Below are 129,048 nucleotides of genomic sequence, written 5' to 3'. Positions count from 1 at the left end.
TGGATCCAAACTTTGTTTCACGTTTTCACAAACAAAATGAGGGATGAGAGGATGGCGATGGTAAACTGTCAAGATCTATGAACTATAAAAGCCGTCCATATGATTCTTGTTCGTTAATGAGTGTCTGGTGAACTCATTTGATTACTTTGTTTGAAAAGTAGGCCGATGTTTAAGTTTTTTTTTTTGTTTGTTTGTTTTTTATCGATTCCACCCCGCCCGGTTGAATCTGGCGCACGTTTGTTTACCTGCAGTGCAGTTAGCGCGCTGTAGCGCACCATATAAGAAAAGAAGGCGGAGAACAAGAAAGCACACACAAATCTCATTGGTCCCTGCGTCTGTCATTAACGCGGTATGTTTATTTTTTTACAGTCTATGGTTTGAACTCAGATCCTTCTCGAGACACTTGTACCGAGAATTTGTATTAGGTTTCTTGGGTGATTAAAAAGTCTTTAGAAGTTATACAGATCACTTTTAGTTTCAGAATTCTAAAAAACTGAATAAAAGTTAAACCTTTTTGTTCAAATGACACTTTTTGGTAAACCACGCCTTAACAACATTACTGACCAATCCTACTTTAGCAACTGGTGGTCGTATACATAGAGCAGGCTAGTGTTCTATCAAAAAAATATAGAGATCGCTAAGACATGTGACCAACTGGGCGGCAACGTCATCAGAACGCAAAGAATTATGGGTATGTTTGGCAAGTTTACCTGGGCTGGCATAGCAGGCTAGTGTTCTGGCATGAAAATAATGAAAAATTAGCGTGAAAAACTGAATATAATCGTACAAAATGCAGCGGACTAAAGAAAACATTGTCGGACCATACCGCCTAAAACTAAATCCTAATGCAAAGACAAGATATGACGAGAAAAAAAGGGAATCAAAGGACTGGATCCTTACGAGCAGAGCGACTGGTCAAGGGACATCAAACTGTTTGCCCAACTTCCAGCACCCATATATTTACAACTACACGATACTAAGTGTTAGTGCATACACACACGAAGTTTTCTATGGACTTTTTATAATGTAAATGTATTCATTTAAATGTATTTATACATGTTAAATATGTAAAGAAACTGAAATTAAGTTGGATTGTTACTACTATTTAAGTTATGTACTTGTGTTTGCAACCAGAGAACACTGATTTTGCACAATTATTCCTTAATACAGATAAAGGAGGCAGAAAATTTTCATTCAGTCTTTGTGTATTTTATTTACAGACATGGCCTAAAAATCATTACATGTGAGAAGAGACATTACAAAAAATATTTTGGAAAACAATAAACATTTACATATTAGATGTGAGCATGGTATATAATTCTCCAAAAAGGCTTGAACCGGTCTGTGTTCGTAGCTTTGACCTCAGTATGGCCGAGGTACAGAGAAGGGGTCCAGTCCAGTCAGGACACACCCAACATTTCATAGGCAGGTTTGCCTGCAAACACAGTCACCAAATAAATTGCTATGTAACCTAGATGTACAACATTTAAAACTGATTAACGTTACGCTTTAGTACGTTGGTAACTTAAGCTCATCTTCTAGCCATTTCATGCTACTTAACAGTTAACATTGGCCTAACGTCAAATCTAATGGTCTGGTTGAGTCAAACAAAACAACACTGGTTATTTGCCCACAACATAACATTTATAGAGAGTAATTGTAACTTACCTTTGTGAAAATGTTTTGAACACACCATCGTGTGGAGTGTTATCGAAGGTTATCTTGGGCTCCTTACTGCTGCTAACGTTATCCATGCCATTCGTCAAATTTTTGTCACCTCTGAAACATGGCTTGTACTATTATTTTTCCACGCTGGAAAACGATAAAAGGATATTCTGTTCTTAAGCTTTACGCCACTTCTATCGTGAGAACGACTATTCCAGTTTATAACAGCGTTCTTCCCTCCATGCATAGAAGTCTGGCGCGTTATGCTGCGTTCACACCAAACGCGAATAGAGCGTCAAATTCGCGTCTACCGCGTCTAGTTTGCCGCTTGAACATTTTGAATGCATTCGCGCGTCTAGAGCGAAATAGACGCGCGTAGAAAGCAAAAGTTGAAGCGAAATTGACGCGCGTCCGAGGCGAAATCCGCTTCTTATGAGACTGCAGCAACAGACGTCAGCATTGACCAGTGCTTGTGAGTGACAGGGTATGAGATAGCTCAGCTTTGGTTTAAAAATGTAGATTTTGATGGCTGCAGCACACTCCAAAAAATAAACTGTTTTAGTAAGCAGGTTGTTGTGCTGGGATTAAGGCAAGATGAGGCAGATCCAATTTATTTTTTATATATTTATTGACAAAACAAGAAAACAAACATGGGTATATGACAAAGGAACACTGAGCAAGAGCAGGAATGAAACCAGATAATCAAAATCAGGCATCAATGGGGGGAACAATGACTGACAAAGTCTAACTGAAACCCTATTTATACACAGAGACACTAACAGGATAACAAGGTAACAAGGCACACCTGGGAAAGGAATCAAGACGAAACAATAGGACTACAATTTGACTACAAACTGCACTCTACACAGGAATTAACACAAAAGTCCAAGCACAAGACGGGACTATGGGCAAGATCATGACACAGGTGAATTGGTAGGTGAGGGTATCATGTCTGGGTATAAAATGAGCATCTCAGTCTTTGCGAGCAAAGGTGGATCATGGCTCATCACTTGGCTCATCCAAATTTAATGGGAGAAGTGTCAAACAAATCAAAATTCAAATTTCTCAATCCAAAATCGCAAAGAATTTAGATCTTTCATCAACTACCATTGATAATATTGTGAAAAGATTCAGGGAATCCAGAGAAATCTCAGTCTGTTTAGGGCAAGGCAGGAAATCTCAGTTGAATGTGCATGAGTCATGACCTTTGAACCCTCAGATGGCACTGCCTAAGAAACCGTCATGCTGTGGTGTTAAATATAGCCACATAGCCTCAGGAGTAGTTCAGAAAATCGCTGTCACTAAACACAGTCTGCTGCTGCATCAATAAATTCATTGATTAATTAATTGAATAAATTCTAACTTAAATCTCTGTTACTCTGTGAGAAAGCTACAGTATATGTCAATTCTAAGCAGTGATGCTGCCGGGTTCTCTGGGCCCAAGCTCATCTCAGAAAGACAGTGGAAATGTGCACAGTGGTCAGATGAGTCCACATTTCAACTTGGTTCTTGGAAAAATGAACATCGAGTTCTCAGTCCCAAAGACCATCCAGACTTTCATTAGCGATAGATGCAAAAGCAAACATCTGTCATGGTAGAAGCAGCAGAGCAAACAGCATGGGTGACTGGCATATGTGCGAATGTACCATTGACATGGCGGCATATACTGAAATTGTACAGAGACATACACTGCCATCAATATGATGTCTTTCATGGGAAGTTATTAGATCAAGACAATGCCAGGTCTCATTCTGCATGTGCTACAACAGTGTGGTTTTGTAGATGCAGAGAGAATGTGCTAGACTGCACAGACTGCTGAGCATCTTAAGTCTTGTATCAAGCGAGATATTTTGCTTACTCTAACAATTAGAATCCTCAATTCCCAATCAATTAAACACTGTAATTAATAGGAAAGTTGATGTGACACAGTGGTAAACAAGCCTGTGTCCCAAATTTTTTTGGTGTGTTATAGCCATCAAAATCAAAAAAAAGTAAAAAAAATTTCTTTGTACTAAAAAAAAAAAAAAAAACGTTGATTTTTTATTTATTTATTTGTACTTAAGTCAATCAAATAAAGGTTAAAAAACATATACTTGATTTTATGACATTTCACAAAACTTTTCTGGAATTGGGGTTATAATTACTGTCAGACTTTCAAAATCTTTAAGATTATAATAATTTAATTTTAAAGCACAGCCACCACAAAATCAGACTTGCTTTGAGATCAGGTTAAATACAGGTTTAAAATCATAACAAGAAATAGTTTAATAGCTATGATAGTTTTTGAAATCAAATCTTTGCATAACTATGACAGGAAACACCTGGAATCTAACAATGCCTTGAAAAAAAAACAAACAAAAAAAAACAGTTAATTTAAAAAAAAAAATAAAATCATACATAAACCCCCAAAGTAATAAAACAGTTATCGAATAAGCATGTGTCCTATTCTCTGTACTAAACTCCTGAGACATTGGTGTCGCATATTTTAGACCAGTCACTTCATTTCATAAAAAAAAACAAAAAAAGTAACTTATTTTGTTAGACATTTTTTTCTCAGTAAATGTAACTGATCACAATTGCATTTATTTTTGTAATTAAATTACATAATTCTGTTACATGTAACTAGTTACTCCGCAACACTAGAAGTTTAAGTCTTGTATCAAGCGAGATATTTTGCTTACTCTAACAATTAGAATCCTCAATTCCCAATCAATTAAACACTGTAATTAATAGGAAAGTTGATGTGACACAGTGGTAAACAAGCCTGTGTCCCAAATTTTTTGGTGTGTTATAGCCATCAAAATCTAAATTTGTTTATATTTACAAAATAAAATTAAGTTGGCCAGTGAAAACGTTGATTTTTTATTTATTTATTTGTACTTAAGTCAATCAAATAAAGGTTAAAAAACATATACTTGATTTTATGACATTTCACAAAACTTTTCTGGAATTGGGGTTATAATTACTGTCAGACTTTCAAAATCTTTAAGATTATAATAATTTAATTTTAAAGCACAGCCACCACAAAATCAGACTTGCTTTGAGATCAGGTTAAATACAGGTTTAAAATCATAACAAGAAATAGTTTAATAGCTATGATAGTTTTTGAAATCAAATCTTTGCATAACTATGACAGGAAACACTGGAATCTAACAATGCCTTGAAAAAAAAACAAACAAAAAAAAACAGTTAATTAAAAAAAAAAAAAAAAATCATACATAAACCCCCAAAAGTAATAAAACAGTTATCGAATAAGCATGTGTCCTATTCTCTGTACTAAACTCCTGAGACATTGGTGTCGCATATTTTAGACCAGTCACTTCATTTCATAAAAGAAACCAAAAAAAGTAACTTATTTTGTTAGACATTTTTTTTCTCAGTAAATGTAACTGATCACAATTGCATTTATTTTGTAATTAAATTACATAATTCTGTTACATGTAACTAGTTACTCCGCAACACTAGAAGTTCTCAGTGTCATCAGTTGGTAGAGCACAAAGTGCTAACATGGGCAGTTGTTATTGAAGAAGAAATAATAGTCATTGAAGCAGGGCTCTATAAAGTAGATTACAGAGGTAGACAGGATATTTACAGATACTGCAGAGGTCAAGAGCTTGTCTGTCTGTTCTGGAGAGATGTGTGTTGGTTGGCTGTGCAGGGGGAGGGGGTTCACTGAGGAAAAACACACAAGAACTCTGGTTGGTTTCATTTCCTGGGAAGAAAGGAAAAGTTAAAAGGTGGCCCCTGAACAAATGAAACTCAATTTCACGGCACATTATCCTTCCCTGTTCTCTTCTCCTGGCTTTCATTTTCATTAAGACCACAGACAAGCATAAATTAATAATTACTGCCCGAATGTCTAAATGCAGGCCGCTCTCCTGTAGCCTTTCATTTTCCACTGTGGCCTTGCATGTTCATGCTTGCAAAATGTTAATTTAGATAATGTGGCCTGCCCCTTGTCAGATAATTCTGTTTGGTGGTTCCACTAATACATAATGGTCTTTCTGATTAGATGACATTAAGTCTATCTTGTGTTCAATCAAGCCTGTGCGATTTCCTTCCTCGCCGACTCAAAGATGAGCAGATGAAGAACAGAGTCACATGGCCGGTGGAGAGTCTTTGATACCTTTTTACTTTATTAACTGTGCTGAATGTCAAATGAGGGTGAGTAATTATGTCTGACCAACAAAATGAATATTGCATTTAAGTATGCCTCTGGAATAGGCATTATGCTGTATTACAGACATGCACGGAAAAAGACAGTCAACAAATAAAAAAAAAATATAAAAAAATCAACAAACTCAGAACTTACAGCTGATTTTACAGATTAACCGACGTTATCATCTTGGGTATGGTGATATTAGCGATCAAAAGATTGTGTGAAATAATCACCTGGAGGATGTCTTAAATATGCACACTCAACACAAGAAAAGCACACACTCCAAAGTGATGACATTGACACGCTCCATGTTTGGAATGAGCAACGCTTGTTATAAATGTGCTCGACACGGGACACGATTACAGCACTGTGGATATTTTGGTGTTTTGTGCCTCAAAGTCATGTTCTAACTGAAATGAATTTATTACAATATGTGCATTGATATGAAACACATCTAGCTGGAGGGGTGAATCTTGCTTAAATAGCTGTGGCAGAACAAGACATCAAACAGCTCATAACTACTGTATATTTCTGTCTGAGGGAGAGGAAATACATTATATTCTCAGCCAAAGACAGTCTTGATCCACCACTGGGGCTACAATACTGATCTATGTCTACTAAAATACACTAAAGAAAGCAGACAGAAAAGAAGAAAAAAACAACAACAACAATTTGATAGACAGCACATTTGTGGCTTCTTAGCTGCCTCAAACTCTAACAGTTCAAATTTCACCAGTGAGTGACAGAAACCTTTTATGCTCGCGAAAGGGCCAAACTTGAATTACAGTCACCATTGATTGCAACTTTATATGTAGTTTTTCCAAGGTTGATAGAAACTTTAACCTCATTTTCAATAAAGAAGAAAAACATGAAACATTCCAGACCTTGAATTTTTACAATGCTGTGTTGAATTATGCAGCGATCAGTCAATTATTCATCTCGAAACCTCTCTGTTACAGCCACGCTTTCAAAAGCATGCAAACTAGACCTGTGCACGGCCGTGCTGTGTCAACACATTTCCATCAGAATTGCTTACGACAGGAAATTGTCATTCAGTGTCAATTCTGCCTAAGCTTTTATAAATTTGAAATAACACTAATATCAATTAGCTGCATTGCTTCAAAGAGAGTTTCCTGAGCCAAACAGTTAGGTGCTCCCATGGGTCATTTCTGTTATGCATTACCTTTTGAGCTCTGCAACTTGTAGACTTATTGTTTGTGCCATAAAGAAGTCTTTCCATAAAAAATTTGTATTAAACTTTTTTTTAGGCACTTCTTTATTATGACTTGATTAGTTAAAAAAAAAAAAAAAAAAAAAAAAAAAAAAACGATATATTTAAACAGGATAATTAACAATGGAAATAAGGAGCTATTGCTTTTTAGGGGATTGAGAGCGAGTTTATGTAAGGTTGTCAGCTTGAAGGTCAAATCAAATCACCTTTATGGTTTCAAAGCAGCTTCACAGTAATAAACAGGAAACTAGCAGAACCAATCATCCAAAGTACTGAAATTCATACTATTTGCAGACGACACAAATATATTTTACAGTAGTGATGATTATAATGAGCTCGTAAATACAGTAAACAGGGAACTAAAGATAATAAAAAAAGTGGATGGACACAAATTAATTATCCTTGAATATAAATAAAACTAAGGTAATGATGTTCGGTAATTGCAACAAAATGTCTGAACAGAAAATAAGTATTGATGGTATCCAAATTGAAATTGTGAGTGAGATTAAATTTTTTGGGAGTAATAATTGACAGTAAATTGTCATGGAAACCCCATGTCAGATACATAAAAACAAAAATCTCAAAAAGCCTCTCAATTATAAATAAAGCAAAACTATACCTTGATGAAAATGCACTCCATACTTTATACTGTACCCTGGTACTACCATACCTTACTTTTTGTGTTGAAGTGTGGGGAAATACTTACCAGAACACAATAAATCCTTTGATTATATTGCAGAAAAGAGCTCTGAGGATCATTCATAAGGTTGGTTTTCTAGAACATACTCATATCTGTTTACGCAGTCAAAGTTGCTAAAATTTGATGATCTTGTAAAATATAATACATCAATAGTCTTATATAAAGCATTTAACAAATTATTACCGCCTAACTTACAGCGTTTTTTTAAAACTCCAGTGCGAGCTCATAACTTGAGAGGCTTTGGACATTTTTCATTACCGAGGGCCCAAACCACTCATAAATATTATTGTGTGTCTGTATGTGGAGTGAAACTCTGGAACAAACTGGACTTGCAACAAAAGCAATGCCAAACTATTCATCAATTTAAATTGTTATATAAACATTGGGTCTGGTTAAAATACAGAGATGAGGGTATTTAATTTCAATTGCTGTTGTATTCTGTCTCATAGTGTGAACATGTGCTCAGTGTTTCCTTACCATCGTTGGTATATTGTCCATTACAATTGTTGGCATTGTTTATTTCTGTTACATTGTAGTATAAATTGATGTTGTACTCTGGCTCATAGTGTTAATATGTGCTCAGTGTTTTCTTACCATCGTTGGTATATTGTCCATTACCATCGTTGGTATATTGTCCATTACTATCGTTGGTATATTGTCCATTACCATTGTTGGCATTGTTTATTCCATTACACTGTTGGTATAACTGTTGTTATAAATATTATTTGTTACTTGTGGTAACGCCACCATGATATAACATTTGTAAATAATCCGTGAGCAAAATAACGATGAAGCTTAGTTATTAATTACTAAATGGGGTGGGATTAAATAAGTTGTCTTCTTCCCACTCCCTTTCAGGCAGAATTCGATCGTCATATTGAATACTGTATACTGTATATTCTGTTTTTTTTCTTTTTCCTTTTTCTTTAACTATATTTGTCTGCCTTGTACTTTTGTGCCATTGCCTGGAATAAATGAATAAAAAAAAAAAAAAAAAAAAAAAAAAAACTCAATTATGGAGACAATTTAGATTTTTGTTCTAAAGCAGCTCTAGAAAAACAATAGTTTCATTATTTAGCTCAAGTCAGTTCAATTTTAGTTCACTTTAACTCAAAAACAGTGTAAAGTGCATCAATTTTAAAACAAGCAATAAGCTGTTCTACAGAAGGCAATCTTGATTTTTTTTGTTTTTTTTACTTATATATTGATAATATATTGACATTCTGGTCATAATCGAATGTTTTAAAGTGAGACAAACATAAAATTAGGACAGGATTTATCAAATCCATCAATTCTACCTAAAGGATGATGTCCTTAAGGAACGCTTTTTTCTTTCTTTCTTTTTCTTTTTTTTTTAACCAGAAAGAGGGCAAACCATTTATACAATAATTACCAATTAAAACAGTATTACCAAGAACATATTTTCATTAGATAAAGTAGAAATTAATAAACCCTTTTATTTTTTAATTAAGAGGATTTTATCTAAAAGCAGTCAGGAGCTTTCATTCAAAATAAATAAATAAATTCATACATAAATACATAAAAGTAATACCCATGTATGAACTGTGATTTTATTTATCCAGTATTATACATGATGGAAGCATGAAAATTAACTGCATAACAGGAATGACCCTGATTTGGTTGGCTCAATCCTAACATATTATCAATAAGTAATTAAATTAAATGAAGAGAAGTTTCTTCTTGTTTCCTTCTTTCTTCAAACGCATTTTGAATATGTGGCTTATCCTTGGAATATTGTGCTCATTCATCTGGAATGAATGAAACATTATTTCTCAGTCATGTGTTGTGTAGAGCCGTGTGCTCACTGTACTAAGCATGAGTGGTTTTATTCTGCTAGATATTGTCATTGTTCAGTAACACATGTTTTACAACTCAACCATGAACAATTTTGATTGCCCTTCAGATTAAAATATAAGCACGCCGCTTATGTAATATCATACGTGACGTTTGTTTTGCGGCTGAAAATTTGCAGTCTCTTTATTATGATACACTCGCTAGATTCGTTTTGGATGAACCATGGTAAAATTACATAGATTCAAGAGTTCAGCTGCATTAAACACTGACATGTGATGATAGAGTCAACACCCATGAACTCTCTCAAGTTGTTTATAATGACAGTGATTCATTCGCAAAAGAGCTTAGTCTAATAATCTGTGAATCACAAATATTTTATTACCATATATGACACCACAGAATAGAAAACAGACCCGTGCCACTCCACACAGATACACTTCTGTGCATGTGTGAATAAACACACTCACATACACGCACACACACGCTCTCTTACATACTGTGTCAGTACAGGAGACAGGATCAGAAAAGAGGGAAAAGCACTTTAAAACAAGACATTCTTTCAATATTTAGACGTTTCCTTTACTGCCATAGAAAGAAATAAGGAACAATATGTCCATAAATCTTGCTACAGTGTTTACATCACATAAAAAGAAACTTAAAAGCATGTCCTCGTTGATGAGGTAAAAGATACTTTAAACATGTAGTTTAACACAATAAACATTTGAATTGTTACAGACTGAGGACAAATGTGTGACAAAATAATGTCTATGATTATAGTATAAATAGCTGCCCCATAACATTAGATACGTCCATCTAATAAAGGATCCTTTCAACACATATTTTTCTTGATTATCCAATAAGTGCCTCATCACCATCATCATCATCTACTTGGTACAATAAAAGCCTGTAATCTATTATTTAATATATTCAGTATTACCATTAATTAGCACAGTGTAATTTATTTCATCCGGCTGAATTGTTTCACTCTTTATTTAAATGTGACAGATGGTATTGCCATGATTACTTGATTTTTGTTTTTATAAAGAAAAAAAATGTTATGTATGTGAAGGACTGGAGAAGATGCTTGCAATCTTTGCTGGCAATTATTAAAAGTTCTGTCAAATAACTGAAGAATCTTCTTAATTTGTATTTATTTAATTTTTTTAATAATCAAAAGAAAAAGAAGAATTAGACAATTTGTTGCCTACAATCCATTAAAAAAATCCATACTTTATTTTTATTTTTTATTATTACAATTCTGCAATTTGATGAAAAATTAAAAACCAAAAAAAAAGATAAATTCAATATGCAGTTTTTTTTTTTATATATTTTTTTTTATCAAATATCAACCACATGGGGAAATAATGAAGAATTCTTTTCAAGTTATATTCCCTTTTTATCTCAGATTAAAAAATGGTCTAACAGTATTTTGTCTGCAACTTTCCAATGGGAACCTGTTGCATGTATTTAACAGAAAAATAAATAATTATAATATGATACATTAAATACTTATTATTTAAAAGGGCCTATCACTGAAATTAATACACCGAATTGAGTGTAATGGTGGTCAGTAACATTTGGTGATCTGTACAACTTTTCCATAAATTTGAGATTCAATCCAAACAAGAATTAGATTCATGTCACTGCAAATTGAAAATATAGCTGTTAAAAAGATAATATTGTTCATCAACTTTTACTGGGTGTGAGTGAATAAACCCTAAGTACATTTGTTCAGCACAGTTAAGTATTTATTGAATAACATGAATTCAGGACAACACATTTACATGCCTGCATGCTTCCTCACCATAGTGGCAGCGGATTGAAAGAACGATGGCTCAGAAACAAAACAAATCTATAAATTCAATATAAACGTTGGTATTGTTCTCCTAATAGATCTACTGCATACACAATACCAACTTTTAACATTATATACAAATACCAAAGTGAGTGAGTTAACCTATCTTCTGTTCTTGTATATACAATAATGATAGAAATGAAACTTGATTGTTTTTTCTTCTAGTTTAGAAAACATTAAAAGCAAATATTAGTCTTTTCTGTTGATCAACATATATTCAAATTCACATTTTCAGAGGTTCTTCTCCAAGTTTGTATCTTTAACATCTTGGCAAATAGTAATGACATTAAGGATTTATGTTTATTTTTTTCTCTTTTTAATACAAAACAAAACCTCTGAATCAGATTTAATTTCCGAAGCTTTCTCGCTGGTTTAAATACAGTATAAAAAAATCTTCAGTGCTGTGAATTTGTTGTAAATATTATCACCAGGTGCACTGAACGGTACATTTTACTGTGCTCAAATTGTCGCCTTCGCCAGCTTATCATATCCAATTCCACATCTGGCATAACATAACATTTATATCAGTGAGAAAAAGAGTCCTAATACTACATTCGGACACAATCCATCTTCCACATCGGTCCAAGCATAAACCCTTGATGCACCTCTATGAGCGATTGACCTGCTTCTGTAACTTAATTAGCCAGCAAAGGGCCTCTGGAGAATCTTCATAAGATACACGCCGCCAGTCTTCAACGCCATGATGTTAGTACATCACTGTGGTTTTCAGAAAAAGTCTTCCATCTGCTAATGATAAAACAAAAGGGAGAGAAAAATAATAAGTATACTGAACAGAATGGAGCAATAAAGTAAGGATAAGTAACAGTGACGCAATGCAAATGCATAAACCCTGGATCAATGTGTCACATTTTAAGAACATAACATTGCACTCATGATGCGAAGCACATCACAAATGACACTTTTTGCATTAAGTGCAAAAAAGCAGACATTACTTTGCAATGCCTTCTCCAACATGTGCGATCTAATGAGCTTTGTCCATTTCCAGAGAACCTTCGTTGGCAAGTGCATGCTTGAATGAGCGGCAGCTCTCTTTGCTTCTTCTGGTAAAAGCATCTGTTAGGCATGGCTCAGAAGCTTGTTTGACGTTTATTACCAGAACATTTCCTTTGTGTCCGGGAATGCTGCATCACTGCATTCAAGCAGTGTTTCCTCTCTGTGGCAGGGCAACTAAATAAATGTAATTCTGATGAGCAAAAGTGGTGACTAATCGAGGATGCTCTGTGTTAAAATTGGCTTAAACAAGATTTATATCTCGAGTCTGACTTTCTTTTTATTGCTGAGCGATACCACAGATATGAAATCATTTTGATTGTGTGATCCATTGATTTTGAGTAAATAGTCTTTTTTCTTCTACTGTTAGTTATACATTGCTAAATATGTGCATTGCGATTTTATTTCATTCTGAAATATATACATATTGATTCATATGAAACTAGTAATCTAATGGACATTGATTAATTGCGGCATGTGCATACTGTAGAGCTGCAATACGCCTTCTTGTTTTCTCTAATGTTATTTGTCACTCACTGGCCTCTTATTTAAAAAGAAATATATGAAATATGACCAAATATATGGCTCTAGGTTCACAGGGCATGTAAAAAATTAATCCAGAGCATCAACCCCATTATATAAATGGTATGTACAAATTTATTCAGATCACGATAAATGCATGTGATATTGTGTGCCTTAATTTGTCAGAATGCAGCCTATTTAGTGCTGGAGATGTTTAGTATGGTTGATGCAGTATTTTGATATCAAACAACAATTAAGCAAATCAAAATCAAACTCTAGATTTCTTATACTAAACAATGTAGAAAATATACAATTAAACTATTAAAATACAACAGTTAAATATACAGTTAAACAACCTGAGAACAACGATAACAAAAACTAGCAGAGAGTTAATCTTAAATGTACAAATTAGCATATTAATTCTGAGTCAAATGGAGTGAAGCTAAACTAGCTTTTGCAAACAGTGCCAGGAATGTTTCTTGAGTGGGAAAAATCGAATGACTGCCATGTTGTTTTATGAAAGAACCCCCCTCATTAAAATATGTTAAAACTTTGGCATTTTTATATTCAAATCAAGATGAAAAGTTCATTAAAGAGGATCAATATTTCATTAGATGCTAAATAAAACAAAGGAATTTTTGGCTTCTCTCAGCATAAAAGTCCTTTTAAAGATTAATTAATACATGTAAATTATGCAAATTATGCCCATGCAAATATTTTATGAAGACAATTAAGGGAACCATTAATTACTGCCTTTTTTGCTTCAGTGACATTCGTTCATTTAATTTTAAATTTCACTTTAACTGTTTTGATGTTTAATCTTGCAACAAAGAACTTTATCTCCCCTCACAGGGTCGTGTAAACTTACAGAAAACATCGAGAGGCGAGCACTGAGCATCGGGAAGAGATACCGGGGAGATATTATATTCGGTATCGCAAGGAATTAGTGGTGAGATGTGCTCCCAGAAGCACGGAGCCAGGAAAAACAGTCAAGCTTATTCTTGGAATGAATTCAAAACACTGGAAAAGCAATTAATAAACACAGACTGTGTTAATATAGCAGAATTACAGAGTGTGACAAAAGACAAATAGAAATAATTAGTTCTCTGAAATTATGCTCTCATTATTTTTTTTCCCCCAACAGCCAAGTGCTGAAATTATAGCACGTCTCTTTGTTTTTTTGTTTTTTCTGTATACGGATTGGAATAGAATTTTTCCCTCACACGCAAGTGTAATTTATCAGCATCTTTTTTATGTTTATGCCATTTGAGAGTAATTATGCCACACTGGTTGTAGGCCACAACAACCATGACATGAACACACACACACACACACACACACACACACACACACACACACACACACAATGTTGTTAAAACTTAACAGACGCACAAGCTGTTTTTATACACACACACTTCCTGTGGCCAGTTTTCTTTTCCTTTTTTTTAAGTCAATTCTTCAAGGGCACTGACTGAAAAACCTATGAAAGGATTGCATGTTTCTGAGCAATAACTACAGTTTTGTCAGTGAAAACATACTTTTTTACAGTTTAAATTACCTCAATGCCTCATATTCTACTATATCTGCTCAAAAAAGTATTGACAAAAGCAATTTGAGTAATGAACAATCTTCTCTCTATTGTTATGCTAACTTTCTGAATCTAGCAATTAACACTGGAAAATTATTCATCTTTAGACATAAGAACCATCATAATGCTAATGACATTATATGCTCTGAAAAAATTATTTTCTGCTCATCAAGTCAATGTCATTTGATTTATTTGGGTAAAACCTTGCACTCCTTGTACTGGATCTCCATTTATTTTTACTAAAAACTTCCTTCACACACACACAGAAAATTAACTAGGCTAATCAAACTGGGTTACGGGGCTTTTTACTTGCGATTGGGTATTAAAATACCATTTACCACATTCCATAGCAATTTCCACACGCTATTTTCAAAGGGAAATTGAGACCACTCAAGACGCCGTTTTCTGTATCACATGTGCTGCTGGGTACAATTAAAATAGACATCAGAGCGGCGAGCGACTTAACACTTGTAGTTTTAAAGGTGTAGTTAAAAGAGTGTGACTGAAATATTTGCAAATGGGCAAGTGGTTTTCTGTGAAACAATACCAGACTAAACCAGGTCCATAAATACCCATACACCCATAAAGTTCATGTGTATTTATTTGAGTGGGTGTGTTGTGCTCTTGTGAGGTAACTCCACTGTGGGTCATCTTCAGATAATGAAACTTCTTATTATGCTCATTAAATTGCATTGGTCTCTGCGGTACACAACATAGGCAGGGTCTTACTGTCAAGGGGATTTATCTTTAAAATGATTCTCTGTCTTATATCCAAAGAATCTTATCTTCATACTTCACCTATTGAGCTGAACACCATTTACCATGGTACATATACAAAATATATACTCCGAAAGTTCACACTTACATACAATAAATGGAGTAAAGGTTATGCATATTTAGTGCTGTCCGAGGGGAGGGCTCTGATCTCAGAATTTGGCCCAAACCCAGAGTACTCCCCCTATCCGAGGTTGGGATAGGAATAGTTAGAAGTGAGGAGATGGGGTGGTGAAGGAATGCAGGAAAACTGTCAAGGAACAGAGGTAAGTCTGCTGTGTGTGCATACACACACACACACACACACACACACACACACACACACACACACACACACACACACATATATATATGTGTGTGTGTATGTGTGTGTGTGTGTGTGTGTGTATGCACACACAGCAGTATGTACCTCTTATCTTGTTAATTGAGTTGATTACTGAAAGTGCTCCTCTCGTGTTAATTCGGTTAAATATCTTAATGTTATCCTCCTGAACTTTGTTTATAAAGCATCATATAAAAGAAGAATATTTCCACTGTTTTTGTCCATACAGTCAAAGTTAATGGGTTCCAAAAAAAAACAACAACAACAACAACAACAACAAAAAACAATATATGCAAAATATCTGTTTTTGTGTTCTGCAGAAGAAATTAAGTCAATAGGTTGGAATGACATGAGGGTGAACAAATTATTACCTACCCCTGCTGGTAAAAACTACAAATCAAAAGTAATTTTAATTGTCTCTGTGGACTTGTTTAATGTTTAATCTTCTCCTTGTTCCTCGTTTAATATCCTATCAAATTCCCTCACACACTCACAAGGAGTCAACTCTCCAACTCAGCAGACCGTGCCATTGTCATAATGCACATTTGTGTGATTTTCCCTGTCTAGAAATTTTCTCCTGACAGATCCCACTGATCTTGACCTTCCTCTTGAACTGTAGGATCTGTAGCCCAGATGGCAGGCTGCATGCATGAACAGCAGGCTGAGTTAAAGCGAGGCTCATATACTGGAGCTAAGCTGAGATTTATAGTCTCCTCAAAAAACATGTACCTTGTATTGTCCTCTCAGCATCTGTTCTGCCACTGCTGCGGTCAGTCTCTATCTCCTGGGTCAACGAGTCTGGCAAAATGAAAAGATAATGACGATTAAACATCCATGACATCTGTGCTTAATTAGGAAAGTTTTTCTAGCCTCATCTTTCATGATGGGCGGAGGGTGGATGTGCTCGGATCACTCGGGTCATGGAGAAACTTCAACCAGTGGATGAACGGTGTTACGAAAAGTGAACAGAGCATTTCTCCACATGTTAGCCTGATATTATGGATCTTGCTAAGCTCAGTTAACTTTATTTTGTTATTTTTATTTCTATTGAGATTTATTTTTTCTTAGTTTTAGTGATTATAGTACTTCAATTTAATTCAGTTGCCAGGGCAACATCTCTAATATATTTCAGCATTATGTAAAAATAACATTATGCAGTTTTCATTTATATGCTGTCTATTTCTTATGATTGCATTATTTATCATATGCATCTGTTTACATAAGAGATCACTAGTTTTTCCATCCTGTTTACGTGTGTTTTTTGTTTGGGAGGTTTTGTACTAGTTCAGAAGATAGCGCCCCCGAGTGTATAACAGTTAAAACACGAAAAGCCGTAAATACTCGTCAATGGCGGGGAAGCATTGTCTTCTAAATTACGAGATAACTCATCAGTGGTGGGGAAAGAGTTAATAAATTTAAGTATGTCAGTGTTCTGGTAAGGTGTTGTACCATTGAGTGATCTGAGACTTTCTGTGGGTGATGTCTGTTTCAGGGATTGCTCCGCCTGCTCTCGCCGTTTTGACTCATACTCCAGCGCCTCCTGCAATTTCCTCTTTGCTTTCTTCTCCTTCTTCAATCGCTTCTGAATGATCGCTGCATTAAAAGACACAAAAATGCAGCAGTCAGGGACCTTGGTCATATCCAGCGGTATTTAGGATATTAAGGACTAAAGAAAGGCGAGGTGAGTTTTCAAACTCTTGTCAGTGAGGAAATACAGTATTCATAGAAAAAAATGTGTCATTAGCGAAATAATTGAGCCAGCGATAACCTGGATTAACCTACAGTAGGTTAAAATGCCAGTGAGACGAGGTTAAGGGAAACTTTTTGTAAAGAAAGAGAGAGAGGCATGATGAATATTAAAAAGAGGAAAGCTGGAGGGCTGTAGGCACATTTCTAAGGTTCCTTCTGTAAAACTGGCTTAATAAGCTCAATTTGATTCATTATGTAAGATAAATACATAGTGAGACTATTAAATCGCACTTAGCAATACTTTTGTGCAGAAAAATCGAAATCATTTATTGATGTTAAATTGTAGATTCATAATTATATTTTCACACAATAATAGAGTACAATAGAGTATGTAACTAGAGGCCATCTGTAATGCACATATCACTTTTAATCTCAAAGAGAGTTGAAAATGATTAGCTAAACTATTATCAATCTGTAGTCCAATCATGGCCTTCCCTCGAGAAATGTTGTGGCTAATTTAGAAACATTTACCATATAAATGACTTATTCTTATACTACAGGGCCATTGAATGCTTGAATCTGATTGGCTGATGAACATTCTGAGGTGTGCAATTATTTTCTGGGAAACGCGCGGCGAACGTAGTTCCAAGCAACTATCTTGACCGCATTACAGTTCCACATCACTTCGGATAGTAAAACTGTAATAACAGAAATTACCGGACTAACAACAACAACAACATGACAGACGATTTTCCGATAGTAAATACACATGACATTTCTCACTAGCGAGGTAATAACAGCGCTGTTTAGAGATGCTGCTGCAGAACAACACTGTTGAGGGACACACAGAGGTAGCCTAATACACACAAGCTCTCTCTCTCTCTTTCTAATGTTTCTCTTTCTCTGTGTGTCTCTGTCTCTCTCACTCTCTTTCTAATAACTTCATTAATAACTGCATTAGAATGCTATCAACGGCTCAAGCCTCCATTACCAGCTTTAAAATGACGTTTTGGAACAAGCAAAAGAGGCATTGGATGAGATGCGGAAGAAATAATCCTACTCACAATAGCGATTTAAGTACAAAAAAAGGACGAATCCCTTTAAATATAACATCTGATCGATGTCTTGAGGTGCGGTAACCGTAGTATAAGCGGAATGATTGACTCCAGGCCGTTGAATTATTAGAAAAATAATGCACACCCGCCTCACGTCGTGGCCGCATTATTTTTCGAATAATTCAATGGCCCGTCATCAGTTATTCCTTACATATTTTTATGAATTTAACCACATTCACTTGAATGATGACTTTGTATTTCTTTCTAATGCACCCTGTGCATTTAGACGTTGTCTCTGTATGTAGTTCTTCTGCACACATAATCAATATGTGCTCATGTATTGATCGTAATGTGAATTTGCCTCATTTTGCTCGATTTATGACCTGGTCTCTATCACTTTGGCAGTATGTTTTACGTGTGCTTGTAATTAACAACTGAGCTTGTAACATGGCTTTTCAGATAATTTTATTGCAATTTTGCATTGAATGCTGTACAATATGTTTTAAAATGATGCATTGAAGGTCATTTGTTAATGATTTTTTGAGTGGTACTTGCCTATACAAAACTCAACACCAAGATGCTATGATTATTGTGGGTGGTTACTTATAGGCCCAAGATCTTTATGATATCTTCATGAAAATTGATCTCTAGAATTTTCAGCCGCCATTACTTTAGTGTCACACGATCCTTCACACGGCCTACTTGCAGTGCTTGCTTTCACATAATTTCTCATAAATATTCTTCCACAAAAACTTACCCAGAATACCTTTAATAACCACCTAGCAATGCCATTGTGATCATCGACAACATCTTAGAATCTGTCTACCAACACTATGCAACCACACAAAATGACTTTTACACATGTAAGCAACACTTCCATTTTACTCAGAAAATGTGAAATCTACTTAATACATTTTATCAGACAAAACGATAATGGTTAAATTTTATAGGTAATAAATACTCAACCTAATTAGTCAGACTGAGAATATATATTAATGAGCTGATTAAAATTAAGTAATTGACATGACATGTAGTATATTTTTTATATGGCTAGAAAAAAATATGTCCTCATAAATACGATTCACAGGGGCAAATATAGCCCCATAATGGAAAAGTTAATTTCTGAAATTGGTGTGTACAGTAAAATGCTTTGCCTTTATTCATGAAATGCCTCTACAATCATGAAAAGATATAATAAATCGTGTGTACTGTAGAGTATGAGTGTTTGAGTAATACACACCTCTGTTCTTCTGCTCAACAGCCAGTTGTTTCTCCAGGGTTTCTCTGAGCTCACGCTCTCTAAACAGCTCCATCTTCAGCTCTGTCTTCTCCAGCTGCACTTGTTTCTCCTGAGCACGGGCGTTATCAATTGCCACTTTCAGCAAACCCTGCAGCAGAAGACAAACTCACCTTATAAACAGTCCACACACACCTCCTGAGGAGTCAATGAACTGTATGAATGGTTTACTTTATGCTAGAGCAGTAGCACTTAAACTTAGGAAAGTATTTTGAAGAAAACAATCAGTCGATATTAACTCTTCTTAGAGCCCCCACATTTTTCAAAATATCATAGAAAATCAGGTTTGGAAGGATTTTAAATAAATTTATGAAAGCGACAGACAAAATGAGATCCTTAATGAACCTATACAGTAACTTCTGTTTGTCAGTTTGTGAAGTAGCAGGTTGTATAAGAATGATCAAATCTTGAGCTAAACAGTTGCTTTTCTCAAAACAACACTTCAAGCGATATTTGCTGTGCAAATGCGTGGTGACCATATTAAAACAACTGTTCCCTGTACGCATGCAATTAAGCCAAATGCAATGGGCTATATCATACTAATTGTTCCTTCTTATGACCCCAATTTAGACTAAGTTGCTTTATCTCAATTTTCTGCTTGGGTTCGTTTTGTTGATTTGTGTGTGAATGTTCAATCAAAACATTACCCTGAAATCATGATTAAAGATGACTGACTGAACTGAGTCCTGCTAATTAACAATGGGGCCAAAAGCAGCGCGATAGATCTGATGGCCATATCACAAGAGCAATGAGCAAACCTCTCACTCCCCATACTGTACCCACATCATTAGTCTCAGAGGCGGTGTTAATCAACTACATTCATCTTTCTGACTGGGTTTTACTTGCATGACAACCGCAGTGATGATCAAGGGAGTCTTGGCGAATATACAGTACGCCACTGTGCGTTTATTTTGATGGGAAAAACATCACAGCTGGAGGAGTACACAGGGAAGTACTATATTAACTTTTTGCCACACCTGACACAAACAACTGCACCCTGCGTAAAAAGACACTTCTTATTACAATTAAAAAGAAGTGTTTTTATATTATAATTATCATTACAATTTAAAATGACTGATTTCTATTGTTATATATTTCAAAATATTATTTGGTCCTGTGATGGCAAAGCTGAATTTTTTTAGCAGCCATTACTCTAGTCATCAGTGTCAAATGATCCTTCAGAAATCATTCTAATATCTAATATCGAAGAGATCTAATATCGAAGAGATCATTTCTCTTTTTTTGCAAGTTGCTTTAGATAAAAGTGCCTGCTAATGATTAAATGTAAAAAGCATAAATATTTCTTACTGTGTGAACGTCTGACTTAAATTCAAGCATTATGTTTATATCACTGCACATCAGCCCCCTTTAACAATATTTTCCAAACTTCAGTTTAAGATTGCTATAATTTGTGATGAACAACTTGATGTGCCATCTCCTTCAATTATGTGTAATCTTGAGCATCGCTGGTGTTTATTGTGTTATGACACATGATGTGATAAGATCATGACACGTGTCAGCTGGTCAGTCCACAGTTGGCTAAAATAAAATGTTACTATGGCAACCAGTTGATGGGCTGCTAAAATTCCAGATGAAACTTCTCTGATGATGATCTTTTTATTGGAAACACCATATAACTGAATTATGACTGATTTTCCACATATAATTTATTGCTAAAACTAGTAAGTCCAAATTAATTTATCAATTTGGTTCATTTGAATGTTTATTTAGAAATTTGGTTTATTTAGACATTATTTTTGGATGTTGTTTGAAAGTGTCTTTGGAAGTTTCACTTCAATCAGTTAAAAAGTCACCACTCAATACCATTTTCGAATATCTGCTGAAAAAATAAATGCTTAAACCAGTCTAGGGTATTTTCATGCTCTCAGCTGGTTTAAGCTGGACCCCCAATATATCACTAATAACATATATTCAACATAAATGTACTCTAAAACAAACTTTTTACTTGCCTTCTAGAATTTTAATAATACACACTGAATATGTATGACTGATTTTTACCAATTAACTTAGTAGTTAGCAGACCATATGAATCAACCATGGAGAACTTTATCAAGTAAAACTATTCATAGTGTGTTTCACTTTCTGCTAAAGATCTTCTGACAGAGAGGTCTCTTACCTGGATGTTAGTCAGAAGGGTCTCTATAGAAGACAGGCCTTCAGGGAAGAGGAAGGGTGAGGGGAATCCAGGAGGTAAAGTCTGACCCGCCAACGAGAGCCTCTCATAACTGTCTCTTGCTGTTGGCGTGCACATGGGGGTTTCTCTGGTGGCAAACAGAGAGACATACACATTCAGCACAACAGATGACACACTACATGTAGTACTGTGCCGTAAAATAAATCATTATTTTCCCGAATTGGTGTTTATACACCCAGATTGCTTCTGAGATGTAAAATTAACATCTATACAAGCATGCCCAATCAAGCACATATGATTGATAGCCCATTCTGTCAGTGTCACACGGCACTCTATTATTGATGCTTCTGTATTTATAGCTGCTATAAACGCTTGAGAGATTTTACATACAGATAGAATGAGAGATTCTTCTAAAAAAAATGGGCATTTGCATTTTTGGAAAGCATGTGTTCTTGGTAGCGTGGAAGGCATGGATATGTTGGGGGACAAAGCCCACCCTTTCCATATGGCATGAAAACTCTCTGATAAGAAAAGATTGCACTTAAGCAGATGCATATGGCAAGTAGAGATTATCAAGGGCCTTGGCTTCAACAAAGGCCATATGGCACAAGGTGGTGAACCCTCATTGACCATGTTTCAACACTACTGCCGCCCCCTCAGCAGACTGGCAATGCCATTTTGGGCAAATGAATTAAACCCCTCAAAGGAATCGGTGCATAAAAAAAATCAATATGATTGGATGAGATTCAAGGGGCACCCGGTAGAACAAAACAGAGGAGTAAAATAAATATCATTTATTTTCTCTCAGTCGATGGTTGACACATAAATGTGCAGGTGTAAAAAGTCACAGGTGGGGCTGCAGTTAAAACCCTCTGGAAATAAAAGAAAAAGGATTTTATGTCTTCCAGACAAATAAAAGCAGGGGCTGACACATTAAAGTGTATATATTTTATCACCTAGTCCACTGGGACTTCCTGCTGAATGTCATAAGGAGAGAAAACGCTGGGATGAGCACTCTAAAGTAGGCAGCATGTCTTTACAAAGAGCTTTCTGAGATTAATCACCATGTCAACTTGTTAAACATTATGCGGGTAAATGAAAGTAAATGAAAGTACCCTGTGTTACAAAATAAAATAAAATAAATAAATGAAAAATTAAATTTTCTTTATAGTGTAGCATTACATTTACACTTTATTCCAAAACAATTTTCAATACATCCAAAACATTTTAACGGTATGTGTTTTTTAGGAATTGAAACTTGGTTTTGCTGATTCTGTGCTCAACTATAAGTTACAGGAACACATTTACTGCAATAAAAACAGTTTTTAATTTCAAAATTATTATAATTCATTATTTAATAATTCCATGAAGTAGAATTCCATTCTACTTCATGGAATTATTTCATATTTTAATTCATAGTCTATTGCTATTATGACAATGTTTTAATTTTAAATATTTGTCTGCATGCAAATTTTTATGGAATCTTTTACATTAACACTATTTCAAAAATTAAAAACAAAAATATAATCATTCTTTATTCAAATCTGTTGTTATTCGATTTGAGTAACCTTTAAGTGAAATTTTACATAGAATATTACATTGAATCTTTGGAATTAACACTATTTTAAAATTTTAATTATTAGAAATACTAATTATTAGACATACATTTTGCATTTCGTGAAAATCAGATGACAGCAGGGACAAATAAGGAGGCATTAAAACTAAATAATCAAACGTGTCAGTTAATTTGCACTAATAATACACTGGATGATGTATCATTCTAAATGCATATCTAAATATTTGGCAGTTTCTTGTAAATAATTGTGATACAGTAGTTGAGGTTTGACCCTACATTTTTCAGTTACCAGCCAGATCTTTAACCACTACTACCTACCTAAATATAAAAATAAAAAAAGTGTTCTAGTCCTCTGAGTATGTGAGCATCATCTGAAAGAGAAAAACGTGAGCGTGGACACTGAGCAGATGTCCGGTGGTGCTGAAATGTAAAGCAGATTCCTGCTCACTTCCTGTGAGCAGCCACCAGTGCCTGTCAGTGCCCTGATGACATCATCTGCCATTCATCAGTTCCGTTAGGGCAGACCTCTGCCATCTGCTGCACCGACCATCATAACTCTACATCTATCTCCACACACACACACAAACACACACACACACACACACACACACACACACACACACACACACACACACACACACACACACACACACACACTTACACACAGGCCATCAAAACTCCACATTTATCTTAACAGTCACAGCCTTATAGAGGCTATCATAGGCCTGCATCCATCACTACACACACATACGTACAGGTCTCATAACCCCCTGAATCCATCTCCACACACATGCACAAACATGTACACACAGACTATCATAACTCACTTTAAACCACACAGCCCTGCGCTGACACTATCTACACGCTGTCATAGCATGCTGCCAATCACAGCAGAAGTCTCAGACAACATTCTGCCTGCTGCAAAACGAGACATCACACAGGCCATGTCACCAACTACCAGAACACAACAGGATGATTCAAATTGTCTAAAAGCCAAGAATGTCTCAGTAACACATTCTATAAAGCCTGCATACTGTATGTATTACATTATGGAAAAATTGAAAATGATTTTTAATAAACACCGTAGTTCATTATCTATTAGGGATGCACAACATATCAGAAGCCCGAAAGAGCTTTATTGCCAAGAATGTTTACACACACAAGGAATTTGTCTTGGTGACATGAGCTTCAAGTGCAGAAGAAAGTACAGATATAGTAGAGATGAAATATAACACATATAAGAAAAACAGAAATTTAAAAAATGCAATATGATACAGAAGTAGAAATACAGAGAAAAAAACATAATTGTTTTAATGAATGAACAGATATGTTATTTACAGGTGTACAGATTATGTAGTTTACAAAATGTAAAATTTTCAGATGCTATGTATAAATGTGTCAGTTATAATGGACAATATATAGTTGTGAAAGTTTTAATTGTTCAGGCAGAATATAGCCTGCATGAAAAAAACTGTTCTTGTACCTGGTTGTTCTGGTGCAACAGTTCAAAGAGAGAGTGGGCTAGATGTGAGGGGTCCGAAGTGATTTTCTTAGTCCTTATCCTCACTCTGGAGGTGCAAAGATCTTGGAGGTTGGGCAGGGGGAAATCAAGAATCTTTTCAGCAGACCTGACTGTCTGTTCAAGTCTTATGATGTCTGATTTCGTATCTGAACCAAACCAGAAGGTTTTGGATGAACACAGGACGGATGATGAGTAGAACTGGTTCAGCAACTCCTGTGGTAGATTGAACATCCTCAGCTGGCAAAGGAAATACAACCTCTGCTGGGCATTTTAGCAATGGAGTCAATGTGAGTGTCCCATTTCAGGTCCTGAGAGATAGTGGTGCCCAGGAACCTGAATGACTCCACTGCAGCCACAGTGCTGTTCACGAGTGGGGGGAATGCAAGGAGGGTTTCTCCTAATCATCTCCACTGTTTTGAGAGTGTTCTGCTCCAGGTTGTTAAGACTGCACCAGACAGCCAGCTCTTTAACCTCCTGTCTGTAAGCAGACTCATCTATGTTGTGTATGAGGCTGATGATGGTAGTGTCATCTGCAAATTTCAGGAGCTTGACAGAGGGGTCTTTTGCAGTGCATTCGTTTGTATACAGGGAGAAGAGCAGTGGGGAGGCAACACATCCCTGAGAGGCGCCAGTGCTGATCATGAGAATACTGGATGTGAGTTTGCCCAGCCTCACTAGCTCCTGCCTGTCTGTCAGGAAGCTGATGATCCACTGACAGATTGGGGAGGGCACAGAGAGCTGGGTCAGTTCGGCTGTGAGAAGAACAGGCATGATAGTTTTGATGGCCTAACTGAAGTCCACAAACAAGATTCTAAGTCCCACATCTATTGAGATGTTGCAGAATATAATGCAGTCCCATGTTGCATCATCCACAGACCTGTTTGCTTTGTAGGCAAACTGAAGAGGATCCAGCAAGGGTCTAATGATGTCTTCACAGATCTGTACCATGTTGTTCATGTTCATTTTTACATTTAGATTATTTTTGCTGTCATCTAAGACTCACTTAAAGTTAATTTATACTGTATATTATAATGTTGTGTTACCTAAATTTACTTGTACTGTATTTGAAATGCCTGATTTTCTTATTTTATTTACAATTTAAACAAAATATTCCAAAAAGTATACATTTTAGTATTAGTAATTTATCTGATTTGTTAAAGAATCATAAATAATACTTTTATACAAATAATATAGATATTTAATTATATGTTTAATTAAACTTTTTTTAAATTAAATATATTTAATTAAACATATCATTCTTATTTATTTATTCATCTGTAGCAATAATGGTGTGGAATAAGCTACACATTATGATTTATTAATTCAGGTTAGGTATGAGCAATATTTTATTATATATTCTATTCTATTCTATTCTATTCTATTCTATTCTATTCTATTCAATTCTCACAGGAACAAAACCTAACACAATTAGCACGATTATGAATTCTTAAACGTGCTAATTCATAATATACAACAGTAAATTATAAGCCTAAAATTGTATTTTCATGCATTTCAGTTTAAGTACCAAACCCCAGAATTAGGCTCTCATACAGAATTAATTTGTGTTTATATGACTCCCTAAATCATGCACAAACACGGTACGACTTGAGGAGCCTCTCTTCTGCCATCAGTATTCACCAACGCCAGCCAAGGCTTGGTAACAGCTGGTCCTACATTAATTAGTTTAAAGTATTTATTTCAACCATCTCAGCAGCAGATTGCAGAAAAACATAAGAGATTATTCAGAGCATCTGCAAATGCCCTGGAAACATCCAGCCAACCAACAGTTGAGTATCAGCCACCACTATTAAGACTTTACGATTCAAAATTCTTGGATGGAGGAAAGGCAGAGAGGAATGCTGGGAATCCGTGGAGGGTTTCCTACAATCTCTCCCCAATTTAACTAGCATTTTACTCCAGTTCATTACCGACAATGGGTGACCGACTAATGGATGTGTGTTTGCTTGCAATCAAATGTAACAGGGGGAAAAAACATAAGAAAATCTCTTTTTAATGCTGTTGGATGCCATCGTTTTGTGCCATAATAAACCGATCATGTAAACAGAGTGAATTATATGAATTTTATGCAATTACTACATCTTTGTCACATTCACAGCTCTGGTTCTTTAGATTCCAAACATGTAGCGAATCAGAAAATGAGAAACAATAGAGGAGAACTGGATGTCAGAAGCCTGTATTTGGTTTACAGCCACCATAGTCCTGGATTTAGTGTTGGCATTAATAATACATCATTGCTTAAACCAACTTCTGCTTTAGACTCAGCAGGACCTCGCCACAAACACAATACTGGATCACAGGGTGTTTTCATATTGCTGTGTTACTAGGAAACAATGTGTCATGCATTAGAAAGCAAACAGCACATTTCATCTCAAATGACCAATTCAGTTCTCAAATAACCAATATATGGCATTTTTTTGGTTAGTCTCCATTTACATTAACCACACTTGAGTGCGATTGTGTCTGTGAGCATTCTCTTGTTTCGAGCACTCCATTTTGGCCTGGCTTTAGCTGTTTATTTCCTGCCACTGGTCCAGAATCATTGACTTGGACTTAATTACAGTGCCAGACGCCAGCATGATGAAGAGAGCAAAGGAGAGAGCTGTGTTTTCCAGGTGATATTTCTCCACCGGGGCAGCCAGCAGCAGCTGTGACAGGTCCGTTTGCAGCTTTCTGCCTCAAAAAAATCTTTATGAAATCCTTTTAGGTCAGCCGTGTCACAAATAACATTTCATGCGCAACTGTTTCGCTGGATAATAGGAGCCGCAAATAAAAATGGGACGCTGTGAATACGATGCAGTTGGAATGAAATGCCATAATTTAAAACAACGCACATACTCACAATCACACGTAAACATGTGCGCACACTCACGCACCCTCCCTCCCTCCCGTGGCAGCAGTGGGAGTCCTTGACAGTGTGGTAGCAATGATAAATCACCTTTCCTGTTAATTCTCTCAGTCCTTATGTGTTGTTCTGCTAAAACAGTGGCTCAGAAATCGACTTGACAAACTATGAATGTAAAAAATATCACTTGGAGGGATCTGGGCTTATCTCCAATTTACATGCTTTTAGATTTGTATTGTGAGCTGCATTTGGACAAGGCTGCTCTGAGGAAAAGGGCAGAGAGAAAAAAAGATGTATGCGATAAGAGATGATAAAGTGTCTCGATGTCTTTGATATCTTTGATGGAAAGTCACGACAAGGAGAGCGTAAACCACTCAACAGATTTTTAATATGATAGACAAGGCACTCTGCGATGAATTGAGTGGAAACCTTGGGAAATTTAGCAACATTCTCTCAATAAATAGCTTTAATTGACCTTGGGAGCTGAAAATGTGCCATATGTTGCAAGTTGCAGTGTTTGAATTGAGGTCCCAGTGGACCTTTCAGCTGATTTCTCCAATGAAGGCACTGAGCCGGAGGAGAGAGAGAGAGAAAGAGAGAGAGAGGGAAAAGCACTGCAGCATTTGGCTAGCCAGTCACTGTGATATATTGACAGGTGAAGCCTGTGTCCTTGCAAACCTGTGTTCCTCGCAGCAGGAGAATTGAATGTTTAAAACGTGGAGGATGTCAGTTCTCCTCTCCGTAAAGGCTGCCGCTGCCTACAGCAGACAATTACATTTTATTTGACCTGCCAATGGGGCTGAAGAAGTTACCTCCTTCCAGGGGAGTGGTTATGACCTTTCAGTCTCATAAATGGAGAAAACAGCGCATTACACAGGGGCTAATCTTTAAAACGGCATCATCTTCTTTCTCTTCTGCATTCCATTAAATAGTTCAACAGCAAACTGTTTTTACTGACCTAAACCAAAACTTATATAGCCTACGTTTAAAGTGTAAGTGTCAGACTGCCACCAATTTCCGTAACTGCTCCGTTTGAAGAAGCGCTTTTAAAAAAATGCAAAAGCATCACTTTCTTTCTCCCACTGCTTCTTGTCTACTCTTGCACTATCCTAAAAATTAAAGACAAACAAACAGGCAAACCAAACATTTCAAGAACGTTAAAATAAACTAACAATTAATAAATAAACAAAAGAATAATGAAATGAATGAATGAATGAATGAATAAATAACATTTGAATTGTTAGAGAAATGGATAATATATGGATAAAAAAAGGATGAGAAAGAAAAAGACCAATCACTTCTTAGAATGCAAATATTATAATGAATTTAAACTGAATTTGAATTGAGGTGTCAAATAGAATGTAGAATTGCAATTCGAATTTGAACACAAGAAAGAAGAATTCGGATAATTTGAAATTTAATAAAAATTTATGTAACTGTAATTTTAACTAGAAAATCAGTTTTTTTTTTTAAGTTTTAAAAGCCTTAAATATAGGCTTTATAGGCATTATACTGTATCTCTCTGTATTATGACAGAGATAGACGTACTTTGATGGAATGACAACATTCAAAAGAGTAATAGAATGACGGATGGGTAGACAGACAGGCAGACAGACAGACAGACAGACAGACAGACAGATAGATAGATAGATAGATAGATAGATAGATAGATAGATAGATAGATAGATAGATAGATAGATAGATAGATAGATAGATAGATGTCCACAAAGACTTGTGTAGAAGAACAACAGCTAGATCTGCAATCCCTGAATATCAACACTTGCAAAGCAGCAAGAGAAAATATCCAATTTTAGGTAGGCTTACATTTAAACCTTTGTTTTGTTTCGATGTTTGAGGAATTTCAATATATTGCTGCCCTGCAAGCACTAAACAAAACAGAAAAAAACAAGAAAAAGACAAAATAACTGAAAAGGAAAGCAATTCTACCTTTACAGCACGTGTACACATGGAGACCACAGTGAGAAATGTGTGCTGTGATCCATAGTGGGCAAATTCCTTTAGAATGACTTAAAGGTGCATATGTTGTGCATATGGGCATGGTAAACACAGACACTATAACATATGAGTTACGGAAACACAGCTATCTAGCGCAGAACCGCTAACCCCACTAACACCCACTTGGCTTTGCTCTTTTCTGCTCTTTAATTCCAAGATGAAAATTAGCCATTACGAAAATTCCTGCTGAGAGTCAAAGTCAAGTGCTGGAGTCGGTCGGCCCTGGATTAACAGGTAACATTTGGCTTGGAAAGCCTTATCTCTGAGAAATGCAAAGTGGTGTTTCTCTCTCTCCACTAATGTTCCCTACACTTAGAGATTAAATCGCTTGCTGCACAAACCCATTTGAAAGCACAAGAAAGGTGAGGGGGATAATCAGCACAGGCACTGGGCCGTGTTTCCTAAACGCGCTCCCAAACATTACTGTGCACGGGCATAAAATTAGCGTCGGGACCTTAAAACGCTGACATTTCGCATGACTTTTGGGAAAGTGACACCATCATATTTTCTTGTAGGATATCATTAAATTTCAACTGCCCTGTGGCAGAGACTTTCCATTAATAACCAATTCTGTGTGTCACTCCGCGCCCCTCTTCTGAAATAATGAGTCCTTTGGTTTGGCTTAATAAATTGAAACATATTCTCAAGGCCACGCTGAAGACAGCCGCACAGATGGGCAGGCGAAGGGGAGGAAATCTTCATAAATCCTTAACTGTCGCACACGGTCAGTTTATGGTGAGCAGTTCAACACCAGAGGAAAAAAAAGAAATAAAAAAACATGCCTTGTGTGGTTGCAGCTAACTGTAGCAGGAGATCAAACCACAAACTGGGAAGATTATAAGACACATTCACAGTGCAAAAAATGAATCTTAGAACAAATAAATAATGAAAAAAAAAATATTATATATATATATATATATATATATATATATATATATATATATATATATATATATATATATATATTTGGTTACTTCTCTCTCGAAAGATCTAACAACTTATCTTAGATAAACTTATCAGCTTTTCTATCATTATACTTTTATATCATTATATCATTATACTATCATTATACATATATACTCCAATAATCATAACAGGAGAGGCAGATTAATGCATTTTTTTATAGTTCAAATAGACCTGTGGTTTTGTGGTTCAAAACCATTTGCCCTGTTCTCAACATGACATGAGTACTTAAGTATTGCCACATCGTTTGATTGCATTATTATTGCATTATTTACACAGTTGTTGATATTGTCAAAATCAACATTTTGTAGCTTATCGAAAAAAGTCTTCTTAGACTCCTTAGACATTTCACCCAAATTGATTCATCCTGTCATTCCAAAACTGTATAGCACATAATTCTGCGAAATGCAAAAGAAATGAAATTTTTAAGTTTTGAATGTTGTTGTCCAAACAATTACTGTCAATGAGGTCTAAAACAACATTGGATCCTATTGACATGATTCCATGTTCAGTATTGTCACAAACATCTTGTTTTCTGGTGGTGGGCCATACAGCGCAAAGTCTCTGATGCAAACCTCAGCAGAAGAAGATATCTTGTCTTTTTATACGGCCCGTGTCATATTTATTGCAAAAAGGTCAGAGTGTTCATTTGTTCAAAGTCAGCGTTTTTCCACTCTCCACCATGTAATAAATGCAGAGGGGATGTCATTACTGGACCGCTGAGGATTAAAGGCTTGACTGCCTGTGATGACTGCATTAAAAAGCACCCTCCACTTCTTTTGGTTCTTCAAGTGAGCGTCCCACAAGAAGACTGCACTCGCTATACAATGACAACCAACGTTGTCATAAACAGACACTCCTCAAAGGTGGATGGGGCATTCGTGAGAGAGGGTTGCATATCTCAATTAATAAAGGTAAAGAAGGATGATTAACTAATGCTCTCAAATGCCTTTGAATTAATTGCCTTTTAAAAAACAAATGTATTCAGGACTCGTATGTAGTGGAGGGTATTTTTTTCGGTCTATATGGGGGGTGACGATCATTATTCAGGCGTTATTATTAGCATGCATTACAGGAGGAACCAGGCCAGATTTATTGATCATTGAATGCTTATTGATGCACACCCAAAAGCTAGATTACTTCAATCACACTCTGGAAGCCTTCTGTGCAATCAAGTGCTAATCATCTCTAGAGATGAGTATGTGGGGATGTCTTTATTTATTTTTGTTAACTGGAATTTTCCTCAGCTCAAATCTGGTTGAATATATATGCTACATCTTTCAAGAATGCACACATCGAGGTTCTTACATGGAAACAAATGTGTTTTGGTGCCAATATGGAAATGCCTTCCACATTTTACACACAATGACATTAGAAATTCAAACAAGGAGTAAAAAACCTGACATAATCAAAACGCTTTGATAGAACAAGCACTTGAACACTGAGAAATGGAAGATAGTCTGCAGTCTGATCACAGTGGAGTGCATTCCATCGAAGACAGGCGGACATATTAATGTGATTCTCAGCAATCCTACAGGGAATGAGGATGTTTGGGGCGACAATTGACTCTGGCACTAATCCAAGCTCTATGTACTGAGCCGCTTTAGGAGACCGAAGATGAAAGACAAAAAGAAATGTAAATGTAAACTTTTTAAAAAGCAGAGCTTAGGAGCCCCCCGTCTGATGCTCTCTCTCTCTCTGTCTCTCATGCCCTCATGAGCAGAAGAAAATGAATGCAAATCCATTTGCGTCTAGTTCACAGCTATAAAAAAATACTTAGGATTTTTAAAAGCGGGTGATGTGTTAAACGTGTGGAAATCTGTTTTGATAACATTATTCATAACACTGGATTTGCGCAGCTTGAATTAATAACACTCCATTTACAGATGGAAAAAAGCTGGCATGGTATTTCCAGTTAAAGCGATTAATTTTTAAACACCTAATTGACAGGCCAGGGTTAGGCGGGAAAAGCAACAGCATCTCTGGGCCTGTGGCTGCAAAGTCAAGGTGACTGGAACACTTAAGTGAGCTTTCAAATGCTGCGAGAGAGAAGAGAATTAGTCCCCCCCCCCTGGTTTTTCTCCTCCCCCATTCTCTTTTATTAGGAGTGATTTTGTTCACAGTCAAAGGATATAACAGCCCTAAGTATCCATTAATAATTACGGAACAGTGAAATTTTTCAATTTGACACACTTTGCCCTGAACTCTGCAGCTTAATAAGAGAGCAACTCTACTGTGTGAGCACTCCAATGTGACATTAAAGGGACAGTTCACCTAAAAATGAATTTATAACACTCTTGTGTCGTTCCAAACCTGCATGCTGTTTTCAGAATACAGGAGAAGTTGTTTTGAAAGTGAGTGGGCTCCAAACAACAAAACAGAATTTTCATTTTGGGGTGAATTATCCATTTAATAGGGTTTTTTATGAAACTACAAAGTGGAGTCTGTGTTTTAAGCCAGCAAAACATCATTTTTAATTGTTACGTCTGGTATATCAGCCTCAAAACATGCTGTTTACAAAACGAAACTGTGCACAGAAAACAATGATCTCTGAGGTATTTAATTGTTATGTCTAGGACGTTTGGGTCATAAGAAGTCAGGGTCAGACTTAACTTACCACAACAGTTGTTCTTAAGCTTTTCGCATTTTGAATCACAAATTAGCAGAAATGGCATTGCTAATTGTTACATTTCATCTGTCCAAGGGCAAACAAATGATAAATTTGTTCACAGCAGTGCGCATATTGTTAAGAGCAGATGCTCGGATATGTACTTAGAATTCACAAAGAGACTGTCTGTGCTGCACATTGAACCACGTTCATTGTAATTGCCCTTCTAGTGCAAAACAAAAAGAAAGTCGCTTGCAAACTGAGAGAATGGAAAACGGTGGAACTAGTCAAAAAACGAAGACCTTACCCTCTAGGCCAAGAGCTGCATCTTATCTTTTTATCAGAGCAGGTGCAGCACATTTCTCCCTTTGAAATGAAGGGTAACATAAAACGGCCCTGGCATGTTGTGATGGACAAGGAGATTTCACCTTCTCTAGTGAATGATAATACATTATTAAATTTGCCTCTCTGCTCGCGAGATACTCTTAGCTGACCACAGCATATTTATATCTCTATCTAAGCCTTACATCTTGGCAGGAGAAAACATTCTGTCACTTTTAAGGCATTTCAAAGATTAGAAAGAACCACTTGCTTTTCAACATTCCTAAAAGCACTGTCTTTCTTGTGGAATGTGATTAGCAGTCCATGGTATCACGTAATGGAACATTCATGAGGGAGAACAAATATCCAAATGAAGCACCGTGTCCTGGAGGGACGGCCCACATTTGCATCATCAGCACTATTTGTTTCGCTGCTCGCAAACTTGATTGATCTTCTATTGAATGATTTTTTTTTTCTTTTTGCACCCCTTCATTTCGACAGAACACACTGACAAGTTGTTTGATCATACACCGTGATTGTCTGCCAAGTCACATTTCAGATCCCCATGGCTAATGATCCAGCCTTTTGTCTTAGGAAAAGTCGGCCAAGTCAGCACAAGCCTCAGTCCGTTTCACTTTTGAAGCCAGGACCGCAAAGACACTTAAAAAAAGGCGATAGAAAACATGCTTGGAAAGCAAGTATGTCTGATGAAAGGAGAGTGTGCAAGTTTACTGTGATCAGACATGGAGTTAAAGAACCGGAGGTGTGTTGTAAGTAACATGTTTGCTAAGCAAAAACCAATGTCTCTATAACGATGCAAGATGGTGGTGATAAAACTGCCGGACCGGAAACATTTCTAAATTATGTAGCTACTGTATTCCTCGCTCAATAGTTTTGGCTTCTGGTTTCTTTCTCCAACAAACTAAATGATCAGACACCTGCACGTATTAACAGAAATCAGTGCAATACATTACAAATAATGCTTGTTATGCAGTCAGTCAAAAGTGAAATAGGAAGTAATTTGTAATACTACCTTTTAAATTTACACCATAATGTTTAGCAGTTACTTAAGTAATAAATATAAAAGTTGATGTTTCTGCCTCAGAAAATAACAAAACAAAACAAAACAATAAAAATAACATTTTCAATTTATTTCTTGTAATTATGACATCTCCCACCTGTATCAAATCTAACAATGCAACTTTATTCCTTAATTTAAAATGTGTCGTAATTACCATTTTTTTCTCTAGGTACAAGTAACTTCCTCTTAATTCCTGTATTTACAGTCAAATATAGTGGAGAACATCTCCCTTTTCCATAATCATGCCTTTTGACATGTTATATGATACAGTATAAATCAAACATCATAATGTTTACTTTGCTCAAAAGGTCCACAGGATTTGTACAATTTCCTGCAGTATGCTAAGTGAAATTAGCCAGATTATTTCTCAAGTGTTACGCTCTAAATGAAATAAAGCCTCCGTCCTTGGGGTTTGTGAAGACAATTACATCAGCAAAGCAATCTAATGAGTTTCCATTCTTGCACTGCAAGAACAATATCTAGTTCTGCCAGAAAAAAAAAGAAAGAAAGAAAGAAAAAAAAAACAACACAGTAGATTTTCCCACTCTCTTCACATCTATTAAATTTAATGTCAGGAAACTTGAAAAATCCAAGATCTTACAATGTTAGTCCATCTGCAAGTAACAATACACAAATGCAATGTTACATGCAATCAGATTAACTATAAAAGAATGAAAGCATGATTTTTATACACCACATTTTTTTTTTTAATTATTCCCTTTTTTCTCTTTGATTTCAGATTTTAAAAGCAAAGAACTTTTATTTTCATGTCTTTTGATGTTTTTGGGGATGAGGTAGTTTATAACGAAATCATATAATGGCTAACACATGCTTTGCCATTCACTGACCAGCTGGCAAATTATTGGAGTGATACTGCGGCTGCCATGCTCCATTATTCATTTGACTGCATCCCTGCGCTTGTCTGTTTTGCCAAATCAGATCCGTTTATTCCAAGCACATTTAATGCTAAATTCAGAGGAGGGGGTGTATGCATCAATCACGCGCATAACCGAAGTCATGATGTACTGTCAATAGGGAGACTTGGTGATGGTATGGTGTTATTTCAAAGTTTCACAATATGCCTGTGATGAGGATGTGGTCATTTATGAATTTGAATAACATGGTAACTACGAAAAGGGGATAGGGTAATCATATATGCACTCATCAAATGGAGACATCAAGATTATTTGTAGCAATACTCTTCAACAAGAAGTGATGCTTTATGTAGACTTCATAGACACAGAGTAAATTTTGTGATCAGACATGGTAGTTTTTTCCATTTTTGGAAGCACAATTTGAAGCCTCATTACAAAATGTATTGCAATAAAGTACTGAAAAAGTGCTTGTGCATTTTTACAATATGCACGTCCTTTACACAAATCAAATTTTGCAAAACGTAACACATGCCATGGGGCATCAACATTACATTGCCACACATCAGTGTCATCAAATGTGACTCATCTGTGATGATCAATAATACAGGAATAATTTATATGAGAGCAGAAAAAAATAAGCCTCTACCATTCCTTTGGGCAACAGAAAATGTTTGCAGTTATTATCCCATAAATTACTCTTCTAGTGTTGTTATTGTGTGACGCTAAGCTACAGCTCCCGCCCATATGTGGATATATTCACGAGCGGCTCCCCCAAGGAGAGGAACCATGTTAAATGTTTGATGTCCAAAATGAGTTTACTGCCAAAGGCTTTAGAGCCTTTCAAATTTCCTTGTTTGTCATCTACCTGCTGTTTCACAAGAGCGAGGCCTGTCAAAAACAATTCTGACAGATTCCCTTTGTGTAGCAATTCAATTAATCCAGACTTTATAATAAATGTGAGCGAACTGTTCGCTTTTTTGCTTCACTTCTAAGTGAGGTGCCACTTAAATCTGTCTAAACTTCTACTGCCAGATAAATGCTGGCAAAAAAAGGACAGAAATAAAGAACACCATATAGCGATGATGTATTATTTTATAGAACTTTTTATTTATTAACCCAGAGTGATAGCACGGTGGTATTATAACAGTGACAAGTGACTGTCTTAATAAGTCAAATCATTCAACTCAATTGCTTCTTTGAAAAACACTGATTCATTCAGAAAAAAACAGGTCACTGTCTAAGAGTGCATTACTGAATTGATCATCACTAAATTGATTTGTTCAAACACACAGACTCATTTATTAACAAAACAAGTGAGCAAGTCATTGAATCATTTACTCAGTATTGCATTGAGTACAACTATATTGTGTCTAAAAGGTAAGCTACTTTATATAGATTTTTGTTAACTGTTGTTGTCATTTAGTCATGTACTGAAACAGATTTATTCATTTCTGATTTATTTAGAAACATAACATCAGTACTGTGCATTGCCTGAATACAACCAACAATTCTGCTTTGATTTTGTTTGGAACTATTTTCCATTGGCAGAACAAAAATACAAAAAGTAAAAGGCAATACTGTGTCTAAAATGTAAGCTACTTAACATTAATTTCTTTTATACTGAACTGTTGTATTGAAGAAATATCACAACAGCACTCTTTCTAAAAGTGAAATGATTATCTAAATGGACAAGACACAAAGACTGTCCAGAACTCATCTACTACCATTAGCCAGCTTGGATACAGGTGACGTCGACACCTTAAGTGTAATATTTTGCACTGAAGTGAAAGTGCACGCTGTGGCATTAATTTAACGCTCTGCCACCACCATAAAGATCAAACAAGTGGAGAAATATCATTAAACCATTGGAATGTAATCTCATTTGTCTAAACAAACTGATCCAATGAACAACCCTAATTAAAAAGGCTGACATAAACAAAAGCAGGCCAAGCCAGACGAGCCCCTCCTCTTTAACAATGGGGCACATTTATTTTATTAATCTAATGCATCATGTATCATATCATTACAGTTCAATATATCTATCATTAATTTTATTCCCTTCACTTAAGGCTTTTATTGGGATTACTTTGGTTATTAGTTGGTCTAATGTATTGTTACCTCCAGATCCGGCGCTACGATCTCTCTCATCTCACGGCATAAACCTGTGCGTGTTATTCAAATTGCCTCATTTATTATGATAGCTTCCTCATGTAAATTGTGCTGACTGCTCGCCCTTGCACAGTCCTCATTAGACTAATGAAAACCTTCAAACGAAAAAACTAAACAACCTGCCAAATAAAGGTCTGAGGTTATTATGAAAATTACAACTCTGGGAGCCAGGAGAAGCTCTGTTCATTAATTCATGCTCAGCAAATTGGTAACTAATTTAGTTGCACTCCTCTGCATTAATGGATTATTTTATAAAAATGTTTTCCACAGCCCGAGACCTTTGCCGCACACGTTAGAGAGCTTTGGATTCTAATCAAGAGGAGTGACATATTAAGCATGCCAAGCGTCTGAATAATAATGCAGTGGCGATGTAAATAGACAATGTGGATTTTCATTCAGTCTGAGGGAATCAGGACCAATCTAGCTCAATTGATATCTAAAGGGGCTGGTGGAACCGTGGCGTGCTGGGGGATTAGACAGATTCATCCCCACGCCACTACTGGGGAACAACAAGAAAAAATGTTCTGCGGAAACACAAGTGTTGTGATAATGTTAAGATGTCAGCGTCAATCCAGACATACTGTACAGCACACAATCAGTCACTAGAAATGTTAGATCGAGACTGAACAAAACATATTGACAGCACACACCAATCCCCCTAAGACCCATACAAACACATCATCTCCACCCCCCACCCATCACACCTAAGGTCTGACCTGTAAATTCATATAATCATGCTAATTACTTTGATTCACAGGCTTGCTTAGTCTATGGGAGAGACCTATACAGTGCCTCCTCTCCGGGCAGATCCAGCAGGAGATGTGCAGCCCAGTGATTTCCACCGTGGTTTTAATGTCATTATCACCCTCTCTAACACTTCCCCAGCCCTGCCTTCTGCCCGGAGAGAATTCTCAAATCTATTATTTGCTTCAATTTGTGTTTAATGCAAAGCGTATGAAAGGACACTTCATTTTTTCTTTGCCAGACCAAAGTAAATAGTGAAAAGTATAGACATTTGTCAAATGTTAAGCTTTCTTCAACTTTCTATTCAAAAGCTGGAAATAATTTGATAGATTTGTTTGGATGATTTTCAGTAAGGTATCTGAGAATTACAATCAATGTTTAAATAAATGTTTTTTAACGAACGCTCCAGACGTTTATTCATTTATTTCTGTTTAGACCTTTGTGAGATTGTTCAGTAATATTGTGAAATATTATTAACTGTAGCATTAATTGTTCAGTTATATTGTAAAATATTATTACAATTTAAAATTAAAAAAAAAAAAAACATTTATTTGAATATATTTTAAAGTAATTTATTCCTGTGATGGCAAAGCTGAATTTTCAGCAGGCATTACTCCAGTCTTCAGGGTCACATGATTCTTCAGAAATCATTCTAACATGCTGGTTGGTGGAAACAATTCTTATTAATATCAATGTTGAAAACAATTGTGCAGCTTAATATGTTTGCGGAAATGGGGATACATTTTTTTTTTTTCAGGATTCTTTGATGAAAAGGAGGTTCAAAATAACAATTTATTTTAAATAGTGAAGACATTTACAATGTTACAAAATATTTACGTTACTTTTGGATATTTCTATGTATCCTTGCCTGTATTAATTCAAGTATTTATTTCTTTCCTTTAAAAAACAAAAAAAAACAAAAAAAAAAACATGGATTGTTTTGAGTACTACAGAAACCAAAACATGATTTCATGCACAGCAGTGTCATACTCAAAAGTATTTCACAAACATTTCCATAAAGTAAAACAACAGTGTTATTTGTTGGTTTAATGTACTAAACTCTGACCTTTCTCCAGGTGCATTCTCTTGGCCTCGTGGCTGATGTCATGAGTTGCCAGATCACCCTCTTTAGGCCCAGGTAAGATGCTGGGAGACAGGCCCAGTAACGCCTGGTTCATTGACAGTCCGTTCTGATGCACAGCTTTGAGAGAACACAGAGACACATTATTCCCATCTCCACACGCTCTCAATCGACAATGCAAAACACCTCGAGTGATAAATAATGATTCAAGTTGAAAAGAGCCCTCGTCGTCCAGTGGCTAGAGAAGGTGAATACGTCCTTGGCTTTCAACTGTTTGTGACTTGTGGTATACCTCATCTCCAAATCAATGCGCCAGTCAATCAAAATCACATTTGCCACTCTGTCTGGCGCATGCAATTCTCAGTATAATTCTCTTTAACATCTGAGATAAGGGGAAAAAAACTGTCTGTTTATAAATAAATGCCTCTTTACAAGCAAATGTGAAAATCTGAGACCACAAGTATTTTTTTTATAAAATTTCTTCACTACAAATGATATTATTAGTATTATAATTTTAGTAAAAATGTAATTCAAAACAAAAAAGGCAAAAAGGTACAGAGTTCTCTTACTAATTAAACAATGGGGTTTGCTTCAAAGACAACAGTACTGGAACTGCATGAAGTTTGTGTAAAATGTAAAAAAAAAATAATTTGACTTGTGGCTTAGAAATTGAGCATAGTCTTATTAATATGCCTAAATGTCTTATTTATTTTACATCATAAATGTTCTTTATTTGAAATTCTTTAATTCTTTAAAAAATCTATTTCCAAGGTTCAAATCCCATATTTTCAATGCAATTTTTGGACCTCAAATGAGTTTGAATTAAAACAAACAGTAACTTGTTAAGACACTGCTCCCAGAATAACACCATAAAAAACAGTAGCATACAGTATATCAGAGATGAAGAGAAACATACATACATGCTCTCGCAAGTGATTAAATACATTGTTTTTATTTTATGACACAGCTAATGATGAAGATATCTGAGGTCTGTCTTTGCACATCATGAGCCAGATCAAAACTTAAAGATTAAAAAAGACAGCTAATATCTTTTTTGCCATCTGTTGAAAACAACAGAAAGCGGGGAGGGATGCACATGTGCTACGCTCTTAACAAGAGGCATTTTTAGAGTGGTATTTAGTAGCTCTTGAACGCGTGTGTGCTGGTGTGTGGAGACGCTGGAAGAGATGAGGGAGAGAAATTGAGAGACAAAGAGAGTGGGAGAGAGATTTATGAGGTGAACATACGCATTCTGTCGGAGGAGCTCTCCGTGTGTGCGGGAGAGCTGGAGACGCTGCTGCTACGCTGGGATGAGGGACGGCTCCCTGGCCTCCTGCCGTCTTCCAGAGAGGGAGCAGGGGAGGGACTGTCAGGGACCCGTTCCTGCACAGCCAACACGAAAAACAAACACAGCCAGGGTGGCCATTACATTACACACTCTTCTCAGCAACACACTTCCACGTATACACAAGCGTCCGTGATTTTTTTGTTTTTTTGAGACACTGTCCACCCCCCCACCCACCCCTTCTGCATCCTTTCCTTTCTTTCTTTCCCAGGCTATTGTCTGACTGACTGCTCCCTGCAATGCCGTATGAAAGCACGGATCACACACCACCCAGCCCCCTCCACCTTCCCTCAATGGCTGATGAGAGATGTGCACGACACAATGAGAGAACGGCGCCGTGGGTTACCTTAATCACTGATGTCACCATTCGGGATGGGGCACTCTGTCCCTGTGCTGCGGCGGCCATATTGGCGATGGTGCTGAGGTGGTTCATCTGACTCATTGCCATGGTGACGGATGCGGGAGGCAGGCTGACAGGGATCAGGGGGTGGGGCATCATCATAAACGGCAGTTCCAAGCCTGAAGATGAGAGAGGAGAGTAGCTGATTAATTAATCATTTCTGGCATTAAGTTATATGTGTGTGTGACAGAAAAGAAAGCATACTGCTGAAGAAGGGAGGAAGATTTAAAGGAGAAACGCTATGAATTATTCACATGTGACTTATTGTGCAAGCACTGTGGCTTACAGAGTAAATATTCATTAAATAATAATCGTCACATTAGATACTTTATTATATTAAAGCTATCTGCCGACTATAAAAAATACATAAGTGCAGCATTATCAAGCCATTATGGTCATTAGAAACATAAATATTCACTTTCGTTGTTAATAATACATATCAGTGTTAGTAATATATAGCCTTACGCTCATAATAACCTAATAATTGTGAAATTTAAACTAATCTTTATTATGTTGGGAAAGGGAAAAATTATGGAAATATTTTACCATTAATAGTAAATGCATTCAAAATATCTGTGGAAAAATAAGGCAAACATGAAAGGCATTAGTTCAAATGAGCAAAAACGAGCCAATTAAAACTAAGTGTGTATCATGAGATGCCTACAAGGTAATTACGAGTATTTGTGCCAGAAACTTCATTACTTGTATAACAGAGTGCATTTATAGCGTCATTTATTTTCAAGTCCTTGGGATTGAAATAATTAAGACATATAAAGTATTTTGATAAGAAAACCCAGATCCTGCAGAAGAACATGTGAATGTAATGCTAAACTCATATACTATATATATAACTAAAGCGAACTGTGCTACATTCTTAGACAATGATTAAATGGGTAGAAAGGAAGCTGTCCCGCTTTTTCAAAGGACATATGCACACAAATAAGGTCACAGACTGGTGTGTGTCCCTGAATAAAGACCCACTCATTCCCACTCCTGACTTTGAACTAAAGGATCAAAAGTAACCGAGATAAATTTTGGTCTTGGGCGGTCAAAGGCACCACTTGAGTGCTTGAAAGACAACTTGAGTGTACGCAGTGGATCCGATTAAGCGAGCGGGCAGCCCCTGCTCTGTCCCACACTTCCCCTTTATTGCCTGGCTCAAGGTAACTGGAGACACAAAGGGATAATCCAGCGAGCTGTTTTTCTGCAAAATATCAGTGGCCAAGGGCTGTGAGACAGTCTACTTCAGAAAGAAAAAAAAAAAAGGAGGATGATGGGGAGGGAGGCTTCAGTGTCACCGCTCCTCAGAGAAGCATTGTACATTTCCATAAGAAAGATGACCAGCAGATTCACAGGGAAAACACATTCCCCAACATTAAAAAGGAGGTGGAGATTAAAAGAACGAGAGGCCAAGCAGCACCTTGTAAAGGTGTCTCTCCTCGAGTGCAGAGTCTGAATCAATTACCGCTTGCAGGACCGGACTCAATTAAAACCTGCCACGGCGCCAGCGTGTGATTGCAGAATACTTACTGCGCCATGTTGAAAACAAATTGAGAGAGGCATTCATGCACGTATCTACATTTCAGAGCTTTCGAGAGCCGGATTGAGTGCCGGCATGCCTTTGTGATTCGCTCAAGAAGATCTGACTGGATTTCAGGAAATCAACATTTACAAGAGAGAGGAGAAACGTATTAAAGTCTGATATCACTTTGCTTTTGTCATTTAAATGGGCGTCCTTTATCAGCCTGGTGGTGAATGATATCTGTTGTGTTGACCGACTTCCACAAAGCAGAACTCTGTGTGTGTGAACGACTGCGGGCTTACAGTAGCAGACTGCTCTCAGGGGCCTAATCTCTCTCCCGTCCCACCTCCTTTCATGTTCCGCCATCCTTAAGTGATGTTTCAGCCATAATGGCCTATTGAAAAGCATATGAAAACATGATACAAGCTAAAAGGGGTCCACCAAGGCTTTTCAGACAGACTGAAAGGCAATGAACTGTGGATGTCTAAAATCCAGATGTCTGATGAAACAGTTGCATTGTTCATCAACTGTTTTTTTTCCCTCTTTTGTCGTTTTCAACAGGTTTGTCTCAAAACAAAACTAAAAAAAAACATGCTGACACTGTCAATGCCATTTTACTATATTAATGAATTTACCTTGTTAATAAAGATTTTTATTTTATAAAGACACCTTTTTTGGTGTTGCTGATTATTGATTTAATTGCAAAAGGACAAAATCAATAACAATTTAAGACACCTGAGCATATAATTTATATATTATTTCAAGATGTAAAGCTTCAGACGATTTGTGCCAATTCAAACTTACAGTAGAGTCCTGAGAATACATTAGAAATTAGAGAAATGTAAATGTCATACTCTCTGAAGACCATCAACCAAAAATTACTGTTACTATGAATACCAGACAGACAGACAGACAGACAGATGGACGGATGGACGGATGGACGGATGGATGGATGGATGGATAGATAGATAGATAGATAGATAGATAGATAGATAGATAGATAGATAGATAGATAGATAGATAGATAGATAGATAGATAGATAGATAGATAGATAGATGCAGACAGAGAGAATACAATCAAACAAAGGAGACAAAAAATATATACTTGGTCATTTATTTATTGAGAGAAATTATTCAGTGTTAAATATCGGTGAGTGGCAAAAGTATTTGAATCTTTGCTTTCAGTATCTGGTGCGGCCCCCTTTTTGCAGCAATAATGGCAGCAAAAGTTTCTTGCAACTGCCTATCAGTCCTGCACAATGGCTTGTTGGAATTTTTGCCCATTCCTCAGTACAGAACCACTTCAACTCAGTGATGTTGGTGGGTTTCCTCCTATGAACTGCTTGCTTCAGGTCCTTCCACAACATTTCAATTTGATCAAGGTCCAGACTTAGACTTGGCCACTCCAAAACATTAACTTTGTTCTTCTTTCACCATTCTTTAGTAAAATGACTTGTGTGCTTGGAGTTGTTGTCTTGCTCCATGACCCACTTTCTCTTGAGATTCAGTTCTCAGACTGATGTCCTGACATTTTCCTTTAGAATTTGCTGGTATCACTCAGAATCCATTGTTTCATCAATGGTGGCAAGCTCTTCTGATGGTGGACTCATGAACTTTAACATTAGCCAATGTGAGAAAGGCCTTTAGTTGCTTAGAAGTTACCCTGGGGTCCTTTGTAACCTCGCAGACTATCACACATCTTGCTTTTGGAGTGATCTTTGCTGGTGGACCGCTCCTTACACAGTCTGTCTGACTGTGGATTTGGGAAGTCCAAACTCTTGAGAGATGGTTTTGTAACCTTTTCTAGCCTGATGAGCAACAACAACACTTTTTTTGAACCATGATTCACTTCTACAAACATCAGACTTTGATAAATCCCTGTTCTTTAAATAAAATAGGGCACACACTGACACGTGATAGTCATTCCACTGATAGAAACTCCTATGAACAGATGGACTCTAATTTCACCTTCAAATTAACTGTTAATCCTAGAGATTCACATACTTTTGCCACTCACTGATATGTAATATTAGATCATTTTCCTGAATAAATAAATGACAAAGTATCTTTTCAGTTCATTTGTTTGATTTGTTTGATTGGGTTCTCTGTCAACTTTCAGAAAATCCGATGATCTTTTGAGTTATATTTATACAGAAATATTTTTATTTTTATTTTATTTTTTACTTTGGTCAACCATGGTTGTTTTTAAATGTGCTATATAAATAAATTGAACTGAACTGAAATATAGAAAATTCTAAACGGTTCAAAACTTTCAAGCAGCACTGTATATATTATTATTTTCTTGGGATTTGACCTGAACTAAGGATAAAAACTCTCTTGCTTCTTAAAAATAGATATTATTATTATTATTATTATTATTATTATTATTATTATTATTATTATTCATGTGGGCAGTAAAACCACATAATATATCTGATTCTAAGCTACACTAAAAATATTAAAAAATCATTTTAATTCAGGAATTAAAAACATGTTCACCATAGGGGATGTGGTGTTCAGGTCATTGTCTGAATGAATTTAATTTTTAATACTATAATTTTTAAATGAGCAAGAAAGTTTTTTTTTTTTTTTTTTTTTTGAGTGTCATGTCAATGCCTACTCTTTTTGAACTTATTTAGCCAACAAGAGGGATAAACTGCTGCAATTTGCATGAGTGAAGAACTAACATATTATTGTCAAACAGATGAACTTTGATTCCAGTGATCCTTAAAAAGAGACAGTCTGAAGCAGCCATTGTCTGGTGAAAGCTGGCTTTCTGAGCACTAGCAGCCTGCATTATCCTGTGAGGGAGGAAGCTTTCCCTTGACAAAAATTAAACCAGCTCCTACTTGGCACTTTATTATCTCTTCAACTGAGTGATTTATTGTTTGTGGAATGAAAGCAAAAGAGGAGGAAAATTACATTTTCAGCAGAGCCTGGACCCATTTTGCCTCTACTCCTCTGTCCTGGAAGAGCTCACGACAAACAATAATGTCAGCTGTAATTGATCTGAGGTCGCCGGTTAGCCCTCCAGTAAAAGCCCACTATTTAAGCGACAATCCGCCCTGCCTGCTCCTTAGATGCTGTCTAATGAAGCTGTCAATCTCTGCTATTTACCTTCTCTTAAATGGAAGAGGAAAGATGTACTGTATGAAGCCGAGCCAGGGAAGATTTGCTTTCTTCCCGTGAAATAGGACCTGCAGATGCCGTTGGAATGTGTAATTGGCTGCCGGAGTTGGAGACGGGGGTTCCAGCGCTAATTAAATGACTTGTTTCTGGCCTATCCATCTTTGTTTGCGAGCACAATGCGGCGGAGCGGTATGTTGTAAATGCTCTTATCTAAACAGACATTCTTTTGCTCGTCCCTTTGATTTGAGAGCCAAAATCTTCCGCCTTTTGATGAGCTGTTGAATCAGAATAACAATTTAACAGTTTTTCATGTGGCGTTTCAGAATGGCAGATTGTTATTTTTTGCTATGCCCATTGTTATGAAAAGGTCTCACTGGCTGCCATAAACAATAATCGATTTTTAAACAACTGGGCAGGCTTTTTTTGCCACAGATTTCTCATTCAAACAACAAATCATGCTACATTTTAATTGTAAACATGATACAGGCCACTCATAAATGCACTCTGGCTATAACAAAGGACCTTCAACCATAAAAAAGCAGCGCTCCACCTGCGTAGAGAAAGTGTTATTAGAATAAAAGCATAGGTCCCTCATAAACAGACACGAGACTGCTTCACTAGTAAGGGTATAGATTGTTTTCTTTTTCCCAGAAGGCATAGCTAGTCAAGGCTGTTAAATGCTGTAACTCATTAAGGGCCGTTAAAGAAAGGTATTTCACTTTGAAGTAGCCACCCACGGACTTTCTGTGTCATTGAGAAAAACTTTAAAGTCTTTTCTTCCTGTTTATAATCTTAATGCTAATCATAAAAAATAACATCTTGAATTTGTTAATATCCCTCCAAAATGATAATAAAAAAGAAACAGACCAGTACACTATCACCAACACTCATGCAGCGCTGAAAAAACACCCACAGATGCTTGAGTATTTGTTGCAAGCGATATTTGAAGCCACAAGAACAGAGAAACTGCATCCTCGTGTAAAATAGGCATTTACTATGCTCACTCTGAAGTGAGAGTGCTTAATAAGAAACAGAGGCTAAAGAAAAACATCTATTACACAGTTGTGAGTGTAAAAAATAATGGCAACAAAATATCTCTGGTTTGATGAGGTAGCATAATTACGCAGACCCGCAACATCCCCCACCACACAATCCCCCCACAAGCATCAAAGCTAACATGTGGTAGGGATTATTGGGGGAGACAGACAGCATTGTTTTATTATTTATTTATTATTCTTCCTCTAGGAGGATAAAGGCCCAGCAGCAGTTCTTGGCATATGGTGGAGTACTTTTGGTCCAGCATCGCTATTTGTTACGTTGTATGTGATGAAAACAAAATGATATGACATTCTTCATTTTATATAAAAACATATAATTGAAGTACATTTTATCTTAATATTTATCTTAATTTTATTTTATTGACCATTTCATTTGGCCTCTATACTCTTTTTTTAGGGGCATTTAGATTTTGCCCCATTGGAAAATAAAATAAAATAAAATAAAATAAAATAAAATAAAATAAAATAAAATAAAATAAAATAAAATAAAATAAAATAAAATTAAATTAACGCATTGGTATATTAACGCTAATAAAAGATTCATCGCTCACTTTTTTTTTTCTGGTGAGCGCAACAGTTTGGTCTCAGACACTGTAACTTGAGCTGGTTAATGCAATTACCTGCATGGTCCGAGATGCCCAGACAGAGGCTTCAGCACATTACTGAAAGCACACCTAATTTCAAATTGAATTGGTTTCAGCTTAAATGAGTCCCGTATCATTCTCCATAAACTACTGCTGGTTTAGGGAAAGCAGAAGGGAGCGGACATTACCAGCAGATGTTTCCACTGAGGGTACAATATATTCAAGTCCAATCAATAACCCCCCTCCCTGAGGGACTGTGACACCCAGGCAGAGCAGAGAGAGGGGGGGATAATTTCCATCAGATACTGAGCAAAGGGTCCCGTTTAAGAAGATTGCTTTCGGTCAATGGCATGCAGTTGTCATTTGACTAGGACTCTAAAATGAAATGTATCGAATGGCGTTATCAATCACAAAGTGCACGAGTCCATGGGAAGGCTTTCCAGTGGATAAGACAGCCTCTTGCATCATCTGTTCTAATTACAAAATTAGCATCACATTGCAGAGGCTGCATCTTTGTGTGATTCTGAAATTCCTTGTGAAAGGAGATTTGTTATGTTTGTCATACCGCTTTGGTCTTATTGAATGTGCTTAAAGGGATAGTTCACCCAAAAATGGAAATGATGTCATTATTTACTCACCCTCAGTATTCTACAACTACTACTAAAGTCCTAAAATAAGTGAAACTAAAATAAAAAATGAATAAAAACTGTTCAGACATATACCAAAAAACTAAACTAAACTAAAATTTTAATAAAAACAGAGAATATAATAATAAAAACTGATTAAAAATATTAATAAAAACATATAACATTATCTCAATGACACCAAAATATCATATGAGGGTGAATATTGAATTAATTTTATTTTTTTAATTTTTAATTAAACCTTAAAAAATTATGTTTCAGGTCCTCCAATAAAAAGTCAATTAAAAAAAAAAAAAAAAAAGATTATTGCACAGATTCCTGTATTTCATACATGTACTACATGGAATAAATGCAGGCTACTTTCTTGAGGTGGTGGGATGATTTGTTCTGGCATAAAGCCTGACCCAGAGTAGGATTGCTTGTCTGGTTTGGGTTAATGGGGCTCCAGGCATGATTGATACCCTTGAGTGATAATGGCCGCACCTTCATTTCTCATGTTCTAATTGCAGCAATGTTATTATCACTGCAATAATCATAGCAATATTCCAATTGCAACACATCCTCTCTGTCATCATAAGGTGCGACGGTTACGCATCACACACTGGTTTGTTTCTCTCCCGTAATTGAGTGCAGTGAGGTGAACTATCAGAGGAATATTCTAAGCAGTCAAATCGCATGCATCTTTCACATTATGAACCACAGAGGCTTATTGTGTGTGAAAGGTTGAATGTCATTTATTACATGCATTGCATTTACACCATGTGACATTGTCTTTTCAAATTGCGCAGATCTCTTCATCCCTATCTTTGCCTCCAAAGGTCACTCAATTCCACTCATAAATGCAACCTGACAGATTAGTAAAGAGGGACGGGCAACCCACCACGTCTCACAACTGAATCAAACGGCTCAAAATTAATTCATCCAATTAATGAAGAACGAGTTTTAATGTTGATGAGGCTCGACAAGTAAACCGGTTACTTATTTATTTAATTTAGTCTGCGGCCACACAAATATCTGCATGAACTTGTACCATGTTGGTGCCGGCTATGCTCACTGCAGAAATGTGGAGCTGTGCTGCTTTTCAGAGATGATAGAGCATGATACGGATCATTACATAAATAATGTTTAATCAATTCCCATTCTGTAATCTGTTTCTGCAGTTGTAGGCATTTGTGTACACCAGCTCTTTGCACATTTTTACACCCAACTCCCCCTCTTCCAAAATCATGCATATTCAATTTTATGCTGATGCTTAGCTGTCGATGCAACCGGAATTAAAACAAGCAATTCGACTTCATTAAAAAAGTAAGTGATTATCGAGTTATCTTTTTGAAATTCTATTAAAATGTGTGACGCTCTCCACTTATCTGTCACCTGCTTCCCAGGAGCACAACACACTAATAGAGGCATTCAGAAAAATGAATGCCCAGGAGAGGCCGCGTGTCTCTCTAAACTCAGCCCTGGCTCTCATCGTGGTCTCAGAGCTATTACTAATGCTTCCTGCCTTCCTGTGAAGAGCCCTGCTGATGTTTAAGGTGAGACAAAACGGCATTCAGCAATCTAAACTGACACAGGTAAGGGAAGTTTTGAAGAAACTGGCTATCTGTGATGCTAAATGCCTACAGTGGGACTCAGACAGCGAGCAATAGGGAATGAATCATTGCCCTGATTTCTGCTGGTGCGACTCAGATGTGGCTAGGAAGTGAACAATGTGTTTTTACCGTTTAGCTGCAGGCTGGTTTTTCACTCAGCAGACTTCTGGGAAATATATCACATTTTCATATTATATTTGTGATGATTTAGTTTAAGTTTATCATGAATATGATGATGATTTTATTGCACTTTAATTTTGCCAGGAAAGTTTCCTGAAGAGAATGTCTATGAACTGGTTCATAGAATGTCTATGAATCTAAGTTAAGTGAGTAACTGTTCGCTTTGATTAATTGATTAAAAACTCAAAAAATGTAAGTAGTTTAAATGAATCACCATTCATATTCATATTATTAAAACACACAGAACACAGCTACATGTTTTCTTTACATTTAGTTCTATTAAAGCATTTAAATATGGGACCACAAAACCAGTCTCAAGTCGCTGGGGTATATTTTTAGCAATAGCCAAAAAACATTGTATGGGTCAAAATTATTGATTATTCTTTTATGCCAAAAATCATTAGGATATTAAGCAAAGATCATGTTCCATGAAGATATTTCAAAAATTTCCTACCGTAAATATATCAAAACTTAATTTTTGATTAGTGATATGCATTGTTAAGAACTTCATTTGGACAACTTTAAAGACGATTTTCTCAATATTTAGATTTTTTCGCAACCTCAGATTCCATATTTTCAAATAGTTGTATCTCGGCCAAATATTGTCTTATCCTAACAAACCACACATCAATGGAAAGCTTATTTATTATCAGCTTTCAGAGGATGTATAAATCTCAATTTTGAAAAATTGACACTTAAGACTGGTTTTGTGGTCCCGGGTCACATATATGAAAAATTCCATATGGCCTTGGTTTGAGTGATGATACAAACAAATTGTTGAGATTCATGTGCATCATCACTCAAATGTCAAAAGTCCATGTGGCATTATTTATTTTTTATATATATTATTTTTTAGATACTTTACTAAAAGAACGAACTTCTATACTATTTATCTAAATCACAGGAAACATCATCATTTTAAGCTGAATTAAGAAATATTTAACCAAATATCATCCAAAAAAGAGATTAGCTATAACTATATCAACCTGACTTGATGAAGGCATGAGAAAAGAGGAAGAAAAAGTGAAAGTCAGACAGACACAATTAAACGAAAACTTTCTTTTGTTTGCCGTTGCCGTGCCACGTTTAGCAGTGCGAGGCTGCCAGACTGAAAAACAAAGCGCAACCCTTGTTGGATTTGTCCTTCCACAGTGTGGGATTTATTATTAGAAAGGACATAAACAGACTAATTAAATCACAGCAGTCGAGGCTGAGATGACAGCTGGTGCTGTGTGTGACCAAACAGATCCCTATCAAAGAGCAGGAGGCAAGGCTCACTCAATCCGTCCTCTATGGGGAGCTATTTTAAGAGGCCTGGCATTGAGCACGAATGCTTTATGCTAAATGAGGGCTCGATGTACAAGCTGGCTGATTATAAAGACATGATGCAGCCCAGATGCATGATGGATGTGCCTGCTATAAAGACAATGGGCTTAGGGTCTATGTTTTCTGATAGGTGTTGAGGAAATGTGACGGCACTCATCAGGCATATCGCACCGCGCCCGACTTCCTCAGTGTCAGTTAAAAGTATTGTTGAGCACTTCACGCAGTGATGCACTGAATTTGTGACGAGATCGCTCTTGACAGTGTAACAAGTACAATAAGAGGCATGAGTCTTACAGTTATTAATGTGTTTGCAAGCATACCCATATGTCTAAGTATATAATAAGAGAGATTTTGACTGCTTCAAAGTTTGTTAGTTCCCCTTTGAAGTGATTCTTCAACTCATGCGTCAAAAAAAGGGATAACTCTGCCACAAATTTATATATTTTGAGTAATTATTACAAGATTTGAAACACCACTGGTTGTCTGGCTGCACATTTGAAACCACGGATGAGAAGAAAATATGTTTTTAACAAGTCAATAATGGCAAGCGCAATGAAAACAACTTAATCAATGGCACTGCAATGTTTGCAAACAAGAGCTTGAATTATAACACCAATAACTGATTCCCGACCTCCCCGCTGTTTTTTTCTTTCCCTCCCGTGATGTCATTTCCAATCAATTCCTTCCTGTGTACAATGATGAGAAGTTTCCAGAGTTAGTTTTTTTTTTTCGCCCTGACTCTTTACCCCTGCTCCACCAATGGAAATCTGCAAGCTGCACTAGCAGCTTAACCAAAAAGGATTAACTCCCATATCCAACTGAGAACACAGATAATGCTCAGTAATTGGTAAAAAATGAAGATGAATGGGACAGCAAGATAAGGACCAATTAGCTCCTCCATGCTTACAGCTGTGGTCTCTCTACAGATCCATCTCTTGAGTACTGGCCTCCTCTGCCAGAAGAAGCCTGGCGGAATTAGCGGCCTGACCTCATCGATGGTGGGAAGCCCACCCATCATCTTCCCCCCTTCACTTTTAATTCTGGCCCTAACATAGACACCTGTCACCAGCCCTGACATGACAGGCTCACACTCCCCACGTCCCCAAAATGCTAAACGCCAGGTCTAGGCCAGGTCTGAGCATGCTAACTTGCTAAATCAGAGAAACCCACACAAACATGTGCGCACATACATGCCTGAAAGTTTGTCGCTTATTTCATTATGGCAGCATCATCTGGCTGGTGATACACACAATTCCCCCATCTAATTACAGAGAGGATTTAAGGTCCATTAACGTTGCCGTGGCAAGGAATCAGATGCAAAATGGCACCCAGTGGCCACCAAGAGAGAGTTTCTTTTCACCTCCTTGCATTTCTTAACCCGAAGGCTGCAAATGTGTGAGTCACAAGAAAGGAAAGAAAGAAAATAAATATGGATAAATAACCAAACAATTCATTTTGCTGAAAGGGGCAGGTGTTGGTTTTGGTTCAGGTCAATTCAATGCGAGGGAATGGATCACTGTTTGTGTGTCTTCCAGGCACATGTTTTGCTTGGTTTGTGATCTGTAATTGTGCCGTTTCCTGTGAGTCAATGGAACAATCCACATTGTAAGAGAAGGGAACCCCCACCTCCTTGAAAAAAAAGCTGGGGAAGAATCAAAAGGGAAGCGAGCACTGAGCTTAATCACGTTCGCCTCCTCCTCTCTCGCTCAGGGTGTTTGGCTATTTGGCTCCAGCTTAAACTGGCTGACTGTTTTTCTCTCTGTTTTTGTAATTAATAATAGTGTTGTGAGCCTGTGAGAGTGATTGAGTTGAATATTTAATACAGAAGAAACAATAGCCCATCCAATTTGCATCAACACCAACAAGTCCAGAGGAGAGTACAATGTCCTTCACACACTTACTATCAACACTTCAGACTAAATCTGTTCTAGACTATACTGCAAATCTCCATCAGAATACATATCAGTGGTGGAATAGAAAATTATTCATATTTGAGGGGGGAAAAACAGAAGCAACCATACACAACACCATACACTGAAAAAAAAAATGGTGCAGGATTTATCTTTAAACAATTTTCACTCAGAAATTCCTAATATGTTTCACAAAAAAATTCAAATACAAATAACATTTAACTAAACATATTTTCAAGCAGAATGAATAAAATAGTATTTTCTTGTAAAATACCGTACTCACTACACCACTTAGAATGTTTTTTTACAGTTTAGAAACCCTTTTAGAAACCCTGAATGCCATTTCAACCATTTACAGCAAACTTAATAATAATAATAATAATAATAATAATTATAATGTATTATTATTATTATTATTATTATTATTGTTGTATTTATTGTGTGTTCTGGGTTAACCCCCTATAACTGACATTTTTAAAAAAAATACACTTGCAGTGTAATAAATAAATAAATAACTCTAAATAAATCATCACAGCATATGCAGCTGTTTTAATATAGCACCGGCTCACTTCCTGCTCATGACATTGTCCACACCTGTCTGGAGAGTTTAGCTGAGTTCCTCTGTTCTAAAGTCATCTCTATATCTGTCAAATGATTTCAGACTCTGGATTCCAGCTGCAGAAAGGGCTTATAAGCAGGACATAATAGGCATTCACAGTCCAAAACCATTAGAGTCAATCACGGTGCTCCGAAAAGCAGAAGTCAGCAGAGCACCGCAGCTAAGAGTTTATTTTCACAGTTGTGTGTTTTCTCTGGCACTCTTTTAAAACACCCAGATGTGATATCTCTCTCGGTTCTCTGGCGAAATGACCTTTCCGTTTTAATGCCGTAATGATCCAGAGCAGTGAGGGAATTCGCTGGGAGACGGGAATGGAAAACACTGTCTATTTCACTTAAAAACCTAATTTATGTTGCAATTAAAGGCTGAAAGGAGTTTGTTTCTCCCCTCCGGCTGGCTGAATAGAAGCAGCTATATTTCGCCCTCTTATCATACGGGTGACTCCTATTGGCCACCCTGTCACAGGAGAGTGCTTGATATAAACAAGAGATTGCACTGACATCCAGTAATCAATATTAGGATGGCTTCAGTACCAAACATCATTTGTCTCAGCCTCCATTCTTTTGACTAAACGAAGCATTAATTTAAATCATAAATCTGGGAGTGATTTAAATTCCAGAATGAGATGCCCGCCTGCCTTTAATGATTTATTTTCTACATTTCTGCGAGCGAGAGATTTGTCCATACTCGGTGACAGGTCACCTTCAAACGCCAGGGGTAGACTGTTCATCACCATGCAGACTAGCATCTCATCGCTGCGAGTAAATATTAAAGCAAAAGAATCCAATTGATTGTGGATGGGCCGGAGAGGCGTCGCGGCCATATATTTCATTCAAAGCCTCTAATGCCTCTTTAGTTTGGCTACTTTGCTCACTGCTGGGCCTGGAATTATTATTCTTCAGGGAGTCTGCATGCTCAAGGTTACAATTTAAATTGTAAAAAGATAAAAACAGTTTCTTATTAGCCCCATTGCCGCAGCCTCGCCTATTCTGATTCGCATTTATCTTTATTTCGGTGACCTCGCAGCCCCCTGTCGCTGTTCGTTGTTGGATGACCTCAGCTCCAGCGGCTTCCTTTCGATAAATCTGCTTAGAGCTCATCGTGTTTTGCCAAAACTACTAGTGTCAAATGCAGCTGGGAAATCCTTGACGCAGGGTGGATATTCACAATGGAAATCACACGCACACAGTTCAGCTCAGGGCTTATGGTAACTGAATCATTTGTAATGGATTTGTGGTTTAATATAACACTGTAATTTCCACAAAAAAATTGCTTTAAGTAATGTTGCAAAGAGAGAGAAAAAAATCTGAATGTATCTGAGAAACGATTAATTGGAGCGGGGGACATTCAAAACCAATTTTCTTCACCAAATTGAATTAGAGGCTCGCTTAATAGCTATTAGCTTTGGGATAAAGTGCTCATGGATGCATTTGATGTGTAGCTACTTTAAAAGTGCATTACCTGCTAATGATGAATTTGGAATCAACCAAACAAACTGACTGCTCAAAAGAAGATTACACAAAGCTCTCAAGTTTCCTTATAGATTTGGACGTTTGCAGTTTAAACTGCATTTATGTGAGTTAAAGAACATTAAGAATATTGCATAGGTAAATAGCAGGAATAATGTTTAGTTTTAGAACAGCAGATCAGTTTGTTCTTAAAGGGATAGTTCACTCAAAAATGTTGTTCCAAAACCGAATTAATTTTTAAAACCCACCTTTCTTTTGTGGATTTAAAAAAAGATGATACGTATGATGAAAAATAGGTGTGTTTTTGACCCAACTGATTTTTTGGACAAAAAGAGTTAAATTCTTCAAAATATCTTCTTTTGTGTTCTAAATAAAAGAATGCAGGTTTGAAACAACGTGAGGGTGAGTAAATGATGACATTTTGTCATTTTTGGGTGAAGTATCCCTTTAAGTGTAAAGTCTGAAACCCTGTTAACTCTAGCATATGAGTGCTTCTGGTCAGTTTCTGGTAATCTGACTGGACAGTGCTAAGTACAGGTGTAAATGGGATCCAAAATGATTTGTGAATGAACATATGAATGCATCGCATTTGTCATGTAAATGCTAATCTGACCTGATGAGTCCCACCTACTCATGTGCCATGTGCTAAAACATGTGGTTTAATCATTGTATCTATGCGAGGCCTTAAAATAACCTTTCAGTTAAAAATTGGGAAAGTGCATACATATACATGCACAAGATCTGATAGCAACATGCAGTGACAGATTACATAAAGCACGTGCATCTGAAATTCAGTTAATAGTCCATAACTAAAAAATGGTAAATTGCATAAATAGAGCAAAATGTGCTAATAAAAAAAAAAACAACAACATTTAGTCATGAAACCAGATACCCTCCCCTCAAAGTCTGATCACTAGTAGTCACAGAAGACACATTTGAGAAGCATGTTACTCCCAGGTGTAAACAGTGATGTGTCTTGCCTGACCACTTGTGATGAATCGCGAGACGTCTGCTAATACCAGGCCTGCATCCAGTGTGAGTCACGCTGCTGGTGGATGGTGACTCACCCACACTGGAGCTGAGGTCTCCGTTCTCTGGGTCGGCCCCGTGCTGGGTGTTGCTTCCGTGGTAGCTGCTCATCACCTCCAGTTTAATCTTCTTCACCTTCATGGCCTCTGCAATGGCAGCATTGGTGGCGGCCGCAGCTGCTGCAGCGGCAGCTGTGAGGCCTACAACAGGAGGACATAAAGATGAAGTCACTGCACCATAAAGGTTAAACTAAAATGGACCTAAAGCAAGGGTTTGGTCAAGAAATGCTTTTAGATTTTTTTTTCTAGTCATTTCATGGGGAGAAGAGACAGTAACATAAGAACAACGAAAATCCACATTTTCGGGGAAAAACTAGATCCTTATTATAGAATGCATTGGATGCAATTGGTGACAATAAAGACATTTATAATGTTACAAAATATTTATATTTCAGATAAATTATGTTCTTTTGATCTTTCTATTTATCAAGGAATCCTGAATTTTTTTTTTCCAGAAAAAATATTACAAATATAACACTGATAAATATAAGAAATATTTCTTGAGCACCAAATCAAATGATTTCTGATGGATCGTGTGACGCTAAAGACTTAAAAAATAGTTGCTGAAAAATCAGCTTTGCCATCGCAGGAATAAATGACATTTTATAAGAAAATAGAAAAGTTCTTTTAAATTGTAATATATTTCACAATAAAGCATCCTTTATATAAATAATATAATAAATAAATAAATAAACAAATAAATAAATTACTGACCCCAACATTTTTGACTGTTGTAATATTGTATATTATTGTCTAAACATTTTAAATAAACAAATAAATAAAACCAAAAGCTAAATGGATTGTTTAAAATGCTACAATCTGAATAACTTCAGATCTGCTAAAGAAAAAAAATAATAATAATAATTATCCAATTGTTTTAGTATTCAATAGTATCCAATATTAATATATTTATGTAATCAATTGAAGAATTTTGAACAATTGTAATCTATAAATAATTTTAAACTCATGTTTTTGAGTTAACACATTACTTTGAGTAGGGCTTTACCTCAGAAAGGAGAGGGAAAACTGCTTCCTGCTCTTTTCAACCCATTACTAGCCTAACTCAGTCTAGCACCGCGTCTTAACTAGAGCAGATCATTTGCATCCCATCACCGAGCTGGCCCCATCTGACTTATACAACACATCACGCAGCATTGGACTGATGCAACGTTTTCTGCTGGAAGCCTCACTGTTGTGTACGTCTTCTCTGATTTCCGTCTCTTTTTCTCTCTAAATGCAAAGATGACAGCGTTAAGCTTTGATGGTGACAGATGGAGTCAGGAGAACATATCAGGACTGACATGTTGCCATGGTTTCTGTTTGTAAATAAATGAGTGGGGATGTACGACAAAGTGAAAACAGTCTGAAACAGTGGGAAACCAAAGACACACACAAATGTGTGAAACATCTCCAACATACGCACTTTAAATGCTCTCATCTGACTTCAATCCATTGTCATTCCCTCTGAATGAACAGGAACGCTGCAATTGAAAGTCTTCTGGCTCTAGTGGCATTCAGAATTTTTTTTCTATTGTTTGATTTGTTTAAAAAGAGGACAGTGGAGATGGGGAGATTGGAAAAAGAACTGACACACTGTCATTTACTCTTTTTCAATGACAAAACACCTGAAAGACTCACAATAAGTAAAAGGAGGATCCTTGAAAGAGACCTTGAATCCATGAATGAAGATTAATGAAATGATGTGAATGGATGAATCAATGCTGAGCCTTTTTTCCCAGCGTTGTTCAGTGAATCCTGTGATCTCTGTCTCATTTTATATGTACAGTGTATTGAAAGTACAATAGTCTCATGTACGAGATTAGAACGCAAAGTGGATTCTGAGATAAGGGCTGAGCAACTTAATATAAATATTAAATGTCATAACCAAATGCATTTTTTTTTAAATGTAACATTTAAACAGATCTGCATTCTGTATATTTATTATCCTGTTAATCCGTTCAAAATAAACCCAATTAATTACAAGATATGCCAATTAATTAACGGCATATTAATATTAAAGAAAAGCACCACAAAATTATCTCCACATTATTGTGGCAAATAAATAAACCACTGAATATATTTTATAAAAATTATATTACATTAGTCAGTCAATTGTATGTGCTATTTATTGTTGCTAAATTGAGAGCTATCATATGAATCGCTTTTAAGCTTATTAAAAAGATGCAGTCAGTAATTAAAATTTTTCCAAGACAACAGCCCTTAAAATCCCCAAACCCTCTACTGTACCATCAATCAGTGATACGCTCATGGCCTATTTGACTTTTGCCCCCCACAACCACCACCACCAGTGACTAAACTGTCACATTCACTGACATAACTCAACTGTGGCCATTTGGCCTCTGTCTCCTTTCCTGAGCATGAAGAGAAAGGGAAAAAGAAAGATATCGAACATGTGGCATTAATACGCCACCTTGCCTTCCCAGCAGCGGATAGGCAGATGGTGTGGCCAACATTGCATGCCACCAGCTTTCTGGGCTTGTTTGCATTTTAAAGTACATCAGTACCATATTGATGAATCGTATACACGGTGTAGAGTGGCCGCTCTCATTTGCTGTTGTATATTCATGCCCTACAGCTGCGGAGGGGATCTACTTCCCCCCTCCACTCATAATAAATATGGCCTCCAGTCGCACTGAAGGTCAATCTTCATTTGCGTCTAATGGGAGAGAGTCAACTGTTTTCTAAATGAGATGTATGCATAGCAGAGACCTGTGGATAAAAAAAAAAAATCACCTTCCGGCTGCTTGCATGAAAAAGTCGGACACTTGAGTTGCATTTAGGGGAATTTTTAGTCTAGCAATTATGCACTTCAATAATGTATTAAACACATCTCTCATATTAATTTATCAACTAAAATAGATATGTCTATATAAAATGTCCTGCAGGTATGGATGTTATCAATAAACAATTACAATATTTTCCTGCTCAGTTAGACTATTGCAGCTCTTTGCTGGTGGACTGTGACCCAAAAATGGTAAAGTCAAAGATGTATGATTATGCCTTTTTTCAACCCCACCAGGAGATACAACCAAGACTAGATTAAATATTAGTTCATTTAGGATAAACATGGTTTGTGTCATATTTTTCAGACAATATATAATTAGATATAATACAATTATAAATACTAAATACTAAATTATAAATAAATAAATTGAAGTAAAACCAGTTGAGAAGCACTGCAACAAGCTACAAACTACAAGCATGCAAGACCTAGTTGTATTCATGATTATGGATCCTCTTCAACATTATTATTCAATATTGTTCCAGAGAGATAGTTTGGTTCATTGGATCACAAATAACATCCATCCTAGGCTACAAGAGAGTTTCACAGTAACATCTAGATCAGAGTGCTCATCCACAAACTGTTCTTCACATCAGCAACAAGTCCACTCGTAGTGCCCGTGTATGTCTGAACATCACAAAGAGCAACCCACTCCTTCCTCAATTAGCATTCATTAGTATGCAAAGCACCAACAGCAGATCGCAATGTTTCGACTTTTGAAAGTCACCTTTAAATTCAGACACTCGTGTCTGTTTTCTCACAGACACAAGGATCTCTTCAGCCATATATAAACAGCTGAGCCTGAGAGAGAACGAGCGAGCAGACGGGCGCAAGACGGTGGCATGGGGAGGGGACTTTGACAAATAAAGGATAGCATGGTACTTTCATACTGAGCACAAAACAGCAAATAATAGAGATGGGGTCTGATCATAGCCCTTGGAGCAGCTGTCATATTAAATAATAATGAAGGATCTATTAATATGCAAAGGAACTAGCAGCAGACTGGCTTAACGCTGTCATGCCTCTGAATATTGTCAGGATGTTCATTATTAATTAATATGCGGGCTGCCCCATACCTGCTCAATGTCAGAACATTCCTAAAACAAATAAGGAATGTATGTGCCTCCTTCCACTAGTAGTGTAATTAAATTAAGATTAGATTAACTTCACATCAGTACACAAAGAGTGACTTAACCATGCTTATGATAAGCAAGTGCTTATCTACTGACTTAATGTTGCGGGCCCCAATAGAGACCGAGGCCAAATTTCTCTCTATTTATCCAGTATATTTGCAGAAATGAGCTCTGTTTCAGTGACTATCGAGGACCGACTGCATGCTCAAAGCTGAGGTTGTGCAAGCGAGGACTGGATGAATTAATGCCTCTGAATTGTGCCATCTGCATTAGAGCCAAATACCACACATCAATTATAAGCTGCCGACACTGGGTGTGAGGACAGTCACATTAAAGTTGACTGATCTGTTTATGACACTGTAATCTTGCATCTGCATGAAGGGCTACATGTTTCATTAACCTCTTTTTGTGTCGATTCTCTCAGTCTTGCTGTATTTCTAGCTGACTGTGTCCACCTAATGACAGACTGATGGAATGATGCTCTGATGTCATTTCTTGCAATAGCTGTGAGAGTGTGTGTCTGTGTGAATAGTATCTATCTGTCTGTCTATTTATCTATCTACACATACATACACAATGTATATGTACAAAGTCTGTGGTTGGTCATTTTTTATGTTTTTAAAAGAAGTCTCTAATGCTCAAATATCTCTAATTCATTTGATTTATAATTATTATTTTTTTATATATATATATTGTTACAATTACACAAAATCTGTTTGTTTATATCTTACAAAAATGTAAATTATTCCTGTGATGACAAAGCGTTTTAATATCCATTCTTGGTCCATTTCTTGATTCTTATTTCTGTCAAAATTTTTGGTGCATAATATTTGTTAACTATTAAGTCACCGGCTCAGTATAACAGGAATCAACAGGGAGCTGGAAATTCTATTCTAGCAGTGTAAGTATGGAGTTAAATGACAAGCTATATGGAAGAAAAACATCTCAAGTGCCGCTTTCACACAGTGTTGTGTACAAGGGTCCTGAACATTCACCAACATAACAATTACACCCCTTTATGATGAAGCTAGATTAACAAAATAACTAGACCACTTCATGCTGTTTTTAGCTGTTGTTTACATTTGCTCTCCCAATCCTAGTGCTGTCCAAGATACCCAGGATCTGTGAAAGCCGAATGCGAACAAATCTCACTGCATCTACTCAATGCATGCTGCTTTGTCAACAAAAGACCCTTACAAACTTGATTGTATAAAATGTTACTTTTCTTTAGAAGTTCCAACCAAAATGTCAAGATCAGAGCCTGTCTCATGGTTTTAAAGGCCTGGATATCAAAGGGTTTTTGTCGTGGTTGCTGAGGACTAAATAAGAGTAGACTCTCATCCTGGGCTCTCATCCTGTACCACATGGCCTTTGAGTTCCTGTTTCTAAACAAGACACTGATAGGCTGACCTCACTCAAATATGGAGGGGCAGCTGGACACAGTTTCCCAAGCCCAATGGTTCACTAATGCCTCAGCGGCATTGTTCAAGATTACTAGTTCTGTTGCCAAGCTGGAATTTCAATAGTTTCCCCTCAATTTCAAGTTTAGAGAGAGAATGCTAGAAAAGAACACAAGAAAGAAAATTCGGCAATTGATACATCTCATTAGTTTTATGCTTAAATTTAAACAATTTTTCATTAGTGCTGAATTCAAAGGAGCTTTTACATTTACATTTTAAGCATTTGGCAGACACTTTTATTCAAAGTAACACTGCATTCAGTGTGAACTCCACCCATGACCCTTGCTCTATTGTTTAACCTACAGTCTGAAAATGATTAAAACTAATTAAAATTAAAAAAGATCTTCTAGGCTGGTGGAGATGTGAGCAAAATTGGCCAAATAACAAGACAACAAATTATTTAGCAGGATACAGCCTCACTAACATTGTGACAAACTGACATGGTAAATTCGTATTCAAATACAGAATAAAGTTGAAGTATTTATCTTCACGAAAAATGAAAGATTTAAGAATTAAAGTCACGTTATAATAACTTTCATTAATGTTCCCTTCAAATGAAGTTGAATGACCACGCAAAATCATATTTACAAGTGGGAAACTCAGAAATTCAGATACATGAGTTGCAAAGTTATGACACTGGAACATTAGCATGTCTGATATTAATAACATATCAATAATCTAAACACAGATTAGCGAGTGGAATGCAAGTAATGAATTATAATGAATAGATTTATTTTAATTTTACATGATGCATTTCAATAATTTTAAAGGGTAAATAACAAGTGGGATAGTTTTTTAAAGAATCACTTTTTATAGTTTGATTTAAGAAACATTTAGTTTTCAGGTATTATAACATTCTAACATTTTCTAATGCTTATTACATAATTATTCAAAACAGCTGATCAGCGTTGATAATAACTATGCCAAGATCTTAAGTTCAATTTCCAGGGAACATGCATACCGATAAAATGTATAGCTTGGATGCACTGTAAGTCAAAGTGGATAAATTCTCTGCCAAAATGCATGCATTTAAATGTAAAGTCATCATGAAGAGCTGCTTGTCTGAAGACACTGTGCTAGCTTGTTTTGTGACAGCAATATAATTTGTCCTATAGGACAGAAAACACCATACTTTGCAACGAAAAAAATAACAAAAACAAACACATGGTACTTAGGTTTGAAAATGAGAACTATATGGCTTTGTGTTTAATAATTGCTCAAGAAACCACAAGAGAGACTTAATGAGAAGTTAACTGTACATTAACCCTTTGATGCGTACGATCACACCTGTGTGATCATTCTTGGCTGGTCCCTGAAGCGTGTGATTAGAACTTTTAGTGCATCATGTGATCAACTGCTTTGGTCTCACACAGATTCAGTGTTTTCAACCATATAATGCTTATTTTGGGTTTCAGACATTTAAATAGACATACAGTAAGTACTAGCAAAACCATACATTTATAGTTTGTAAAATACATGCTGATGTCTATGGAAACAGCAATAATGATCCTCACAAATATAATCTGATGACATGTTTTATTAATATCATGTACAGATTGTGTAAATGACTATAAAGTTTAATCTGCTCTTCTCCCAGTTTACTGGAGACTTACTTTAACGTCTTTTGTGAGGAGAGGATGAATTTACGTGTTGCAAATCCCACAGCTCGGATTCAGCGTGATCTTAACATGACGGCCCCCATCGCCTGCTATAGATCAACTAACATGGTCATTATAAAAGTGTTTAAATTACCAAATACATTTACTTGCGCATATTTCAGAATCGGAATATCAGATATTTCATAATATAGTGAGTACGTTTATGAATATTAATAATAAGAAAGGAAATGTGTCATACAGCGCTACTGTGGCTGCCCTGTGTCACATGACAAGCATGATGCGTCGCAATGGAAACAATAAGGCTAAACATTCTAAAATAACGGTCGCCTAAAAAAACTCACCCTGGGGGCTCAGCTAGAATATTTTAAACTCATGTGTGAAAGGGTTAACAAGGAGTGAACCATAACCTAATGACTGTGTGTTATTAAAAGATGGCAGAACAACCAAGAGCACAATATGTAAATCAGGACCCTTTCTGAACTGATAGACTTCAAAGCCGCTACAATGAAAACCAGCCGTAAATAGAACAAAAGCATAAGACTTGCTCCAGGCAAATTGAAGGCACAAACGTAGCTGTTGTTGATTCTTGTGGCGATAAGCTTACTTTAACATCACATGGGCCTATGTACATATAGCAGTGAAGTGTATTTAATCGGGCTAATTAAAATCCACTCAAGGCAGAATGCAGCATCCACTATAATAATCTGGAAGAGAACAACTCTCCACTCCAATTTATTCTGGAGCTGTGGTTGCACAGGGGGGCTTGCTGGGAAGGGGGGGGGGGTCGGCCGGGACAGTCAATGGTTCTGGCTGGTAGTTTGGATGAGGGCTGTCAGATTTTGCAGCGTGCCATTTAACGGATGGGCAGCAGGCTGCTGCAAGAAAGGGCTGGGGCATGGGAGGAGGTCCGTGTGTGTTACCTGTGGGGGGAATGATTCCCGGCGACATGAGGCCCGGCACCGAGTGCGGCATGATGTGAGGGTTCTCCAGCGATGTTACACTCTGGGTCCGTTTCGGAGGCCTCCCGGGTCTTGAGCTAAAACAAAAGTGAAGTGGTGGAAAGGGGGAGGTAGAGGGAAGTTGAGAAAGAAGGGGAGGGGTGAGAGACAGAGGTTGCCGTTAACATTCGGACCAGAGCGCAATTCCATTCCGAAGAGCTAACATGTACTGTAAATAAATTCCTTTTCAAGGACAGTTGCTTTCTGCTGCTCGACATAATAGACTTCCATAACTAATTAGATTACACAGTGAATTCATTTCCTTTATTGAAGATCAACCACTTTTTGATGCATAATTCATAGCCCTTACCTCGTTACCTGCCCTTCTGTATTAATATCCCAACACTATTTGAATTACCTCGTTTGCATATGCTAAAATCCGGCCATGCGGCTTTCAGCCTGAAAATTACATGTTAACTTGTTATAATTATTGGAGTCAGGCCACTATTGATTTATGAGACTTTTAAAAAACCAAATATGTGTAGTTCTGGTAATGAATGATATTCTAAGGTTCTTCAGGAAATTAAAAGGCAACGGCTGCCTTAGGAAACGTTCTGCTTGCTTGATTTAATAGGAGTCATAGCTAGAAGCTGATGTAACTGAGTGACTCAGACTTGTTGTACGTTTATGATGGAAACTTTTATTACTTGAAATGAGTGACCAACATCACACAATGATTAATGATTCGACAAGCGCAAGTCCGACGGAGAAAAAAAAACTCCCCTCCGAGCTGATTGTCTGATTTTTTTCACACATTCTGTTCTGTTCATCCATGCATTTTTCCCCTCTAATTTTGGCAAAAACTGAATATTAAAATTGCCTTTAAGGAAATATTTCTTCATAGAGAGGGTCCCAAATAAATTGGTGTTGTTGTTACCAAGGGCGTTGCAGCCAGTAGGGACATCTCCCCTGATTTTTACCAAAAAGGTGATTCTGTCCCAGCATTTTTTCAAACGAATTACATACTGGAAGCATTCAAAATACGACGAGTTGCTCAACTGATATACACAAACTTATTATAGAGAGCTGTTTCAATAACAACCAAGCCACTGAGGCACAATACCTTCCATTCACAATTATATCAAACATAGTAAGAATAAAGACAAGAACAATTGAACAAAAAAAAAACTGAATGTAAAATATGAAATGAACAGAAAGGATCATAACAAAAATTACATATAAATAAATAAACCCATAAATATAAATTTATATTTATATTACATGTTTTAATATTTTAGAATTAACAATTAAATGAGAAATAATTGTTCCTGCTTTTGGTTGTTACCAGAGAAAAGCTCATTTTCAGGGCATTGTCTATATTTCACAGCACTTGCATTACAATGGCATATCAGGACATGATTGAAAGAGGCCTTCATTAACTCAAGGTTTTGTTCCCTGCTTTTCCAGTGACTAAACAGGGCCTCATTTTCACGGCCAAAAGGAAAGCAGAAGAGTGCATTCACTATGACCCAAGGCCTTTTTAAAAGCTCACTTATTCATGTACCACCAAAGTCTGTCATGTGCATCAGTTTAGTCCATTTACAGACAGGGCAGATGATCTGCGTTTCTTTGCTTTTTATCATGTTTTATTCCTGACAGGCATGAAATTGAAACGGAAATTCTTTACTTCGCACACTTAAAACAGAAGAGGCTATAAACTCCATGCTCAGAGTGTTAGCCATGAGAAAGAGCAGCACTCAATACAGTCAGGCCTTGGGCCATTCACACTGTAAGGAGTTTGAACCATATCAGCCTGTTCAGATGTGACAGAATCATTTCCACATCGCATGCAATGGAAATAGAGACATCATTTACTTCATACTTCATATAAATGTTCCAGGAGGGGATTTCACTATGTTATTGTAGATTCCTCTTTAGGAATCTTTGATATTCATTTTTACAGCGCCCCTGTGTTCATATAATTGGCATGGGCAATTTTCTGTTTGATGTATTCAAGAGTCTTTTCAGGCATGTGGCAGGCCATAAATAAACTTAGGGTTTTTTTTTTTTTTTAAGGATAATTCACTCAAAAATGATTCTGTCACCTTCATAATTTTCTTTCACCCATAGGACATATAGTAAAAGGTTACTTTGAGCAGAATGTTCAAGCTCTTTTTTCTTCCAATTAAAGTTAATAAGGACTGGGGCTGGTGGGTTTAAAAAAAAATACCTGCATATTTGGCAAGTTGCAACGGGGTCATGAGACAAATAAAAACAATAACATTTGGCATTATCAATGTAAAAACTGATGTAACATGCCATATTTGAACATATGTGAATGTGACGATTAAATAACCACTTAAACTTCCATCTTTTCCTTACATAAATCTGTGACTTCAGCTATTGAAGCTTTTTGATGCTTTACAGACTCGACATTCTGCTAAAATTCCTTAGTGTTACACAGAAGAAGAAAAGTCTTGGAACCACATGAAGGTGGGTAAAGGATAATACAAATTTAATTTTAATAATGAACTATTCCTTTAAATACAGCACTTTATCTGAGTTTGTCACAGGAGAGCTAAAGAGACCCCAGCAAGAAACAATTGCATGCACGACCCACAGAACATCCTAAAATGAAATTCTTCCTCCTATAGAAACACCTCTTTGATCTTATGCGGGAGATTGCATGACAGTTTTGCTGTCATCACTGTCAATGTACTGAGCTGAATTATTTAAGAAAGACCTCAATAGATGCCATGTGATGGTAAAAGCCTTCCTCCCTCCTCCCTCAACAATGGCAAAATCAGAAAAAAACTTGAAATGGCACATCAACTTTAGCTCCAGGAAGAACAGGAGATTGTGAACAAAGCAGACGTTTAGCCTCCAAGCCGTGGTGCTTACAGAGTGTTTACACCATATCATATGTGACCCTGGCCCACAAAACCAGTCTTAAGTCGCTGGGGTATATTTGTAGCAATAGCCAAAAATACATTGTATGGGTCAAAATTATAGATTTTTCTTTTATGCCAAACATCATTAGGATATTAGGTAAAGATCATGTTCCATGAAGACATTTTGTAAATTTCCTACTGTAAATATATTAAAAATTAATTTTTGATTAGTTATATGCTTTACTAAGAACTTCATTGGAACAACTTTTTCTCAATATTTAGATTTTTTTGCACCCTCAGATTCCAGATTTTCAAATAGTTGTATCTTCGCCAAATATTGTCATATTCTAACAAACTATACATTAATGGGAAGCATATTTATTCAGCTTTTATATGCTGTATAAATCTGAATTTCGAAAAATTGACCCTTATGACTGGTTTTGTGGTCCAGGGTCACATATAGAGTGGAAGAGGATACTGAGAATGGCTTTTTTATAAGGCTGTAGCAACAATATTTCAACTAAACATTAAATATTTAATAGGACAGTTCACCAAAAAATGAGAATTCTGTCATTGTTTACTCACCCTCATGTCATTCCAAACCTTAAGTCCTTCAAAATTCGCCCTGATAAAAACTGCTGTCTCATGACAGTAAAAATTGGGCTATTTCAATGAACTGAAAGATCCAATTCACAAAAGCAGTCTGAAAGATTAATTCATGAATCCGACTGATACAGTTCATGAGTTAAAGTAAATTGTATTCTGTTCACTCATAGAACTATAGCACACAAGTCATATAGGATATGTTTATGTTAAATCTATGGAGGTTTTGCCTCCTTTTGATACTTGAAAGCTCTGGTTCCCATTCATTATAAATATATGGAAAATTATATTCTTCTTTTGTGTTCCAAATCAAGAAAAAATAAAGTCATACAGGTTTGGAAGGACATGAGGGTGAATGATGACAATTTTCATTTTTGGCTGAACTGTCCCTTTAAGTAATATAGTACATATTAAAGTTTTGTTGTTTTTATTAAGCATCTTAAATTACAATAATTTTATACTATACTTTTACTTAACGTTTACATTACATTACTATATGTTTTTTTTCTCCCATGGCTTGTTTTTAATTTATGACAGCACGATAGTGTTCTGAAAACAAAGTTAGACTCAAAGCTGAACAACATCAAGTGTATGAAACTGAAATCCCCATCATGCGATAGCCCAGAAGGTTTTCACTTAAAACAGGACGGCCTGTGCTCATATGTTCAAGAGGACACTGCAGTCATTTAGCTGAGATATGCATGAGCATTCTCTACTGTTTGTCGCTTCTGTAAACAGTGATTACGGGGCCACTGAGGACGAAGGGAGAACAAGAGCTGGACCTTCACAAAAGAACGAGTACAATTTGTCATGTGCTGGATGCTGAGTCCTTAAATAGCCCGGCACAAAAAGTCCTCAAAAGGAGGCTATTAGAACACAACAATGGTTCATGAGATCCACTTGTGGCTGAGATATGCCCTGTCCACTCCACTACTGGATGTCACCACTACCAAACATAGTTACTGTACATCCTTTTTCATTTACTTTTCGCTTCTTTTTTGTAACTCGGAGATGTACTTCCACACAATGGCAGAAGCAAGGCTATCCATGACGTTTTGCTGAGCGCAATGCTGACAAATTCAAATAAACAAATTTTCAGGGAGAACGCAATGTTTGCTTGCATTTCTTTATTAGATAAAGCTGAGTGGTTTGTATTACTCAGAAGGTAAACATTTGAAATTAGCTGGAAAATGCAATGCAGATACAGCCAACCAGTTATTAAGAAAGTGGGTTACAGCCAGGGTGCAAATTATAAGGGGGTTTGAGGGGGGGTTGAACCCCCAAATTAAGGTTTGACCCTCTAGCCTCAAAAGAAGTGGAGTAAAAGGTTTAAAAGCTCTGAAATATTATTAAACTAAACAGCTTTAGTTCTACATAGTACATAAAGCACATTTAAATACGTCTTAGTATAATGTTGAGGGGAAAATTTTGGTGGCACTGCACCAAATGTTTGACATAAACCTCAGTGTATATCATGGACTGTACATCACACTGGTTACAGTATGGAAGTTACCGAAGAAACATTATGTTCTTGGAACTGAACTCTCATCTTCTAAGAGACATCTGTTGAAGGAAGCGTGAACGGTTAAAATTCAAGATGGTCAACCTGGAAAATTCTGCTCCATTGCATTTACTTTTCAGCACAAAAACAAAATAATCACCCAGCATTCTCTCGGTATTGCTGATTCCATTATTAATAACAGATCCCGTCTCCCAACTTTACAGACAGCACTTGCCTGAGGCCAAAAAGTGGCAAATTTGTAACAAATGTAGGAATTCTCCTTTTGTTTTGCATTCATGGCGAAACTAAAATAAGACTGAACTTTCCCTGAACCATGCTTCCTTTAATGGACTTGGTCCATGTTGACCCAGGAGTTCACACTGGAACATGATCTCCTCCGTCCCACCACACTGAAAAAGCAATCAGAAAATATAAACTCACAAAATATATGGCCATCTCACTTCCACAATACAAAAGTCAGCAAATAACGGAATTCACCCTCCCTTGTGTTATTTCTTAATATCTGTTAGGAAACAATGTTGCAAAATGTAAAAAAAAATGTAAAAAAATAAAAATAAAAAGTATTCTTAGTAAAAAAAATACTAAGAACAGACCTTTCTTTCTTCTAAAATTATCTAAAATTGCAATAATTTCTCTCAATCTCATATCAAAAGTCTAGTTTAGATAATTTAATCTCAGTAATAATCCAGAGTTTTGTGCACATAACAGGCATCATGAAAGCCAGTTTTAAAGGAAATCAGTGGTCAATATTATTGCTCCAATATTTACAGTATAGTTTGTATTGTATTGTATTGTACTGTATACTAACATCTATTAAACTTTATTGTATACAGTCAGTTTGAGTTTCTTATCACAAGTTTAAAATCCAGTATTTCATTTTACATTTATAAAATTTTTTAAACAGATTTGAGAAGTACAAAGAATATATTTGATCAGTATTTTTCAGACAGGTTTATGGACGTCTGGACCTAATGGAGACACATTTTGGTGCCAGTTGACTAAACGTTATCCTGGAGTCAATACATGTCTCGCTCAGGTTTACGGAAAGAACATTCCATTTTGATTCGTCTCAAATGGAGCAATTAACCTTTCCCATCTTCTTCTTGTTTGTCATTGGGTAAGGTAAAGATGAAGATATTTATTCCATTTACTTGCAGTCAACCAAAACAAGCGAACGAATCACAGCATCTTTGCTTGTGTAAATACAGACTCTTCCAGAAGCCCGCCAATCAGGCCTTATAAAATATTAACCCAATGTCATTGCCCTTTTCAAATCTCTCACCTAGAATTCCCTAATTGTTCCCTTTCTTTATCTCACCGAAGCAAAGTGTAAATAAATTAACAAAATAGCTTTTATCAGCCTGAATAACCTTTTAACTGAAGGATTATCACTGGTTTATTTTTCATTTCTTTTGGTGCGATAGCAGCACATGCCTCATTGATTACTTTGCTGAGGTGGTGGCCAGCAGAGAAAACAAGGGGCTGATAACAAACCGAGGTCTCTGTACTAACAATAACACGCTACGCTCAGAATAGGCCTCCTGACTTTGCAGCTTTACTCGGCTTGTTTAGATGGAATGCTAGCAGGTAAAGCTCCTCCATTTTACTATGCAATCTTTGTGTGGACTGACTGTAAGATCGAAGCATATAACTCTGGCCGATTGATCATAGTTAGAAAGATATTCCATTTTAAACTACTGTACACTGAAAGAACACACTTGAAACTGAAACATGAAACTGGGCCAATATATTAGACTGGATAATCTGAAATGAAGGATTCCAAAGATGAAATTGTTACAAATGTTTGTTTGAAAGCTTTTTAACGGACAGTTCTCTCAAACACAAACATTCTTTTATTTTCTTAAGTTAAACTCAAAACAATACAAAACCAAACCAAAACTAATGCAAATCAAACTAAACACGGAAAAACAAAACAAAAAATCCAAACCAAACAAAAAACAAAAACAAACAAAAGCTCACCAAACAAAAACAAAACAAACAAACAAACAAACAAACAAAAAACACAAACCAAGCATAAAAGTGGAACAAATCATTCTTTTAAGCCCGTTCTTTTCTTTGAAATGGTTGATCAGATTGGCAAATTAGACTAATCTAGTTCTTCAATACACTGATTGAATAATTCTCAAGTCAACAGTGAAGCGAAGATTATCAGTGAAAATGAATAACTTTTGGTCTGTTTAGCAGACAAATATATCAAATGGCTTCAGAAAACATGAAATATTGGGATTGGTTTTATGGTGTTTTTTTTTTTTTTTTTTGGTAATTTATGGAACTTGACAGTCACTACAAACTTATTTATACATTATCTACAGAAAAGATGAGCATGAAATATCTCCTTTTATTTAATTTTTGGGTGAACTATCCTTTTAATGCTCAAAGACTTTTACTGTTTTAAAAAAGCCCATGATCACCATAGACATGCTATGGCCACATTACGAATAAGAAACACTAACATTTTCGCCTTTGCAAACAATTAAATATCTCTTTTATTCTGTACACAGACCGCCAGCATCAACTTCAACTTTTCTAGAAGTTTTCAACAAGGATCGAATGGAAACAAAGTAGTGAAATCTGCAATGATACATGATATATAGCAACTGGAGTGGCAGTCTGAGTCACTTACACCTGCACATGGAACAGAAGAGGTCAGCCCTGCACTGCCTCATCAGACTGCCTCAGATCTCTCTTTATCTCTCTCTTTATTTGCATTGAACTGTTGTTGGTTTATCGCCACCAGCCCTCTCTCTCCCTCTTGCACCTGTCACCCTCAGCCAGGCAGACGCCTTATCAGATCAACATATGGATTATGTGCGAGCACTTCATATAAAGCGTTTTATAAACAGGAACAGCTGCATCCGCTAGTAAATGGTGAACTTTTGTGAGGAACAATATATTAGATCAAATGCACATAATCAAAGGGAGCAGTTACCCTCAGAGGCCTACAAACAGTGGCCCTCTCCTCCCCAGGTGTGTTTTTCTTGCCCAATCCTTCAGCAGTCCCGCACTGGGTGTAACATTTGGAGATCCAGAGAGCGCCCTGGTTATAAAAGTGTCCTCCCTGCTGCTTTTGTAAACTGCACGGTTTGATTAAAGAGTCACTGGGCAGGGCCATCAGATTGCACCGCTGCAAAGGAACTCATGTTCCTTCTTTGAGCTTTATTTACATTGCTGTGGCCTCATGTAAAAGTATGCAGAACAACTGGTCATAAAACATGAAAATGTATGTAAACCCTTTAAATTTACTTGTCCACACAGTATAAAAAAAAAAAAAAAAAGTTGAGTTATTGCTATTCACAAAAAAAAAAAATGGTTAAAAACAGCTGACTTGGTGAACATTTCCAGTTTTGTCTTATTGACTGAACCGCAGGGTGTCTGACTTGTTGACGTTTTTTTTTTTTTTTTTTTTTTTTTTGTAGATTGCAGCTGGAAATACAACATCATTTGAGATAACTTTATATTGGAGGGAGATCTTAGAAGGAAAAAAGATCTGAAAGCAAGATAAACTGCTGATTATTTTAATGCACCATTAATGACAAAAAGCCAGTTTCTTAATTGCATACTATAATTGTGAAGCTTAAAATTGTTTTGTATCAGTTCTATTAGCACTAATAAGGAGCAGCAGGCCTGTACATCCTGGGAACTGATGTAGAATGCCTAATTGGTTGACTTTTCCGTGCCTAATGGACGATTCTCTTAATTAAAAAGACACTGCAGAAAATATTATAGATCAGATACGGCAGAGAGAGGGAAAAGTGAATACAGCTAAACAAATGTATTAAAAAGAACAGTTCCAGGAAAGTTAAAATGAGATAGCTAGATATGATTTCCATCGCAATATTTATTAATTTCAGTCCATTTGGTTAACAAAACAGAGCTGCGCTTATCTTCAAAACGGTGAGGAAATGCTGTCAGTGACCTCCCTTTACCACGCAGAACTGCGACGCATATGAAACAAGTCATCAAAACAAGGCTTTAAAAACTTACTAGTCAGGGTGCCTTTGAGGATATTTAATTAAAATCTAATCCTGCATTCATTAAGGCTCACATAAATTAAGCTGTCATTCATAAGATTTATGGATTCTCATTTGCATATTGCATACAATTCATCAATTACTCAAGTATGAAAGGGGCACATTTCCCTTGGAGCTGCCTGCTGCCCTGCCAGCATTTGAAATGAGAGAAAGAGCGATACTGTCAGGCATTCGAAACAAACTTTCCCCACAATGTCTGCCTCTTGATTAATCTAATTTCCAAGGCATCCTTTTACAAGATCGTACACAGTCCAGCTGCAGTTTTCAATTATATGTCCTGTCCTCACCACTAACTTTGAATAGGAGATAGATGTAACACAGGGCAAGTATCCAACCCCAGTCTCCTCAACATCACATGCCTGTTTACTCTGATCTTCGTAAATTAAAAAAAGAGAGAGAAAATGGTGTTTTAGAGGCAGATGGAGTCGGGAGGGAGGGGAGGAGGAGGGGGAAATGCTGTAATTTTATTTGGTGGGATGTCAGACGAAAGGCTCAGTGTATAATAATAGCATATTTCCTGTCACATTTACATCAACCGTGTTTCCTGACAGAGGGAGGCTTCATCGAACACATTAAACGACTCCCTCTTCGAAGAGGCGCTCGGCCACTGTGGGAGAACGCCAGCGTGGAGGAAGTGCTTAAACCAAGCCGAGCGTGAATACTTCTAAGATAAAAGGTCAGGCGAAAACAAACAGATGACTTGCGAGGATGAATAGAATTAATTGAGTCATTAATATGCATGGCTAATAAAGCTCGAAAAAATTCTACGTGGAGAACGAAATCATTGTCGACTATTCTTTCTTAATGGCCCATATTTTCAGCTCGAAGGGATCTGGGACGTGTACGTATCAGTCTCAGAGAGGAGGAGGAGGGGGGTGTTTGACGAACAAGTTGGGATAACCTCAGCGCCAATTGTTAAAGTAAGACATAGCAAACAAAGCGAACTTCTTCTAGTGAGGGTATTAATTCCCAATTAATCCCAAACTCTGGCAGAGGAACAGACCAGTGCAGCAAGTAAAAGTCATGTTGAAGGGTACTTAATTGGATCCCAATAGTAAAAGAGCTTGATAACAGAGATCAAGCAGCAGTTTATTAATCCTTCCCATTGTCTTATGAAATTGTCGTTGAAAGTAACTTCAGATAGAGCCAATAGTTAAGACTTTAATGTGCTTTTAATATTAACAAAAGGAAGCAATTAAGAGGCCACAAAACAATAGCACTCAGACTGATGCATATTAATTCTGCAAATATGATTTCTGAATCAATACGATTAAGGCAAAGTGCCACACGAACATGCTCGCTTACACTCACAAACACACACACACTTACAAATCCTTTAACAGAAAACATTTGTCCCACATTACATTATGTTTCATAAACATCCGTGTTTTGCATTGAATGCATTTAAATGAGCAAATGACAGCGCAAACACAGTATTTCTGTTCATTCTTTGATACTTCCGTCACCCACTGCCTTTCCAAAGTCATTAATACAGTCGGCCCCAACTAAAACAGGCCATGATGATAATTATAACGTGAGCAAATATCTGATATTGAGCAAGACGTAGGATGTGAAGTCTGTATCCTCTCAGGGACAAACAAACTTAACGTCAGGACTAAACAGGAAGTCCTTAATGATTAACATTAATTGGACTGTGGAATCGGAATCCTGTGTGAAACATTAAACAAAAATTATCCACTGTTTATACTCTTTCTGCTTTCTTAATAATTAATGAAATGTAAATATTCCAGGGAGTCCAGAAGTGATCTGTGGTGGGAGAGGAAGAGCAATGTTTACACAACGGCACAGCGAGTCTGCGTGGCAGAGATGAGGTTTGCGATCCGCCCCAACCTCCTCCTCCAACTTGTGTGCTTTTAGATACTGTTTATGCAGAACGAATCATCCTCTGTGACTCCCGGATCCTGATCAATTGCATTTGAATGCAGTTTACTGTGAAAACACAACAATCAACCCAACAGAAATGGTCCCTGCTAAAAGAATCCCTTGATTTGTCCCTGCTAAAAAGAAATCAAGGACCGGCTGCTAAACGCATGTCAGCCGCATCCATCTGCATCTCTTTGATCCTTTAGGACGAATCATTGACAACGTGTGGAGAGCAAACAACCAGAACCTTTTAAGACAGTTGGAGGGAAAAGCGTCCCACCCAGTCAGGAGACAAATCAAATGTGGCACGTACAAGTTTACTTTCATCCTCTCTGTCTGATTGCCATCAACTGCCAAATGTGGCGTAATGGCAGCGAGGCAAGGCCCATGTCGTTAAACCCACAGAATGACAATTACTTCAGACAAGCTTTATCAGGGCCCATGACCCAGCCTCTACAATGCTAACTAAATCCCTCGCTCTATTCCTGGAAGCTTGCGATTCCATTAAAAAGCTTCATGAGGAAGTAAGAAAAGTCCATTTAGGCTCAGTGTGAGAGCAAATAGTCAGACTCAGCACATCGTGCGAAGTCTTCACGCCACTTGATGATGTAATTCTTAATGCATGGCCCTGGCCCATATAAATCTTAAGCGAGACATCACCTGAGATTTTTTCCGTCCCACTCTGCTATCTCTCTCTCGGTTTTATGATGAATTGTTTGCAACATCTCTGCGACTAAAGCCTTCAACCTCTTCAAACCCCTGCCTCTAATAACTCGTCGCTATACGGGGGCGGGGGGGAGGCGGGCATGACAGAATGATGAATATCACAACAGACAGCTCCAATATGGTACAATTTTAGCAGATCAATATCGCACAGCAATATAAGAAAAAACAGCAGATATTAGTCTACACAGTGTATTACAGATGAGGAACATCTATGCTCTCTATTCTCGTGCCAGGTCCTCACAGATATTTCACGCACGTCCTCGCATATTCACGAACATCCATGGAAACTAATCACTCTGTGGGTCGAACGGGCAACTGCTTAGATTTAGCATGATGCGCTAACGTTTTAAGCAACTACTGTGGACATGGTTACTTAAACAGAAATAAACTATGGCAAGGTGCTAGGGTCCAATTATTCACAAGAGCAGAAGTCACTCTCATGTGCTGATAATGGCTTTAAAGAATAATGTTGTGTGGACACTTTTGCATTATTAACTACTACAGAGAAGACTACGGAGGTTGATGGAGGTTTTTGAGGATGAGGCCCATGTTAGCACTTGGCTAACACGACTCTCTTCAGTGACAGTTCTGAATGGATGCACAGCCTTTGACGTCAATAACCCTATTTATTTTTCTAATGCTATCCAAGGTTGTGCACTATTGCTCATTTGAAATGAGTAAACAGGATGCGCAATAACAATTCAACATAAGTAGAATTAAAATTAACTGAAATTCAAATAAGTTTATTGAACTGTTTTTAGAATGAGAAGTTTGTAAAGAAAGTTTATTTTACAGATCTTACAGATAGATAGATAGATAGATAGATAGATAGATATATGGATAGAATCAATATATACTTGTATAGTTAACATTTAGTTAACATTAAGTTATAGTTAACATTTTCCCCCTGCTATCAGAAATGACCCACCAGTTTTTCAGAGGTGATCTACAATCAATAATTAGGAGCTAATCTATAATTAATGATTAAATGTTAATCAGTTTTACTCTGAGGTTAAAACTCAGTTGAGTAAAAAGTCTCTCTTGTTAAGTTTAGAAAAAAATAAACGAGAGAAAAAAGAGCAAACTGAAGATATCATACAAATCTAAATATATATATATATATATATATATGACAGATGATTTCCTCCCTCATTATTCATCTCAGCACCTCATATGAGGATTCATAAAATTCACAACAGCATGGGTTCTATTCTAACTAGACACCACTGACCATATTGCAATGGACTGCCTAGCTCTCACTCCCATCAGCAAGACAAGTAAGATGGTCTGGGGGGCAAAAGAGGGGGATTGCAAATGTTCATACTGCATAATATCTTCTCTCACCGGGGAGCAGCCGAGGGGCCCCTTAGCTGTCACCGACAATAGGGCCCAGCTATTGTGAGAGCTCAAGGTTCGTTAAATACTATTAATGAAACACAGTATCCGTTGTGCGCCGAAACTTGTCAGCATTTCATTAGAGACTGATAAACATATAATAGAGAAGTGTCAGGCCCAGAATGGAGTGTGTGACAGGCCGGCGGGGGAAGGATTTGGAGGATTTCACTGCTGCGATCATTCATTCCCATGATCCACTGCTGACTGACAGAATGATCTCGGCCAGCCCGGGACATTAGTGGGAAGAACAAGACCTAGACTGTCTGAATTGGGGCTCAAACCACAAATGCAAAGATGTGCATCAGACAATCTGTCATATTCCCTTTGTTTTAGCATCAGGGTTTAATCAGAAGGAATATTGAACTTAATTTGTGGTCCAGCTGGATTTGAAAAAAACTTACAGCAGCTTTGGGTTTGTGGGTTCAAATGGAGTGAATATGGCTAATCATTTGATTATAATGTGTGAGGTTTAAAATAATTTATTTACATTCTGCAGGGTACAGCTATTTTTAAAAATTAGAAAAAAATACTAATAAATATTTAGCATTATTTTGATTTTTTTTTTTTTTTTTTACAAAACTATATACCCTACTTACAACACAATTTGCAAGCTCATTAAATTGCTCTAAGATCACTGTTTTCACACAAATTGAGTTGTAAAACTTGGGACTTTTGTACCTTGTGCTAATGTTTAACGCAGAACAAGACACTTGAGCCTTGTAGACCATCAGCAATCGGTCACCAACATTGTTAATCAGTTAATCTATTATTTTTCCCCATCTTGCGAGAAATATGTAAAGAAAGATAATTAAAAACGTGTTAGGTGAAAGTCCAGCAGCCTTGCTCCAAGTGTATGTTCTCACAAAGCACGCTTTGTTCATCTTATTAACCTTCTCGCTACTCAGCGTGCCTATAAATGAAATCTTTAGCCCTTTACATGTGAAATTAAAACTGCAGTCCCCTGAGCACTTTTAATTATTCCTCTCCTGAAAAACTTCCACTTTTGTCAGCCCGCTTTATTAGCAAAGCAGCCGACTCCCACTCTCTCTCTTTCTCTCTCTCTCTCTCTTTCTCCCCCCAAGTCTGTCATGGTTCACTCCTTTGAATCTCTCCTTTTTTCCCTCTTTTCTTCCAGCAGGCCTGTTAAATTCTCACCTTGCACTGCCCTTGTCATCAACTCGATGAAGCACAAAGCTAGGCAGCGAGGGAGTGTTTACTCATTTCCCCAGCACATTATCTATCACATTAATCACAGGCCCAGACCTTCCGGACACAGTGGTCTCCTGCTCTGCCCTGGACTCTCATCAAATCTGACCATCCCTCTCAGTGCACTACGCACAGTAAACAGCAGTGCTGAACGCCAGTAAGAGCGACTGTCTCTTTATACAGCAGATAATGTTAAGAAGATAGATAAGAGTCAAATGCCCATGTTTCTCCTTATCGGTTAATAATCAGGGAAAAACACAAGCTGCTTGACATAAATATGCATGATAAATGAAGTCAGTGTATCCAATTAACTAAAATTAATTGCATGTAAATTGCATCTGTAAAGTTTTCCTTTTTTAAAAAAAAGAAAAGAAAAACACACTTTGCTTATGTTTGATGACCGTTTTTCTCAGCATTTTTGCTTATGGTTGAACATTTCTTAAGGGATAGGTTACTCAAAAATGTAAATTCTGTTACTCACATTCATGTGGAACACAAAAGAAGAATTTTTTAAAATATCATGGAAAGTCAATGGGGTCCAATCAAAGCTGTTTTGGACCCCACCGACTTTCATTGTATGGACAAAATTCAAAATATGTTTATTTCCACATAAGAAAGAAAGAAATACAGGCTTGAAACTATGTGAGGGTGAATAAGTGATGACAGAATTAAACTATCCATTTAAGAGTAAAAATTATAATCTGCATCTGCGTCCAAAAGAACAATATCCTGTTCTTGTGGATGCAGACACGTCTGGCAGCCGTGCTGCCCAAACAGAAAAACAAATCTGCCCTCTTATTGAACTGCTCCGATTTGAACATTTCCTTTGAAACTGATGTGTTCCAGGCTCTTCTAATAATGGCTGCGGACACAGAATGTGAGGCCCTGAAACAAGAGCTCTTTAAAGAGAGGAAGAGGATGTTTTAAGACACGGTTAGCCACAGGCAAGGAGTCGGCCAGGAACTTGTTTGTGAAATACATGCCATCGCAGGTTCTAATGAGGTTATGGTCAACAGCAACATTATTATAAATGATCCAGGTTTTTCTCTCAAGTCCTTGTGCAATTAACATTTTCAACCAGCTCAAAGCCAAAGGCCTGGCTACATCTGAAATTCAAATAAATGAGCAATGTAAATAGTTTAGAGATCGAGTTTACCCACTGAACAATGGCCTGTTATGAGACACAAACGACCAGAGAAATAGGGACACACTGGTGTGGGGATGGAAACAGTAGGGGGTGAGATGAGCCAACACAATGTGGCCCTTCTCCTAAAGCAACTTGTTATCAGGCAGAACGCAGAGGCTCTCTCAATCTGCATTTAAATACATTTCATTCCAGCCGCTCATTTGCATTAATTTCTCCCATTATATTTGGAAATGGCCAAATGTCTAGCTGACACAATGTGGGAGCCCATCACCACAGAGAGAAGCCCCACACCTGATGCCAATTTAGGACTTCTGGATCTTTTCAGTGCTCTGGCCCGATCTGACAACTCCGGTTCTTTGCAGTCCAGGGCACTTTTCAATTGGATTTGCTTGCAGTGACAAAACTGTTTCGCGCTCATCTGAGAGGTTTTTTTTTTCCCCTTTCACTCCCCCTCTCGCGCTCCTTCTCTCCATGAGACCGGGCGTCTATTTGGGTGCCATGGGAAAACCGGTGCCGAATGATTCTCAGTGGCTTCTGATTTCCACTATTTGTTCAGCATTAGGGCCACTTATCTCTCAAAGAAAAAGCAACATGTGGAGAGAGAGAGTGACAGAGCGAAATACAGCCTCGCTAACAGGACCATTGTGCGCTAAGGATCGGCATTCAAACACGAGGGGCCCTCGTTCTCACTCGCGCTCTCTCGGTCGCTTTCACACAGACTCGGTTTTTGCTGCAGTCAATTACCACTGCTAATCCTACTCGCAATAGGGAGTAAATATTTCATTACTTTTTCAAATAAACACTCGGTGTGCACCGCTGAAGTGTCATCCATGAAGTGGAGAGAGACGACTGACGGCCACTCCTATTCGGTGGAATAGTGTCTGAGTGGGCTTTTTGTTTCTAGAGCAAACAAAACAGAGGAGAAACGAGCGACACTCAACCCTGAAACATTTTAGCTAATAAAAAAGAGAGAATTTTTCAAGCAGGTTTTTCATCGGGATTGAGTGCCTTCGGACTGTTTTCTTTTCCTCGCTAAACAAAACAGTAAGAGCGGCTCAGTCAAAAAACCTCCATAGACACCGTGTCATTCCCATCGGCCAATAAAGCCTGAGCTGTCTTGGAGGAATTAGCGGCCTGACTAAAAACACAAGGGGGGAAATGACAGAGGGATCCTGGTGCTTGGTGCTCATTAATCACTGCAGCGTCTTTGACCTTTCATTTGCCAAGGGCGCTGAGGGAGGAGGAGGCGGGTGGCCGGGGCAGAGGAGAGAGAGAGACTGAAAGAAAGAGACAGAAAAATAAAAAAAGAGAATGACAATAGTCTTGAAGATGCCACAACACATTTTTAATGAAGAGGAGACACAAGTATCTTAGCTGCAGGAAAGATTATGGGATTCTATGGACGGTTCTGAGAGACACAGAAATTTATAAAAATCGAAGAGAAAAGTAGCCCAGGGATGGCAACGGGAATATTTTTTACTCTTAAAAGTGATTAGATGAACAGAGGCACAAGGTGGGAGGTAAATGTTGATTTAAAGTGCAAGAAAATGAGACGGGCAGACACAAGCTGCAGCTGGAGTGACAGCGAGTGCATTACTCCAGAAATAAATATTTTCACTTAAGCTAACATGTGTTAGGATCCACTACCAAAAGCCTTTTTACTTAAGCGTGTAAAAGCCTGTTAGCACAGGCATTCCATTAGTGTCACAGTCAAAGGCCAAACCGTCCCGCAAAAGCTCATTTATATCAAGGCTGAGGTCATTCTCTCCATATAAGAGGGAGTTGCATGGGCCATATGGCCGACACTCAATCAAAGAAGCTACTTAGTTAGTTAGTACATGTTAGTGTTCATTAACACTAAAGTATTGAAACAATGTACAAAGTAATGAAAGCAACCAAAGTTATCACTTTAAAACCGAAACAACTGTTGTAATTAAAACTCTCAGAGGATTAGACTAGCAAACATTGGATTAATATTGTTGCTTGTGACAAATACATACATGTATATAGCCTTATTTTTAACTCTAATTGCAGTTCAAGGTTAATTTAATCAGCCCATTTCTACCTCTGAAGTGCTTGCTCCAATTTAATTGCCTATTTTTATTGCTTCAGCAAGGTTTTAATTGAAACCAATAGGGATCTAACAACAACTGTGACATGTTGGTGTCTGGGGGAAAGCTATAAATATGTGAGAAAAAATATATGCATTATTAATGTGATTTCTTAATGCATTATAGCAGAGAGCTGGGCAGGATTTCTTTATTTTTATACTCAAGCAAACAAATTATAATTAGTCGCCACTTTAAATGCAAACTCAATGAGAAAGAACAACTAAATATGGTTAAATGACACATCGTCACAATGCCACACCTGATCAGCTGAACGGCAAACCTCAAGCGTTATTGGCAAGGGTGATTTATTGGGTTATTCTTGCATGCACTGAAGGAATCAATTGTAATGGCTCTTTGTCAGAGTCTTTCTTAACAATGAAAGGCATTATGTATTCGAAAATGAAAAAAGGATTGCATGGCTATTGACCCAGCAATGAACGTCATCACAAGACCTTGGTATCAAATTCTACATAGCAGCTCTGACAATTGACACTATTGATTTGCCGCATGGTAAGCATTATTGTTGGATCTCGAGCTGTAGCGTGGTGAGGAGCACTTTGTATTCCTGAAAACCCAATAGAGATTTACATAAATCAGTTGTTTAATAGTTAAGTCTAAAACTAACCTTGAGCTGAAATCGGCATAAAAATAAGCTGTAGAACTATGCCACAGCAAATAAAGATTCTTGTTTGAGGGCCAGAACTGGGTAAAATATATCTTTAAATATCAGCTCCTTTTCTACGTTTTACAGAGAAAAGAATAATCGTTTGCTTCCATTACAGTGCAAAGGATCTAGGCCCTGTAGCTAGAGTGGAAAGCACCAGCAACTCAAGCCTGACATCTGTATAAAAACAAAAATAATCTGCTGTCAGCAGAATGTTCAATGACTTCTATCATGCCGGTGCCGAGAAAGTCTAGCGGCTGCAAGGATCGGGCTGTTATGCCGGGTTCATTGGATCGGAATGCATGCTAATTAGCATCAAAAATGTGTGTCACCGCCCGCCTCATATCTTCACCAGGAACATGACAAAAGGTTCCCTCAAAACCACAGATTAATAAAGTCTGTCAGAATGCGTAATGCCGTGTCAACAAAAACACACGTTTCATTACGCAGGTCACAGGAGGTTGTGTTTTAATGTCACAGTTATATTTTCACAGCGTATGTCTTAGTCAATCGAGAAAGGCTAAAAAGCCAGATAAATATTTTACTTGCAATACACCTCTGCATTATTGATGTAATTGTAATCACAGGTGTGAATACAGTAGGCGAGTGCGGGCTTTGATACACCGTGGCAAATACACCTAAAACGGGGGCTTGTGTTACAGTGGAAATTCACAAAGCACATTGTCTGCGGTTGTCACTTTAATCTGGACCATCTCAAAATCCTCCACACTAAACAGAAGTAAGTCTTCCCCTTTAAATAATTGATATTTTCTGATTAAATGTGGCAGTTCATAGATAATGAATTCTTTATGGCGGTGCCTTGAGCTACTCCACTGCCCCTGCTCCTGCAGACAGCTTTATGGAACGTGCTGCCCAAATTTTGAAAGTTTAACCTATGTAGATCAATGTGCTTCCTTAAAAGAGTTTAATAAATTAAAGTGCACAGAGCCCTTTTTTTCCTCTGTGAGCAGAAAAAAGCTGATGAGACAGGTTTAGTTTAATCTCAGGCAATAGAAGTCATTAACCATTCTCCTAGGAATTAAAATATAGCTTGCCCTTTTCTTCTCTCACTTATCATTAGCATCACTTTAATCTCCCAGCATTTCACACTGCTATTTTAATCATTACTTACTGCCTTTTGACAACTGAAGAACATGCCTCACTCTCGCTCAGGCAATATCCCCATTTTAGCTGACAAAATGTAGGACATCATGTAAAAATATCTAAATTTTCTCTCCCTTCCCTTCCAATAACATTTATATCAGAGTCCTTGGGGAAAAAAAAAAAGTCAAGTGTGTTTGTATCAAAAACAGCAGGGTGAAAAAGAAAGGAAACAAAAGTGAAATGAGAGATTTGAGTGTAATAGCGCAGGGTTTAGGTGCGATGTGACAGTATTTGCATTTATCACGTTGTTTAAGTAGATCATGAATTGCATGTATTCTGTTATGTGGGTCATTTGGTGAGCTGGGGCCATCCATTTCTTTGTCCTTGACTCAATGAAATATACAGAAAAATTGTGTTTTTTTTTTTTCCTGGATGAATATAAATCAAGAGTTATGCACTGTCTTTTAATGTCTTTGACAGATATAGGCCATGTACTCTTTTTCTCACTAAACTTTGTTTCTGCTTTTTTTACAAGTCGAGGTTGTAATTTTAGTGTGTGTGTGGGGGGTGGGGGGGGGCTCTGACAATTATAAATATGCAGACCTTACGTCTTTTCAAGTGATGAGCATTTAGACCAGAGAACTACTAAAATAAATGGAATGAAAACTTGGGTGTACACCGTATAGTGTATAATGCTTTTTGTTTAATATAATGTTGTTGTTGTTGCGCATTGGCATTGGTCTTCACATAGCATTTAATTTATCTGGACAGGCACTGGAATTATGCCAGTTGTTTTCCCACATTAACACACAAAAGTAAAGAAAAACTCTCTCCTAGGATAGAGTTTATCACCTCTATCTGACATTTTCTGTGTCTTTAAGGTAGAAATAACTGTAACACCACATGAAATAAAGCCTTTTGCCATAAAAAAAAAATGCAATCTGACATCATTACCACAGTAACAGGATGTTACTGTGGTAATGATATTAGGATAGCCACAAGAATCTGACTTTCTGTGGAACATTAAAGAAGATACTTTGAGAAATGTAATCCATACAATGGAAGTCAATTGGTTTCAGTGTAGTTTGGTTTTCAACATTCTTTAAAATATCTTCTTTTGTTGTCCTCAGAAGAGACAAAGTCACAAAGGTTTAAAACGGAATTTGGGTGAGTAAATGATCACAGAATATTCATTTTGGGATGGACTATCCTTTTATTAATGCACTATCCAACTCCTAAAACAACAGGAAACTAATTTGAGATTCAACCTTTCTACACATATACGTGGCTTTTAAAGTCTCTCGTATTTTTGACAAGAAACTGCCAAATGATTATTGCAAAATGACCTAATCCTATGATATCATTTAAATATAACCCAAAACATGACATAAGAACATTTATTGCATTATTTTTTAATGTGATTATATTTAACCACTCTTGAACACTGAAAAAAAAAAAAAAAAAAAAAAAAAAATTAAAAAAAAAAAAAAAAAAACCTTTGTAAAGAATGATGTAAAATGTGTTTTGATCACATGCCTGGGGAGGAGTATCTCTCCCCTCATCCCCTTTGAAAATCAACTCCAACTGGAAATGGTTGGTAATAGTTTATGATCATTTCAACAATCAAATCCCTCCTTTTCATCAAAAAGGAGCCCAATTCATTTCTGATCTCTATCCAAGTTCAAAGGCAAACTTAAAGACATACTTCAAAGAAGCGTGTAATCAAAGACGCACAGCTGTTAAAACAATCTTTTGTTAGTTCATTGTCTTCAAACCAGACTCTTCACAAATCCATAAATGAAGGGAAACAGAATCAAATAAGTAACGCTCAATCTCTGTTAAGTGGGAAGCTTTGGTGTCTGGCTGAACAATATTTCTTACCAGAGATTTACAGCAGTGTGAAATAGTACAATAAACAAAATGCAGGCTTGCAGTTCGGTGCAAATTAAGAGGTTCAAGCTGAGACTTTTTGACAGATAAAGCTCTCTGAGAGGGGGGCTGCGCTTTCATACATGTACCAGCCTGCAATATGAACCCATCTGAGATATGATCAGATTCATTTTGACAGGTAAAGCCCAGTGTTCTGCAGATAATTCCCCTGCACACAAGTCATATAATATTTGTATGCTTTATTCAATGAAGGATGACGTTTTCTTCTCGTCTTTTTCCTTTTAAGAATACTCCTGTATATTTAGTCATTCAATTTTTCTTCAAAAGAGCACCGTGAGACCTAGTGCTATCGTCTTATAAAAATGGACTGTCGAGGAATTTTAATGCTGTCTTGAGGGGGAAAATGAGGGGAACAGAAAGGAAATCGACTTAATTTTTTAATACACTTTAACACCTTGCTTTAATCCGACGCTAATGTCCATTGTCAAGGGTTACGGGTGAGATATCGGCAGCAGCTGTCAATCAAGAGCTTGGTCAAATTAAAGCACAGTTCCATTAAGTCACGAATGGAACCTGGAGGTCCGCTGTGAATCAGTCATATCCCAGCCACTGTTATGCTTATTACTGCCAAACATTAGACTGACCTTATTAGAGCTTCTGTATTTAGATAATACAGGGTTGACTATAGTCAATGTGTGTTTTATCTTTGTAATTTAAGTTGAAACGTCCTACTTTGTGTTTCTACTTTGAAATTTTGTTTAATTTGTCCCTGTGGACAGAAAGGATTTATACATAATAGATACAATGGCAAAATACTGAACATCACTAACCTTTGGGAGATGGGAGTGTCGTCACACAGGGATGGCCAAGATACAATGCAAGGAAGAAAGAGAAAAAAGAGAGAGTTAGTGGAAACATAATGGTCATAACATAATAGCAGTGTCCTGTTGAAACACAAAATAAAGTCTAATTATCTCAGAGTCTCTTTTGTTTTTCCATGCATGTTGCTGCAAACATCTCCCACGAGGGCATACAGAAAATTAGTTGGCAGCATTTCTTTTTGAATGCTGATTTCGGCACCTTTCTTGGGAGTCATGTGAAAGAATCATTCACAATAGCAAAGTAGAGCTCAGTGAGGTAAGCATTTGGAAAGAAAATTAGAAGTAAAAAAAAAAAACAAGCATAAATAACCATTCAAAAGTTTAGGGTAAGTAATTATTATTATATTTATTTATTTTTTTAAGAAAAAATTATTCATCAAGGATGAATTAAATCGATTAAAAGTGACAGTAAAGACTTTGTAAAGACATTGTTATAAAAGATTTCAATTTCAAATAAATGCTGTTCCATTCATCAAAGTATCCTGAAATGAATGTATCATGGTTTCCACAAAAATTTACAGCACAATTGTTTTGATAATAAGAAGACATTCACCAAATCAGCATTTTAGAATGATATTTGATGGATCATGTGACACTTAAGACTGCAGTAATGGATGCTGAAAATTCAGCTCTGCCATCACAGTAATAAGTTACATTTTTAAATATATTAAAATAGAAAAATGTATTTTAAAGTGCAATAATAATGAAACAGTATTATTATTTTTACAATAAATTCAGCCTCGGTGAGCATAAGAGACTTCTTTCAAAAACTTTTTTCCCAAAAATATCTTACTGACCCCAAACTTTTGAAAGATAGTGTAACTAGTAAGGGTGTGACGAGACACTTATCCCACGAGACGAGACGGGACACGAGACTGGGTTCACGAGACGAGACGAGATTTTTAGACTTTTTTAAAGAAATTCTCAATAATGAAATATATAGGGAAAAAATGTCTTTTATTCAACTGAAAAACACAAAATGCAGGAAAAAATTAGGTGCATTTTGAAATCAAATTGTACTTTATGAAATTAAATATCTATTTTAATAAATTTATGAAATTAAATATCTATTTTAATAAATTTTATGCAGGTATAAACAACATGTAAACACTGTAAAAGGTTTTGCCACAAACTCAACTGACAAGCAAGTAATTGCACAAAATTATATAGTATACATAAAAATAAATAATAAACAACACAAATAATATCCCTTTAAAGTAGCAGTCAGTCAAGTTTATTATTCAGTAAACTGATTTCCACTTCAAAAAAAAAAAAAAAAGCCATTTAATTTTTCTCAACTCCTTTTTAATAGTATACATTTTCACATCAATTTATTAAAAGTTTAACAAAAATTACATGTTTAGGGCCCAATGAAATGTTTTATTTTTTCTCACCATATTATTAATTTTATTTTATTGTTACCAAATTATGTGTTTTAGCATGTCTAACTATTTGAATGCATAAAACAACTTAATTTATTCATTTTAGTTTTTCTTAAAGTAGCCTTATGATTTTTTTTCCCTCAGAAATTCTGTTGTGTATTTACATTTTTCTGGTTATCAAATGAAGGCATAAAACACTAATTTCATAATTTAGCATTTAATTATTGAAAATTAAGCAAACTTTATTTTTTGGCAAACAAATGGGATTTACTATTAAAATTAAAACATGGAAGAAATGTTGTGTGATTATTCCTTTAATAATGAATATTGAAGATTATTCCTGAAATAATGTTTGTTACATTTTAGTAGTAGTAGTAGTAGTAGGCTGTGTACATTCTATTGTCGTTATTTCAAACAGGACTTTTATTTTGACGGGTTGTCGTGAATACCTTTACAGTTCTGTGTATGTGATATGACACTATCGTTTTACTCAAATCAAACGGTAAAATGCTCATGAAGTGGAGATGTTGTTCATGTGTTTATGTCCTCGTTTAGTGAGACTGCGAGTGTCAAGCACTCTTCCATATATGTGTGTGTGTGTGTGTGTGTGTGTGTGTGTTTGTGTGTGTGTGTAAACCACTCGCCTGCGCAATTCATTAACAGAGACAGGCAGAACATGCATGATTCATATTTAAATCGACTTTTGCAGCTTTATATTTACAGATATTAGTCCATATCGTGATTTGATTTAAGTGTAATGGCCTACTTTTGGTTAATTAATTCAAAATTTGAGAAATTCCGTGACATTCCGCATTAAACTATGAATTCTGTTTTTATGACTGGATAAAGACTTCACTGCGTAACTGTCCCACTTATCATGCGGCCACTTGCCTGATGTAAACATAAAATCTTACATGCCTTACATTACATGCCACTGGTGAAAGGGTCAGTGTAATGCAAATATATCTGAAAGGTCTGCACGAGGATATCGTCACCTTCTAGCGAGACACATCGGATCTCGCGAGATCTCGTGTCACGAGATCTCGTCACACCCCTAGTAACTAGGTACTGAAAGGACCTAGATTCAGAAAATTTTTCACAACAAATGCATCTTGCGTGTCATGTTCTGAACTTCCTAGCTCAAAATACTACACCAATGTCTTCCATTTGCACACACTTTGTGAGTAGCTATTAGCGCTTTAAAGTATGTGTAACATGTTGATGATAGCTTAAGATTGTGAATGTAGTCAACCAGTGAGGTAAATTCAACATGAAATCCAAGCTGTCATAACTTACACTGGATTGAATAATAGATAGCCATGCACTGTTATAGCAAACTTGCTAAAATGTTGTAGCAAAATGCCTTGTGAGCTGCAGTTCGCATTGATTTTAATAGATGGAAAGTATTTCTAAAAGTCTTTTAATAACTGTCTCCTACATTTCCCCTTTATATTATTTCCCTGAACGTTTGGGTACCATAAATTAAGTCCTGGTTAAGTGCATGCCATTAAGCTGTTAAATTATTTCACAGCAGTGCACCTTTACGGTGAAATTCACATCGAATCCTGTCAGCAGGGCATAACGCTTCAAACAAGCGAAGTAACTTCATACGGAATCCAGTGTGACACTGGCCTAAGGATAAAGCTCTCCTCGTCGTGTTAGGATGTGACCACCACATAAAATCAGAGAGACGGGAGCTTTCAGGGACAAGCTGTCCCACCTGTTAAAACGAAGTGCCTGGCACATTCTCACTGATATAGTGTATATATTTCAAGAAGTAAGATATTGAGAAACATGACACAATCATTTCACCCTTTACCAAACGCTAAAGTTATTCCTCTCTGTCTGTGTGTGTGTGTGTGTGTGTGTGTGTGTGTGTGTGTGTGTGTGTGTGTGTGTGTGTGTGTGTGTGAGTGTTTGTAATTTCGGCACATCGCTCTCTCTCTTGGGTCTTGGTGCGCTTGTTTGCTAGCGTCTCTTTCTGGCTTGTTCCATCTGGAAGATTCAAGCACTCTGCGGCTGTCACACAATAGGGAGACCAAAGCCTGTTGAAGGATAACAAATGACTTCATGGCAAAACAGCTATTGAAATTCTTTCAGTATGTGGCATTAAAAACAACTGAACAAATAGAGATAAGGAGGTTAGTAGGATTTGAAATGAGATTTCTCTCGCTCTCTTTCTCTCCCTCACTCTTCCCCAGCCCTCTGTTAAAAACCTAAACAAAACAAATGGAGCTTATTACTGCAGATTACCTTACACTGGACAGATTCACGGTGTGGGGCCAACTGTAAACAATGTCTTTCTCTCTGCTTACAAAGTATGTGCCATTTATAACACTGAGCAATCATAGCCACTGCGTGGTTAGATAAAAGAAAATGTATGCAGGGCCTTCCATTTAAAAACACAATCACTTAAGACTGTTACCACGTGTGTAACCATAGCAAACACTGATAAACTAATTATTCCCTGCTATACAGCTTATATTATTGCTGTTTAAATAGTGCCCGGGGGATTGGGAGGGATTTCAGCATGTAGGCAAGTGGCAGAAGGGATTTCAAATCAGCAGAAGGTCACAAATTAAAGCGATAGTTCACTCAAAAATGAAAACTGACATCATTTACTCACCCTAAAGTCTTTTTAAAAACTGTATGACTGACTTTCTTTTGTGGAACACAAAATGTGGGAGTTTTTTTTTTTTATTCATACAATGAAAGTCAGTGGGGTTCAGCATTGTTTTGGACCTCATTGACTTTGATATGGACAAAAACAGATCTTCAACATTCTTCAGAATCAGAGACCCGAGAAGAAATGATTTTGGGGTGAACTACTCCTTTAACAAAACATAAAAGTCAATATGGAAAGCTAACGAATGGTGTGTTAATGGCTAAAAGTACTGTACATCAACTTTTTAGAAACATTCTGTGGCAAATGCGAACGACTCTGCGGTCGTTAATCACACCACAGGACGTTTCTTCGCCCCATACCTCTCTCGATTCAATACGAAACTTTCAGCCAACTTCCAGTGGTCTGCAGCAGTAGCAGCCGGGGGAAGATAAATAGTGTCGGACATATATTCTGTTCATTTGCCACTCTCTTTCCTGTCAACAGCCAGCAAAAGCTCTCTCATGCAATCGGATTTATGATTTATATGCGGCGCCGAGGTGCAACAGGCTCAGAGCACGGGTAAAGCTGCAGTCTCTAGATTTATCATCAGCCCAGTCCATCTAACAATCAGGCGTTAAACAGAACAAAAACCCATTTCAAATAAATTCCCACTGTATTTGTGTGCCGATTTGATTTACCGGCCTTTGGGGAGGCACCATTTGGTAGCAGTGAGAGGTAGGTGGTGCCCGAGAGAGAAAAGGGGGAAGGATGGGGGGACGCATGTGCCAGAAGTGTTTATTGTGTCAGGTTGATTTATTGAGTGAGCTTCATTTCACTGAATGTTCTCAGATATTTATTTCCCTAAAGGCCCCACAAAGATATGAACAAGCCCGCATCCACATATGTCATCATTGCCCATTTTACAGAGTCAGGAGATTTCTTTCCGAAGAATGGGGGGGGGACACCAGGGCACCTTTCCATCTGTGTCTCACCAACGGTGCTTCTTAAAAAGAGAATTTTTAAGCAATGCAAATTCAGTTCTTAAACTACACATATACAGTCATCTTTTTTCACAAGGGCACTCAAATGTCGCTGAACTTCACCTTAACCTCACAGGTCAAAATATAAAAAAAAAAACACCAAAAGAAATGACTTAAAAAAATTCCACATCATCCACGCTGACAAAACAATAGGGCACTTAAAATCCTGGAGAAGGTATAAACAATGATCCCATTTTAAGGGCTGGTCGGATGAGAAAACAGTGGGAAAGTAAAGCAGATGGCGCTGGCCTTTGATTTTCCAGATGGCTGTCCTGACTGGTGAGCTCAGTGACATCGAGTCGTCTCATTGACATGCTGCCTCCACTGCCTCCCCATCCGCAGGTCTCTCTCTCTCTCGTCTTTCAGACGCTCCGCCCGGGCACCATTCGCCAACCTGGCCACTCTGGCTTCAGCCTGCTGCCGCTGTTTATTCGACATCAGTAATGAGACGCAATTGTACATGGCATCTTTTATTTAAAAAAGCAAAAGCTATTACTATTGCGAGGCCCGACTGCAGCTAATTAGGAGACTTAATATAATGTTAATATTAGAGGTAACAACACCCAGCGCATAACAAAAGGCACTATTTGCTGTTTTGCATGGGAATAATTAACACTGACTGCTAGTTTTTTTTTATGACTGTATACATTCAGACGTCTGTGTTTATTAGCAAGCAAATAAGTCCTGCGCTGCTGACACAGACAAACGGTCCGTCAATCTGCACCCTATGATTAGCTTCCAGTGGAAAAAAAAATTAATAAAATATGATCCTTCGCCCTTATCTGTAAATAAATCTCCATTTTAGCACACGAGACTTGGAATATTAAACAGTGGCAGGCTAATTTAAATTGGACCGGCGAGGAGAATTAAATGCAGGGTGCCTATTCCATGACCTCGCAAGTACCTCGTATTTTTTTTAGGGTCATATCATCATTACCATAGTGCAGGCTCAGAAACGACAACTCAAAACTCCCTAATTACTGTGTGTTTACTGGGGGCCACAGGCCTGTGCACAGTTAATGAAACATCACAGTGCAAGCCTCTAGGGCCCATGGGAGATGGGCCCTCCATTGTAACACTCGCCATTCTGCTTTTCCACTCTGTACGTAATTAATTGATCCAGGAGCCATATTTTATGAGGCATTCGAGGACATCTGGAAGTGCATCAAAATGTCCTCAGCAAAACAGAATTTTGTTCTTTAATACAACAAAGTGATCTGAGCAAAATATAAACACAGAGTGAAGTACCCATAAGGTGTTTAAACCTACTAATGACTATGTACTGTGATAAAACACAGGCACACCTGATTACTCCCAATCGGGGTAAATATATTTAAACAAACCAATAAACCAGCTAGACTATCATAAATAGTTTGCTTAGAATAGCATAAGGTCTCATTCAGTAACTGTGTATACACATGTATTTGTGTGTAAAACCTGAAACCTTGATGCCTTTGAATTTATTTACACACAATAATCATGTAAATATTTGCAATGGAAATGTCAAAGCTGAGAAAAACTGATTAATTATATATAGTATCAAAATATATATCAATATATCTAGTAAGGACAGAAAAGTGGCTGGAATGGAATTTTTGTAAATTTTCATATTTGTAATTTATATTATTTATATTTTTATGAAATTTGGAATAATTACAGTAAATATAATATATATATATATATATATATATATATATATATATATATATATATATATATATATATATATATATATATATATATATATTATTATATATATAATAAAATAATTAGAAATGATACATACACATGCATATACATGCAACTGTATGTAGAACAGGTTCATGCTAGAACTTCCACAGTACAATCTCCAGAATATATTCACAATATAAATAAAATATTATAATGATTAAAAATGCATAATTTTAAAAATGGACTTTTACATGAGATGAAGACTAATTATATTCAGATACATATATTTACTATATATATATATATATATATATAGACACACACACATAAATATTTATCCAAAAAGTTGTGAATAAATAAAAATGTATGTTTGTATGTACACATATGTATGTACAGTATATATATATATATATATATATATATATATATATATATATATATAGATATATATATATATATATATATATATATATATATATTATATTGTGTATACTGTGGACATTTTGCATGAACCTGTTCTGAGCACACAAGTTGGCAATAATTAGTGAATGAGCCCCACTGACATTTTGTTGCATTGTAACTTGGAAAGGGTTAGTTCACCCAAAAATGAAAATTAAGCTGCATTTTACTCACCCCCTAGGCATCCTAGGTGTATATAACTTTCTTCTTTGGGATGAATCCAGTCACAGATATATTAAAAATTGTCTTTGATCTTTCAAGCTCTGTCATTGCATTGCTTCAGTCCAAAAGACATGAAATAAAAAGCCCCCTTCCATAAAAAAAGTGTCTCACACTGTTCCAAGGGGTGAACAAAGACCTCCTGCAGTGAATCGATGCGTTTTTGTGAGAAACGTAATAATCACTTGAATCTAGTTTGCGCTCACTGTTGTAAAATGGAAGCAGTTCCGGGAACATGACGTATGGGGTCAGGGTTGCGCATGCGCAGGTGAGTCTCGTGAAAACCAACGTTTGTTTACAAGATCAAAAGAAGCACAGTTTTCTTACTTTAGCAAAGTCTTGGTTCTTGGATTATATCGAAATCCTCCGACATTCTTCTTTACAAATCCTCATTTTGTACTTCTAATTAGTTTTTATCGCTCCGCTGCATTTCCGCATGCGTCACTTCTGAGTGGCGTATGTGCAAAGCTGACCTCCATACGTAATTCCCCTGGAACTGCTTCCTTTTTACAACAGTGAGCGCAAGATAGATTCAAGTGATTATTACGTTTTGAATATGGATATTTTTCTTACAAAAAAAAACCCATCCACTACATAAAGCATTCCTTTCACCACCCCCAGCAGCTGTGTGAGACACTTTTTTTTTTTATAGAAGGGTGCTTTTTTTTTTTTACATCTTTTGGACTGAAGCCATGCAAGATCTACAAACTCAAATAAAACAACTATAAATATCAAAGAAAAAATAAACATAACAACAACCATATTCATCTGAAAGAAGAAAGTCATATACACCTAGGATGCCTCGGGGGTGAGTAAAACGCAGCCTAATTTTCATTTTTGGGTGAACTAGCCAACTGTTGTACCATGGCTGTCTCTGGCCTGGCTCTTACCCTCACAGTGCAGGCCGTTGCAAGTGATTCCCAATTCTTGTGATGTCATGTCTGAGATTAGGGCAGACTACAGATACTATTAAAAAACATGTTGCAGGGGCAAGCATGTGGCAGATTGCTTTCTCCAAGCCAGTTTTAGATCAGTATAAGTACAGACAGGGGCCATGGTCTTTGCACTGGAGACTGGAATGAGAAATAAGCATTTCCGGCTGTATTCAGCTGGCCACAGAAACAATTTGCTGTGGGGAAAATGGGATAAATGGACTTCGCTAGCAGATAGCAGGCTAAAAAAGGACTAATGTTGAAATCTGAAATCTTTTACGGAATTAGGCCAGTTGAAAAGCCAAATTATCCCAAAATGGAAAGCTGTTTGTGACTCAGGTTTAAATCCACGAGACAACGGATGAAGACATCTAGTCAGGACAAATCGCAGAATTGTAATATTAGCTGCCAGTTAAAAGTATCAACTTGCTCATCACTATTTCAGGCATCTTAACCTCAATGCCTAACTATGCTACCTGGACAACAGGATTGTTATCTCAAAATGTCAGGCTTCCAGAAAACTGTGTGGAATGTATGTTGACATCAGGAACTCAACAGAGTGCCCCTGTGTTTCAGCCATAAATAACTAGAGGTTGAGATACAGCATCTATATTAGAGCAGTTAAGCTAGGGAGTTGTCACGTGGACATGCTTTGGTGTGCACAGCATGAAGATATTAGAACAGGTGCAATACACCAGCATGTATAAATCTGATGACAACGATCATTGCTAACAGGTCAGTTACTATAAAATCTCCTTCATCCTCTCATGCAGGTAAGATGTGGTGTAAAGGTGTACTTTGTAATTTATAAGAAAAGAAATTACGCAAAGAAAATAATTTTGAAAATGTTTAAAATATAAATGCTGTTCTGAATAATCTAATTGCAATGCTGTTCTGAAATATATATATATATATATATATATATATATATATATATATAAATAAAGTAACTGTTAAGTTTATATAAAATAATAAAAATTGGACTATGAAATAAAATTACAATATTAATTATAAAAAATATTATATATACAATACACACACACATATGTATGCAGAACAGGTTAATGCAAAATTATGACAGGACAATTCACAATCTCCAGAATATATTCAAAATATAAATAAATAATAATTCAATATATACAATTTTGCAAAGGTTTAAAAACATGGACACTTAAATGAAATGAAGACTAATCATATCTGTGGCCTAATAAAAGCTGTATTATTTAATTAAATTATTATGGAGTAGATAAGACCACATGACTGACCAATATTAAGTATTTGGATTAAACAACTAACAAAATACTGGTTATTTCACTTTTTTTGTATTTATTTAATCAGTGACAGTTTTCATTAATTATCATCAAGTCATTGCCACAGATTTAGCCAAGATAGCAAATTTTTATTATTTAATTGTATCTATATTATCATGCAGGACAGAAAAAAAACAACAACAAAAATTACAACACAAATCAAAATGATCAATGAAAATTCTAAATATTCGAAAAAAAAAAAAGTTAATCATGGTTGACTGCAAATAAAATATTTCTAAAAAGGTATTGATATATAAAAAAAAAACTAAAACTAACAAATTAACCTCACAACAAGCACCACAAACTAAAAAACGAATATAACCATTGTGACGAGTCAGCTGCCTCCTCCCTGATAATCACCGGCACCCCGTCCTAAATCGCCGCCCTTCACCAGGCTCCCGATAGGAGTGGGTGTGGGAGAGAGGGAGGGGCGCTGGACGAGTCAGGGCTGGCGGCGGGTGATGGGGCACACATGAAGGAAATGGAGCCTCATCACCGCCGCTGTTTAAAAGCCCAACGCGCCTCTCCTCGAGAGACCGGTCTCTTCCCCCGTGCATGCACACTGGTGTCCTCGTGGGTCCAGGAAGGGTGCATTGAGGGACTCCCGTGCCACCAGAGATGTGAGCTGCTGGACCCGCGGTGTCGGTCGAGAACCGCACCCGTCTACACGGCCGTCGGGGCCAGGATGCCGGGCCCGTCCATCCCCTGCAAGCGCCGCGGCCAGCGAGGAGGATGAAGCGCTAGAAGAAGCCGCCGCCCCTCGCGCCCCGGGACCGAAGAGGGGAGCGCGTGCGGGCCGCCGGACTCCGCCCCTTACCTGGACCCCTTCCTCCATGAACACTGCCAGACCCCCCGAACCCCGCAGCACGACGAGGACACCAGATTCCCCTGTTGTTTTGGACACTGTTCCCCTTTTGGACACTTTATTCCCCCTTTGTTTGGTTTTTTTCTGTTAAATAAAAACCTCTCCGAGGCCTGACGCCACGCCCACTGTGTCTGTCGTTGGCTCGTCCCGTCACAGTGGTGGAGAATGCGGGCAAGGCGGAGCCTAGACAGCGCAGTTGGGAAACACCTGATGACGTCACTCCCTCTCGTGTGCAAAAGTGCGCATAACCCGGACTGGGACGGAGGAACGATGGAGACGGCCTCCCAGCCACACAAAGGGGCAAGTGACCTTTTACGGTCATTTTACCCTGTGGTTGGTTGAGGCTGTCGACTAAAATCCGGTTTCTCTGTCCCTGTTCCGGCGCGCTGCGAGAGGGAGGACTGCCCGGAGAGGAATCCCCGCCCCTCCCACTCCGACCGTTTGGGGCCCTGGTTGAGGAAGGTAGCACTCCCGTGTGGGCTGCGCCCTGAGGACGGGGATGTCGCTTGGGGGGGGGAATGTGACGAGTCAGCTGCCTCCTCCCTGATAATCACCGGCACCCCGTCCTAAATCGCCGCCCTTCACCAGGCTCCCGATAGGAGTGGGTGTGGGAGAGAGGGGGGGCGCTGGACGAGTCAGGGCTGGCGGCGTGTGATGGGGCACACCTGAAGGAAAATGGAGCCTCATCACCGCCGCTGTTTAAAAGCCCAACGCGCCTCTCCTCGAGAGACCGGTCTCTTTCCCCGTGCATGCACACTGGTGTCCTCGTGGGTCCAGGAAGGGTGCGTTGAGGGACTCACGCGCCACCAGAGACGTGAGCTGCCGGACCCGCGGTCCGGTCGAGAACCGCACCCGTCTACACGGCCGTCGGGCCAGGATGCCGGGCCGTCCATCCCCTGCAAGCGCCGCGGCCAGCGAGGAGGATGAAGCCGCTAGAAGAAGCCGCCGCCCCTCGCGCCCCGGACCGAAGAGGGGAGCGCGTGCGGCCGCCGGACTCCGCCCCTTACCTGGACCCTTCCTCCATGAACACTGCCAGACCCCCACGAACCCCGCAGCACGATGAGGACACCAGATTCCCTGTTGTTTTGGACACTGTTCCCCTTTTGGACACACTTTATTCCCCCTTTGTTTGGTTTTTTTCTGTTAAATAAAAACCTCTCCGAGGCCTGACGCCACGCCCACTGTGTCTGTCGTTGGCTCGTCCCGTCACACCATGAAAAAACACACAAAAAAAAGTCACGTCATCACAAGCACCTCATCTTAATTACTGAGTATTCTCTGTTATAAAAGTTTTCACATCAATGCGTGTAAAGCAATGCAGTGTCTTTGAGAATGTCGCCACTGTAGCCAGCAAACACAAAGCAATAATCTTGATCTTGGTACAAGCTACGAGAGGCTGTTTTCTCCACATGAGCGGAGCTGATTGGAGGTGGAGGATTCACAATGCTGAGGCTGATTTCCATAAGAAGGGGAAGACGGGATCTTAATGGGGGTCAGTGACAGGGCCTGAGTCTGAATTGGCAGGGGTGCATCAATTAGTGCGCGGGCAAAGCTCAGGCTAACGATAAGGTGAGTGGATGGTAGAAGAGGGGTAATCTTCATTAGAAGCACATGAAAAATATTACAGGCTCACAAAGAGGAAGCAAATGAGAGTGTGGCAAAGGGCATGATAGAATCATTCTCTCTCCTCACAAGCTCATTCCAGCGCATTACTAGCGCTGTGGTTAAGGGTTTAGCGTCCAAGACTTCAGAAGTAGGTAGGACTTTTGCTTTACATAGTCAGGCATAATTTTTACAAAGAAATTTTAAAACTCTCAAAAAGGAAATATGATTCTATGGAGGCTTCATTTCAAAAAAGTTAAACATTAGCATGACTCGCTTACTGGAAAATCTCAAGCACCCTACTAGCTAGAAAAAATATGTAACCGACTGTTGTATTTTTCTCTATGAGGCATTCTGGATGAATTCTCTGCAGAAAACGACAAGATTAAAGGAGTCATATGACGTTGCTAAAAAAGAACATTACTTTGTGTATTTGGTAATGAAATGTGTTTATGTGGTTTAAGGTTAAAAAAACACTTTATTTTCCACATACTGTACATTATTGTTTCTCCTCTATGCTCCGCTTTTCTGAAACGCGTCATCGTTCTGAAAAGTGAGGTGTACACTGATTAGCCAGCTATCCAGTGCATTGTGATTGGCTGAATATCTCAAGCGTGTGACGGAAATGTTACGCCCCTTAACATACTGTGATGCCGTGTCTCTGCGTGATGAGACAAAAACAATAAAACCCATTACAAACGAGGCATTACTGATTATAATGACTTGCACTGCCTTTTGACGCGCTGCGTTGCATTGTGCCACGTAAACATAAAACCATGTCTGCATTTGTGATCGAATGCGACAAACAACAAGCGCTACTGCTTAAAACTTGAATCATCAGTGGCAAATCCTTTAAATATGAAAACCTACTTACAGGCTGTGAGTCAGCATTATTTGTCAGAACACAGGCATTGTAGGCTACTCTCACAGGAAACAGTCCTCGTCCTCTGTAAAACGCATTGCACCCATCTGAATATTTGGTTTGAACTGTTCTGGAACAGTGTTGTAAATATAAATCAACAACACAACACCAATAATATCATCTTTTGGAAGGCCAAACAAAGTGGTTTTGCTTTCACAATGAAACACACAGTGTCTCCACGATATGGCGGCAGCGGCAATAACACTACAGTGAGAATCAAAGTTACGCCTTCTTTCTTTGCGTATACATTTGGGCGGTGTCATGCAAATCTTCCCACACAGTGACGCAGACATGTGGAGGCGTTTAAACGAGCGATTTAAGGAGGGCGTGGACGAGTCTAAAATTTTATAAGGAATATCTTTTGGGGTTTGAGACTTTAGTATTTGCAACTTTAGGGATCTTATCTATTCACAAACAGCTTGTAACACTCCAAAGAGAAAGGAAAACTTGAAATCGCAGCATATGACCCCTTTAAACAATTTTCACTAAACAAGCTGTTTTTTGTTTTTTTCTTGTAGAAGAAACATAATCAAACGAAACCGTCATCAGCTAGTTTTGATAATGGTGATAAAAGAAATGCACAGTTTACTGTGCCCACGGCCCTTTGATATTCAACGGCTCCGACTTAATAAGGCAAGACATTAGTGTACACGTGTAAAGTGTATTCATAAATTTGTGAGAGGAGAGGCGAGCTCGGAAGCAGAAAAGAATTTGATTACACTGTCCACCTATCCAAATGAACCCCATCATGTGAACATTGTGCAATCAAGCAGACAAGCAGCTCCAAAGACCATCCAGGCAGCTGTATACCATTTAAGTGCATTCTGAGAAAAAAAACAATCTGCCCTATTGAACAGTTTCATCCCCATAGGGCAAACAACCATGGCACATTCTCCATGAATTACAGTTGTCTCTGTTTATAGGACTAGGGAAAAAAAACATCACATTTCATGAGCCCATAAACCTGTAAACAAAATCTTTGGAGCAGATCAATTTGAAACGCCACAATGCAATTAAAGCCCAATTCGATTTGAGCATGCACAGTCCATCTGTCAAAGGGAAAGTGAAGCGGAGGAGATCCGTTATTAGTAAATTCCTGCTTGCATTTTCTGAAGTCTGTACAGCAATAGAATTATCCGCCAAGCTAAGGTGCTGTATACTGTGCAAAACGCTAGCTTCGCCAAGTATGTCATCATCCCAAAAAGTTCTTTGTGCAAACTTTTCCCATTAATTATTACATCTTTGGAGATTTGATTCTTCATGCTCTGGGGAATCATTGCTATGTTCTTGGTTTAGCTGAAATATAAATGTCTCCTATAATCCTATTTGTCCACTTTAGAATCGGGAAGATAAAAATCTTTATTATCTAGGGGGAGGGTTCAAGGGACCCCAGCTCAGTGCTTTCAGCTTGAAATGCTATCATCTTCAAAGGTAGAAGAGGATGTCAATTTAAAATCAGAAATGTATCAGGGATCTCTATGCTCCTTAAAGTACAATACATCTCCACTGATTAAAATACATCAAAGCCTCGTCATTCGTTCCTCTGAGCAATAAGGGTGGATTTTAATTGCAAAATGTTAAACCTCACAATTAAAGGCTTTGTGCTTCTTAAAGCTAGCCCAAACAGACACCGAGAGAGCAGCATACAAATGAGCCGGTGAGAGGGAGAGAGGAGAATTAAATGATAGCATTAAAAGCAGCCTGCTAAATGATAACGCTGTAGAAGACCAATCACGGCACGCACCGATAATGCTACAGTGAAATATGTCAACAGATTGCACTTTCACAAGCTATCATTTTTCTCTTAAATTAAAGCCATTTCTTTAAAGGAAAATCCATGCTCAAGTGGCTAAAACAGGTGCTTGTGGCGAGAACACTAGTGTGCCTGCCAATGATAAGGAGCTCGACATGACGCGATCCTGCTATAAAACAGTTAACACTGCCAATGCAAACAGTTACTCAATTTACAGCCTACAGCCATGAAAAAGTGCTATAAAGTTGTTACCGGATTGCTGCCATCAGATTATAGGTGCACAATGCAAAACCTACCAGGCAAAAATCTTATTTGGGATTGACAAAGTAAAAACTCTAAACCACAAAGTTATATGCCTGCTAAATTGATGCAACCCAATCATGAGCCAGACATAAAAGTATTATGAAGTATTTCACGTATTTGAGGGAGCATCAAGTAACTATTCATTATATATATATATATATATATATAATGTAAAGGTTATATATATATATATATATATATATATATACATACACAACTCATTTTTGTAAGTTACATTTAAAATTAAAATTTACATGGCTAAAAGTTGCAATTTAATTTTTTTTTAAAAATGTAAAGGTTTAAATAGTTTGCCACTAAAGAAGCAATGCTTGTGTGACTGAAACTAATATGCAACCAGTTACACATCAAAACCTTTTTGTATAACACATAATGAAGAGAAGTAATTAGCAGGCTCTAAAATAAAAAAAATAAAAATATATATAAATATATATATATTTTTTAAATAAATAAATAAATAAATAAAAAATTGCCTATCTACGAATTCCCCACAAACACATCATGCAGCATTAATTAAAAGCCTGTGATAGACACGGCATGCTTCTAACAGACCTATCAACAATGAAATTAGGATTCGCTGGCAAAAGAGCATTCCAGGGTCCCTCGGAGTAACTAATGAAAAACACTTTCATGGCTAACCCATCAAAAAAGCCTGGCTGGAGGAGAGCGGAGCAGCGTAGAGCTCCAGCAGCAGGATGTCATGTGAGGGTCTGGAACGTGCGACCTCTCATTTCATCCTTTAATAAAGTCGCACCCAGGTGGCCATGATGCCTTACAGTTGCCTGGGGCTCGCAAGCGCTAAACAGGAGCTTGGCTCAATGTCATTACCCTACATCGCTCTCTTCCCTGTTTCCGGCATTAAAACCTGCATGCTTTGTTTTCCATTCCATGTCACAATTTGAAAGTCTGTTATCAAGATCAAAACAAATCTCAGTTGGTGAAACTTGTTCCATTGCCTCACTGATTGACTTGCAGAGCACTCCAACGGCAGTTGTGAAATGATGAGGTGAGGAAATAACTTAACTAAAAACAAGACTGTGGGATCAGTATGAGGTTAAAGCATTGGTTAAGTCTAGGGTAAGATGACTTGGTTGGAATGTTGAAATCCTTGCCTGCTTAACATGAACACAAACCAAAATCAAAATCAACAACAACAACAAGTAAGTCCCTAAAAGGGCCTTGGTACTTAAATGCTACATACTTGCAGCTGACAGACTGCAATGAAATTAGCCTAGAGGTGGTCATTTTTCAACTTGCTACGCTAATTCAAACACAAACACTGAAAGAGGCCTGGGATTTCATTGTGCAAATGATCTGCGTGTAATACTTTCATAACTTCCTGTGTGAAAGGAGCCCGTTGGCCAAGAAGCCAGAAAAACTTTCAGGTTATCAGAATTTCTGTAGGCTGTTTCTTTAATTAGCGCCCACAATTTGCGTTCACATAATGTCATGGAAGGATAATGGAAAGTTAAATAAAGTTCTCCTCGGGCTCTGCACTGTTCCAATAAACAGAATAAGTGCTTATATTGACAGATGAAAAGATACCTGTCTGGTTTACTGCTCATTCTGACAGTAACTTAACACCAGCACACACCCACACATCTGTCAAATCGAGGCTTTATGCTGTAATTGCAGAAGAAGGAAACTGCCTTTTTCAAACAGTTTTCAAACAGACGGCAAATTGCATTTATTCCGCAACATGCATGCAGCTTCAACAGTTTCCTGTCTTTGATTTATGTGTCCAGGTCTTTCATAACTTTCGAATTCATCAAACCGAGTGAGAACACTTTTTCAAACATGGCCTTCCTAATTAGAATTATTGTAACTCTGACAAACTTTGGACAGAGATGCCACTTAACTGCCTTGTCAGGCCCTGGACTCACAGCCTGAATACAGATTCTCCACCTGTCCGCCTTTCTGTATTGTTCAAACTTTTCCACCATACACCTATTTCCCCAGTGGGAAGCAGGTGGTGTGTGGAGGTGTTTACGGAGAGAGTCTAACTGACAGCTGGCGGGAGGAGACTCAAACAGCTGCAGACGAGTGAAAAAAAAGCGGGGGGGAGAGAGAGAGAGAGAGAGAGAGAGAAGGCAAACATCTCTAATACCCTCAGGGTTGTCAACTCCAATCCCCCAACCCACAATGCTTTTAACCAAGCAAACAGAGGAAAAACTGTTGCTATCTCAAGACATCAGAGTCTTCAACCGAACTCCCCCAATCTTGGAGCGATTTCGCAGGCTTGAAATGGGCCGATAAGAGCAGTTACAGTATGGTGGATGGGAAAATTGCGTTGATTTCTCCTTTCAAGGAGGGCAGTATCAAAACACACCAGATCAACTTCTATACTGCTTTGTTTTGTTCTGCCAAGGTGTTGGAGACTCTTTCCAAATTTCCTGGGGCTGAAGGGAGGGGGTGGTGCTGGGTGGGTGAGTGTTGTGCGAAAACCGATTCCATGCAGATAAATCACTTGTGCAGATCAAAAGACAAATCGACGTCAAAAGACAAAAGATGCTGACGAGCGGAGAACAATAGAAAATGTGAGAAGTGGGGATCACAGCAGACGGCCGTAGGGATCCAGCTGTAAAGGAGACATGCCGTTTTTTTGAGCAGAGTGTGGCTAGGCAGGTGATCCTTGACAAGTTAACCGAGCACTTCTGATCACATACGCCCGCAACAGTCGTTGCGGTTCACACCAGAGTTGTGCAAAATTTAGAACTGAAGAATTGGCTCCCTTTCAGTTTATGGGTGTAAACTTGAACTGAATTGCATTCTGAGAAATTGAGTGTTTGTCCACAAATGCTAATTTCTTAAATATGATAAAAACTATCAGTAACTATATATATATATATATATATATATATATATATATATATATATATATATATATATATATATATATATATATATATATATATAAACTAAATACAAATTTTTGTAAGTGGCTTTTTAAAAAATGGTGTTAACATTTTAAAAAAATACAGTTATATACATTTCTTTGAATTTTAATTCATTTTAATTCTACTTCATTACTTTAAAATTTTAATTCTTCAATCTGTTTGCTACCTCAATTAAAAATTAAGGAAATACTTAGGGATTCAACAGTCCTTTTTAATTCAGTTCAGAATTAAGCACTGGGGCCAGATTCATGAAAATCATCTTAAGAAAGAAGTTAAGAAATTTCTTACGATAAATTTGTTCATAAGAATGTCATAAGAATGTTCAATTCTGAAGTGCAATTCTTGAAAAAAAATTTTTTTTTACTTGGAAAAAAAAGGGTAAGCGTTGATGCTATCTACTCATGCTCATCTATTAATAATGATATGCATTATTTGCAGCTAGTGTTATGTTGTAATGTTTAATATTAAAAATAACCTAAAATCCTAACTTTAGGAGGTTATTTACAATGATTTCTAAGGACATTATTTTTTAGGAATTCAGGTCCTTCTTAAGTTTTGTCTTACAAAGCATTGTTAAGATGTTTTTGGGAATACAAAATGCTATGACCTTTTATTCAAAACAATAAGAAGAAAAACAGCATATCTGTGAATCTGAATCCTTGTTCACTTATTCTTTTCTAAAAATAAGTAGAGGGAACTAGCAAAGGACAGTTTGTTTGGGATGCACAATAGCATAGCTTCTTCAGAAACAAAAGGCAAGCAAAAGCTAAGAAGAAAAGTACAACATCAGGCACTAATCACTGCGCTATTCACAGATACCACTAGAAAAAGTAACATATCACTTTTATGGGCCATGTTCTCCTACCATTAACAGTTAGCGAAAAAGAAGAGGCCATATGAGCACAACCTTGAAATGAAACGCCTGCCATGGTTAATCATATTCGGTTGTAAATTAGCTTTAATAATACATCGGCTAACACATTTTCCACACACACCACTTTAAATAGTTAGCATGATGCAGCCATTGCTTACAAGTGCAGGGCCAAAAAAGAGATGCAAACTAGTTTAATCAAATAGGGCTGAGATTGGGTCAGTACATTTCCCTAATAGATTTGGATAGAGGGTCAGAGACACTTTTAGGTGTCCGCTAGTGGATTTGCATGAATGTAAATTTACTCTTCTGGGTCGCATGGTAGTATAAATAGCCCCAAGTTCCTCAAGCCGTCTCTATTCTAAACAGCAGTTATTCAGAACAGCTGCTGTAATGGTGAAATGAAAGGGGGATGGCAGGGGGAAGGTTCCTCTTGCCACAACAAAGGAAGGATATCCCACTTAGATTTTTACTTCTCCCTTTCTTCTACCTTTAGCGGGTATATCAGAGAACAAACAGTGCCTGAAGCTGGTAGCCACCTGCAATGTATTCCCCCACCCCCATTAAAGTCCTTCACAGAAATCAGAATTTAATAAATCACCCTGGAGTCTGACAGAGTTTATCTCAAGGGGTCGCTTTGACTCGGGAGGAGCCGCTATAGACAGACAAAGCCTAGGCCGATAAGACGTGAAATTAAATACAGTTAGCAGTTGGAAACAAAGGACGGAATGTGTCACAAGCCACTACGTAACCACCAAAAAGCTTATTGCTGAAGAAACGGCAGAGACAGGAGGTGATTCATTTCAGTTTGCACACATTTAACCTCATTTGCATGCTTACTGTCAAAATATCTCTCTGTCACTGATACGTTCAAGAGCTTTCATTAAGGCCTGAAGTTGACATCCTTTTTATTGAGGCATGGCATATAAATCATGGCCGTCGCACACCTGCACATCTTGATTGGAGATCTTGCTCTATCATGTTATGGTTCCTTTTAAACACATGACAGGGATGACACCATTCATCGCTTAAGGTAAGGAGAGAGTTATGGCAGTGTGGTTTATCTCTGTGTGAACAAATTTTCTTATTTAGCGTGTTGAAATACAGATTATTTACCACAACGATTATTTTTTGCGTAACTAGCACGACCAAATAGAACTGCAACAAAACTGACTGTTTTAAAACAGGTTTCCTGAACACTGCCACTGGTTGGAAAATTGGTATTCCCACCCCCAAACTCACTATGTTGGCTGGTCAGGATGTTTATAAAAAAAAAAAAAAAAAAAAAAGAGCAACCTTTGGAAAGTGCCAGAGTCGCAAAGTTTACACTTTTTGGCATCTTGTATTAGGGAAATGCAGAATTCAATTAGTCTCATACACAAGTTTTTATACAGTCTGGGGTTATGTTTAGAGGTGCTTTCATTTACTAAACATTTTATTGAATGAATCAAACTGTACAAATTCATATGAAGACACCAACTAATTAGGCTGTCATGTGATCAGGGTTTTTCTTTTTTTTTAAAATGATATTAATATGACATGGCACATAACAGTTATTACAAACCTAATATGACAGAGCATATGATTAGAAACAGCAATCCAAGATTTGAAACTTGGATTTAAAGTTGCTCTGTTGTGTGGATCTCAGATCTTCACATTTAATATTGGCCAACCAAGCTGTCTCAGCATCTTAAGCTGGGATATAAAAAATTTAACATAAAAATGGCATGTTTCACCTTTAAGTTACATAGGTTAAAAATGGGGAAAAGAAACTACCACCAAGACAACTGTAGGGCACATTACATGTCAGCTAGTGTCCACTGCTAGCATACTAATGGTGTGTTGATGTGCTAGTAACATACGCCTGCTCTAATGAAAGAGGTGAGTTTGAAATTTTCAATGAGCACTTTGGCCCTGTCTTTTATTAATAACACTCCAGGGTCCAGGAGGGTGCGAAGCAAAATGGTGGGAACGGGCTGACCTGCGGGCCGCACCTAATCTGTCCCGATTCAGTCCGCGTCACCGACGACCTCGCTCGCTATCTGTTTCTCAAACTGATGCCTTCCTGCTGGGACGGGGTGGCTGGAGAGCTGTCAGCGTGCTGCCCTTTCTGGAGCGCTCCGCTATCTTTGCCTGCACCAGTCCACCGTGGCCTGTTGAAAAGAGCTGTCATAGCCTCGCAAGTCTCAGACATTCCTATTGGCTTGACCCTGACCCTTTGAGAAGCACACCTTTAATTATCCTGTCTCAAATCTCCTTCCATGGCAAAATGAATATACATATCATAGCCGTGATCATGTGTGCTATTCTTTTAAAGTACGCATTTGAGGGCCCCACTCAAAGCTGTGTGACTCTTGGAATAATATTAGACTATTTGGAATGTGACTGTGAGACTAGCAAGAGACACAGCTGCAGAAGAGCTTTCTTTATCAAGGGAAAATTACATAATGCCCCAACAACTATAAGCTGTTTCCAGCACTCCACTACAATACTTAAAGTATAAAAACAGCAGGGAAGACATAAATATGATGTATTGTTTTAGCTGCCTTTCCCAATATCCTCCCATTAAACATCTATGTTACTGATAGGAGTGTAAAGACACTTTTGATCCGTGTAATCAGATCGGTGGGCTTGCTTTTGTCTCACATTCCTTTTCTGACATTTGAAAGGTCAAGAGTGTGAGGACATTTGATAACTGCAAAATACTCCTCATACTCCATTTTACAACCCTTAATCTGCCGTCTCAGGATTGGTAACATAGCATTTTATCTTTGGGAGGAGGGCTGGAGAGACTAGTGAACTAAATCTGTTCGCATTTGTTCAGCATAAGTTGAATCTTTAAGAATTCACTGCAATGAAGACAAAAACTGATAACGCTCTGACCCCAATAAAAGGTTAAGTTGCTACACAGAAATACATGCTTGCTAAGAGAGCCAAACTACTGTACCATAAATAATGAGTGAGGTTTTCTCTTTTTTTTTTTAGACTTCAGGAAAGTGTGCATTGTCGACACTGAACATGTAGCGTGGGTTTGACCCAAATATTTACACAGTATCACACATATCTAGAGCGCTGTTTGTTCCAAATGCAGATAAAAAAAAAAAAATCCCTATCACTAATACACAGACTGACAGTTTGTCAGGAACCCAGACAAAATATAATTTTATATATAAGTACCTATTGTATTTATATATTTTATTCATTTATCCTCAGAGCGATCAGAGTGATAATAAGAAGAACTTACAACAAAGGAAATGACAGTCTTTATCTGTTCAGTCTGTATCTTTATCTATTCCTGTTGTTGTTGTTTTGTCAAGGCTTTGCTGTCCTCTGTACAGCACACAAGGCTTTCCGCTGTGCTCCCAGCACCGTGGTCCCTTCTCCCTCCTCTGCAGGACAGTCTTTCCCATTAAATAAGTCCTATTCCACTTAATGGCAACCTTGGGAGATCTGTAGCGCTTGAAAGCACCGGCACTTAACACTTTGTAGTCAGAGAAAACGTTTCTTTTTTTTTCTTTTTTTTTTGATCTGCTCATGTCATTTAATCATCCGTATTCTACCGAGCTACTCAGAAACAATTTTGCAGGATATTAACTTCTGGCTAAACCCTGCTTGTGCCATTTGTGGTTCCACTCAACCAATAGTCTCAAGGGGGCCAGAGCCCTCCTCACAGCTGTAATGAGCTTTACTGAGCTGAATAAAACAGTTAATAGAAAGGTAAGATCAAAAATGCATGAATCATGAAATATTAGCCAGATCCCAATGAAAACGGCTCTGGTTAAGTAGACGTAGATGTCTGTAGCATTTTTGGGCGACTTCAGTAGTGCAAGAGACAGTTTAATAGCTTATTGAATAGATATACCATACCTCCTCCATGTATAAAGTTACTTAAGTGCTCGCCTGCAGGGAGAACCATGTCAAATCGCATTGAAAATACCTTTGAGGAGCAAATTGAATGTATTAGCTTAAAGGGAGGTGATGTCTATGGGGACCGCTGACACTTAATACTGAATTATCCTAGACAAAATACAAAGTAAAGTGATTCACTGTTCTGTCAACCCCCACCCCACCCCCAAAAAAGATACATAAAAAACTATTTTCTGTTGGTGAGAAAACCTACTTATTACTTGGTTGGCATACACAGAATACACAGACAGGCCGTGCCGTCCCATGAAAACCATTTTTGTTCCATTACAAAAAACTAGGTCATCCTCTCGTAATTGTCAATCATGCAATAAATCTTTCTGTGCCGCAAATGAATACTGCACTGGGACTGAAACAAAGCTTATTGGCATGCAGTGTCAGCTTGACTTAATTCATTCTCCTTTTCAGCCGAGCCTATTCATATGTGAAGTTTACGGATATCACACTGCCTGTTCCAGAGCGGGATAATGGATGTGGACAGACACATTATGCTGGGAATGTTGTATTAGCACAGCGTAAGCTGTCTGAATGGAGACACAGCTCACAACAGAGTTTTAAATGTGAGACCGGATCCACAACTAGAATAAATTATCCTTCTTTAAGACTCTTTGGAAGAATATTCTCTCCCGAGCACATGAATGTAAATGTGTGAATGTATGTACAACCATGAACCTCTTCTTCAATGGCTCTTAAAATGAAAACAACAAGCAGAACTTTCAAGGGAATTGTTTTCTCTGAATCATCTGTTAGTAACGTCATGTCTTAAAATAAATCCAAGATCAAAATCATTAGTAACGTAATCCTTTCTGGTGCAGTAAGAGCATGGGATGGAAAAGACTTGAGCATGTCTTAAAATTAATAGCGGTAATGCAAAGACAACAATGGGTATCATGGGAAAGAAAAAGCACAAAAGAGAGCTCTTAAATGTCTCAACAGTTTCTTTTTTTTCTCCTGGGAAAAAGACCCCATCAATCTCCACCTCAGTTTTAGAAGAAATGTTATTCAATATCAAGATTTCAATATAAAGTCTCACATTTCCCATCAGATTACAAATTATGTGAACTATGCATTTCATGTTAATTTCTCAGTTACAAATTCAGATTTTTTAAAATTAAATATATCTTTATAATTACTTGTAGGACAAAAGATCTCATACAAAGTTGAGAGAAAGTCTCCTGAGCTTTGAAAGAGCCACTTCTGAGAAATAATATTTTTCTTTTTGACATGATCTGTTTCTCCACTCTGGTCTCCGCCCAAAATAATTTGTAAGAGACTGTGAAATCATAAGAAATTGTTGAGTTGAGGAAAAACATATAACAAAAACAACCCCAACTAAACCTATTTATATTATATATATATTATATATATACATATATAATTGATACTATATTTTTGTATATATATATATATATATATATATATATATATACGAATTATTACAAGTTATTATAAGACTGTGTTTGTGTTTCTGAATATTTTTGTACATTCCAAGTCATACAGTGACTCTCATACGAATTATTACAAGTTATTATAAGACTGTGTTTGTGTTTCTGAATATGTAATTGTTCAACCACTCAAAGCCTTGAACACAATATCTGTGCCTGCTAACTGTCAGCAAACTGTCAGTCATTAAGAAGAGAGTAATAATAGCCAGGTACCACAGCCACTTGCTCTGAAAAAAAAAAAAAAAAAACTCTCTCTTTTAAAAAAGAAATCTTAGCAAGAAGCTGACATTTGAGTCAGGAGGAGAAACTCAAGCGGAGCATCATAGAAAGAGTTATCAGAATGGCTGTCTCACTGGACTTAATCAAAAGCAATGTGAAAAGTGCTGGACTGCTTTCAAAGGAACAACACCTTTGTTTGCTGATAATGAAATACAGAAAAGCCCATGGAGGGTTTCGGAGGGTTTTGGGAAATACATACTTTGTACTACGGTTATTAAAAAAAATCCATTTGTTTTAAATGGACTGCATGCCACTGTTGGGATGTTTCCCCTGGATAAAGTAGTGTGCTATGTGACACTCATTCACGGTGGCCTTCTTCTGGCATTCTATGATCAAGATACAAGGTCTCTTAACTGTTTGTTTGCTTTCATAAAAAGCCTACAGCAGCCATATATTCAAGTGGAAGAGAAAGCTGAACACATTGCATGCACTTTTTGAGGAATCTAATCAAAACACTTAACACTTACATGTTTACATAAATGCAATAGACAAATTAAAAATATATAAAAGCTACTGAATAAAAGGAAATATGTGACCCTGGACCACAAAACCAGTCTTAAGTGTCAATTTTAGAAATGTTATACATCATTTGAAAGCTGAATAAATAAGCTTTCCATTGATGTATGATAAGACAATATTTGGCCGAGATACAACTATTTGAAAATCTGAAATCTGAGGGTGCAAAAAAATCTAAATATTGAGAAAATATTTTAAAATTGTCCAAATGAAGTTCTTAGCAAAGCATATTACTAATCAAAAATTAAGTTTTAATATATTTATGGTAGAAAATTTACAGCATATGTTCATGGAACATGACCTTTACTTAATATCCTAATGATTTTTGGCATAAAAGAATAATTATTATTTTTGGCTATTGCTACAAATATACCCCAGCGACTTAAGACTGGTTTTGTGGTACGGGGTCACATATGCAAAAAATATTGCTCCCTCAAAAGGCTGCAAGAATGAGATACAAACACACAAACAACTGCATCAAAATTGGCAACATATGGGATCCTCAGTGGGAATGAGCACCGAAATTTGGCTTTTCTATTATAATTCAATTGTGTTAAATTGACTTGATAGGCTTCTGTGCAGCCCGTGAGGATTCCAGATTCATAAGAGAGGCCTGGAGTCTCAGCTTTGTCAAAGGCCCATAATGCTTTGAGCTTTGATAGAGTTCCATTCTATTCTCAAGTGTCATTAGCTGTGGGCCAGGTAAAGATTAGATAACAATCAGAACTTTATGAGATACCTTTAGAGGTGTTAGGAGTCTTTTGTCACACTGCTGAGAAAGGAATGTGAATAATTTTTTTTTTTTTTAAATTATAATTTCCTCTTTTCTTTCATTCCTTTGAATTATCAGAGTGAGGACTCTTCAGTTGTTTTGGCAGTACAGAAAAAAATGTAAATGTATTACTAAGGAGCAAAGAAAAACTCTTAAAATGCCTTATTAAGCATATTTCATGGAGTATTCATACATTACTAAAGTATAATGTATGGCGGAATTCTGAAAGCAGTTTTATCAAAGGGACTTTAATAATATAATTCATTTTTGCCGGAGAGCATGAAGTGAATTTAATTGAGAACGCTATTTATTTGGTCCGAGGAAAAGAGTCTCAAGCACTTCAGAGCTCTTTGTTTTTCTTTAATGGAATCATGGTGCTCTCATTGCGCTGTAAAGTGGCGCTTGTTCTGACCTAAATGAAAACAGCCTCAAGATCTCAGCGGTCACCTGTCCTTCACTGCAGTCCCGCCAAAACCTGCTGACGTCATCTCCGAGCTTCCTGCACCTCACTGATGCTGTTTATGACTGCGGTTCAAACTTAAACATCCAGCTTTTGCTGTCTCCTTTTAAAACCGCAGAGCTCATAAAACATCCATCATGACTTTCCTCCATTTTATAACAGCGTAAATATCACTGGTACAGGGTAGTTTTCCCATCATTTTCTTTTATCACAGTAGAGTGGGACAAGAAGAGGCCATTAAGTTCAAACAACACAGATATTTCCGTGATAACATGAAAAAGTTTATACAGGAGGAGATTCATCATTTGATAGGATCTTGAGGGGGGCGGGGGGATTTCTGGAATCTTATTTGAGATTGCTTCCCTTATGTATTCTTCTCCTTTTTTTTCCCCTGTCAGTTTCAACTTGAAAATTAAGCCAGGGAAAATTAACTCCTGATACGGCTATGCTGAATTAGACAGTTTAAAAAAAAAACACTTTTTAAGGATTCCAGCCTTGTCATTTTCAATTTTCTGCTCTTTGGACATGGTTGTATTCAGATTCCCGAACATCTACTCAGCATATCAATCCTAATTAGACAATCTGGGTCTGCGAAAGGATGAGAGCTGAGTTATTTGCATAATTTAATCATAAATACTCAGCGATACATATTTCCGAATGCATTTGTACAATCATCTTTCTAACCTTAGGGCAAAAATATTAATATGATTAGGCTATAATTCTTTAAAAAAGGAGGAAAATAGGAAACCAGAAAGTGCACTCTCTTTTTAAACTCCAGCTTTGGGCTATATGAAAAATTAATTAATTTCTGGGGAAAATCAATTTTTTTATGTGACCATATTAGACAGAGCCGAGCTAAGGCCCGGAATTGCTCTCCAATCAAGAAATCTCATCTGTTCCCTCTAACTTGTGTCAGTAGTGGTTAGTGTCCCTGCACAAGCGTCAGTGATCTGCACACTGCTTCCTAAATATGCTGTAATGTGGAAGGGATGGTGGCTAAAGACATGCCAGGGCTTGGAGTCAAAGAGCTCGTAATGCATTGCTTTTTCCACCAGCAGTCTGTCTCAGGTGGAAACTTCGGAGGCTAGTTTCACTGTCCTGTCTAATTTCATACAGCTGGTGGGCAGAAAAAAAGAAACCTGCAGATGATTCGACACGGTAACTCTTGCTTGTTTGATTTGAGACTGATTGATGACTCACACCCTCACCACAAACTGTACTAAGAATCATGAACGTCTGCTATTTGCACAATTAACGACCAGTCATATTTCTAATTTACAAGGATAGTTCATCAAAAAAAAAAAAAAAAAAAAAAACTCTGGGTCCCACTTTATATTAAGTGGCTTTAACTACTATGTACTTACATTTAAATTAATAATTTGGTACAATGAACTTACTGTGTTCAAACATGTACTTTTTTGTACTAATGTACTATTTTCAAAAATATCTGCATTTAACTAAATCTGTTTTCTGATTCTGAAAATCAGTGTTGTTTTACACCCTATTGATTTTCATTGTATTACACAAACATTATACAAAAAATATCTTGTGTTCTGCAGAGGGAAAAAAAGATTTGGAATAACATGAGGGTGAGCAAATAACGGTAGATTTTAATTTTTGAATATCAGTTTTTCATTTTCATTTTTGGCTGAACTACCCCATATATGCTGGTCAAATGTCAAAAACATGAGTTCTGCATATTGAAATTTAAGAGTGTGTGGAAGCACAACAGCTTGTGGAAATGCATCAAATATAAGTGCTTCAAGAAATGTATGTTAATTTTTTTCCCCCTAGAACTAGAGTTTCAAATGAACCTAAGTTAAATACAGAGGTATCAAGTTGCTTTTATCAGTGTCATGTTCATAACAAACTGCTCTTTTACCATCTCCTCTCGCACTGACGACTGATGCCAAGTGCACAGTTAATTTGAACACACATGGCTAATCCTATCAAGGAGAGCTCTAGTGATTCACGGCAATGAAAAAAAAAAAAAAACCGGATTGTTTATCTGCTTCATTTTCAATCTATCAGCACCGATCGCGAGTGAGGAATATGGAATCATACATATGATTTGTAAGAAAGTGCCACAATGAATCTATGATTTTAACAAGCCTTTTAACATGCACCCCCCCACCACTCCAACCCTTTCATCCTAATCAGCATCTGTCTCTCTGTTTTTTGAAGTTATTATCGCCTCAGCTCCCTCTTGGATGTGGTTGCTGGGTGACGGGTATCTTAGCACCCACTCTGACTGGGAATGATTTGAATTCGATCCAAAGATTTCCCATGAGTACCTGTAAACACATCCGTGCCTTGTCGAAAACAAATATATCAGAAGAGCACTGCAAAGAGAGCGAGAGAGGGGGGAAAAAAAGAGCGATAAAATCTGCCACTGTGTTAAGACGCACCCCTGAGTGCTAAACAAAATAATGACGCTCCTCTGTAAATATGCCAGTCTGTGTTGTACACAAACAAAAACATTTTGTCAAATGTGATGCATTTGTGACTTAAGTATAAATCCTTAAAGTAAAATATAAATATAATTAAATAGAAGTGTAAAACATAATTAATTAAATAAAAAGAAACACAAGACATTTTCATTAAATTAAATTTAATTGTAATAAAAAATCTAAAATATGCAAGTGCATTCATATGCATCTATTTAACCTGACTATGTCTGTCAATTAAGCGCCTGGTCCGTACGCAGCCTAACAAACCCTCCGACGTAACAGCTGCCTCAGCACTCACCTCCAGCCCAGCCGCCATGGTGTTTCAATAACCTTTCCTTAGAGTTCAAATGTCACCAGGCGTCAAGAACCGCACCGTCCCACACAGACAAAATGGAAAGGAAAACAAGTAGCTGAAATATTGCTTCTCACGGGGCAGACTCATAACTCCTATGAAAGCAGAGAGATTACAGCCCTGTATCTGTTCGGCGGCAGAAGGTGCGCATTAATCTGGGCCGAGGGTCCCCGGGAGAACAAGTGGGGGGAGCCGGAGAAACACGTCCTTATGCGGAAGGGAGAACAGGGCGAGTCTGACTCTGCTTCACGGGGAATTCTTTTAACATGAGCAGACAAAGATGTAAGGCCACTGTTATCCAAGTAGCAAAGAGGATTATTAGCAGTTCTTCAGCACTCTGAAAGTCGAGCAGCGTGCTGGAAAAGTGAGACCGCAGGAGCTTATGCAATTTTTTTTTTTTTTTTTTTTTTTATTATTATCTTAATTACTACAATGGGAATAGGATCTGAACACAACCAAATCCGGACTCAAACTTGACCACTTATGCTGTTAGTATGTGCACGACAAAATGCACCACACCTCTCACATTCTCATGGCATGATATCATTAATTTCTCCTGTACATATCACTTAAAAAAAACAAAACTCATAATGATTACCATACACTGCTTTAGATAAACTAAATGATCCAGCCTTAAAATTCAACATCTGAGCATGTAACGGCATCCCAAGTCACGTCCATGCAAGAGTTATGACTTAGTGTGCTGACCTTCCCTATACGGAGAACCAAAACAGATGTAGATACATTAAATCCACACTGTAAATAAGAGCCAGTGTGTTTGTGTTCCATCCAAGCAGATACCTTTGTCCATACAAATGATGTAATCCTCCAAATGGGAAGCAGACATGGAGGAGGTGATTGATTTCAGCATATCACCGGCAGTACCAGGTGCTTTCAGAGACAATTACAGGCCTCTCTATGCAGCAGTAATAGGCCAGCACTTTAGCGTCATTAAAGCAATGTGTAGCACTGCATTATCCTTTAACCCCATCACTGACCACTCTCCTTCACAGCCCCGGAGTTCAAACCACACACTCCATCACCTCAGGACCCTGGGATGGTCAGCACAAGGAGGAGGGGAGCCGGACTGAATGCAAGCTCAGGCCCAGAAGGAGCTCGGCACAGACAGACAGCATGGGAAAGACTGAGAGCAGACTGCTCTATTAGCACCACTGCTGGACAAACACACATCGCACTTGTCATAAGACTAGAGGGGAATATTTAAAATGCACATTTTTAGACAAAAATATATAATAAATATGCTGCTTTAAATCAAATCTTCAATGAACTGCATTGATTTAAAAAAAAGAGTGCTATTCATTTGCTGTTACTCTGCAGCTGTCAATGACTAGCTTTAAGAAAAATATGTGCTTCACAAGAAAGAGAGAAAAAAGTATATAATTAGGTCAACAAATCATATTATAATTGTATAAATTTTGCAAAAATATGTTATGTGTTTTTTAACAGAGCTTGACACTGAATAAAATTGGCACTTGTCGAAAACAGAATATCATGTTACAAGTGTGTTATTCTGTTATTCACAATACTATTATTTTAATTAATAGTATTGTGTGAAAACATTATATGATAAAAATATAAAAATAGTTCCTGTCAGATTGCACATTCAGATCTAAAAAGACTGACAACAATATGATGTGCAATTTCTCACAATATTCTCATAAACAACTTGTGATTTAATTTTAAGTTTTTACAGCATTGAAATTCCTCATTATATATAAAACTGTACAACACTCGGGCTAGAATTGCTGCATGCAAGGTGTTTTATGTTTTTGTTTCAGACGAGCTGTCAACACTTTGACATTTTTAAATTAGCTTACTTTTTCTAGTAATTATTGGGCCCATTCGCTTGATCACTAAAGGGTGACATTAAAGTTTCAGGGTGAATTATTCACCAATGTTACAAGCAGTAATTGTTTCCTGTGTGATTTTGTACCTTCAAGCACTGTATCACTCCTGCCATTAAGTATACAAGCACTTATTGACTATGATTTGATTTTTCCCCAGAGGAAGAATACAACTAATACATAGGAAAGGACATTTATTGTAATAATTCTGACAAGCATGCTTTATTTAAATCTGCTCAAATAACAGAAAACCATTTCAAATAAAATTTTCCTCATGTATGCTCAATGTGAGCTCACTATTACTTACATCATGCACAAATGCAGGGGGACTTTAAAGCATCAAATCTGTTAGTAGCAAAAATACATAACAAGAAAAAAAACTCTCATGCTCTATAAATAAACCTATGCATGATTTTCACAAAATACATTTGAGCCAACTGTCATTCATGAATTATTAATTCTCCAAAATATTTGAAAAAAAAAAAGAACACCCTGTATTTTAAATGCTCTACTACAACAATTCAATAAAATGTTTTCATTTATTATATTCAACTTTTCACCATTGCAAAAACTTGAGTTAGGCGCTTTATAGTATTCTACAATCTGTTGCAATTTTTTCTATATGTTTATTATAATTATTTTAATTATAGAAGAACAAGATGTTTTTCTTTGGTGGTTCTTTGCAACACCTTATATTCAGCAGAATTCCCTCTACTTATCTCTCCGTATAGAGTTTTTTAGATCAAAGTTACTGATGTCACATTATAAGTAAAGAACATAAAACTACAGAATAAAAAGTTTTTTATTTATTTATTTATTTTTAATTAAAAAGGTTCTCCTGTGACATCAGACGGTACGATACTTTTGAACTGTAATTGGAACATTTTTTTAAAAAATGTGAATTCAGATCTGAAAGTACTTGCGAATATCCATTACGTTATTTCCACATATTATTAAAATAATTAGCGTAACGCATGAAGTAGCTACATTGGTTTTAATAGCCGTACTTTCTAACGAAAGGTTCACTTTACTTCTTATCTAACTTTTTTCTATTGATTATTTGTTTTGGAGTACTGAAAGAGTGTTCTAACCTGGCATTTGTGCAGTCGTTGTAGAGGGTCTCGAAGTCTTTTCTGGAGATGAGTTTGCAGCGGTTGACCCCGGGCTGAATGGCCCCCAGTCCGCGCAGGACGCGGACCTGCTCCACGTTACACACCACCGGCGTGATCTCCAGCCGCTTGAGTTTGGTGTAAACGGTGTGCAGACCCCCGACCAGGTGTTTGAGAAACAGGTCAAACGCCTGGGGCAGGCAGATGAGCTCCTGTCCTTCCACCGTGAAAGAGGCCACCTTGGCGCCCCTGAGCTCCACCATCCGACACTCATTATTCTGCGGGGTGTTTTCAACAGGGGACGGGGTAGAATACACGGGCGAATACACGGGCTTGCCGGCCAGTGGGATGCTGCTGGTGTTGGTGCTGATCAGATCCGTGCGGAACAGATTCTGGGTCGCTGACTGAGAAGGAGACGCAGAAGTGGCCGAAGGCGAGGATGATGATGCTGCGGTCGCGGAACATGATGATGATGATGCTGATGATGCTGACGAAGAAGTTGAGATCGGACAAGGCTGGAGCAGAGACGATGGGGGAATCAGAGCTGCCGATACGGCCATGGTGTTCTGCACCTATCAAATAAGTTCAGACGGGAAGGAGAGCCAGTATGCAAAAGTAGCGCAAAGAAGCAGAAATCCACCCCCAGTGCGCTCCGCCGACGCGCGAATGGATCTGAAAAGGTGCCGTGCCGAAATTAGGGCTCTGAGAAAGATTGAGAGAGAATGACAGGAAGAAAATGAGCAGAAAAGTGTGCCTCTGCTCTGTGGATGAGTTGTTGTTGTCACAAGGTACAGAGAGGGAGGAGCCACTATCAGCCCTTTGAAACGGAGACATGCACAATCTAATGCGACCCTAGTGGAACAGCGTGCGGAACAGAACCTGCGCTTCTTTTAGGAATGTTCTCTGAAACTCAACTTAATATGACGAGCTCCTCTGCTATATGTCTGGACGCCTCTCTCCTGTTATTGTTCATTATTTGAAAGTTCACCTGAAGTTCACATTTTTTTGAATGAGACGATAAGCAAATTTCATTAATATTGAAGGCTATAAATTTATGCAAAATAAATAAAGAACATTTTAGCTATGTATATAATGATGTGTTACAAATATGTTTGATGTTAATATTAATGAAAGTTAATAATAGATGCAGAAAGTACTGTGAATTGAATCAGTATCATATACAGAACTTCAGGTGAGATACTGGAGGGGATACCAGTGTGAGTTGTAACACCATCAGTTTAGAAATAAGTTACAGGGTGAAATTATTTCAGACATGAGCGCCATCCTCCTGAGGTGACCGTAAAAGTTATAAGAGGATTTACAGGACAAAAAAATAAATTAAAATAAAATAAATAAATAAAATTGGCAAGTAACTTTTCAGTTCTGGTGTATTTGATTTGCCATCAGGTTAATGTACTGTAGGCCAATGTTACATGACAGAACTAGTATCATCTGAATCTGTTCTCCTGTTTAATTGGACACATGGCATCCACACAAGTTTTCAAGTAAAAATATTGAAATATCATGTATGAGCAGACAAGAAGGGTTATAACACTTTCCAGGTCCTTTACTGAATCTACAAAGATGCATAAAATAGGTCAGTGTAGGCCACATTACACACAATTGTGAAAGTGACTACACACACACACACACACACACACACACACACACACACACAGATGTTACAGCCTATGCATTGTTATATTGTTATATTATGTTTTTAAATTTGAATTGAATTTTGATTTAAAACCATAAACATGTAAGGAAACAAATATTCTAATATATATATTTTCTCTAAGAGTTACGTACAACCCAGCACAGTTTATTTTTAACAGACAATTATAGAAACATCGTGTCTCAAAAATTTTTACAGAGAAAAAACAAACAAGTACAGATGTTGAAGCAAAAAGTGTTACAACACATCCCTTTTTTGATAAAGCCCACTCATGTCTCATTTTGCATATTTCTTCAAAGACCGAATTCAAGCATACAGAACTCTCCTGAAGCAAAGAAAAAAAACATGTGGAAGTCTACACTGTCAGAATCGATCCAAGTAAACTTAGAAGTTCAAGTTAGTCTGATCTGATCTGCTTTAAGATAAGCAGAATGCCATTTCAGAATTGTCATTCAGGCACAGAGGTAGCATGTAGTGTAAAAATCAATATCCACTTAAAATTCATTGCCAGACAAAGTTGCCCTTTATGTTGCTAACCTTTGCTTAAATATGCATTGTATTAAGATTTCATTAAAAACAATGAATGTCATGATAGTTTGCCAACAATGTTTCATGTTAGCATGGGGTTAACTGAAAATGATGGCCATAAAATTCCACACAAAGAACTGCTAGCAGACATTCATTTAGAGAAGAATGATGATAAGACAAAAAGGCATCCACAAACGCCACAGGACCTCTATGATGTCTCTGATTCAGAGTCTCTTAACAAGCAGGGTGGGCCTGATGAATCAAACTCCCATTAGAACAACAGTCTTTCAATAGACAAACAGCAGGATGCACATTGCAGAGAACCTCTAACTTTGAATGTTCAATTAGTTTCATTGGTTAAATTAACAATGTCTGCAATCTTTATGCACTGGGTAAATGCAAGCACCACGGAAAGAACAGAATTCTTCAATCTCACTCTTTAGAAGAAGCCATTCTACATTGCATCATAATTCAATGAGCCAGGATAAGAAGAGAAGTTCAAGCCAACAGTAATCAAGAGGTTACATACAAGCAAGAACAGCTTGAAACAGCTGAGAACGAATGTCAAACTCTTTTAATTAAGTCCACTTCAAGGTCAACAGCATAGAAATGACATGTCCACCTCGATTAAACAGTCATACTTAATCTCTCTATAAAACCTAAACATGTCACTTTAATTACTGTAAATATTATACATTATTATATCATTATTATAAATATGTTACATATAAATGGTTGATATATATATATATATATATATATATATATATATATATCTATATATATATATATATATATATATATATTGCATGTATACAGTATATATTGTTTTATATTGTTGAGAGCCCTAACTTGAGTCAAGATCTTGCTTCCTTAAGGGAAAAAGTGTAATTACAGAATACCAATGTGTTCACAACATTGGCATTTACAATATTAGCGTTTGAAAAGTATCCGATCCATTAGGAAGGCAAACAGATGACATAAATGCTACCATAAACGCTACCACAAATTAAAGCAATCTGACTGTTTGATCGCAAAGGATGAAATGCTCAATTATCTTCTGAAGGAGCATAAAGGGTGTTCTTTGTTTTCATGCTCTCTCTTTTTTTTTTTTTTTTTTTAAAATGGCATTTAAATGGTTTTTGAATAGTGCTTGAAGTTAGTCAACAAGATTTATATGTTTCTTCCATGTTTCTATGATATCAGAGGCCCACGATGACTGCTGGGGGATGACATGACATCGCTAATGAGGAAAGGCCCATCACAAGACCACACGCACAAAGGTTTGATCGCTTTGCAGTGCTGATGACTAACTCGTTCCATTTTGTTTATGCTATTTGTCACAGGGAGAACACACAGCAATCAGACATGCATGAACCATCAAACAAGCTGAGAACAATGTGGCTACTTTCTTTCCTAATCCTGAACACACCGGTTAGAAGACTAAGGAATGGAGAAGCAGTGGGTGCACAGAGTTTCCCTCCATCTGTATGATTCACCATAAAGCTAATGGATCAGTGTTTAAAAGTAGGACTACGATATGACTCGTATGATCAATGGCACTGTATGTTGTTTGATATAATAATTTATTCAGCCTTATAAGGCTATGATAAAACAATGTTGAAAAGCAATTTAAATTAAATTCATTTAAATGTCAATTCTCATGGTTAGGATTTTTCTATAATTGGCTATTTAATTAAAATAATTTTCACAGTCATTAATACAGCTCGCAACTTGTAGTGCACTGACATGTTTTAATTACATGGTATTAACAAAATTGATATGCTTTAGAAAGCATGGTGAATAAGAAATAATTACAAAAATCATACATCATCCCCCTTATGGACATTAAGAGTATTTCAACATAATTGATGAACTTTAAGGAGTTAGGGAGATAAATAACTTTAATTGCATAAAATGGGCGTACCTGGTTCAAATAGAAACAGCTGTCATTGCATTGCAACATATTGGCAGATTTCATTATTTGCAAACCTGCTTACCGTCTCATCTGATGAATAAACGTGACTTCCATGCAGTAAATATTTGGGTACATCTGCAAGTGTTGTGTGTCTGTCTTCTGACTCGGTTTCATTACTCAAATTGTTCTGTTTTCAGTGGAGGATGCAGCTTAAAATGCTGCTCAGACAAACAGAGTGCAGAGTGAGACAAATACTTATTGATTTTGAATATTTGTCTCCTCAAGGTCGCATGCCATTGACCCCATCCATCCAGAGACACCCCACGCCACACACACACACACACCATGGCAGATGCAGCTCACCAAAGGCTGGCCAAAACGTCACCCACCCTATAGATCAGTGAGAAAGATAGACTCCAAACCTGTAAAACAAAAATAACAAGTTTAGAATAGTATAATAAAAAACTAAGCCTGCCAAATTATTTTAAAAAATTACAAACAATGACTCGCATGATTACTCACATCCAGTTCGGTTTTTAAGGAAAAGTGGTAACAACTACAATAAGGTCCCATTAGTTAATGTTAGTTAATATATTATATTTGTTACAGTGTTTATTAATCTTTGTTATTGTTAGTTAATAAAAATAACTGTTGATTTAAGTCAGTAAATAATATTAACAGAAACTTTTTTTTAAAGTATGAGTAAATGTTGAAATTAACATTAACAAACATTAGTAAATGCTCTGGAAATATGTTTCATTGTTAGTTCATGTAAACAAAAGTAGTAAACTAATGTTAACAAATTAAAAGAAAGAAAAACAAATGTATGTTTATAACAAATATTTGGAAATATAAATGGTAAAGAAAAATAAATATATGCACATACTCTACCATTCTATTTATTTATTTATTTATTTATTTATTGGAATAAATAAATTTTATTCAGCAAGGATTTTTTTATTGATCGAAAGTTCAAAAAAGTTGTTACAAAATCAGTGTCAAATAAAGGTTGTTCTTTTTAGCTTTCTATTCATTAAAGAATCCTGAAAAAAATAAAAATGTATTATGGTTTCAACATTGATAATAAGATAAGATAAATTATAAAGTCGAACAAAGTCGAATTTTCAGCAGCCATCACTCCAGTCTTCAGTGTCACATGACCCTTCAGAAATGCTTCTAATTTGCTCATTTGGTGGGCAAGGAACATTTTTATCTAATAATAATATAAATATTATTATTTATCTTATAATCTTCTTAATGTTGAAAGCAGTTGTGCTGCTTAATATTTTTGTAAAACCATAATACAGTACTTTTTATATTTTTACAGTATTTCTGCTTTACTGTACCTTATATACAGTACAGTAACACTTTTAGGAAAATAAAGTGTATATAGTATATATGTTTAAAACATTAATTGCTGTTGATGAAGGGGTGCTTGAGCTTTACAGATGGGTCTATCAAAGAAAGGATGCTGTCTTTCCTATCCATTTGTTCCTTTAAAGAAAAGCATATTTTGGCTTTTCTTATACAGGTACACAAAGGATAGGGTTAATACACAGACTCCCAATTAGAGCCCCCTCATTTAGGAGACGTTTGAACGAAAACTTTATGACAGGCAGTTGGGGACTGTCATTAAATTAGAAGTTGAGAGAATGATAGCACACTTTCTTTGCTTAATGAGAATGGAGTTTCTCCCCAGACTGGAATTTTCTGAGTTCACTGCCGTCGGAATGTTTCACAAAGCAAAACTATTGCTCTCTTTGTTGTGTTCACATTACAGATGAGATCAGAGAGTAAACAGAGACCAAATGTGCTCTAATAAAACTACAGATCTTCTAGCGGCTCATTTCCATAAAGCAGTTCCAGCACAAATCAGGTATGACCTTCAGAGACATAATTAAAGCAAATATTTTTAGTCCCTGATTGGAATGTTGCTTGTCAATACAAATTGTGAAGGAACCTCATAACGGAATGCAGATTTTATTGTTTACAGGATGTATGGAATCCAAAACAATAAAAGTCTGTTTAACTGCATCTATGAATACTGGCATAAAATAGGACTGTCAAAGTTAATGGGTAACACGTGATTAATTTAATTTGTTCAACACAATGCATTTCATTATAAATAACTCAAATTTAACAAAAGTTAGCTGCATTCTTTATATAGAGGAATTTTTAGTATCATCAAAGCTCAAAAAGTGAAACTTCATTGGTTGGCAACAATCTAGCGGCAAAAACAAAACTGCATACAAGTGTGGGTAAAACATATATATATATATATATATATATATATATACATATACACACACACACACACACACACACACACACACACACACACAAATATATATATATATATATATATATATATATATACATGCACACACACACACACACACACACACACTTTTATTCGGCAAGGATGCAATGAATTTGTCAAAAGTGCTAATAAAGACATTTTAAATCTTATCTTACAAAAGCTTTTCAACAAAAGAATATCATCAATATATAAAATTATATGTGTGTGTTTATGCATATGTATGGCAAAAGTACATTATTAACATAAATTCTCATCAATGTTTAGCTTCCTAGAACAAACTTGGAACACATTGGTTCACTAGGTGCATTATAGAGATATGCTGCCATGAAACAATTGTCAGATTTCAAGCTGTTCTGAAGCTCAGATCCATTTGTGCGGTTGTTATGATGATGCTACCTGCCTTACAACTCTCTCTTTATGCAGCCTGTCTGCAAATATATCTGCAAATCTCAGGACTCACTTGGAAAGATGCCAGCTGAGTGTCTTGTGAGCTGAGCTGGCAAAATGTCCAACCGTATGTAAAATACTGCCCCTCTGGTGTCATCAGTCTTTAAAAGAGAGCTAATTTCATTTTTTCAAAAGAAGCCGCTTGATAGCTGCACAATTACTCTGCAGTACCCCGTACCCTGTTTAAAACCACACAGACTTTTATATCAGGCCAGAGATTTGTGGATGTCTAAATTGGAAGGTAAACCTGTATAAACAGTAGTAATTACCGTGCCATTCAAAAGGCCTGTTGTGCTCGTTCGGCAACAGCCACAGTGATTAAAATGAATCTCCATCGACTTCTCCATTAAATTGCTGGCAGTGGCAATCCTTTGACCTTTCCCATTGATTGAACATAACAATCACAATTCAATTGTAATGCAAAGAGAACATTTGTTATAATGTACATGAGATGCATGAGCCATTTCCTAGAGGGCTGAGGTAATCAATGAAGTGACTTCAAAAGGAACCTGCACAAAGACTCATTCTAGTCAGAATCTGCGCTACATATCGAACCCAACGTTCAGCTGTCTGTTGCATCACTCAATACATTTGCATTCTATAAAAGAAACATATTGTGCATCCAAAACCCTTGGTGTCATTTCATTCTATACAATAGCCCAAATACTGACGGGTGTGATCTAGTCTTCATTTGTTTTGATTTTTAGTACACTAAGCCTTCCCAGAATTCACTGCATGTGGCACAGAGGTCTGAGAAAATGATTATGGCTGACATTTCCCTGAATTATTTTCCTTTTTATTTTTTTTTTTTATTTTTTGCTCTCTGTACATCCACTGATTAGTAACATCTGTATGTGACACTGGTGCTGTTTGAGCAACACATCTGGATGTAAAACACTGTTAAACTTGTGGCAAAACTAGTCTCTGATTACTGGTACACAACTCTGCTCCCTCCCTCTGACCAGGAAGGAAAACTTCTGTGAAATACCCGACTTCTAATCAGCATTTAATTCTGATCTTAAGAGCAGTGCTGGATCGTGCATTTCAAAAACGAAGAGTATGTGAATAATGTCCTTAAGGGAAACTGCAGAATTGAGAGATTATAGTTTACACGCACATTAAACAGATTAAACCAGTCAGATCTCAAAGGCAGTTTATCTAATGGAGAAAATGTAGTATGCTAATTGCTTAAAGTCTGGTGCTGAAATTACACACAAGTTCTTCTCACTGTGTGTAGATTTAAGGGTAAAGTTTGATTAAAATCGCAAGGCTAATCAGGGATATAAGCCACAAAACAGTCTCTAAACGAAAGCGTGCTCGCTACACAAAAAAGTAATTGTCTCCAAAAACTTCTGCGATGACAGATTTAATTCCATTTAGTAAATGTTTAATAAATGTTATACAAACACGGGCGCCTATCTCACTGTATTCAGAAAACAAAGGGAAACTTGAATTGCTTTAATCATCCCGAGCTTTGACGTTGTTATTGGCTTTAAAAATAGCAGTTAACAGTAACTGTCTTGTAAAGGAAATTGAACCACATTTGCAAAATGATCCCCAATTAAGATACGGCTGTCCAGACCAGCAAAGTTGAACTGGGGTGTTGTGTCTAAGAAAAGCAGTCGATGCCATACAAAGCTATTTAATTAGCTGAAAGGCCCAAAGAAAACAGGCAGCCTAATATGTATCACTTTAATCAAATTTAAAGTGATTGCATCCCTTTTGAAGATTCCAGACCACGGATATGTTCATTAACAGATATGTGGACGGAATGAGGTAGTTGTTTCTCACAGAAATGACTCTTTAGCATTAGGAAGCTTGCTGCACTGCTAAACAAGACAGAAGTGGACATTTCTGTTCGCTGTCTTTAGTGTTTACTAATGTGTTTCAGCATAGCAGAGTGCTACCTTTAATCTGCACTAAAGGGAAATAATGCGTTTCCTGCCTTATTTACCATGCTTACTCAACAAGTGCTGTACAATTAGAATTGTTAATAGATTGAGAAAAACAAAAGGACTTTGAAGGTGGGAAAGTGCTGACATTATTTCACAGGGGAAAAGCACCCCTGAGAAAAAAAGGTCTGCAATAAATGTAGTTTCCTGCACTGTTCTTCAATGAAACGGCACCCCCTTTAATTATAAATGCCATAGAAGACATAAATCAAGGACAGTAAAAAAATTTCATTGCCTCTGTGTTAAATCACGCACTTTGCGCATCAAACAACAACTGTGTAAACATTGTAATTTCACTTGATTCTTGTTAAATGTATGCACCCTTTTTACAATCCATAAACAGATCTGAAATAAAAGTTAATAAATGTCAAAATTTGCATTCTGGGGGGGAAAAAAGCATCTTGCTGCATTTTTGCAAATATCAATCTATGAACCTTTTAACATTTTGTCAGACAAAATGCTAATTGTACCTTTAGGAATTTGGGACACAGTGACAAGAAATGAGATGCCCTGTCCTTTTAGATGTGGAAATCAACTGGGGTAGCATACAGAAACCCTTGCGAAGGCAAAGCAAACACCGCCAGCCATGTTTCCTATCAGTGCATAATGATACATCTCTCTTAGATAAAAACTACTTCTTCCAATTGGAGAACCCAATAAATTGTAGTACTGGAAATTTACAGTGAACTATTATCTGACATATATTATCATGATTGTCAAATTCTGAACAACATTCATGATTACAAAGTACTGTATTGTATATATATATATATATATATATATATATATATATAATATATATATATATATATATATATATATATATGAATGAAACTATTTGCTAGATTAATCTTTTTACATTTTCAACTACCGAAGTTGCAAACCTTTACACGCTCCAGTATCAGCACACTTAGGTTTCTTCTTCATCTGTTGTCCCATCATTCCAACACTGAGGCTAATTTAACAAGCGGGAATTAAGAGTATAAAAAGTGCTTACACAAAGGTTTCCACGTTATTTGCTTGGAATTGATTTTAACACTTAAACAGAATCCTAACTAAGGGCTTACGCGGGCCAGACCATCTGCATTTTACTGTAAACGCACACACATACATATTAGTCTATGGATCTCTATCAGAAATGCCAGTTAAAGCTGGCAATGTTTTTCCAGACACAGCATAATTTGTTTATTTTTACCCAACAAACATGTTCTACAGCGTCCTTATGAGCGATTAGCAATGTTGTTCTTCAAAGGTCCTTAAGAGGAGTTTGATGCAGTTCTTGCCCGTCCTCCCATTAATCCAAGCTCAGTTAAGAGTCTGCCATCTGGACGTGTGTTCCTAGCGATAAATATGATTTAGAGTTGATTCAGACATGTTTTCCGCACCGAGTGTGTGTGGATTTCAGAATTAAATGGCACAAACAAATGTGAAGTAGAGAGCAAATTAATATCTCTCGTTTTAGAGCTCCATAACAAAGTCGCACCCTTAATTACAGCCTGTAATCATTTCCTGAAACACAAATATCATGGAATTCAATTACCACCATAGAGCTCTTGCACAAATAAACTTATCTTACAAATATAAAATATCTCCTGATGCATGTTTAGATGATTCAGATTGTGCTGCAGGTAATTC

General features: G+C 37.1%; 1 protein-coding gene across 1 annotated transcript; it reads right to left on the bottom strand.

Annotated features, from left to right (window-relative positions):
* Nucleotides 1-11,300: 11,300 nt before the first annotated feature.
* Nucleotides 11,301-119,393, bottom strand: LOC122146136 (dachshund homolog 1-like). Its single transcript, XM_042763854.1, has 11 exons — nt 118,556-119,393; nt 64,459-64,574; nt 56,503-56,664; nt 41,349-41,521; nt 40,905-41,040; nt 39,642-39,777; nt 21,821-21,965; nt 19,627-19,774; nt 17,092-17,235; nt 16,372-16,440; nt 11,301-12,172 (listed from the first exon to the last, which is right to left on the bottom strand). The coding sequence occupies exons 1-11, from the start codon at nt 119,131-119,133 to the stop codon at nt 12,132-12,134; spliced, it is 1,848 nt and encodes a 615-aa protein (XP_042619788.1). The 5' UTR covers nt 119,134-119,393; the 3' UTR covers nt 11,301-12,131.
* Between the last annotated feature and the right edge of the window lie 9,655 nt (nt 119,394-129,048).

The sequence above is a fragment of the Cyprinus carpio genome, chromosome A9 (genome assembly GCF_018340385.1).
Source record: "Cyprinus carpio isolate SPL01 chromosome A9, ASM1834038v1, whole genome shotgun sequence".
NCBI classification, from domain to species: Eukaryota; Metazoa; Chordata; class Actinopteri; order Cypriniformes; family Cyprinidae; genus Cyprinus; species Cyprinus carpio.
The sequence above is the reverse complement of the archived record's forward strand: the minus strand, read 5'-3'. Positions and strand labels throughout refer to the sequence as shown.

Bases quoted from the DNA above. Each gene is read 5' to 3' on its own strand.
- LOC122146136 (XM_042763854.1), bottom strand. From the start codon at position 119,133: ATGGCCGTATCGGCAGCTCTGATTCCCCCATCGTCTCTGCTCCAGCCT. The intron at 64,575-118,555 runs GTTAGAACACTC...CTTTTGTTTTAG, and splicing joins AACGACTGCACAAATGCCAG to CTCAAGACCCGGGAGGCCTC. The intron at 21,966-39,641 runs TCAGAGTTTAGT...GTTTGCCACCAG, and splicing joins AGAATGCACCTGGAGAAAGG to AGAAACCCCCATGTGCACGC.